Raw genomic sequence first — 144,179 nt, 5'->3', positions numbered from 1 at the left:
AAAAGATGCTTTTAAATTCTATATTTTAAATCTCTAGGGCTTCCCTGGTGGCACAGTGGTTAAGAATCTGCCTGCCAATGCAGGAGACACGGGTTCAAGCCCTGGTCCAGGAAGATCCCTCATGCCACGGAGCAACTAAGCCTGTGCACCACAACTACTGAGCCTGCATGTAGAGCCCGCGAGCCACAACTACTGAGCCCATGTGCCACAACTACTGAAGCCCGCGTGCCTAGAGCCCATGCTCTGCAACAAAAGAAGCCACCGTAATGAGAAGCCTGTGCACCACAGCGAAGAATAGCCCCCGCTCACTGCAACTAGAGAAAGCCCGCGTGCAGCAGCGAAAACCCAATGCAGCCAAATATAAATAAATAAATATATTTATTTAAAAAAAAAATCTAGGGCTTCCCTGGTGGCGCAGTGGTTGGGAGTCCGCCTGCCGATGCAGGGGACGCGGGTTCGTGCCCCGGTCTGGGAGGATCCCACGTGCCGCGGAGCGGCTGGGCCCGTGAGCCATGGCCGCTGGGCCTGCGCGTCCGGAGCCTGTCCTCCGCAACGGGAGAGGCCACAACAGTGAGAGGCCCGCGTAACGCATAAAAAAAAAAAAAAAAAAAAAAAAAAAAAAAAAAAAAAATCTAGGGGACTTCCCTGGCAGTCCAGTGGTTAAGACTTTGCCTTCCAATGTAGGGGGTGTGGGTTTGATCCCTGGTCGGGGAGCTAAGATCCCACATCCCTCGAGGCCGAAAAAACAGAAAACAGAAGCAATATTGTAACAAATTCAATAAAGACTTAAAAAAAAACTGGTCTATATCAAAAAAAATCATTAAGGGCTTCCCTGGTGGCGCAGTGGTTGAGAGTCCGCCTGCCGATGCAGGGCACACGGGTTCGTGCCCCAGTCCGGGAGGATCCCACATGCCGCGGAGCAGCTGGGCCCGTGAGCCGTGGCAGCTGAGCCTGCACGTCCGGAGCCTGTGTTCCGAAACGGGAGAGGCCACAACAGTGAGAGGCCCGCATACCACAAAAAAAAAAAAAAAAACTCTAGGTTTTAATTCAATAGTTCTCAAACAACAGCTTATGGACCTATTTGTGTCATGGTTTCCATCAACCTTTCACTTTCAAAATTAGAAATATAAAGATCACGTAGTGCATTTTCATAAAGCCAAATGGAAAAATCATGTTCTTTTTCACTGATATCTTTTATTACTTCTCTCATGTCTGTGTTTATCCTTCCTGGAATTTCCAGAGCTTCATTATTCATAGTGAAATAAATTTCATAGAGAATTTACATTTAGTATTTAAAATTTCATTGATAATACCAAAGTGATACATTTTTTTCTTGATGCTGTATAAGTATTACCTCAAGTGATTTGTTTTGAAATATTATTTATGGTGTTAACTAACAGAAACTTAATCAGGCTAGCTTGTGTTAAAAAAGTGGGGACTGGGGTGGGGAAGAAGGGAAGTATTACAAGGGCACAGTACCTGACAGAGGGTATTAATTAAATGTTGCTGAACCAGGTACCAAGACAAGTTTAAGATCTTTCACAATAAATCCACAGACCTTATCATTAGAGTACTGCTATTAATACGACTCTGACTCCCAGTCTCTGTATCACTCAACTTCAAATCCCCAAATCCTGGGATCAGATCTTGTGGTGGCGTAACTTAGGTGACATGTCTGTCTCTGGACTAGTCAACTCCTTCAAGGGCATCAGGTTCTGCCTAAGCCTGCCTTGGCTACTGGGGAGGGTTCTCAGGGAAGAAGGCCTCCCTGTAGGTCAAACAGCCACTCCTGAAGTATCTTCTATACTGATAGTTAAGGGTGTTAATTCTCTTCCTGACAGGTCTCAATATTATTCTTTTTCTCTTCTTAACATTCTAGTTAATTCAATATTTATTTATCCACTCTGTTCTTTAGTAATAGTCACATTTTATCTGTAAGCAAATCATTCATTTTCATCCTCTCCATCCATATCTCAGCTCTTTGGATTTACACTAATTTTATTTTATTTTGTTTGAACGAATATTTATTTTACGTTTTCTTAACACCATAAAATTCACCATTTTAAACTGTACAATTCAGTGAATTTTAGTATATTCACAACCGTCATCACTATCTAACCTCGAAAATTTCCATCACCCTGCAAAGTGATCCAATATTTGTTCGGTGTTCCATTTCCCTCTTCCTCTAGCCCTTGGCAATCACTAATTTGCTTTCTGTCTCAACCGGTTTGCCTACAATGGACATTTAATATAAATGGAATCATACAGTGTGTGGATTTGCGTCTGGCTTCTTTCACTTAACATAGTGTTGTGGGGTTTTTTTTAATTTTATTTATTTATTTATTTTTGGCTGTGTTGGGTCTTCGTTGCTGCACATTGACTTTCTCTAGTTGCGGCAATTGGGGGCTACTGTTCGTTGCCGTGCGCGGGCTTCTCATTGCGGTGGCTTCCCTTGTTGCAGAGCACGGGATCTAGGCGTGCGGGCTTCAGTAGTTGTGGCTCACGGGCTCTAGAGCACAGGCTCAGTAGTTGTGGTGCACGGGCTTAGTTGCTCTGCGACATGTTAGCCACCAGGGAAGCCCATCATAGTGTTTTAAAGGTTCATCCATATTCTCATCTGTATTAGTATTTTGTTCCTTTTTATGGTTCCATTGTGTGACTATGCCACATTTTGTTTATTCATTCATCAGTTGATGGATATTTGTGTTGTTTCCACTTTTTGACCATTATAGATAATGCTGCTATAGACATTTGTGTACAAGTTGTGTGGACATACATTTTCAATTCATTTGGGTAGGTGCCTAGAAGTGGAATTTCTGGGTCATATGGTAATTCTATTGTTTAACTTTTTGAGGACCTGCCAAACTGGATTTACACAAATTTTAAATTCTACCACCTGCAAATGTATTTTATGCTATCATTGCTACAAACATATGAAGAAATATTAAATAGTTCCAAATTAGTTCATGGTTCTCAAATATTTTTAAAAAATTAACACAAATCTCTCCATTATTTTCTTCTTAGCATTGCCCCCTCAGAATTTGATTACATTTGAATAACTCTGATTTTGACATGAGTCACAGTTACTATTCCCTTTTTGGTATAGTGAATCTAAGTATAACTTCTTTCTTCATTACTTTCCCATAATAATATTGCTAATTAACAATGACAATGCTAACAGCTATTGTTTATTCATGTAAGCACCTTAGTTGTATTACTTCACTTAATTCTCATAACAAACTAAAGAGCAAACTGTATATTCTGCATTTTACTCATTGTTTGAGAAAATCACGGGCAGCTGTCTGTTTAAAAGCACAATTTGTTACTTGATGTTCTACTTTTAACCTTGGTTTAATTCAGTTTCTGATCCCTCAACAAGGTTGGAGAATGCAAACTTAGGACTCCAATAAACAGTCACAGACATATCATTAGCACTGCTTTTTAGTCATATTGATTATTATTTCTAATCAATGGTCAGCACATCTGATATCTGGTACTATTCTCTCCAGATGTCTTCTGTATCAACTGATTTGGACATGGTGCTTTTATGATCATGAGAAATGGAACTTCAGACATTACTTAATTAGGTGCCTGTTTGCTTTCTGTTTTTGTTTGTTTCAATAAGCTGCTCCAGTGATCCTTCCATTTCTGAGTTATATCCCACTTCCAATTGTGTTTTCTGAACTGCTCACCCTTTGATCATTCTGCTGGTTCCCTTATTATTAAGTTACTAACTGCTGACACCTGTGCATATCATCATGTCTAAGAAATGCCTCTAACAGGTTAAGTATTATCATTACACCCATTGTGCAGATAAGGAAACCGAGACATAGTGAAGTGTTTAAGTCACACCAAGGAGTTAGTGGAAGATGTGCACCCAGGTAGTTTGACTGCACAGCAAAATTATCCAATAGAAACATAATTTGAACCACATATGTATAATTTTAAATTTTCCAGTAGTCACATAAAACAAGTAAAGACAGGAAATATCCATTTTAACACAATTTTTATTCAACCCAATATATCCAAAATATTATAATTTCAACATGTAATTAATATAAAAAATTAATGAGATATTTCATCTGCTTTTCTTCATACTAAGTCTTTGAAATCCATTGTGTCTTTTCATTTCTCCAGAGAAGACATACAGATGGCCAACAAATGCATGAAAAGATACTCAACATCACTAATCATTAGAGAAATGCAAATCAAAACCACAATGAGGTATCACCTCACACAGGTAAGAATGGCCATCATCAAAAAGTCTACAAATGATAAATGCCGGAGAGGGTGTGGAGAAAAGGGAGCCCTCCTGCACTGTTGGTGGGAATGTAAATTGATACAGCCACTGTGGAGAACAGTATGGAGGTTCCTTAAAAAACTAAAAATAGAACTACCATATAACCCAGCAATCCCACTACTGGGCCTATACCCTGAGAAAACCATAATTCAAAAAGATACATGTACCGCAATGTTCATCGCAACATTATTTACAATAGCCAGGACATGGAAGCAAACTAAACGTCCATCAACAGATGATTGGATAAAGAAGATGTGGCACATATATACAATGGAATATTACTCTGCCATATAAAGGAATGAAATTGAGTTATTTGTATTGAGGTGGATGGACCTAGAATCTGTCATACAGAGTGAAGTAAGTCAGAAAGAGAAAAACAAACACCATATACTAACGCATATATATGGAATTTTAAAAAATGGTACTGATGAACCTAGAGGCAGGGCAGGAATAAAGACACAGACATAGAGAACAGACTTGAGGACACCGGGTGGGGGAAGGGGAAGCTGGGATGAAGTAAGAGAGTAGCATTGACATATATATACTACCAAATGTAAAATGGATGGCTAGTGGGAAGCTGCTGCATAGCACAGGGAGGTCAGCTCAGTGCTTTTTGACCACCTAGAGGGGTGGGAGGGACGCTCAAGAGGGAGGGGTTATGGGGATATATGTATACATATAGTTGATTCACTTTGTTGTATAGCAGAAACTAACACAACATTGTAAAGCATTTATACTCCAGAAAGATGTGAAAAAAAAAAAAGAAATCCATTGTGTCTTTTATACTCAGAGCACATCTCAGTTCATACTAGCCATATTTCAACTGCTCAGTAACCACAAGTGGCTGGTGGCTACTGTACTGGGTAACGTAGCTTTAGAGTATGCCTTTTTAACCCTTTATTTTGCCTCTCCCAGTACTTCTCTGTACTATTATATCTTCGTTATGATTTTGTAAAAGTTTCTTTGCCTTTCCCCAAATTTTATCGTATTGGAATTGAAATAATCCATAACTTGGGCATGGAAATTTTTACAATCACACCACTCAAAAGGAAAAATCTAAACACCCCTTCCAAATACTTAGAATGCTATTATTGCATTCATAATTCATTTGTGGGGGAAAATGAAGTTGTTGGTATTCTTTAGTCTTTAAAACATCATAAAAAATAACTATAATTAGTATCTGTGGGTTCAAACTGGAATTTAACTCACTCAACATTTGTTGTGCACCTGCAGTATCACAAACTACCAGCTGGCAGAAGGAAGAAAAAATGCCCTGAAGGGGGGCAAGTATATGGGAGAGATGAGATCTGAGTGTAAACACATCTGTTACCTGCTTTTCCCGTCTCCTCCCTAGGGAAATTGCAGTCTTAATTGTCAGTGTGCACGGTAAGTCTTTTTTTTTCTCTTTTTATGTTTTACCTCTAATTTCTCATATAACAATAGTGTTATATACTGAATTTACTTATACTACCAAGACAATCTTGGCATTTTGTAAATACTTTCTTTTTTAAAAAATTTTCTAGGGCTTCCCTGGTGACACAGTGGTTGAGAGCCCGCCTGCTGATGCAGGGGACACGGGTTCTTGCCCCGGTCCGGGAAGATTCCACATGCCGCGGAGCGGCTGGGCCTGTGAGCCGTGGCCACTGGGCCTGCATGTCCAGAGCCTGTGCTCCGCAACGGGAGAGGCCGCAGCAGTGAGAGGCCCGCGTACCGCAAAAAAAAAAAAAATTCTAATTTTATTTTATTTTATTTTTATACAGCAGGTTCTTATTAGTCATCAACTTTACACACATCAGAGTATACATGTCAATCCCAATTGTCCAATTCATCACACCACCACCCCCAACCCCCCGTGGCTTTCCCGCCTTGGTGTCCATACGTTTGTTCTCTACACCTGTGTCTCAACTTCTGCCCTGCGAACCGGTTCATCTGTACGATTTTTCTAGGTTCCACATATATGCATTAATATACGATATTTGTTTTTCTCTTTCTGACTTACTTCACTCTGTATGACAATCTCTAGATCCACAAATGTCTCAACAAATGACCCAATTTCATTCCTTTTTATGGCTGAGTAATATTCCTTTGTATGTATGTACCACATCTTCTTTATCAATTCGTCTGTTGATGGGCATTTAGGTTGCTTCCATGACCTGGCTATTGTAAATAGTGCTGCAATGAACATTGGGGTGCATGTGTCTTTTTGAATTATGGTTTTCTCAGGGTATATGCCCCGTAGTGGGATTGCTATATCATATGGTAATTCTATTTTTAGTTTTATAAGGGACCTCCATACTGTTATCCATAGTGGCTGTATCAATTTACATTCCCACCAACAGTGCAAGAGGGTTCCCTTTTCTGCACACCCTTTCCAGCATTTATTGTTTGTAGAATTTTGATGACGGCCATTCTGACCAGTGTGAGGTGATACCTCACTGTAGTTTTGATTTGTATTTCTCTAATGTTTAGTGATGTTGAACATCCTTTCATGTGTTTCTTAGCAATCTGTATATCTGCTTTGGAGAAATGTCTATTTAGGTCTTCGGCCCATTTTTGGATTGGGTTGTTTGTTTTTTTGATATTGAGCTGCATGAGCTGCTTGTATATTTTGGAGATTAATCCTTTGTCAGTTGTTTCATTTGTAAATATTTTCTCCCATTCTGAGAGTTGTCTTTTCGTCTTGTTTATGGTTTCCTTTGTTGTGCAGAAGCTTTGAAGTTTCATTAGGTCCCATTTGTTTATTTTTGTTTTTATTTCCATTACTCTAGGAGGTGGATCAAAAAAGATCTTGCTGTGATTTATGTCAAAGGGTATTCTTCCTATGTTTTCCTCTAACCGTTTTATAGTATCTGGTCTTACATTTAGGTCTCTAATCCATTTTGAATTTATTTTTGTGTATGGTGTTAGGGTGTCTTCTAATTTCATTCTTTTACATGTAGCTGTCCAGTTTTCCCAGCACCACTTATTGAAGAGACTGTTTTTCTCCATTTTATATCCTTGCCTCCTTTGTCGTAGATTAGTTAACCATAGATGCATGGGTTTATCTCTGGGCTTTCTATCTTGTTCCATTGATCTATGTTTCTGTTTTTGTGCCAGTACCATATTGTCTTGATTACTGCAGCTTTGTAGTATAGTCTGAAGTCAAGGAGTCTGATTCCTCCAGCTTGGTTTTTTTTCCCTCAAGACTGCTTTGGCTATTCGGGATCTTTTGTGTCTCCATACAAATATTAAGATTCTTGTTCTAGTTCTGTAAAAAATGCCACTGGTAATTTGATAGTGATTGCATTGAATCTGTAGATTGCTTGGATAGTAGAGTCATTTTCACAATATTGATTCTTCCAATCCAAGAACATGGTATATCTCCCCACCTGTTGGTATCATCTTTAATTTCTTACATCAGTGTCTTATAGTTTTCTGCATACAGGTCTTTTGTCTCCTTAGGTAGGTTTATTCCTAGGTATTTTATTCTTTTTGTTGCAATGGTAAATGGGAACGTTTCCTTCATTTCTCTTTCAAATATTTCATCATTAGTGTATAGGAATGCAAGAGATTTCTGTGCATTAATTTTGTATCCTGCAACTTTACCAAATTCATCGATTAGCTCTAGTAGTTTTCTGCTGGTATCTTTAGGATTCTCTATGTATAGTATCATGTCATCTGTAAACAGTGACAGTTTTACTTCTTCTTTTCCAATTTGTATTCCTTTTATTCCTTTTTCTTCTCTGATTACCATGACTAGGACTTCCAAAACTATGTTGAATAATAGTGGTGAGAGTGGACATCCTTGTCTTATTCCTGATCTTAGGGAAATGCTTTCAGTTTTTCACCATTGAGAATGATGTTTGCTGTGGGTTTGTCGTATATGGCCTTTATTATGTTGAGGTAGGTTCCCTCTATTCCCACTTTTTGGAGAGTTTTTATCATAAATGGGTGTTGAATTTTGTCAAAAGCTTTTTCTGCATCTATTGAGATGATCATATGGTGGGTTTTTTTTGTTGTTTGTTTTGTTTTTGCGGCATGTGGGCCTCTCACTGCTGTGGTCTCTCCCGCCGTGGAGCACAGGCTCCGGGCGCGCAGGTTCAGCGGCCATGGCTCACGGGCCCAGCCGCTCCGCAGCATGTGGGATCATCCCGGACCGGGGCACAAACCCATGTCCCCTGCATCAGCAGGCGGACTCTCAACCACTGTGCCACCAGGGAAGCCCTATCATATGGTTTTTATTCTTCAATATGTTAATATGGTGTATCACATTGATTGATTTGCATATACTGAAGAATCCTTGCATTCCTGGGATAAATCCCACTTCATCATGGTGTGTGATTCTTTTAATGTGTTGTTGGATTCTGTTTGCTAGTATTTTGTTGAAGATTTTTGCATCTATATTCATCAGTGATATTGGTCTGTAATTTTCTTTTTTGTAGTATCTTTGTCTGGTTTTGGTATCAGTGTGATGGGGGCCTCATAGAATGAGTTTGGGAGTGTTCCTTCCTCTGCAGTTTTTTGGAAGAGTTTGAGAAGGATGGGTGTTAGCTCTTCTCTAAATGTTTGATAGAATTCACCTGTGAAGCCATCTGGTCCTGGACTTTTGTTTGTTGGAAGTTTTTCTTTTTTTTTTTTTGCGGTATGTGGGCCTCTCACTGTTGTGGCCTCTCCTGTTGCGGAGCACAGACTCCAGATGCACAGGCTCAACGGCCATGGCTCACGGGCACAGCCACTCTGCGGCATGTAGGATCTTCCCAGACCGGGGCACGAACCTGTGTCCCCTGCATCAGCAGGCGGACTCTCAACCACTGAGCCACCAGGGAAGCCCTGTTGGAAGCTTTTTAATCACAGTTTCAATTTCATTATTTGTGATCGGTCTGTTCTTATTTTCTATTTCTTCCTGGTTGAGTCTTGGAAGGTTCTACCTTTCTAAGAATGTGTCCATTTCTTCCAGGTTGTCCATTTTATTGGCATAGAGTTGCTTGTAGTAGTCTCTTAGTCTCTTAGGATGCTTTGTATTTCTGTGGTGTCTGTTGTAACTTCTCCTTTTTCATTTCTAATTTTATTGATTTGAGTCCTCTCCCTCTTTCCCTTGATGAGTCTGGCTAATGGTTTGTCAATTTTGTTTATCTTCTCAAAGAACCAGATTTTAGTTTTATTGATCTTTGCTATTGTTTTCTTTGTTGCTATTTCCTTTATTTTTGCTCTGGTCTTTACGATTTCTTTCCTTCTGCTAACTTTGGGTTTTGTTTGTTCTTCTTTCTCTAGTTCCTTTAGGTGTAAGGTTAGATTGTTTATTTGAGATTTTTCTTGTTTCTTGAGGTAGGCTTGTATAGCTATAAACTTCCCTCTTAGAACTACTTTTGCTGCGTCCCATAGGTTTTTGGATCATCGTGTTTTCATCGTAATTTGTCTCTAGGTAGTGTTTAATTTCCTCTGATTTCTTCAGTGATCTCTTGGTTATTTAGTAACGTATTGTTTAGCCTCCATGTGTTTGTGTTGTTTACGTTGTTTTCCCTGTAATTCATTTCTAATCTCATAATATTGTGGTCAGAAAAGATGTTTGATATGATTTCAATTTTCTTAAATTTACTGTGGCTTGATTTGTGACCCTAGATGTGATCTGTCCTGGAGAATATTCCATGCGCACTTGAGAAGAAAGTGTAATCTGCTGTTTTTGGATACAATGTCCTATAAATATCAATTAAATCTATTTGGTCTATTGTGTCATTTAAAGCTTTTGTTTCCTTATTTGTTTTAATTTTGGATGATCTTTACATTGGTGTAAGTGAGGTGTTAAAGTCCCGCACTATTGTTGTGTTACTGTCGATTTCCTCTTTTATAGCTGTTAGCAGTTGCCTTATGTATTGAGGTGCTCTTATGTTGGGTGCATATATATTTATAATTGTAATATCTTCTTCTTGGATTGATCCCTTGATCATTATGTAGTGTCCTTCCTTGTCTCTTGTAACGTTCTTTATTTTAAATTCTATTTTACCTGATATGAGTATTGCTATTCCAGCTTTCTTTTGATTTCCATTTGCATGCAATATCTTTTTCCACCCCCTTACTTTCCGTCCGTATGTGTCCCTAGATCTGAAGTGGGTCTCTTGTAGACAACATATATATGTGTCTTGTTTTTGTATCCATTCAGCAATCCTGTGTCTTTTGGTTGGAGCATTTAATCCTTTCATGTTTAAGGTAATTATCTATATGTATGTTCCTATGACCATTTTCTATTTTTTCTTTTTTTTTTTTAAGCGGTATGCAGGCCTCTCACTGTTGTGGCCTCTCCCGTTGCGGAACACATGCTCCGGACGCTCACGCTCAGCGGCCATTGCTCACGGGCCCAGCCGCTCCGCGGCGTGTGAGTTCTTCCCGGACCGGGGCACGAAACCGTGTCCCCTGCATCGGCAGGTGGACTCTCAACCACTGCGCCACAAGGGAAGACCCCTATGACCATTTTCTTAATTGTTTTGGGTTTGTTTTTATAAGTCCTTTTCTTCTCTTGTGATTCCCCCTTAGAGAAGTTCCTTTATCATTTGTTGTAGAGCTGGTTTGGTGGTGCTGAATTCTCTTAGTTTTTGCTTGTCTGTAAAGCTTTTGATTTCTCTGTCAAATCTGAATGAGATCCTTGCCAGGTAGAGTAATCTTGGTTGTAGGTTCTTACCTTTCATCACTTTAAGTCTACCATGCCACTCCCTTCTGGCTTGTAGAGTTTCTGCTGAGAAATCAGCCGTTAACCTAATGGGAGTTCCTTTGCTTGTATGTTGTCATTTTTCCCTTGTTGCTTTCAATAATTTTTCTTTGTCTTTAATTTTTGCCAATTTCATTACTAAGTGTCTCGGCATGTTTCTCCTTGGGTTTTTCCTGTTTGGGACTCGCTGAGCTTCCTGGACTTGGGTGGCTATTTCCTTTCCCATGTTAGGGAAGTTTTCAACTGTATTCTCTTCAAATATTTTCTCAAGTCCTTTCTCTCTCTCTTCTCCTTCTGGGACCCCTATAACGTGGATGTTGTTGTGTTTAATGTTGTCCCAGTGGTATCTTAGGCTGTCTCCATTACTTTTCATTCTTTTTTCTTTACTCTGTTCCATGGCAATGAATTCCACCATTCTGTCTTCCAGGTCACTTACCCGTTCTTCTGTCTCAGTTATTCTGCTATTGATTCCTTTTAGTGTATTTTTCATTTCAGTTATTGTATTGTTCATCTCTGTTTGTTTTTAATTCTTCTAGGTCTTTGTTAAACATTTCTTGCATCTTCTCGATCTTTGCCTCCATTCTTTTTGTTTGTTTGTTTGTTTGTTTAATTTCTTTCTTTCTTTATTTATTTTTGGCTGTGTTAGGTCTTCGTTTCTGTGCATGGGCTGTCTCTAGTTGTAGCGAGCGGGGGCCACTCTTCATCGCAGTGCACGGGCATCTCACTGTAGTGGCCTCTCCCGTTGCTAAGCACAGGCTCCAGACGTGCAGACTCAGTAGTTGTGGCTCTCGGGCCTAGCTTCTCCGCGACATGTGGGATCTTCCCAGACCAGGGCTCGAACCTGTGTCCCCTGCATTGGCAGGTGGATTCTCAACCACTGCGCCACCAGGGAAGCCCCTGCCTCCATTCTTTTTCCGATGTCCTGGATCATCTTCACTATCATTATTCTAAATTCTTTTTCTGGAAGGTGCCTATCTCCACTTCATTTAGTTGTTTTTCTGGGGTTTTATCTTGTTCCCTCATCTGGTACATAGCCCTCTGCCTTTTCATCTTGTCTATCTTTCTGTGAATGTGGTTTCTGTTCCACAGGATGCAGGATTGAAGTTCTTCTTGCTTCTGCTGTCTCTGTACGTCTCTAAAGTACATTATAGGCAGACATTTTTCCTTTATTTTAAAGATATATTTTGTCTTTAATTAGTATAAGGTTGTAATGGTAAAAGAAAACCCAGATCCCCAAGAATCCATATAGCATGATTGACATAAGAAAATTGAGAATGTAGCTTTTTCCTAGATTGCCTCTTATAAGTCATACAGAAGAGGAAATTATTTTAACACAGCTTTTTTTTTAGCTAAAATTTGTTTTGATAAAGACATTAGCCTTTAGAGTAAATTCAGCCTCTGGTATAAAGAACTAGACTTTGAATTTCAAATGTCTCTATGTGTTATAATTGCTCATATAAAACTCTTACTACAACTACAGTTCACGTTATTGTGGACTTTAAAGTAAACAACAAGAGTTGAAATACTGTTTTCATACTGTCTACAGATAGAAGAAGATGGCATTCACTTTTACATAAATTTATAAACACTATTTTTAAAATTACAGTTCCATTGATCTTCCATTTGAGCAATTGTGTAATCACATAACTACAGCAGAAAAACTAAAGAAGAGAACGCTGAGAAATACTTTAAGAGAAAAAATTATTGTGTTTTGCTTGACCAATAGAAGAGACTTGTTAAATAGCAACATCAAAAAATAGTATATGTAGATATTGAATAAAATGGAAGCAATTTACTAATAAAACTCCCATTCATATAATGTATGTGTGTAAAACATCCTGAGAATATTTCTATCATGCTTCCATTTGAGCACTTTTATATCAGTTAACTAATAGCAATGAAACTAAAAGAGAATATAATCAAAATTATTTTAGAAGACAAAATTCTTACTGTGTTTCTGGATTATTTTAGTGGATGTGTCAACAACAAAAATACTGTAATTACTCTACCTACAAATATAATAAAATGGAAACAATTTACTTTTAAGATTCACATTTAAATAGTCTACAGTTGTAAGACAGTATCTTAAGAATTATAATTCTATCTTCCATTTGAGGCTTGGAATGATCACCTAATAGGAATGAAGCCAAGAGAGAAAATATCCAAATTACTTTAGGAGAAAGCAAAGATTTTCCTATGATTCCTATGATTATCATTTCCTATCATTCCTATGATAATCCAAAGATTCCTATGATTCTGATCTTCAGAAATAGGCTCATTAGAAGCTGCATCACTTCTGTTTTCAAGTTGTGTGGACAAAAACCAAAATCCAGCACTTGTCTAGAGATGTTTATTGTTGAAGTGAAGGATGTGCTGGGCCATGCTGTGAATGTAGTAAAAGACATTGAACTGTAAACTTTAAAATGATTAATATGGTGAATTTTATGTTATTTGAATTTCACCTCAGTAAAAAATTTTGTTAATATTCTATGAAATCTCCACTGTCTGAAACATTCATTATATCCAATTCCAAGATCCCATCCATGTTCCTTTCTCCAATAACAGCAGCCCATTCTCCCATCTTCTCCAACCTTTTCTGTTTATTAAGTTCACTCATTCTTTCTTTCTAGGATTCTGTCCTTGGTCCTCTTTCTATCTCATGTTACTGGGTGACTTTAGTGGGTGATTTCATGACTTTCAACTTCCACTTAAGTAGTGATTCACAAATTTGTGTCTTTCCTAAACTCCAGACCAGGGCTGGTGTCTTTCCTAAACTCTGAATATAGCTATTCATTAGACCTTTCCACTTGTTGGTTCTGTAATGCCTTAGATTCAGTTTATCTAAAACGTAACTCATCACCAACCAGATTCACTCTCCCAGTATATTTTTCCTGAATTTTACTCAGTTGCTCATGGACAGTATTTAGAAATCACCCAATACATTCCTTTCCTCTGATCCTTTTCCCAATTATAATAAGTCACCCCAAGTCCTGTCAGTGCTACCTCATTTACATCTCTCAAAGATGCACTCTAAAATTTTATTAAACGTATATAAAAAGTATTAAAGATATGATATGAGTTGAATTGTGTCCGCTCAATTTGTACGTGGGAGTCCTCACATCTAGTACCTCAATGTCACCTTCTTTGGAAATAGGGTCATTATAGATGAGGTCATACTGGAGTAGGGTGGCCCCCTAATCCAATATGACTTGTGACCTTATAAAAAGGGGAAATTTGGACCTGAATAGGCACACAGGGAGAGTGCCATGCGGAGTGTAAGGCTGAGATCAGGGTGATGCAGAAGAAGGCAAGGAACTCCAAAGATTGCCAGCAAACCACCAGAAGCTAGGAGAGAGGCATGGAGCAGATTCTCCTTACGGTCCCCAGAAGAAATCAACCCTGCCAACAGGTTCATCTTGGATTTCAGGCCTCCAGAACTATGAGACAATAAATTCCTCTTGTTTAAACCACCCAGGTATGATACTTTGTTTCATCAGCCCTAGAAAATTAATGTAGTATGTGTGCTCTTTGACCAGAGTATTTACACCTAGTAATTAATCATATGAAAATAATTGCACAACTGAATAAAGACAACAACAGTGTTTATAATTGTATAACAGGGGAAACAACCTAACTGTCTTACAGTGGAGACAAAGTTCATAAATTATGGCATATTCAAACAATGGAATGTCATGTAGCTCCTCAAATTGATGATGTGCATATAAAGCGTAAGACAGAAAGAAATTCATAATATAGTTAAGTTGCTTGAATGGGGCTACAAAAGTATATATATTATGAGGCTATTTTTTGTCATTTATATTTTGTGTGTTATAAATAGGAAAAAGTCTGAAAGTATATCAACGTGTTTACAGTAGTAGAATTTCAGGTAATTTAGTTTCCTCTTTTGCTTATCCATATTTTCTTAAGAGATGTGCTTAAGAAATTAACCTTTAAGTTTTTCTAGTTTTCTCTTTCCCCACTATCCTCTTATAAAGGTGCTGCTCTCTTTGCCTGAGTAGATCCACAATTCTTCTCTACCTTGGGAGGGAGGAAGGAAGAAAAAGAGAAAGAGGAGGAGGAGGGGAAGAAGGAAAGGAAAGTTAAATCAATCTAATAAAAAACTAAGAAAGAAAGATTAGGGAATTTAGAAAGCAAAATATCAGTGCAAACTGTAGGTATGAGGAGAATGTGGAAGAGAGAAAAGCACAGAAGAAGAATGTTCCTGGGGGGTTAGAAGATTTTTGAGCAGTGCAAGCTAAAGCTCAGAATTTCATTTGCATTGTTCTTAGCTGTTTGGATTGTACTTCTTTGAACGCAATGTCATATAGTGAAAAGAGCCAATGAGTCTCAGACTTACAAAGTTTACACTGTTTTTTTCTATAATAATAAACATATGGATTCCAGTGCACAAACTTAAGTATGTAAGAAATGTGACTTTATTTTTCTAAATTTGGACCTTAATTTTATTTTTTGTTATTATTCCACCCAGGGACAAAAACTTATCCTTAGATAATGTGAGTTTTTCTGAGATAATATTTAAGTGGAGGCAGGGTGGGGGGCACAGGCTTAAGTAATGTTGAGTCACATGTGGGGAACATCTGGGCCTCAGCTCTTAGAAAAATGGCATCTTCTGAGATGTGCCTCATCCCACCTCGTCTTTGGTCATCCGTCCACCTAGGATCCTGACTTTTCTGGTCTGGTGAGTCTCTTTGGTGGGCACATGCTGTTTTTAAGACAAGGGAGACACTCACCAGGCTCTTGAGCCATACTGGGCCATGTCCACTTTATTCCCTTACACCCTGGCCTGTGGGTAAACTCTGGGATCTTGTCACCTCCCGGGCTCAATATGGGACTTGGGTAGGGAAACTGTAGATCCACTTAAGCCATATAATGAGAGTCTGTAATTCTCAAATGCTTCTAGGGTTTTTGCCATTGTATTCCCAACCTTCTAGCCACCTCCCAATACAGATACCATGAGTTTGACCTCTTTCCTCAAGGACACTTACTGATATTTAACTCTTTGGAATTATCTTAGATTCTCTCTCTCCCCTTGGTCCTGGGAAGTCTTGCCACAGTTTTGTGCTATCCAGATTCTTCTTAGGTCTCTGAGCATCCCTTCACTGTCTCTTTCTTGGACTTTTGCCCATGAAATTTTCAGCTTCTCAGTGTTCCTTCTTTGGCCCACTGTCTCTCTCAGTTTTTCCAGGTTACCTCTTCCATTCCCAAAGATTTAACCACCACCTCTAGGTTAATGACTCCTGAATCTACAGTTCCAGCACAAAATCTATGTCCAGTTGCTATATATCTCCTCTTGATCTCCCACAAGCCAATAACAACTCAACTAATCCCAAACTCTATGTATCTTCTGGAAACCTTTCACCTGCATTTTCTTTCTCTCTCCTTCATTTGGTAGATATGATTATAAACTGCTAAAGTTACTAAGGAAAAGTGTTTAGTGCTCTGAGGATGTTCACTGGAGGTGCTCTTCATCTGTCCGGGATGGCAAGTAGGGATAAAACAAAAGGTTCTCTCACTGACATGTTACTGCCACCAGGATCTCTGTATCTGCATGGGTCAGGAAGCTGATTATGTCACTTCCTTGCCCCAGATCTTCAGGAAAAACATACAGTGGTGCATTCAGTGGGGTGCCCACCTTGAAAGAGAGGAGTGTTTTATTATTGTTTAGAATTGTTGGCAATTTAATCATTATTGCTTTCAAATACCCCACAGATAGTGCACCCCCTTTTTGCCTGCACCTGGGGCAAACCCCTCCAGTTGCCCTCTCCTTGATATACCATTGAAAATTTGAAAGTCTCCAACCTCCTCACTTATTTCATCTGCCTTTCAGGTGAGGATCTAAAGCTGCATCACTCTGTCATTTCTCACTTCTGTGTCTTTTGGCATGCTCTCCTCTCTGCCTGGAATTTCCTCACTCCATACACACAGTTCATCTGGTTAATATGAAGTTTAAGATTCAGATTAACATCATCTCCCCAAGAAGCCGCCTCTGTTCTTCCAACACTGAGTTGTGTGCACTGCTTGGGTTTCCGTAGTATCTTCTAAATACTGAATTCCTTCATTGTCCACATTGTACTCTAGTCTGTTTATGACTCTATCTTCCCCAATTAGTGTGCCCAAATTATTCATTTTCCTACCTCCAGGATCTAGGGAACTACTTGTCACATGGAAACCTTCAACGAAGTTTTGCTGAAAGAATTAAGAAATAACAAAATCATTATCACTTTATTTTATTTCTTTATTTTGGTTTTTTCCAGTTTTATTGAGATGTAATTGACATACAGTACTGTATAAGTTTAAGGTGTACAGCATGATGATTTGACGTACATACATCATGAAAAGATGACCACAATAAGTTTAGTGAACATCCATCAACTAAAATAGATACAAAATAAAAGAAAAAAACATTTTTCCTTGTGATGGGAACTCAGGATTTACTCTCTTATCAACTTTCATATATAACATACAGCAGTGTTAATTATATTTATCACCTTGTACATTATATCCCTAGTACTTATTTCTCTTATAACTGGAAGTTTGTACCTTTTGACCACCTTCATCCAACTTCCCCTCACCCCCACCTCTGGTAACCGCAAACTTGATCTCTTTTTCTGAGTTTGTTTCTTTGTTTTTGAAGTATACTTGATCCACAGCACTATGTTAGTTCCTGATGTACAACATAGTGATTTGATATTTCTATACATTACAAAATGATCACCGTGATAAGTCTTGTTACCATCTGTCACCATACAAAGATAGCACATTATTATTGACTATATTTCCCAGGCTGTACATTTCATCCCTGTGACTCATTTTTGAAACTGGAAGTTTGTATCTCTTAATTTCCCTCACCTATTTCCCTAGTTCCCCTCATTCCCCTCTCCTCTGGCTACTACCTGTTTGTTCTCTGTATCAATGACTGTTCATTTGTTTTGTAGACTCCACATATAAGTGAAATAATATGATATGTGCTTTCTCCATCTGACTTATTTTACTTAGCATAATACCCTCTAGGTCCATCCTTATTGTTCCAAATGACAAGATTTCATTCTTTTTTATAGCTGAGTAATATTCCTTTGTGTATATATTATATGTGTATATATATTATATATATATATATGTATAAAATATCACATCTTATTTAACCATGCATCTGTTGATGGGCAGTTGGCTTGCTTCCATATCTTGGCTATTGTGAATAATTGTGCAATGAACACAGGGGTGCATGTATCTTTTAGAATTAGTGTTTTTATTTTCTTTGGATAAATACCCAGGACTCGAATTGCTAGATTGTATAGTAGTTCTATTTTTAATGTTTTGAGGAACCTCCAAATGTTTTCCATACTGGCTGCACCAATTTACATTTTTACCAACAGTGTAAGAGGATTTCCTTTTCTCCACATCCTCACCAACACTTATTTGTTGTCTTTTTTTTTTTTTTTTTTTTTGCGGTATGCGGGTCTCTCACTGTTGTGGCCTCTCCCGTTGCGGAGCACAGGCTCCGGACGTGCAGGCTCAGTGGCCATGGCTCATGGGCCCAGCCGCTCCACGGCACATGGGATCCCTCTGCACTGGGGCACGAACCCGCGTCCCCTGCACCGGCAGGCGGACTCCCAACCACTGTGCCACCAGGGAAGCCCATTTGTTGTCTTTTTGATAATAGCCATTCTTACAGGTATAAGGTGATATTCATTGTGGTTTTGATTTGCATTTCCTTGATGATGAATGATGTTGAGCATCTGTTGGTCATCTGTATGTCTTCTTTGGAAAAATGTCTCTTCAGGTCCTTTGCCCATTTTTTAATTGGGTTTTTTGGTTTTTTTGGTGTGTTGTATGAGTTCTTTATATATTTTAGATATTAACCCCCCTTATGAGTTATATCATTTGCAAATATCTTCTCCCATTCAGTAGGCTGCTTTTTCATTCTGTGGATAGCTTCCTTCACTGTGTAAAAGCTTTTCAGTTTGATGCAGTCCCATATGTTTATTTTTGCTTTTGTTGCCCTTTTCTGAGAAGGCATACCCCAAAAAAGTATTGATAAGACTGATACTGAAGAATGTACTGCCTATGTTTTCTTTTAGTTTTATGGCTTCAGGTTTTACATTTAAAGTCTTTAATCCATTTTGAATTTGTTTTTTAATGTATTTTATATATTTATATGTTTTTATGTAATTATATTTTTAATATTAATTAGGAGTTAATACATTTAGTACCTCTGAAATGCTGGATGTACGAGTTTATGATAAAGGGTGTTTAGTATTATTCTTGGGACATAAGTTTTCAATTCTACAGAATACTTATTTTCATGTAAAAAAATGTTTGGAGCAATCCCTTAGTATCTCCTTCTATTTCCTTGGCTGATGCCCTTTAGAAGCCCTTATGTGAACTTTCCACACATCTATTTAAAGCCAGGGTTTGTCTCCACCCATGCTGCCTTGATTCTGTGACATCACAAAGTGGAAGATGTTTTTGAGTTTTAAAGAATGTTCTTCTCCAGATCTCTGCAGAGCTTTTGTTTTGGCAAGACAGTTACACTCAGTGACTCAAAGTTTGGGATTCAATTAGTATTCCATTCATTTAATTCCACCAGTAAATGGTGATAGAATTCAGAACTCTGAGCTACAATAATGTGGAATTTTAAAAAGGTACTTAAAATCCTTGACAGCTGAAGCAGGAACATTTAAAATACATATGACAGGGAACCAAACTGTGTAATGTTCTCTCTGTTATCTTCACCAGAGATGGAAATGATTCCTTATTCCAGGTGATAAAATACTATCTGTTCCTCTCTTCCTATTGCTGCCATTTATAAACCATCAAATCTTACAGAATTTTTTCTTCCCAGTGTCTCTCATAATTATCTCTTTCATTTTAACTATAGCAGCCTTGTGAATGTTCCATAACTTCAAACCATATCTTATGCACTGATTCTATAAATAGTATTCTAGTGCTGAAATATCAGGAAGAGCTGGAAGGAGTGGTGTGCTGGTAAATGTATCACAACCAATTCTCTGGAGAAAGAAGCTCCGTTTGTAGCGCTTGCCAATTTCCGTGGTTTAAATATCCCGACCAAGACAGATTTCAGACTATTAACTTGGTGTCACTGAATGAGGAATTAAGGAGAAGTGTACACAATTAGCTTTAATGAGCCAGTGTGTGCTGCTACAGATCGGCTCTGACCTGCCACTGGCTGGAAGATTAATTTTTCTAAAGCACATTTAAAACAGGTTGCTCTCACATTTAGGAATCTACCTGAGCTTCTACTGCCTACCATGGAAACAGCAAATATGATCTGTCCAATTTTCCCTATCACAAATATTATGCTAGACCACTTGATTGAAGACTGCATTAGCCATTTAAATGAGCTCCCTGCTTCCACTCTGGCCCTATAATTCTTTTCCACACAGTACCCAGAGTGTTCTTTTAAAAACCCTAATTTTACTGTGTCACCTTCAGGGAGGCGATGTGCCACACGAGGGACTTTTTCAGCAGTGTCCCATGGAGTGGTACAGTGCCCATACTCAGCACCTATGGCCTCTCTTTAAAATCCTCAGTGGTTTTCCATTACACTTAGGAATTTGTATAGTATTTGTATTTGTATAATAGATGACTTAACATGACCTCCGAAAGTCTGTATGACCAGGCCCAAACTCCCTCTCCATCCAGCCCCATCTGTGTTTCTTTCCCTCTGATTCATTTTGTTCCAGGTACACTGGACTTGTTCAGTTCCTCCACCCCACCAAACTCTTTCCAGGATCCCACCTGGAACTCCCCTCTCCTTGTTCTTTCCCTGGTAAGCCCTTTTTCTGAGGTTTCTGCTCACAACACATTTTCTTAGAGAAGCCTTCCTTGAACCCCTAATCTAAATTAAACTCCTTCAATTACTCTCTTTCATGGCATCATACTCTTTGTCTTCAAGGTACTATAGTGGGTTCTGTCAGTGTGAGCTTTTTGGTGGCAGTTTTTGTGTCTAGAAAAGATTAGCAATGATTAGTTTGATTTTAAAATTTAATACTCCACTTAAGGTTATAATATCAAAAATCTATTCATCTTTAAGCCTGTTGACTGAAGAAAAATGAACAACCTAAAATTTGCGGGTTATGTTTTATTCGGGGATCTTACTACGGACTATAGCCCAGGAGACAGCCTCTCAAATAGCTCATAAAACTTAAAGGAGGAACCAGGATATATAGGAGTTCTGGCTGGAAAAAAAAAAATAGCTGTCAAACATGAAAAAATTGTTGCTAATCTTAAAAAAAACAGACATTTCAAGTTAATGATTTTAGCGCTTCTCTAAGTATGGGAAGATGCAAAAGTCTGAGCTCACTGAAATCATTCCTTAGAAATGCATCTTAACTATCTAGGGCCGGCATCCTGTTTTCTCCATCATGAATTCCTGTCAGGGTGTACCGTTGGAGACACCTGCAGTGGCTGATGGCTTGATTGTGGGCAACATTTGTAGTTTACTGGAATGGCAGGCAACATTCTTTGTTTACTGAAATAGCTGGCAATATTTTTTGTCCACAAGCCTCTGAATTCAAAATAAAAATACATTGCTCTATTTATAAGTAGACAAGACTTTTTTTTTTCCATAAATAAATTTATTTATTTTTGTCTGTGTTGGGTGTTCATTGCTGCGCGCGGGCTTTCTCTCATTGTGGTGAGCATGAGCTACTCTTTGTTGTGGTGCCAGCTTCTCATTGCGGTGGCTTCCCTTGTTACGGAGCACGGACCTTAGGCGCACAGGCTTCAGTAGTCGTGGCACGTGGGCTCGGTAGTTATGGCTCCTGGGCTCTAGAGCACAGGCTCAGTAGTTGTGGTGCACGGGCTTAGCTGCTCTGCGGCGTGTGGGATCTTCCCGGACCAAGGCTCGAACCCGTATCCCCTGCGTTGGCAGGCGGATTCTTAACCACTGTGCCACCAGGGAAGCCACTAGACAAGACTTTTTGCGTTTACTTTTAAGGAGACCTTCATTAATGTGTGAGGTCATTTACAAACTTAATTTTAGCTTCTCAAACATCTTAAATTACATTTATAAATTTAGTGTAATTGTTATTTTGTCATTCAATTGTCTAACAAAAATAATTTAAGTAACTAATATATTAAACACATAAATATGGTGAATATTAGATTCTCTTAAGTATTTCAATACTTTCTTTAAATTTAGTAAAATGTTCTTATTAACTGAACTTAAAATCACAAATCAAATGATTGTTCAATTTATACTACAATTTGAAATCACAGGCAATTCTGTTTGATTTGCTAATATACAAAATTCTCCAAAACACTACAAGTATTCTAAACAGCAAGCATACCCCTATTACTCCTCTACTTACCACAATATATCAATATAACAAGTTTGAATTAATCAGTTATCATCATTTACTCCATTATCTCCAATTGCAATTCTAAACCTTCCTGGAATTACTTAGAGAACGAACTTATGGTTACCAGGGGCAAAGTGTGGCAGGGAAGGATAGTTAGGGAATTTGGGATTGACATGTACACACTGATATATTTAAAATGGATAACCAACAAGGACATACTGTATAGCACAGGGAACTCTGCTCAATATTCTGTAACAACCTACAAATTCTTTTGAGAAAAGAATTTGAAAAAGAATAGATACATGTATATGTATAACTGGATCACTTTGTTGTACACCTGAAACTTAACACAACAACGTTAACCAACTATACTCCAATATAAAGTAAAAAGTTTAAAAAATATATATGACAGTTCAGAATGCACCCATACTTTTACAAATATAAGACAGTCATAGGACTTTCCTGGTGGCGCAGTGGCTGAGAGTCCGCCTGCCGATGCAGGGGACACTGGTTCGTGCCCCGGTCCAGGAGGATCCCACATGCTGTGGAGCGGCTGGGCCCGTGAGCCATGGCCGCTGAGCCGGCGCGTACGGAGCCTGTGCTCCGCGGCGGTAGGGGCCACGGCGGTGAGAGGCCCGCGTACCGCAAAAAAAAAAAAAAAAAAAAAAACTTCCTGGAATTAAAATGGACAGATGAAGCAGACAGTTACACTAAACCAAGCAATTTGGGGTTATCTTTCAGGCAGGATGGCAATTAGGATACAAATTGACCCATGATTTGTCTGGGACTTAGGCTTTTGTGTTCTCCCAGCACACTGAGGCCTGTTTGTTCATTATAACAGGGATTCTGTAGCCAGAATCCCCGTAGCCAGAATTTTGTTCCTGGTTCCTGGCAGAGAACTCCTAAAACCCTGGGAATTTCTGATAGGAATGTCTTTTGTTATTCATAACAAGCCCCTTTCCTGCATACCTGAAATTATGCTCATGAGGTGATTCTTGGCTTCTAGATAGCTTCAGGATGGGGGCTGGTCACTAGAGGAACCAACCACATGATTAGAAGTTTGGAACTTTCAGCCACACCTCCAACCTTGGGGAGGGAAGAGGGGCTATATAGATTGAGTTCAGTCACCAGTGGTCAGTGACTTTATCAATCATGCCTATGTAATGAAGCTTTAATAAATCTTCAGAACAGCAAGGTTTGGGGATCTTCCAGGTTGGTGAACAAACACATCCATGTGCTGGGAGGATGGTGCACCCAAGGAGGACATAGAAGCTCTCTATGTATGCCTCACCCCACCCCCACCCCTTGCCTCATACATCTCTTCCATTTGGCTGTTTCTGAGTTGTATCTTTATAGTAAAACTGTAATGGTAGGTATAGAGCTTTCCTTAGTTTTATGAGTTGTTCTAGTGAGTTACTGAACCTGGGGAAAGGGGAAGAGTGGGAATTCCCAAATGCGTAATCAGCTGGGCAGGTGTGAGTAGCTTGGGGATCCCATTTGTGGCTGGCATGCAAAGTAGGGGCATTTTTGTTGGCCTGAGCCACAAACTCCCTTAACTTATGTGTAGGCACTAATTCCACATAGTTAGGATCAGAATTGAATTGAATTGTTGGACACCCTGTTGGTATCAGAGAATTAGAGAATTGTTTGTTGTTGGAAAACGACAGGCTTGCTGTCAGCAAAACATTACTAAGCTTTTTTTGAGTTTTATTCCTCCGTGCCCTTGGATCACTTTGCTTTTCTGCACCAAAGAGAAGCACTGACGACTAAGCGAGGCTTCAAAAGTCAAGTGCCTAGACCTATCACAAAGCCATTTCTACTCTGAGGTTGGTCGGCTTGCTGGGCTCCATGTGAGAAGGGGACCACCATTCTCTTCTGGTTTCATGCACCACAAACCTACCTTGGATTTCTGTCATTCACCAGATCATGGGCTGGCAATGAGATAGGATAGAGGCTCCTTTGCCCAGAGATCCAGCAACATCTAAGCTCTAATCACTTCCCATCTGATTCTCCTCTTCTCCAACCTGGAAATGTGCTAGTCTTTGGGCCAGGAAGATTTGCTTTGACTCATCAAGTATTTTCCAAAATCACTCTTCATGCCAGAGTTATATTCTGTGCCTCCTGAAGACTGGGATTTTAAAGACAAAAGCTGGGACAAGATTACTGTTAGTTATATATTGGGTTCCGCTGTGTCATACCTTTTCTGAGTCATTACATACAGAATACTAAGCTGAGTGAATGAGTAAGGACCAAAGGGGAACAGAAAATACTGGGAACAGAAACCACATTGATTAACGTTATCAAAATATTAACCCAGCATACACTTTCGTGGTTTGTTTGGCAATTGCAAATGTTTATGGAATATTATTATTTGATGTCAATCTTCCACTAGACTGTAAACACCATGAGGACAGAGATTATATCTCTCTTGCTCATGATTGTATAAAAAGCACCTAGATGGTACCTAGCACCCAGCAGAAACTCAATAAATATCTGTTGAAGGCATAAATGAATTTAAACTCCTTAAGTGGATGTTCAGTATGATTAACCAAATGATGATGACTCCCTGCTCTGATAAACTAATTTTACTTGGGTATTGACCAACTTTCCACATCACCTGAATTAGTATGGTTACTGGCCTCTGTTTGTCACTTATTCAAGACTGGATCACTTCTTTGAATATCTTCTTTGCTAAAAATGTTCTTTTGCCACTCTAATAATTCATCATCTTCCCTACTTTCAGACTATGATTTAAAACTGACCTCCAAACAGCCTTCCGTGATTGACCTCACTCATATATTCACTCATTTTCATTCATTCATCCATTTTAAAATATATACAGAACAGTTGCTATGCCTTGGACACCATTCTAGGCATTGAGGATATAACTGTAATTAAGACAGAGGATGTCTCTATTCAAATAAACAAATATATAAATAAGGTATTTTCAAATAGTGATAAATACTATTAAAACACAAACATAGGGCGGTGTGATAGAGAGTGATTGGGGAACAAAATTAAACAAGGGTTCAGAAAAGGACTCTGAGCTGAGACCTGCATAGTGGGAAGATGATATTAGGGTAGAGCATTTATGACAGCATTTCCAGCTTGAAGATGAACAGGTAAAAAGGACCTGGTACAGGCACAAGGTTAGGGTGTTCTGGAAAAGCAGGGGTGAGGGCGTGCCTGGAGCTGCATGAGCAAAAAAGAGAGTGGTAGGATTGAGGGCAGAGTGGTGAGCAGGGCCAGATCAAGCAGGGACTTGTAGGCTAAGAATAAAAGTGTGCATTTTATTCTAAATGTAAGCAGGTACTTTGGAGGCTTTGAAACTTGGGTGTGTCATTCTGATTTATGTTTCAAAAAACTAATTTAGCTGCTGGATTACAGATAGACTACAAAAGTGAAAGCAGAAAGACCAGGTAGAAGGTAATTGCAGTAACTCGAGAGATGATGATAACTCAGTGTGAACTGGAATGGTAGTGAAAATGTAGAGAAATGGACAGATCAGGGATTTATTGATTAATTGATTGGCTCACTGATGGATTTGTTGGGGGTGGTAATGGAGGAAAGGGTGGATGCGGAAAGAGCAGAATCAAATTTGATTTCTACACATTTTAATTTGAGCAACTGGGTGTTGGTGGTGCCATATACTGAGATGCGGAAACAGGGAAGGAAAGATTAAGATGGTAGTTTAAGATTAAGGGACATTCTATTTAGTTCATGTCTAAGATGTCTATTAGACATCTAGGCACAGATGTCAAGTGTATAGTTGAATATGTGAGCCTGGAGCCCAGTAGAAAGCCAGAGTATGTAGTGGTCAAGAGAGAAGAGAGAAGACTTTGGACCCAATTTACCTAGCTTCAAATCCTGGCTTCTCCTTGCTATGTGGGCTTGAACAATTTACTTAACCCCTTTGTGCTTCAGTTTCTTCATCTATGAATTAGGGATAAAAAGAGCACTCAACCCATAAGTTTGTTTTAAGGATTAAATGAATTAATACATATAAAGCACTTACTATAGGACCTGGCACATGGTAAGTATTCAATAAATGTTAACTACTATCATCAATATGTGGCTGGGATTTGAGTATAGGTGAGGGCTGGAGCATAAATTTGGAAGTCATCAGTGGAATTTCAAAATCATGGTATTAGATAATATTCCCTCATGAGAGAGTGCATTTAGAGAAGGCAAGGGGACCCTGGGCCAAGCCTTGGGTGGTTGCAACGTTTTGAGCTGAGGCAGGGGAAACAAAGTTGCTACCAAAGAAGAGCAAGAAGGAGTCAGCCAGGAAGTAGGAGGAAAGCCAGCAGACTGCACAGTCACAGAACATGTACTGGGTTGAATAGTGTGTGTGTGTGTGTGTGTCCCCGTCCCCCCACCCCCCGCAGAATTCATGTCTATCTGGAATCTCAGAATGTGACCATATTTGGAAATAAAGTTTTTGTACGTATAGTTAGTTAAGTTCAGATGAGCTTTTTACTAGATTATGATGTGCCCTGGATCTAAAGACTGATGTCCTGTATAAAGGCCATGTGATGATGGATACATCATCTATAAGCCAAGGGACACCAAGGATTTCTAGGGGCTGCCGGAAGCTAGGAAGAGGCAAGGTGTGAGTCTTCCCTAGAGCCTTCAGAGGGAGCATGGTGCTGTCAATACCTTGATTTTGGACTCTCAGCCTCCAAAACTGTTAGGAAATAAATTTCTGTTGTTTTAAGGCGCCCATTGGTGGTAATATGTTACAGCAGCCCTGGAAATTCAATGCAGAAATCAAGAAATGGAAGTGTTTTCCATAGAAGGACTGATGGACCCATGGGATGCTGCTGAGAAGTAGAATAAGATGAGGTCTGACAAGGGACCATTGGATATGACAATGAGGAAGTCTTTGATGCCCTTGCTTGGAACAGTTTCAGCTGAATATTTGGGATGGAATTCTGACTGGAGCTGATTGAGGGGAGAATGGGGGGTAAGGAAGTTGAGACAGTAGCTATAGACAGCTTTTCAGACCATGTTCACTGTGGGGATGATGGTAGTGGGGCGTGAAGTGAGGAAAACGTTTTTCTAAAGATTGCCAACCTAAGTATGTTTATATTGCTGGTGGCAATTATCCAGTATGGAGAAAAGTTGACAGTACAGAGGAGAAAGGGAATTACTGCAGATTTTTAAGTCCTTAGAAAGCCAGAGAGGCTGAGATTCAGATCACTGGTAGAGATCTGGTCTTTGATAGGAGCAGGGAAATTTCTCCCACTGTAAGAAGAAGGAAGGCCCAGAATATCATTCTAAAGCTGGTAGATTCCCGGTGGAAGGATGAGGAGTTTGATAGATTGTTTCTATTTTCTCAGCTACTCACTCAGCTGAAAGTGAGTGGAGGAGACAGAGGGTGGGTGGTATTGGAGGTTTGAGTAGAAAGTAGAGTGAGCCACTCTGGGGAATGGAGAATAACTTATCAGAATAATGCAGTGGGTTTGTGGAGCAGTGCTGAGGGCTAAGCTTTGAGATTAGTGATCGGTTGTGCAGTTTATGCAGCAATATCAGCCTCTCAGCTGCAGAGCTGATAGAGGGGAGAGAAAGTTAAGAACATTTACAGGCAAGAATTTAAATGGTAGACTATAGAATTTATGGTGGGTAAAGAGAGATGTAAAGACCTAAGAGGGGTGTATAAAGAGTTGGTCTGCTCAGTGGATTGGAAGCTTGATGCTGAGAAGAACACGAGTGTAAGCACTATAAAAAACAGAATCAGAATGTTTGTAGGAGTGACCAGAGAGAAAGATGCTTGAAATAAAGGTTTTGGAAGTTGATGTTAAAGACAGTTTGAGAGGTAACTATGGATGTAGGTGGGTTGGAGAAAAAGATCATTTAAGTGAGAGGGTTAAACTAGGAGATTGGGAAGGGGAGAATGGGAAACAATTGCTTAATAAGTATGGGGTTTCCTTTTGGGGTGATGAAAATGTTTTGGAACTAGGTAGAGGTGGTAGTTGTACAACATTGTAAATGTCACTCAATTTTTCACTTTAAAATGGTTGATTTCATCATACGTAAATTTCACCTCAATAATAATTAAAAAAGAATAAAAAACACATGGATTATCTGTGTGGTTGTTGAAGTCACCAAGAATGAGGACATAAGCAGAGACAGAGAGGGACTCAGTGAGCCAGGTGTAAAGTTATCAGTGAATGGGGGAGAGAGACTAAGCATGAAGTCATTGCATTTATACTGTCCCAACGGTGTGTAACCCTATAAATTTGTTCCTCATTTGCTTCATGTTCACTCAACCAGATTTTAAAAGACTTAGCTATATACAATATCCTAAGCGGAAGGGAGAGAAGGTGAGAGATTCAAAAGAAAAATAAACATTGGTTCATACCTTGAAAGAGTTTATAATCAAGCAAAGGAGAAAATACACACAAAGTAGATTTAATACAAGGCATCATAAGTAGTCCATCCATCTAACATCAATAAGAGGCTTGAAGGCAGGAATTATCTGTTTCATTTATATCATACTTAACATCTGCAGGAATTGTGTGTTCTGATTCATTTATATCTTATCTACCATCTAACAAATGGCTATGAATGTGCTTAATAAATATTGACTGACATTTAGTATCTTTATATCTTTGAATAGTGAAGTTATTAGCAAGATGAGCCAAAATAGAAACAACGATAATAACAATAACTATAGTTACTGCTGCTTTTCTTGTGCTAGGCCTTGTTCTAAGCAATATATGTATAGTGCGTGTGTGTGTGTATAAAATTTAATCTACAAGGTAGGTGTTATTACATGGGAAATTAGGCACAGGAAGGTTGAATAACTTGCTCAAACTCACACAACTGGGAAGTGGCAGAACCAGGCTGTGAATCCAGGTGGAATAACTCCCGACTCCACTCTCTTAACCACCATCTCTATTTCCTATTTAAGAAAAGGCAATTTTCCACACTGTACTCTGAAGTCTATGGCCCAAGGCAAACTTTCTCAATTTGTGCAACCTTGTACAGACATCAAAGAGTGCTCACAGGGAATACTCCTGAAGTGTTACTCTCCTTCCGGTTTATATAGATAGTTTAGGGAAAACTAATACCAATGTATTCATTACCAAAGGGAGACCAGCGGAGTTTGTGTTCTAGACTCTGAGATGTGCCTCGTGAACAAACTCAATTAGCTCTCTGGTACAGTCAGTCCAACAGAGGCCGGGGTACAGTGTGGTCAGGGACACAACACAACCAACCCAGATGCGTCTGCGTTGAATCTGAGCTCTGTTCTTTTTTTTTTTTTTAACATCTTTATTGGAGTATAATTGCTTTACAATGGTGTGTTAGTTTCTGCTTTATAACAAAGTGAATCAGTTATACATACACATATGTTCCCATATCTCTTCCCTCTTGCGTCTCCCTCCCTCCCACCCTCCCTATCCCACCCCTCTAGGTGGTCACAAAGCACCACTGAGCTCTGCTCTTGACTAGTTAGTTGTGTGACATCAGGCAAGTTACTTGACCTCTCTCTACCTCAGTTCCCTCACTTTAAGGATGGAGATAATTATCCTATCTACTTCCTAGGGTTTTTGTGAGATTAAGTGTGATAATTCATGTAAACCACCTAGTACAGAACCTAGAGCAGAGTGAATGCCCAATACAAACTACTCTCCTGCACAAACTCCTCAGCGGTGCTCCATTTCCTGTTAAAGTCCAAACTCCATAGTATGGCTTGGAAAGTCTTTCCTTAACTCCCAAATAGACCCCAGTTTACCTTATCTCTCCCCACTTTCCCTCTGTAAATCTGAGATCCTGTCATAATTGTATGCTTGTCATTTCTTGCATGTACTTCACTTTCTGGGCATACCTAGCAATATTCGTGATGTAGTCAAAGCACAACCCAATTTTGTCACCCACTAGCCCTTAGCATTTTTATTCAGAAGAGCTAATTTTGCCCTGCTCTCCAATGCAAACTTGGGCAAATCCCAAGACATCTTAATTAATGGACAGTGCTACTCATTTTAAGTCACAAATAACAGTCTTGATTTGTAATTAGAATGTGTCTAGTTAAGAGATTAGTTAAATACCTCCATCTCTGTTCAAAACGTGAGAGTTCTCTCCATGTGTGAAGGCCTGTGGTCAACCAGCAGCTACATCAGACCCCACCTGGGTGGAGGCCACCTGAAACTTTTTATTGAAAAGGATATAAGGACATATAACAGAAAGTGATATAATTGATAGAAGAGGACTCACAGTATCACTGATTCTCTAACCGCTCTGGGAAACTACTGCATACAGTGACTAGAATAGGGCCCTGGTTGCAGAGTGCGCAGGCTGCTTCCACACTGGTTACTAGTTATTTTGTAGAATCTGAACAATCAGCACCCTACTGCTACTTCAAGTAGAGGAAGCTAGCTGGCTTTTTTCATTTTGTTTTGTTTTTTAACTGACATATAGTTGATTTACAATGTCATGTTAGTTTCAGGTGTATAGCAAAGTGATTCAAATATGTATATAGATTCCATATATATGTGTTAGCATACAGTATTGGTTTTTCTCTTTCTCACTTACTTCACTCTGTATGACAAACTCTAGGTCCATCCACCTCACTACAAATAACTCAATTTCGTTTCTTTTTATGGCTGAGTAATATTCCATTGTATATATGTGCCACATCTTTATTCATTTATCTGTTGCTGGACACTTAGGCTGCTTCCATGTCCTGGCTATTGTAAATAGAGCTGCAATGAACATTGTGGTACATGACTCATTTTGAATTATGGTTTTCTCAGGGTATATGCCCAGTAGTGGGATTGCTGTGTCATATGGTAGTTCTATTTGTAGTTTTTTCAGGAAACTCCATACTGTTCTCCATAGTGGCTGTATCAATTTACATTCCCACCAACAGTGCAAGAGGGTTCCCTTTTCTCCACACCCTCTCCAGCATTTATAGTTTGTAGATTTTTTAATGATGGCCATTCTGACTGGTGTGAGGTGATACCTCATTGTAGTTTTGATTTGCATTTCTCTAATGATTAGTGATGTTGAGCACTGGGGAGTCTTGGAACTAGTTGACTCACATTCCTTTTATAAATTATGGCCATGGGGGAATTTGCCTTATACTTATGCTAGTCTCTGAATCTGTTGTTTTGGCACCTCATTTGTCACTGAGGTAGGAAGTGTTCCATCTTACCATTCTGAAATGTGTGTGTGAAGTATGTTCTCTCCTCCCCCTCTATTTGCCTTACCTTTTACTCACCTAGCTGACCCTTGTCTATTTTCAACACTTAGAATGTCTCTCCCTTCCTCCCACCCCATGACCCCATAGAATGGGCTAATCTCTTTTATTTGTATTTCCATGGTAACCTTTGCCTACCTGTCATAACCAATGCAGTCCACTTCGTATTAAAGCCATTTCTGTGTTTGTCCCTAACCTCATGAGACTGGAAGTTCTGGAAGGCAGGGACTCTTGAGATGTACTGTTATATCCTCAAAGTCTAACAAAATACAATTTAAATTATCGTTAGTGATAGCATAAAAATCCTCAAATATCTTAGGAATTTATGTAATAAAAGATATGCAAGACCTCTATGCTGAAAACTTAAAATCTCAGTGGTGTCTTGGAAAACTCAACAAGCCAAAATTCCAAATTTGACTCCAAAATTGATAAGAAAATGCAAAGAGCCAAGATCCTCTTGAAGAAAACAAAACAGAAGAAAGGAAACCTGGTGCGAAGACTTGTTCTACCACATATCAAGACTTCTTCTTTAGCCAGAGTAATTGAAACTGTTGGTATTGGCACAAGCATAGACAAACAAATCAGTTGTTTGGAACAGAAAGTTCAGAAACAGAGCTCCTCAGATATGTACACTTGATTTATGACAGGGAAGGCTCTATGGAGAAGGAGGAAAACATGCTTAAAACAAGTATTAAACATAAAAATATTAAATTTAAATGAATAAATTATGTTCATTAAAAAAATACCACTTAGAGAATGAAAAGGGAAGCTACAGAACAAAAGAAGATTTTTGCAGCATATATAATTAACAAGGGGTTTCCATTCAGAATATACAAAGGATTACAAAACAAAAAGCAAAAGATAAATAACCCAGGAGAAAACTGGGTAACAGACTTGAACAATTCACAAAAGAGGAAATATAAAAGGCCACCAAATATATGAAAACAAACTTGACCTCATCAGCAATTAGGGAAATGCAACCTAAAAACTCCCCTGGAATGGCTAAAATTAACAGGACTGACAACCTTAATTGCAGTCTAGAATATAGAGTAATAGGAACCCTGACAGAGTGCTGTTGAGAGTGTAAATTGGTGCAAACATCTTGGAAGACAGTTTGGAGTTATCTAAGAAGGTTGAACACCTGCGGACCCTTGGGCCAGGCAGTTCTCTTCAAGAGAAATGTGTGCACATGTGCACCAGGAGACAACTGCAGAAGTGTTGATATCAGCATCATTCATAGTAGCATCAAACTGGAATCTGGGTGTTCCTGAATCCAAATGTTCATAAATAGAAGAATAAATAAATAATAGTGTTATATTCATAAGATAGAATTCTATACTGAAGTGAAAATGAATGAACTGCAGTTTCACCCAAGAATATAACTGAATCTCAAACACAATATAAAGCAGAAAAAGCCTGACACAAAACAACAGTTACCATATTATTTCATGTATAAAAAATTCACCAACAGGCAAAGGAAACTACAGTATTTAGGGATTCATACTTAGGTGGTCAAACAAAGAAGAGGAAGTCACTGTATTACATCAGAAAAATGGTTAACTTTGTGGTTACTGAGACAGTTTTGAATAGGAAGGAATACATGGGAGACTTCTGAGTATTAGCAAGGTTCTATTTCTGGATAGTAGTTAAATGGCTGTGTTTCTCAATAACTTGTTCAGTTGTACAATTGTGTTTCTTTGTACTTATCATCATCATTTTTTGTAGTTACTTCCTTATCTTCATAACAGCATATTATACTGATCAGCAAATTAAAAGGATTGAAGGTCTTGGGACTTTTTTCACTGCAGATAACAGAAAACACAAACCAAACTGGTTTAAGCAAAAAAGATAATTTATTGACTAATGTAATTAAAGAATAGGGGGTGGACATGCTGGCTGCAGATGAGGTTTAGATCAGTGCTTATACACTGTGACCAGGTCCTGGTTTCTTTTGACGCCTCAGGTTCTTTTACTTCCTCTGGAAAATTTTCAGACTGGCTCTTCCCTTTTGGATCCAGGATGGCTGTCTGTAGTCCATGAAATTATAGGATTCCTTCTTTAGGTCTAGCAGGAAAGAGAAACTTTACTCTCTTAATAGTTCAGTCATAAGCCCTATTGTGTCTTCCCTGATTGGCTTGACTTGGGTCATGGATCTTTCCCTGGACTAATCACTATGGGAGATAGGATAAACTGATTGATCCATCCATGGCCAATAACCAATAGGCTACATGGCTAGAACATTCAAGGTAGTATTAAAAAAAGAGAGAGAGAGAGAAATAGATATTGAGGAGCCAAAATAAGTAATGTCTACGACAATCAATATCCATTCTGTTTAGTTGGATATTATCACGCTTCAAAAGTAACACACAGTTTTATACTATTAACCATCTCAGGCTTACTCAGAATCAAGACAAAGAAGGTGGCTGGGTAGGATAGAGGTACACCAGCTGAGCTTAAATCTGAAAACAACAACAAAACATTTTTTTTCTCTGCTGATGTTAGAGATTCAAAATAGTCACAGGCGCTCAGACTGATTAAAAGCAAAGCTGGCTTGTAAGACATAACAATAAGGCAATGAGTGAAACTTGATTGGATCTAGGTTAGAAAAGATCTTGATTGGATCTTTGTTCTAGTTATCTGTAAAAGATATTTCAAGGAGAACTTGGAAAAACTGAGTATTGGCCGGACAGTGAAAGATTTAGGGACTTATACCTTATCTTCTTAAGTGTGGTAATGGCATTTGGTAATATTGGAAAAAGCTCTTATTTTTAGAAGAGGCAGGCTAGAGCATTTAGGGGTGCAATGTGTTGATGTATGCAACTTACTCTCAAATAGCTTAACAAAAGACACACACATATAGATAAAGCAAATGCTCAAAACTTTAACAATTGTTGATTCTAGATGGTGAATGTATGAGTGATGATTGTAATATTCTTTTAATTTTTCTGTATATTTGAAACTCTTCAAAATAAAAAGATGGAGAAATTAAAAAAAAATGTTTGAGGGAAAATCTAAAAAATCTTGACCAAACAAAAAGCTGATGTGTTTCTATGCTTTTTCCTCCTGTAGTCTAGGTCTTAGTTCCACAAGAGGTAGAAAAAAAATAAATTTATTTTGGTATTAAAACAATATACAGGGCTTCCCTGGTGGCGCAGTGGTTGAGAGTCCACCTGCCAATGCAGGGGATACGGGTTCGTGCCTCAGTCTGGAAGGATCCTACATGTGGCGGAGTGGCTAGGCCCGTGAGCCATGGCCGCTGAGCCTACGCATCCGGAGCCTGTGCTGCGCAATGGGAGAGGCCACAACAGTGAGAGGCCCGGGTACCGCAAAAAAAAAAAATATATATATATACAAGTGCTATTGCTTTTCCAACTATCCATGAAAAATATTTACTCAGCACCAACTATGTGTATGCATCACATTGTTAACAGGGAGTTATAATTTTATCTCTATCTGACTTTATTACAGAATAAATGTTGCCAACCAAATACCAAAAGCAGAAGGAAGGGAACTAATAACATTTACTGAGGGCTTACTTTGTACCAGGAATATTAGCATACATCGTTTCATTTATTTTTCATTATAACCCTGTGAAGTAGATACTATCATTATTCCTGTTTACAGATGACAAACGGAGGCGTTTGTATACTTGGCGCAGGGTCCCACATCTAACAGGTAGGGGGCATCTGAATCTAAGAGTAAATCTTTCCTTGTCACTGCTGGTGGGAATGTAAAAATGGAGCGGCCACTTTGAAAAACAGTCTGGCAGTTCCTCAGAAAGTTAAACATTGAGTTACCATATAACCCAGCAATTTAATTCTACTCCTAAGTATATACCCAAGGCAAATGAAGATTTGTTCACACAAAAGCTTATAGTACATGAATGTTTATAGCAGCTCTATTTCTGAGTCAAGAAGTGGAAACAACCCAAATGTCCACCAGCTGATGAATGGATAGACGGAATGTGGTATACTCAAACAATAGAATTTTATTTGGCAATAAAAAGAAATGAAATACCTATACATGCTACAACATGGATGGACCTTGAAAACATCATGCTAAGTGAAATAAGCCAGATGTGAAAGGTCACATCTTATATTACTTCATTTATATGAAATGTCTAGAACAGGCAAATCTGTAGAGACAGAAGGATTAGTGGTTGCCTAAGGCTAGGGGGAAGGGAGAGTGACCTCCTAATGGATGCAGGGATTTTTTCAGAAGGGAGATAGTGATGAAAATGTTCCAAGATTGATGGCAGTGATGGCTGCACAACTCTGTAAATATACTAAAACCCACTGAATTTTACAATTTAAAATAGGTGTAATGTATGGTATGTGAATTATATCTCAATTATATCTCAAAAAGAGTGACTCTCCCCTTTACTGACCCATGTTACCTGAGAAAACTATAGTTTTTCTCTTAGAATTGGCTTTCAAAATCAAACTGTGGAGGTGCCAGGTTGAATGAGATTTTATATATCAAGACTCTTCTATTCTAGAGAGTTAACTCTTTGAATTGGACAGAGAAAACCCTTGAAGTTCCCAGAAACCATTAGGAATGAATAAAGTGAGTGAATAAGTGAATTCATGAAAATTTTCCTTTCCCCATATTTCCAATGTTGGCTATCCAAGTTCTTTGGATTTTGGCCCCATTATGTGAAGTCTGGTATATGAGCTTTTATCTCTGGATCCAAAAGGCAGGGCATAACTGGCTACCGCTTATCTGCAGGTTGGAACCAAAGGACTATTTCTATGTGATTATTAGCAAGAGTTGGTTCTATAAGGAATTCAGAGACTTGCCTTTTGGAATAGCTTGAACTGTAACAAATACGCGCTCTTCCAAACTTTGAACTGACTTCCTCCTCCATGTTGAATACAGTTAGTGAACAGTAAGATAACCTTTAGAAACCTGAACAGTTTATGACTATTCCATAGTCACTAACACTCCACTTCTTCCCTTCTAGCACATGAAGCTAATTCCTTCTATGACTAAGCTGTGGCATTTGGGTATTTCCTTAAGCTTGGTTCCAGGTACTTACCATGTTTTTCTCCTGACCTTTCCTGATTGTGTGGGTTTGGGTGCCTCTAGAAAGTACTTACTCTGCACCGTGATTGCTTTCTTTTATTTGAGCAGTCCTCTCTAATACCCCACCCCCCTGTTCTTTTTCCCTCTGCTTTTCTCTTTAGTTTGATTTGGTTACCTGTTTCTGGCTATGTGGAGCTTTCCCGAAACTGGATTAGCAGCAATAACAGCAGTAACCCTTTAATTACCAGAGTAATTTTCTTTGCTTGTTTTGAGCTCCAGCGTTTTACAGGAAGCTGCTGTAAAAATCAAATGTGAAAAAGACGTGACTTTTTCCTGCTTTTACCAGTCCAGAGAACTTATAGTGAGGGTTATAGGGCTTTGCACCAATGTGTTTTTCCCTTTAAAAAAGGAAAGGTGAGAGCTGAGGTAGGCTTCTCCTCCGTTTAAACAAAACACACAAATCCAGTAACAGTGCTAAAATAATACTGTCAAGATTCTGTAATTCACCCTAGTAGAATAAATAAATCCAGTTCGAATCTGTTTATATAGGTTTTGACTTCATTGTCATCTTGTTTCTGGCCTTATGTTTTCTTGACTGAGTCAGTAGTAAAATTGTTAAAACAGGGAGGAAATCAAAGGAAAGGCCTTGCTATCTTGGGCAGTTTCCTACTCCAGTCATTAGTCATGTGGCCTCTGTAATTTCTCATTTACCAGGCTATATAAAGAGACTCATAAAACTGCCTCCTGGCAATGTAGCAGGCTTCATGATTAATCTTAAGTAGTCTAAGGCACCAGGATGAAAGGGGACTATAAAGAGTTAATGCAATTCCCAGAAATTTTAAAAACGTGTTTTCTATAGAGATATCAAACTGGTGGAAGGGAAGTTACTCTGAATTTGATTGATTAATGCCTACAGGAATTACATCTGCTAAATGTAGAGTTTGCATTTACAATTTTAGCCAGATACAAAGGTTGCTCAGGATTGGGGATTTACCATTTAGAGTACAGAAGCCACAGGCTTGAATTTCCAAGGAGAGCCGGCAACACGAATCTAGGTTGAAGGATGTTAATTTCTTTTCTGACACACAGAAGTTGAGGCTTTACAATTTCAAGATGCTCCAATCTAGTGGCAACATTTTATCCACCATTAGGTGTGTATCTTCTGTGTATGTAGGCATTGTCAACCTCAAAGGCCAGACTGGTTTCTGGTAGCAACTGGCTCTCTAGGAACTAACCAAAGACAAAGCAAGGAAAAGTGTAGGGGTATTTTTGGGAAGGGGCCGAGGAAGAGGGCATTTGTGGAGGGTCGTGGTGAGGCAGGGAAGTAGAAAAACTGGAGAATGAGGAGTCCTGCCAAAGCCCAGAAGACCAGCAACATCCTTGATTCATTCTGTGCACAACGTGTTTCAGGCTTTGTATCCTGGGTAAGTGTGGAACAGTTCCTGCTGCACAAGGTGTGTTCACATTTAAATTAAGGTAGGAATGCTGGTCAGTGCTAGGGACTTGGACAGAACAAATGGATTTCCTAACCTTGGGAAGGTGGTGCGTACACTGATCTGTTTTTAACTGTGGACTAAAAGACAAACACATACTACTTGATTTCATACTACAGTAAAATTCTTTGAACAAATTCTTTAAACCAAGGGGTCGGAATTTTAAAATTACAGATAGTGAATAGGTCTAATTCATTTATTCATACATCCACTCACTTATTCAACAGAAGTTTATTGAGCGCCTATTCTGTGCTAGGCACTGCTGAGCCATCACAGATGTGGTCTCTGACGCTAAGGAATTGACAGTCTAGGCCAGTCAGTAAGAGGGTTAAAAAAAATTCTGGCATCATTGCTACTCTGCGGCTGCATCGGGTGAGGATCAGCCCTTCTAACTAACTCTCCCACGTGGTCCTGGCAGGTAAGTATGGGTGTGAGCGCGTGTGGCTCCTGATGTTTGGGGAGTGTGAAAGAGCACGTGTCAGAATGGCGCGTGTCACAGTGCGCGTGCAGATGTCGGCGTGGTAAGCGTCTCCATTGCGGCTGGAGCCCGCCTGTGTGGGCTGCGGGAGGCTTGTGTCTCCCGCCCACTTACCGGAGGCGGCGCGGGAACCACCGGGCCAGAGAGACTGCGAGTGACCGCGTGTGCGCGCGCGCGCCCGTGCGGGGGAGGGGCGCGCCGCCCTGGCAGCGCCGCGCGCAGGCGCAGAGCGCGAGAGCCCGGCCACAGCCGCCGCAGAGCGCCGGGGGCTGGAGGAGTGAACGAAAGAGGCTATGGCCGCCGCCGGCTGCTGAAGAGCTCGGCCCGCGAGCGCCTGCCGCCGCGTACGATGGTGACCGCACGGGTCGGGCCGTTGCCGCCGCCGCTGCCGCCGCCTCCCAAGACGCTGCATCCAAGGCCTGGCGCGGAGGAGCCGCCGCTGTGAGCCCCGCCGTCCCGGCCCCCGCCGCCGCCGCCCGAGGAGAAGAGGAAGGCAGGCGAGAGAGCCGGGGAGTTGCGGAGTCCGTCTGTCCGCCGGCGGCGCTGCCCCGCGGGGAAGGAGGCCGCAGCCTGAGGTGACCGAGCTGTCCGCCCCGGCCGGCCCATTCCTATCCCGGTGCCCGGTCCGCATGCCACATCCTCTCTTACCCCGCTTCCCCTTCCCTCCTCCCTTCCCCCATCCAGTCGCCCGCTCTGTCCTCTTCTCCCCCTTCTCCCCTTCCCCCGTTCGCCTCCCTCCTCGTCTCCCAAGCTTCGGCGGCGTCCACATCCCCTCTTCACCCGCAGCGCCTCTCTCCCCCTCCCAACCGCCAGTCCCTCCCGCGGTCCTCCTGGCTCCCCCTTAGGCTGTCTCCGACTCTGCCCTCCCCTCCCGGGGCCCAGCTTAGAGCCCCGTTTCCCGGCTCCCGGGCCTTGTCTGCCGCGTTTCCACCCTCCACCCTCCTGGAGGTATCTCTTATCTCCCCCGGCATTCCTAAGATGCCCTCACTCCGAGCGTTCCCCCATCGCCTCTCCAGTACCCCATTTCGGGGCCTTTTCTAAGCCCCTTCCTGAGCTGCCCCTTTCCTAGCTGCTCCTTTCTAGCTCCTTTCTTCCAGTTCCCACTTCCAACTTTCCTTCTTTTTCGTTTTTGTCCACTTTGCTCACAAGCTTCCCTCCCTGTTTTATTTCACCCTAGTCTTCTTCGGTTTACGCAGCCCCAAACTCAGCTTCTCCCCTTTCATTCGGTTTGAGGTTGTTTGGGGGTGCGGAAAGGCCTGCCAAGTCATTCTTCAATTGGGGACCCATTTGCTCTGCATCGCGTCTGTCAGTCCTTTTTTTACAGTAAAAGGGGTCCTCATCCCTTTTTGTCCCCATCGCTTCCTCTCTCGTTTGCCATCCTTTCTGCATCCCCCTCCACTTATGCTTTTACCAACCAAGGACCCCGAGACCCTTGCCCTCCTTCATCAATGGGTCCCCTGTCTGTTCAGGGATGAAGAACTTCGCCCGTGTCTTTCTTCAGAATCTTTTTGGTGCGTGGCGCGGCGGAGCCAGCACCCTTGGCTAGACAGGAGGGGAGCTCCCTGGCACGGGCCTCTCTCCTGGCAGAGTTTTTGTGGACGTAATCCCTTAGCCCCGCGGCAGCGCCTGCTTTGCAGCGAGCTGGGTTGGGGTTACTATAGTTCAAACGCAACTGAGATCAGCAGGCGTGGGGGGCGGGGGAGGAGGTGCGGGGAGAGAGGAAGGGGGCTTTGCAGTGAGAAGGCATCAAAGATTAATGGATGGCTTTGCATCTCAGTCTGCAGTAAACAGGAAACTAGTTTGAAAGGAAAGGAGAGGGACTGTGTGTCTTTTTATTTTTTAAAATACGGACTGTGCAGTTCTGGTGAATCTTGAATCCTGCCCAAAGGATGAGCTGTCGGTGCTGCAGTCATGACCCAGGCTGAGTGCCCAATGACAGAGATAGCAGTTTTTATTTCCTCTGTCTGGCTGCTTAAGTTGAAGGATGGCCCTTGTATTCAGAGTGGACTCCCTATCTTTGTCGATTTGGAGATGACCAGAAACCACAGAATTGCTAGTAGTTTATGTGGAAATCAGGTACATACAAAGTTAGCTAGCAATGAGTGGGAGTGGGGAGGACCAGCTATATTTAAAACGTGTGCCAATGCTTATGTAAGAAGTGCATTCTTTTCCCTGGTATCTAAGTTTTTGGCTGAGTTTACTTATGATTTTAGGTTTTTGCTCTGCCCTCTGACATTTTCAGGGATATGGACAGCCAGAAAATCTGTCTTTCTGAAGATTGGCTTTAGCTGATGGTAGAATTTTGTTTTGTTTTTCAAATTGGATTGGACAAAGAAAGGGGATTGATGATGAATGATAGTTTTTCTTCTGTGCTGAGGGAAAAAGGTGTAAAAACTTTCGGCGTTAAATTATCTGATACTCTACTGAATAATTTTAAATTGGATTACATGGCATTCTTTGTTTTGTCCAGGAGATGTGAATTCTGTTCATTTTTTGGGTAAGATAACATTTTCATTTCTTTTTCTTATTTAACATAATTCTTCAGCAGATGAGAAGAGCTATGACTTTAAACTTAGGTTTTTTCATATTGTTGATGATTTGTTTGATTTCTTCATATTCAAAACCAAAATGTAGTGTTTTCAGGGAAGTGTAGAATGAGGCCCCCTGTGTGTCCTAACCACAAACGTGAAGGATGAACTGTGCAATGTTATACTTGTACAGGACATTCTTGTGTTTGTAAGTAGCAATTTGCTGCTTCCAAGCCTGGGAATGTCATTTAATGAAATCGTTTGGTCCTCTTTTTGGTTAGCTTTTGTTGAGCCTTTTTTTTTTGCCGTTATTGGAAAGAAAGGATGGATTTTTTTTTTTAAGCTGTTTTACTGTGTAAAGCACCTATGAGTCGCATTTAGTTTTCATTACTTTCTGAGATGGTGTGGTGGAGTGTTACTTTCCCAGTTCTTTCCACATTTCAAGGAGGAAATTTAAAAATCATGCACATTTGTGACCTCCTAGAGGGGTGGGATAGGGAGGGTGGGACAGAGACGAAAAAGGGAGGAGATATGGGGATATGCGTATACGTATAACTGATCCACTTTGATATAAAGCAGAAACTGGTGCACCATTGTGGAGCACTTATACTCCAATAAAGATGTTAAAAAAAAAATCATGCACAGAAAGCAAAATGTACGTAACTGAACAAGGCAGGAGGTATCTTATAATATTTGGCTTTAGAGAGTGTCAGGCCTTTGAATTTTCTTTGCCTTCAGCTCTTGTGCTTATTTTCGAGGCTTATTTGGTATTGTTTTGGTTTTAAGAGAATTTTGAGCTCCCTCTGACTTACAATATGCTCATTAGCACTAACAAATCTAAGGAAAAGATAAATTAGGCTTGAACCAAACATCTTAGTGGTATAATAATCTCTTTACCCCAGTAGAGAAGGCTCCATTTTTATTTCATGTTTTTAAGTTAGTCATTTGGCACGTGTGAGTGATTTCAGGTATCTGCAAGTAAGATATATTTCAACATTTTGTTTAGCTGTTGGTTTAGTGTGTGGTGCTGGAGTGTGGTGTATGGTATTTATCTGTGATGGTCACCACCCTATCATGTGGCACTTCTGCTGTAGAAAGGTTCAAAATGTGTTTTTTTTCCCCCCCTCTTTTGTTTCCACAGCTCTTGTGGGTAACATTTTAGATTTGGTTTTCTATGTGTTAAATTTGTTTCCTCCATGTCCCTCCCTATACATGGCCAGTTTGCCAGCGATGTACTGAAATATCACTCATATACAGAAATAAATGAAACATTTAGTAAGCAATATATTTGTTATTAAAGGGGATATTTCGTTCTCTGCAGGCAGTAGAGTTTAGGGATCTGTCTTGGATGTTCTTCTGTATCAATAGCTTTAGGAACCCAAGATTTTCTTTTTATTCTTCTGTTTGTGAGGCAGGAGTAGTGGTAATTAAGAGGGAATGTATACCATTCTGATAATGGCCTTTTGTAATAGAAATATGGTCCTCTGTAAGAACTGGGAGCTTTTTTCCTTAGCATTTCAAATTTTGATTTCTAATGCAAGATTGGTTTAAATTTTTTCTTTACCCCTGTAAGAGCTACAATAAATAGTGAAGTGGGCACAGTTAAAAATAACGAAAACATTAAAAACGTACAAAGGCTCTAAGTCAGATGAAATACATATGGACCACGAATATTTTAAATTTATGTATGTATGTATGTATTTATGGCTGCGTTGGTCTTTGTTGCTGCGCGCGGGCTTTCTCTAGTTGTAATGAGTGGGGTCTACTCTTTGTTGCGGTGTGCAGGCTTCTCACTGCAGTGGCTTCTCTTGTTGCGGAGCATGGTCTCTAGGCCTGCGGGCTTCAGCAGTTGTGGCTTGCGGGCTCTAGAGCGCAGGCTCAGTAGTTGTGGCACGTGGGCTTAGTTGCTCCGTGGCATGTGGGATCTTCCCGGACTAGGGCTCGAACCTGTGTCCCCTGCATTGGCAGGTGGATTCTTAACCACTGCGCCACCAGCAAAGTCCTGGACCACAAATATTAACTCAGTAATTGTCTCTTTTTGTTGTTGTTGTTACTTACAGAAGCAGTAGTGATTTATACTGGATTCTAGAATATGGAAAAAAACTTTTCCATTATAGAATAAAGCCTGTCAGTGATATTTTTACCTAGGTCCAGTCACACTGGTGACTGGTGGTTTGTGAGAAAAATCTATCATTTGTGTACTTTGTTTTTTGCGGTACGCGGGCTTCTCACCGCTGTGGCCTCTCCCATTGTGGAGCACAGGCTCAGCGGCCACGGCTCACAGGCCCAGCCGCTCCGCGGCACGTGGGATCTTCCCGGACCGGGGCACGAACCCGTGTCCCGTGCATCGGCAGGCGGACTCTCAACCACTGCGCCACCAGGGAAGCCTCATTTGTGTACTTTGAAATGAACCCCAAGAGTGCATTCAGTTATCAGTTTGACCACCAGAGTAAGTAGTTACTTTCTGTGTATTTCCTTAAGTCATCTAGTTAGATTAGGCACATTACATTACACTTTTTACCAAGAATTTATTTTTTCAAGTTGGCTGCTCCCCACCAAATAATACATGGGTATACTGAAACATTTGGCAAACAGAAAAAGATAGAGGGGAATAAAAACCACTCCAGGGCCACTGTTGGAAGGTTGTTAATGTGAATATTTTGGTGTATTTCTTCCCAGAATATATATTTTTTTCTTTATGATATCATGAGCTTTGAGAAATTTAGGTTCCTAAATGGCATAATTTGTAATAAATGTTGATTAGAGATTTTATTTCTGAGTGCTTTTTTCTCCTTAGGACACAGCTATTTGGTTGTGATTCTCTCACAATATTATCTTTTTCTTATGTAGGAAAATTATTAAAGCAGTCTTGTTCTTTTAAAGTAATCAGAATTATAGTTCTTATTTATAAAAATGTTAATTCTACATTGATAGGATATACATAACATTTGGGTAGTGGGAATGATATATAATAAATCAGTTTTTAAGTGATTGAAAAACTTATATTAATCGTTTGCTAAGTTGAGCTGCCTTTTTTTACCCCAGCTATCTGAGCTAGGAAGCTATGAAAATTAGAGGGTGAAATGGAAATACTGACAAATATTTAACCATAGCATAGCAATCTGTCACTATAATTTTCTTCAGAAATCAATGTTTTCATTTGTCCTGTAATGTCTGAAATTACTGCCAAAGCTAGAAGTGTGTTTTGCTTTCTCAGCAAAGTTCTTAAAAGAATATTGTCAGAGCCAACAATCTAGAATTATCATTAGTCCTAAAATTGTCCTTTACCACTTTAGTTTGTTCTGTTCTCATGTCTATAATTCCTTGGATTAATTTGCAGCTGTATCATATAAAGCAGTATTACGCCAAATTGTCCTTTTAAATAGTAGATTGTCTGGGAGATCCTTCATTTCCTTTCTTTTTTTTTCTTCTCCCCATTCCACCACTACTAATCAACAGCTAAGCAAAGACACAGGCTGCAGACTCACAATGCCTGACTTCTTCCATGTGCCAGCATGTTTGTGTATCAGGGGAAGAATTTAATGAGCTTTTTCCTACTTTGAAGGCAGATTGTGGGAATTTCAGACTAAGAATTTAATTTTAATGATTCAAGGAAACAATATTGCAAATAATGTTATCTTTACCTATATCATGAGTTCTCTGAACTGTATCTATATCACGTAAATTCAGTACTTCAGTTTTGATTTTAAGTAATAAGGAAAAGGATAGACTACGAGAAGCTGTGTGCTAAATGTGCAATCATGAAATTCTTATTGAATAACTTAGGCTTTTTCATGTAATAACTATTTAAAATTTGCCCTCTTTTTTAAAAGCTGCATAAATCTCAAAGATCTTTATAGGAGTGAATTTTTCTTTTCAAGGTAATTGGACAAAGGTTACAGTATTCTTATAGGGTGTTTTGTTAAATGCCTAAATTTGGAATTAGGAGCTTTTTTTTGACCATGTCGTGCAGCTTATGGGATTTATTTATTTATTTATTTTTGGCTGCGTTGGGTCTTCGTTGCTGTGCGCAGTCTTTCTCCAGTTGCGGCGAGCGGGGGCTGCTCTTTGTTGTGGCGTGCAGGCTTCTCACTGTGGTGGCTTCTCTTGTTATGGAGCACGGGCTCTAGGAGCACTGGCTTCAGTAGTTGTGGCACGCAGGGTCAGGAGTTGTGGTGCGCAGGGTCAGGAGTTGTGGCGCACGGGCTTAGTTGCTCTGCGGCATGTGGGATCTTCCTGGACCACGGCTCAAACCTATGTCCCCTGCATTGGCAGATGGATTCTTAACCACTGCGCCACCAGGGAAGCCCAGGAGCTTTTTATAAACACATTTTGAGGTCTGAACATTTCATCAGAGTCTTAAAGTTGAGCAGACCTGAGAGAGTCCATGTGAAAACACAATACAAAGCTTATTTCCTAAATATCTAGGAGTAGTAGATGTGTCTAAGGAGCTTTTTTTACATTGTAACAGTTTTTGTGTAGTATGTGAGAATCCATTAGATTGATAAGAGGATATCTGAAAGCTATTTGAGGTGACTTATTTTTATATATTGTATCTCCTGAATTTTAGGTCTGCTCCAAGAAAAAAACATGGCTGCAAAGGAGAAACTGGAGGCAGTGTTAAATGTGGCCCTGCGGGTGCCAAGCATCATGCTGTTGGATGTCCTGTACAGATGGGATGTCAGCTCCTTCTTCCAGCAGATCCAGAGGAGTAGCCTCAATAACAATCCTCTTTTCCAGTATAAGTATTTGGCTCTTAATATGCATTATGTAGGTAAGTGTCTACAGCATCTTTCTTAAGCTTCTAGTGAGCATTCTGATTTATTTTATGTCTTTGAATATTCTTAAATTTGGGTAAAATGAAGTCCTTTTACATTGAGATGACAGTAATATAGTCGATAGGTATGAATCTTGTTTATAGTCTTATTTGTCTTACAACTGCACATGAATTATTAGGGGTAGAGGAAAACAGGTAGTGTTGGATTTATTTTACTGTATGAAACTAGAAGGCAGAAGAAAACATTTTATTTTTTAATTTATTTTTTTCTTCTAGGTTTATAAGATATAATTGATGTACATAGAAGAAAACATTTTAGATTTTAATATGAATAAAATAAATAACAGGAAATACCTTTCCAGGCATTTGGCCTGTTCTAATTTGTCATTATTTTGGGGTTTGGTAGTAATTCAGAAAGTAAGCTTTTTAAAATGCAGTATTTTTATTGTTCTAAAACATTAGTATCATTTGAAGATAAAGTATTCATTTCAGTTAAATGAAATATGGAAAATGATAATATTAAAGTACTCCTTGAAATATAATTGATATGATTTGGAGTTAGTGGTAGAAATAATGTGGAAAGAAATTAGAGTTAAAGGTTAAAGAAATTAAAGTCAAGAGATACAGGCAGGAAGCAGATAAAATCCATCTGGAATAAAAGTCATGATTCTTAATTTCTAGGTTAGTTTTTGTTTTATATGTAATGATAGCAAGAATATATTTCCATTTAACATTGCTGTTTTATAATTCAAGATGTGGTGTGAATGATGTACTGTAGTGGTTTTATTAATATTTTTATTATTAGAATTGTCAACAAGTATATCTTTTTAAAATTTGTGAAGGTTATCTTTACAAAATTGTTAAAGGTTGTCCTGTCTCTATGAGACTTATTTTAATCTATAAAAGAACTTTCTGTGTTTCAGAGCTTAGCCCTGAGAACCCCTTACAGCTCTAAGAGATTACCAAGTAAGCCATTGTGGGAAGGAGTATGGTATAGTAGAAAAGACAGTGCACGAGAGGCAGAACATCTGGGTACAATAAACTCATCTCTCTTAGTTGGCACTACCTTGGGAAAGTCTCTGAAATGAGAAGGTTCATTTATGCTGCAAAACACTAATTCTCAGCCCTTTATTCAAGGCTTGTATGTTAGCCAATATATGGAAAATAATTCCAGTCTGTAGTAGAACAGTTGGGTACTTGGCTTAGAGTTTTAGCTTGATCAGCTAAAGTAATTCGTACTGTGGTTTTAAAAATGTGGTTATCGGGGCTTCCCTGGTGGCACAGTGGTTGAGAGTCTGCCTGCCGATGCAGGAGACATGGGTTCGTGCCCCAGTCCGGGAGGATCCCATATGCCACGGGGCGGCTGGGCCCGTGAGCCATGGCCGCTGAGGCTGTGCGTCCGGAACCTGTACTCCACAATGGGAGAGGCCACAACAGTGAGAGGCCCGCGTACTGCAAAAAAAAAAAAAAAATGTGGTTATCATATGTATTATTTCTGAATAGATTGAAATATTTATTATAAAAACAGCTGCCTAATAACCAGAAACATCAATTGCAGAAATTGTATGGGTCCTAGTACAGTTGTAGTTCATACTCACCAGCTTATAACTTTGGGAACTCAACTGAGCCTTCTTTTTTTTTTTTTTAAGAATTTATTATTTATTTAAAAATACAGTTTTATGCAAATAAAAACAAAGGACAGATCATTGGAATTTCTTCCCTCCTTAAGGAAAGACATCAATACTTTTACAAGCTTAGCCTCATTCAGATAGAATTTGGAGGCTTTCAGTTGTCTTTTATTCTTATTTATTTATTTTTCGTTGCTGCCTGTGGGCTTTCCCTAATTGCGGAGAGCAGGGGCTACTCTTCCTTGCGATGCGCGGGCTTCTCATTGCGGTGGCTTCTCCTGTTGCGGAGCACGGGCTCTAGGTGCACAGGCTCAGTAGTTGTGGCACACGGGCTTAGTTGCTCCGCGGCATGTGGGGTCTTCCTGGACCAGGGCTCGAACCCGTGTCCCCTGCACTGGCAGGCGGATTCTTAACCACTGCACCACCAGGGAAGCCCCAATTGAGCCTCCTTAAATACATTTAATTACATGCTATGGTGGAGTAAGCTCAGTGATTACATGAGTAGATATTTTCAGCTTGAACAGTTTTTTGGTTAGAGTAACCTCTGTGTCAGTATTATGTAGTGTTTATGTAATGTTCCAGTTTACAGAATTTAACCCTTAAATAAATTTTTTAAATTGGTAATTTATGGTTCATAAACCAAAAAGCATAAAAGGTACACAGTGAAAAGTGCCTTCCTCCTATCTCTGTTCCTCATCCACTAAGTTCTCACTTTGAGTCCCAACAAGTAGCTCTTTTTATTTCCTTGTGTATAATTCTACGGATATTTTTATGCATGTATAAGTAAATATAAAGATATATTGGTATATAAATGTAAGTATAATATAGAAGTACAAATGTATATATTTCCCTTTTTAGTACAGATGATAGCATAATACTACTCTTCTGAAACTTTTAACTTAATGATGTATCATAGAGCCATAACTGCTGTTTTTAGATATTTACTGTTTTTTTATGTTGACACTTTCTGTTCTGCCAAATCTTAAGATTCTGATTAACTGTTGAGGCCTCACTCTCCCCCCAGCCCTCCAATTCTGTTTCATAGTGGCATAGTACCCTTGTATGGCTGTACCGTAATTTATTGCACGAATTACTTCATTGGAGGAAATTTTAGATAGCTTCTGTCTTCTGCTGTTTCATTTAGTGTTGTACTAAATAATTTTGTATAGCCATCATTTCAACAGGTGCAAATATAGCCTTGGGATAAGTTATTAGAAGTGAAACTGCCGGGTTAAAGAGTATATATACATTTGTACTATTGACTGATACCGCTCTCCATAGGATTTTACTGTTTTGTACCTCCACAAATGGTGGATGAGAGTTCCTGAAATCCTACATCCTTATCAAAACAGTTATCAAACTTTAGTATTTGGCTGCTCAGTAAGTGAAAAATGGTTGTTTTTTAATGTAGTATTAATTTGTATTTCTCTTATGAGTGAGATTGAATTTATTCACGTGTTTTAAAAAAACGTATTTCCTCCTCTGAGAGTTGTCAGTACATGTCCCTTGCTCACTTTTCTATGGGTTTGTTAGCCTTTTCTTACCAATTTATGGGAGTTTGGTATAAGGGAAATAAACCCTGTGTGATGAGTTGGAATTATATTTTCCAATTTCAGTTCTCTTGATTTTGCTTAAGATTTTTTGACATGCAGAATTTATTTTATGTGATTGAATTTACCATTTATTCTCTGTAGCTTTAGGATTTTGAATCAATTTAAAAAAGCCTTTTCTGTTTTTGAGTTTATAAAGAATTGTCATGTTTTATTGCATTATTTTTGTTTTTCCATTTTTTACATTTAAGTCTTTTGCTCCATTTAGAATTTATCTGCTTGTACAGTGTGTTTTATTTCATTTCTAAACATTTTTCTGTTTTTTTAGTTTCTTATTATTGAGGATTTAGGTTATATTTTACTCTCTGATAGAATTAGTCTCTTCATTTTTCTTTATTTCCCTCTCTGAGTTTTTTTGTTATTATTAGTTTTCTATATAAACTTCAGAATGACCTAATCTTGTTCCAAAAACAACCCTGTTGACCTCTTTGCTGAGATTGCAAACTATTAAAATTTTAAGTTAGGATGAAGAGAGAACTTAAGGATGCTAACTCTTCCTTAACACAGAGAGACTTGCTATGTTCAGATTTCTTCTGAGTCCTTCTGGGGTGTTTTAAAGTTTTCTTTATATAGGTCTTAGGCTTATTGTTAAGTTTGTTCCTAGGTATTTTATCTTTTTTATTACTATTATAAGTTTTTTTCCCCTTTATAGCCTCTAATTGTTTGTTATTAAGAGCTTAAAAATCAAGGTGAGCAGTGTTAATGTTTGTGCTTATGGAGTATAATTGTACCTTTGAACTTAGAAGCTTTCCAGTGTTGGTTCTGTCTGAGAACAACAAAGAAAAGTGACTGTCCAGATGTAATTGGTGGAATGTTAATTATAGAACTGTTTTGCAGCATATAAGATATAAAAAGGGGAATAGAAATAATATTGAAAAGGAAGAATGGGGCCATTTGTGAAAAGCCTTGAATACAGATGTTAGGTGTTGTGCTTAATTTGGTAGCTAATGATGGGTCAGTAGGGAATTTAGAGCAGGTGAGCTGCATCTTAAAATTGATTAGGCAATGTTGTATAGGGTAATGGGTTGGGGAGGGGAGAAACTGGAGGTAAGAAGACCAATTAGGATTTTAGGCAAGAGGTAATGAGAGCCAGAGTTAGCATGGTAGCAGTAGCAAAGGAAAGAGTGGATGTGAGAATAGTTCTGTTGTAACTGCAGTCACTAAAATCATTAGTGACCTAACATGTAAAACTCAGACTTCATTTATATCCCTATTCTGCAGACCTTTCCATGTTTGTGAAGCTGTTGACCACTTTCTCTTTCTTAAAACTGTTTCTGGATTCTTCTAACTTATTGACCATTCTTTCTGACTCTTTTGCTGTATTTTTTTCTTTGGACTTCTTTATTCTTGATATTCCAGAATTTGTGTTTAATTTTCATCTTCTGTTGTTTGGGTGATTTCACATAGTTTTGGCTACAAATCTCTATCTACATTTTTCACAGCTTTTTTGAGCACCTTAGTCTATGGTAGTGTTCCTCCTCTTTGATCCCATGGTATCCAGTTCGTACCTCCACCATAGCACTTATTGTGCTGAATTCTAAGGGTCCATATGCTCATCTATCTTCCTAACTAGATTGTTAACTCCTTTAAGGTAGGATTGGGGTTGTCTATTATCTCAGTATTCCCAGTACTGAGCTAGTGCCTGATGCTGAATAAATGAATTTCTAACTACCGTTAGATATCTCCACCTAAATATTCCACAAACACCTCAACTTATTCCTGAACTCATCATCTTTACTTCAACTCAATGCTCTTCCTTCTTGTGTATTTCCTGTCTTAATAGCAAAGCCATCCTCTCAATTATCTAAGCTAAAAACATCAGAACCATCTTCACTTCCTTGTTCTCAACCACTCACCAGTAGATTACCACTAAGACCTATTTGAATATGTATCTCATAGCTGACCCTGCCAACTCTATATTCAAAGCTACTGTTTTATTCCATGTCCTCATTTTTTCCCCCACTGCTAAAATAATCCTTTAAATAGCAGAAATTTCTATATTTTGTTAGGAAGATTCATCAGTGTAATTTTAAGCAGGTCATCATTTTTAAATACTGCCAGTCTTGCTTTTTAATTATGCATTACTGTTGGGTTAGCTTCATCGTTATCAATTTAGTTTGTTGTGTTCTGTTTGGATAATCCTGTAGCATGAATAGTGATGCATATTTGCATCAGCAGTAGTTTTGTATTTTTCAAATAATTAGATTATGTATACAGTTGACCCTTGAACTGTGCAGGTCCACTTATATGTGGATTTTTTCAATAGATACGTACTACAGTACTACATGATCCACAGTTGGTTGAATCCATGGATGTGGAACTGTGGATATGGTGGGCCAACTGTAAAGTTACACTCAGGTTTTCTACTGAAGAGGAGGGGGAGGGGTTGGTGCTCCTAACCCCGGCATTGTTCAAGGATCAACTGTTTATTGTAGTTCAGATGATTTATTCCTACTGCTCTTATATCAGCATAAGTATTCATAATCTCTCAAAAATCTTCTTGTGTGATATATTTTATTATCACAGAATTATTTTTTCACTGGATTGTGAAAATGGGGGTATAGGTGAGCCATAGGGTTTTTGTTGTTTTTTGTTTTCTTACCTCACCAAAATGGTATCTAAAGGATCTGAGAACATTAGCCCAGGCTAAGCTCCTTATTATCATATTTTAGTCTTTATACTGAGGCTTTAGCCACCAGTTCTATCAGCATCATCTCCCAGTACCCTCCCAATACTCTTTCTGTTTACACCAGAATTTAGTCTAGCCTATAGAATTTACTGTCTCCTGAAAATATCCTTCGTGCTTTCATGGCTTTTGGACCTGCTGTGTTCTTTTTTCTTAGAATGTTTCCCCCTTTTCTTAGCCTAGTAAAGATCCTTTCATTCTTTGAGGTCCAGGTCAAACTTAATCACTTAACCATAGCCCTTCTAATTTTTGTTTAATAGAGCACCAGCAATGTATCATACTTTTGTTCTTGTTTGTTTTTTCACTAGACTGTGAATCTTATTTTTTCTTTGGATTTTCCATGTCTAGGAATGCATATGGATCATACTTTACACATAATAATGTTGGTTGAATGACTGAATAATTGAAAGAATGAATGAAATGAGTATGTTCAATCTAGAGGATTTGGCAGCTCATTTTATGAGATGTGCAGGAGAAGGGAAAGATAATATATGGAAAGGAAAATGATAGTTCATTAAAAGTCAAGAATTTAAGGAAACGTTTCATGCAATAGACTGATTAGAAAATCCTTCAGCCACAAACAGTAAAAATGCTTGCTAGATATAATAAATATCCTTTTAAATACTTCTAAGGTCCTGTGAGATAGGGGTTAACATAATTATTTGGGGGAAATTATTTTAAGAAGTGAAAAGCAAATAGAAATATATATCTCTGGCTTCTGCTGGGTTGTTCTTGAAGTTAGGATGTGTGGGAAGTCTGTAGTCTCTAGCACCACTCCTGTTTGTTTAGCTTTGAGTATGATCGATTCAGCCCGAGCGAGACATTAGGTGCTAAGAAGGGACATCTGTGCCCTAATAAAGACTCATTCATAAGGGGAAAATAAACTAGGATCAGATTTTTGCAAGACATAGAATGTTACACTGAGAGGTTCAATACTTTTGAAGGTTTTAGAGCAAGAGGGCTGTCTAAATGAAAGTGATAGTTTTGGGAATATTAAAAGCATAGGATGGATAAGGATGGGAAGAGACAAAGAAAAATAGCAATTAGTATCAATAAATTATTACATTACAGAGCGGATTAAGATGGGGCATAGGGTCTGGAAAGGAGGGGTAACGTAAGAGATCTGTTGAGGAAGACTCAGTGGGACTGGATGATAACAGGGGACTCAGGTTTGAGTCAGAGTGAATGGGATTTAGGAGAGTGAAAGAGGGTGAGGTGAGCTAGCTTGTTGAGGGAGGAGGATTTGTACTCATTGTATATGAGGACATTTAAGTGGAGTATATCTCAGGCATCATGAGCTACGAGATGTCTACTTAGAATAGGAAATGATTAAAGGTTTTTTGCTTATGTAGTGGGTTCTCAGAACTATCGCTGTGTCATCTGGAATGGTATATTTGAAACAAGAAAATAGATTCTTTGAGCTAGATACTTTATATAGAGAATAGAAGTTGTTCAGGAACTAAATTTTCTATGTTCACTTGAGAGGGTGAAAAGAAAGTAGAGAGGAGGATTTAGAGAGTAAAAGGAAATCCATGTCACAGAGCCAGAGAATAAGTTTTTTTTTTTTTTTTTAAATGAAAGCTTATTTATTTATTTATAGCTGTGTTGGGTCTTCGTTTCTGTGCAAGGGCTTTCTCTAGTTTTGGCAAGCGGGGGCCACTCTTCATCGCGGTGAGTGGGCCTCTCACTGTCGTGGCCTCTCGTGTTTCAGAGCACAAGCTCCAGACGCGCCGGCTCAGTAGTTGTGGCTCACGGGCCTAGTTGCTCCGCGTCATTTGGGATCTTCCCAGACCAGGGCTCGAACCCGTGTCCCCTGCATTGGCAGGCAGATTCTCAACCACTGCGCCACCAGGGAAGCCCTAGAGAATAAGTTTTGAGGTCAGTTGCTTCAGATGCAGGGACAAGGATTAAACTTGAGTCTTAGATTTGTCAAGTAGGTAATTGTTGACTTTCAAGTTTCTTTAGAGAAAAGAAAAGGGGATTTGTAGAGGATCTAAGATTGTAAAGGGTAAAGAGGGAATAATAGTTAGAAAATAGAGGCTTTGGTACAGATAATTTATAACATTTGTCAGTGGAATGAGAAAAATAGGTAACAGGAAAAGGAGAAATCTGTGGAGAGAAGTTTTTCTTTAAGACTAGGGAGAAGAGCCCTTCACATCCTTTGAAAAGAGAGGTGAGGATGGTGTCAGGGGAATGATTGAAGATATAGGAGGTAGAGGGGTCCTTCGGAGTTGGAAAAATAAAATCTGAGTCACAGAAGGTGCAGTCATAGAGAGGGACAGTAAGACACTCAGTTCTTCTTGGACTAGAGAATGAGAGAAATGGCATAGAAGAAATAAGGAGACGAGGAAAGGTAGATGGTGGAGTAATCCTCTTGTACCTTTGGGTGATATATGTGATTATAGAGTAGAAAAATCTACAAAGGAAGTGAAAAATGCTTTATATTTTTAATAGAAAAATCCATACTGATTTTGCTGTCCTAAACTTGCTTTGGTAGTGAAGTAAAAAAGCTCAAAGTTGTTGAAACCTAATTGGGAAGTAATTTACTTCAAGCTCTTTTTTTTGTTGTAATTAACTGGAAGACTAAATTAGAATCGAATTTTATTTATATCTCTCTTAACTTCTACTACAGGTTATATCTTAAGTGTTGTGCTACTAACCTTGCCCAGGCAGCATCTGGTTCAGCTTTACCTATACGTTTTGACTGCCCTGCTCCTCTATGCTGGACATCAAATCTCCAGGTAAGAATGTGAGCCATTTTTGAAATGTATCACTGAATTTAAAGTTTTCCTTTACCAGTAAAATACTTTTCATGAACACTGTTAAGAAACTGAGGCTTTGGTAGGTATCCAAAACAGATTTTTATTTTTGATACTTGTTTTCTAAATGAATATTATCATACAGGATTAATAGCTGGGGTTATGTCTCAAAATTTTTTTCTGCTTTTACAGTCTTACTATGAAATGGACCTTAAGGGTATGTTTACAAAGATACCCATGAGCTTTTCTTTATTACCTGAGAAAAGACTATCCAAAGACAGGCTATAGGAACTATTTAACAATTACGGACTTCATTACTGCCATCATTTTAGGAAGTCAGTTTATGATGCATGAGTTATCAGCGTAAGGTGCAACCATGTATATAGTGGATGATTGATATAAATTATTTCATGAGGTTAATTGTATAGGTCAGAACTTCTGCCTCTTTAGAAGTATTGTCTGTTTGTCTTGGTCTGCTGGTCCTAAATTTTAAGACTCTGGTCTGCCAATGAATATGAGCTTCTTACTTTGAAACAATATTAATATTGTTAATATTGTTAACAGTAAATGTAATGGGGTAGAATAAGTTTTGTGGGTACAATACGTCTTTTGATTGAAATGTATAACTGTAACAAAATGTACTCCCAGTTCTAAGAAGAGTGGCAGTTACTTTGCATATATAACAAGATATAATTTTCTAGAGGTTTGAAACACAGATTTTGGTGTACATTTGAAATTTAATCTTAGAAATAGCATTTTTGTATGACTAGAATTGAATGGTTGACTTTTAAAAAACCTTTTTCCCCCTGATTATAAAATTATACTGTTCACTGTAGGCAGTTTTTGGGAAATACAGAAAATTTAAAGGCAGTAGCAATCACCTGAAATTATACCACCCTGAGATAGACCTGTTAAGATTCTGTTATTTCCTTCCAGTTTTTTAATACCTTCCACTTTTCACCACTTCATTGGGTACAAAAGAGTGACAATTACTAACAGTCACTGACTCTTGGTCCTCTTGCTGAAGCAGGACCGCCATCTTCCTTATTTCATCTAGTTATTTCCTGAAGTCCCCCAAATATTTCCCAGAAACTCAGTCTTCTCACATTCCTCTCCTCTGTTCCTATCTGGTTGATTTCATCTGCTCAAAATGGTACCTGGAGGGTGGCATCTTACTCTTTAACTTCTGCGGCTATCCTTGCCCAGGGTATGTTCTTGGATGTCAGAATTGCAAAATATGGAGCTGCAAGAGCAGTGCTGCGTGTTTGTAATTGTCACAGTGTTTCAAATCAAGCTGCTTTACTCTCGGCTTTTCTAATTTCGTGTCACACAAGTATGTCCCTGTGTCTTAGCCTTCTTCACAGGACCAACTTGAGCCTTTTCCTACAGCATCTTTCTCCATAGAGCCTAGACTAGGAGTCCAAGGGCCAGCACTGACTCAGACAACAGGATATCCTTCCCATTCCAGGACCACCAGCCCCAAACCCTGACACAGTCTGTTCCTGTGGCCTTACCCAGACACTTCTGAATCTCAGCTCAAGCTGGAGACACTAACCTATCTTAATTTATTCATTTTTAAATAAAAATGGTATCTATGGAGTATAATGCAGTAGTTAAGAGTATGGGCTCCTTAGTCACCATTTTAGTGTGTAAAATGAGTGTTTGGGCACCTAAGAATGACATATCTTTTGGAAGAACGGATGGGGATTGGATACGTTCAAATCCATGTTTCTCATTTATTGCTCTGTAACCTTAGTGTCACTTATCAGAAAGGTACATCTCAGTTTCTTCACCTGTAAAATGCTGATAATATTTTAAGGGGCTATTATAAAGATTCATTAAGATTAAGCATGTAGGGCTTCCCTGGTGGCGCAGTGGTTGAGAGTCCGCCTGCCGATGCAGGGGACACGGGTTCGTGCCCTGGTCTGGGAAGATCCCACATGTCGCGGAGCGGCTGGGCCCGTGAGCCATGGCCGCTGAGCCTGCGCGTCCGGAGCCTGTGCTCCACAACGGGAGAGGCCACAACAGTGAGAGGCCCGCATACCGCAAAAAAAAAATTTCTGACGCATCGTAGTGCTCAGTGAATTTTAACTTTCTCATGTCTTGCTTTTATTATGCAGCGATGTTTTGTGAGCATTTTCCTGTGTTGTTAGTCTTTAAAAAATGATTTTTTTTCATGGCAGGGTATTCCATGGTATAGCTATCTAATGCTAGCTTTTTAGAGTTGATAGGATTTTGATGATTAATCAAAGAAATCTGAAAGTTGAAGGTAGAGCTATTAAAATTGTTATTTTTATATGTTATTGTAATTCCTAGTGAAAGAACAGTGAACCAGCACTTTCCCCTTATGTTTTTTTTTGTTTCCATGAGGTTTAGTGATGTAGTGATGGCTAAAACCTTGTAGCTCTATTTTTTTTTTTTTTTTTTTATGCGTTACGCGGACCTCTCACTGTTGTGGCCTCTCCCGTTGCGGAGGACAGGCTCCGGACGCGCAGGCTCAGCGGCCATGGCTCACGGGCCCAGCCGCTCCGCGGCATGTGGGATCTTCCCAGACCGGGGCACGAACCCGTGTCCCCTGCATCGGCAGGCGGACTCTCAACCACTGCGCCACCAGGGAAGCCCTCTATTTTTATCTGTAGTATTATCATCCAGGCTTTTCTAGAGAGATCAAAATTCTGTTATGTAGGGGTAAAGGGGACCCTAACAGTGTCAGAGATAAAGAAAGCCTTTTTCTAACCATTTTTCTTTGCCAATTTCAATGTTTTACTTTTAGTTTATAGGAATGTTTTTTCCAATATTTAAAGTTTGTTTTCATTATCAGAAAATTTATTTTAAACAGTAAAAAGAATTGTAATAAAATTTTACAGTGTGCAAAATCATTTCTTGTTTATTTCATTTTGATCCTTCTTATAATCCTTTGAGATTTACAGATGAAAAAACTGAAATTGGCCAACATCTAGGAAGGCATGATCCCAGACTTTAACTTGAATCCAGGTTTTCGGCTTCCTAGTTCAGTCCTGTTAGGGAAAGAGCATGGTTAGTGGAAAGAAAATTAGTTTTACAATCAGTAGGATATGAAGTAGTTTCCCTACTTAGTAAATATGTTACCCTGGCAAGTTGATTCTTCGAAACTATAAAGTAAGACAATGCCTATCTTATGGAGTTAGTTTTGATGTTAAACTAACAAATTTCAAGTTATGGAATATTTTAGTATTTCTCTTTTTAGTATAATTTACATGGTACTATCTTAAAAAGATTAGCTAAGATGTGTTAATCCTTGAATTATTAATAAAATGTCATGTTTAATAAATTTTGTGTCTTGAAGGTGTCTCATTTATAGACTATTAAGGCTGAATTTTTTAGTTTAAAAAGCATAAAGGTTCATATTTCATGTGGCAGCTTCCTGAACAAGTATCTTTTTAAAAAAGTAACAGCTTTATTAAGATATAATTCACATACCTGTTTCAAGTGTACGGCTCAATGGTTTTGAATGTGTTCACAGAACTGTGTAAATCATCACCCCAATCAATTTTAGAACATTTTTATCACTCCAGAAAGGAACCCTGTATCCATCGGCAGTCACTTCCAATTTCCTACCAATCCCCTTCCCCTAGCCCTGTGCATGTCAGTCTTTTTTCTGTCTTTATGAATTGGCTTATTCTGGACATTTCGTATACATTGAATTGTATAGTATGTGATCCTTTGTGCCTAGCTTCTTTCACTTAGCATGTTTTCAAGGTTCATCCATGTTGTAGCGTGTATCATTACTTCATTTTTCTGTCCAGATCCTATTTTGTTGTATGAATATAACACATTTTGTTTATCCATTCATCCATTGATGGACATTTGAGTTGTTTCTGCTACTTGGCTGATATGAATGAACATTTGTGGTTTTTGTGTAGGTGTCCTTTTTGTGTGGGGGGTGCATATACCTTGGAGTGGAATTGATGGTTCATATAGTATCTATGTTTAAACTTTTGGGAAACTACCAGACTATATTCTAAAGTGGCTGCACTATTACACTTCCACCAGCAGTGTATGAGTGTTCCAGTTTCACCATCCTTGCTAATACTTGTTGATATCTGTCTTTTTCAGTATAGCTATCATAGTAAGCGTGGAGAGATATTTCATTGAGCTTTTGATTTGCATTTCTCTGATGGCTAGTGATGTTGAGCATGTTTTCACGTGTTCATTAACCATTTGTAAGTTTTCCTTGGAGAAATGTTTATTCAGATCCTTTGCCCATTATTTAATTGGGTCGTCTTTTTTAAAAAATTGAGTTGTAGGAATTCTTTATATATTCTAGATACAAGTGCCTTCTCAGTTAAATGATTTGCAAATATTTTCCAGCATTCACTCCAGTCTAGTTATATCAAGGTAGAGTGTAGTATGGTCCTGAGAAGGAAAATCAATACTTGGATAATTTAAATAATTAATTTGATACTTCAAAAATTGGCTGTAGAAAGAGACATTTGCAAGTATTCCTTATATTGAAAGTTTCATAAACTCTTGAAAAGCTGGGTCTCTCTTTGCCTTAATTCATGTACAGGCATACCTTGTTTTATTGGGGTTCGCTTTGATTTACAGATACTGCAGTTTTTTTTACAAATTGAAGGTTTGTGGCAACCCTGCATCAAACAAGTCCATCAGTGCCATTTTTCTTTATTTTGTTTTTTTGTTTTTTTTTAAAGAAGATGTTGGGGGTAGGAGTTTATTAATTAATTTATTTATTTTTGCTCTGTTGGGTCTTTGTTTCTGTGCGAGGGCTTTCTCTAGTTGCGGCAAGTGGAGGCCACTCTTCATCGCAGTGCGTGGACCTCTCACTATTCATGGCCTCTCTTGTTGCGGAGCACGGGCTCCAGACGTGCAGGCTCAGTAGTTGTGGCTCACGGGCCTAGTTGCTCCGTGGCATGTGGGATCCTCCCAGACCAGGGCTCGAGGCCATGTCCCCTGCGTTAGCAGGCAGATTCTCAACCACTGCACCACCGGGGAAGCCCCAGTGCCATTTTTCTAACAGCATTTGCTCATGCTTCATGATTCTGTCACATTTTGGTAATTTTTGCAGTGTTTCAAACTTTTTCATTATTATATTTGTTATGGTGATCTATGATCAGTGACCTTTGACGTTACTATTGTAATTATTTTAGGTCACCACAAACTGCACCCATATAAGATGGCAAACTTAAGAAAATGCTCTGTGTTCTGACTGCTCCACTGACTGACCATTTCCCATCTCTCTCCCTCTTCTTGGTCCTTCCTATTCCCTGAGACACAATAATATTGAAATTAGGCCAGTTAATAACCCTGCAGTGGTCTCTTAAGTGTTCAAGTAAAGGAAGCGTCATGTGTCTCACTTTAAATCAAAAGCTAGAAATTATTAAACTTAATGAGGAAGGCATGTCGAAAGCTGAGACAGGCTGAAAGCTAGGCCTCTTGTGCCAAACACTTAGCCCAGTTGTGAATATAAAGGAAGGGTTCTTGAGGGAAATTAAAGTGCTACTTCAGTGAACACATGAATGATAAGAAAGCTAAACAGCTTTATTGCTGATATGGAGAAAGTTTTAGTGGTCTGGAGAGAAGATCAAACCAGCCACAACATTCCCTTAAACCAAAGCCTAATCCAGAGCAAGGCCCTAATTCTCTTCAATTCCATGAAGGCTGAGAGAGGTGAGGAAGCTGCCCAAGAAAAGTTTGAGGCTAGCAGATGTTGGTTCATGAGGTTTAAGGAAAGAAACCATCTTCATCACATAAAAGTACAAGGTTAAGCAGCAAGTACTGATGTAGAAGCTGCAAAAAGTTATCCAGAAGATCTAGCTAAGATCATTAATGAAGGTGGCTACACTTAAGAACAGATTTTCAGTGTAGACAACGCAGTGTTATATTTATAAGGAAGAAGATGCAGTCTAGAACTTTTATACCTAGAGAGGTCAGTGGCTTCAAAGCTTCAAGGGACAGGCTGACTCTATTAGGGGCTAATGCAACTGGTGACTTTAAGTTGAAGCCGATGCTCATTGACCATTATGAAAACCCTAGGACCCTTAAGAATTATGCTAAAATCTACTCTGCCAGTGTTCTATAAATGGAATAACAAAACCTGGATGACAGCATGGTTTACTGAATATTTTAAGCCCACTGTTGAGACCTACTGCTCAGAAGAATATTCCTTTCAAAATATTACTGATCATTGGCAATGCCTTTGGTTGCCTAAGAGCTCTGTCAGAGATATATAACAAAATTGAATGTTTTCATGCTTGCTGGTATAACATCCTTTCTGCAGCCTATGGATCAAGGAGTAATTTTGATTTTGATCTTCAAGACTTATTTAAGAAATACATTTCATAAGGCTGTAGCTGCTGAAGATAGTGATTCCTCTGATGGATCTGGGCAAAGGAAATTGAAAACCTTTTGGAAGGAATTCACCATTCTACATGCCAGTAAGAACATTTGTGATTCATGGGAAGAAGTCAAAATATCAACATTAACAAGAGTTGGGAGGATGATTCCAGCCTCATGGATGACTTTGAGGGGTTTAAGTCTTCAGTGGAGGTAGTCACTACAGCTGTGGTAGAAATAGCAAGATAACTAGAATTAGAAGTTGAGCCTACAGATGTGACTGAATTGCTGGAATCTAACAACAAAAACTGTAGCACGTGAGAAGTTGCTTCCTATGAATGAGCAAAGAAAGTGGTTTCTTGAGACAGAATCTACTCCTGGTGAAGATGCTGTGAAGAGTATTGAAATGACAACAAAGGATTTAGAATATTATATATTACATAAACTGAATTTATAAAGCAGCAACAGGGTTTGAGAGAATTGATTTTAATTTTGAAAGAAGTTCTACGGGCTTCCCTGGTGGCACAGTGGTTGGGAGTCCGCCTGCCGATGCAGGGGACGCGGGTTCGTGCCCCGCTCCGGGAGGATCCCGCATGCTGCGGAGCGGCTGGGCCCGTGAGCCATGGCCTCTGGGCCTGCGCGTTCGGAGCCTATGCTCCGCAACAGGGGAGGCCGCGGCAGTGAGAGGTCCGCTACCGAAGGAAAAAAAAAAAAAAAATTCTGCCGGTAAAATGCTATCAAACAGCATTGCGTGCTACAGAGAAATCCTTCATGAAAGGAAGACTCAGTGTGGAACACTTCATTCTTGTCTTTTTTTTTTTTTAACATCTTTATTGGAGTATAATTGCTTTACAATGTTGGGTTAGTTTCTGCTGTATAACAAAGTGAATCAGCTGTACATATACGTGTGTCCCCATAGCCCCTCCCTCTTGCTCTCCCTCCCACCCTCCCAATCCCACCCCTCTAGGTGGTCACAAAACACGGAGCTGGTCTCCCTGTGCTATGCGTCTGCTTCCCACTAGCTATCTATTTTACATTTGGTAGTGTATGTATGTCGGTGCTACTCTCTCACTTCATCCCAGCTTCCCCTTCCCCCAGCCAGTGTCCTCAAGGCTGTTTTCTACGTCTGCGTCTTTATTCCTGCCCTGCCATTAGATCGATCAGTAGCACTTTCTGAAATTCCATACATATGCGTTAGCATGCAGTATTTGTTTTTCTCTTTCTGACTTACTTCATTCTGTGTGATAGATTCTAGGTCCCTCCACCTCACTACAAATAACTCAATTTCATTTCATTTTATGGCTAAGGAATATTCCATTGTATATATGTGCCACGTCTTCTTTATCCAGTCATCTATTGATGGACACTTATGTTACTTCCATGTCCTGGCTATTGTAAATAGAGCTGCAATGAACATTGTGGTACATGACTCTTTTTGAATTATGGTTTCTCAGGGTATATGCCCAGTAGTGGGATTGCTGGGTCATATGGTATTTCTATTTTCAGATTCTTCGGGAACCTCCATACTGTTCTCCATAGTGGCTGTATCAATTTACATTCCCACCAACAGTGCAAGAGGGTTCCCTTTTCTCCACACCCTCTCCAGCATTTATTGTTTGTAGATTTTTTAATGATGCCCATTCTTACCGGTATGAGGTGATACCTCATTGTAGTTTTGATTTGCATTTCTCTAATGATTAGTGATGTTGAGCATCCTTTCATGTTTGATGGCAATCTGTATATCTTTGGAGAAATGTCTGTTTAGGTCTTCTGCCCATTTTTGGATGGGGTTGTTTGTTTTGTCGATATTGAGCTGCATGAGCGGCTTGTATATTTTGGAGTTTAACCCTTTGTCAGTTGCTTTGTTTGCAAATATTTTCTCTGATTCTGAGGGTTGTCTTTTCATCTTGTTTATGGTTTCCTTTGCTGTGCAAAAGCTTTAAAGTTTCATTAGGTCCCATTTATTTATTTTTGTTTTTATTTCCATTTCTCTAGGAGATGGGTCAAAAGGATCTTGCTGTGATTTATGTCATAGAATGTTCTGCCTATGTTTTCCTCTAAGAGTTTTATAGTGTCTGGCCTTACATTTAGGTCTTTCATCCATTTTGAATTTATTTCTGTGTATGGTGTTAGGGAGTCTTCTAATTTCATTCTTTTACATATAGGTGTCCAGTTTTCCCAGTACCACTTATTGAAGAGACTGTCTTTTCTCCATTGTATATTCTTGCCTTCTTTATCAAAGATAAGGTGACCATATGTGTGTGGGTTTATTTCTGGGCTTTCTATCCTGTTGATCTATATTTCTGTTTTTGTGCCAGTACTGTACTGTCTTGATTGCTGTAGCTTTGTAGTATAGTCTGAAGTCAGGGAGCCTGATTCCTCCAGCTCTGTTTTTCTTTCTCAAGATTGCTTTGGCTGTTCGGGGTCTTTTGTGTTTCCATACAAATTGTGAAATTTTTTGTTCTAGTTCTGTGAAAAATGCCGTTGGTAGTTTGATAGGGATTGCATTGAATCTGTAGATTGCTTTGGGTGGTATAGTCATTTTCACAATGTAGATTCTTCCAATCCAAGAACATGGTATATCTCTCCATCTGTTTGTATCATCTTTAATTTCCTTCATCAGTGTCTTATAGTTTTCTGCATACAGGTCTTTTGTCTCCTTAGGTAGGTTTATTCGTAGGTATTTTATTCTTTTTGTTGCAGTGGTAAATGGGAGTGTTTCCTTAATTTCTCTTTCAGATTTTCCATCATTAGTATATAGGAATAAAAGAGATTTCTGCTACTTGACCACATTTATTGATTAGCTCTAGTAGTTTTCTGGTTGCATCTTTAGGATTCTTTATGCATAGTATCATGTCATCTGCAAACAGTGACAGTTCTACTTCTTCTTTTCTGATTTGGATTCCTTTTATTTTTTTTTCTTCCCTGATCGTTGTGGCTAAAACTTCGAAAATTATGTTGAATAATAGTGGTGAGAGTGGGCAACCTTGTCTTGTTCCTGATCTTAGTAGAAACGGTTTCAGTTTTTCACCCTTGAGAAAGATGTTGGCTGTGGGCTTGTCATATATGGCCTTTATTATGTTGAGGTAAGTTCCCTCTATGCCTACTTTCTGGAGAGTTTTTCTTGTAAATTGGTGTTGAATTTTTTTGAAAGCTTTTTCTGCATCTATTGAGATGACCATATAGTTTTTCTCCTTCAATTTGTTAATATGGTGTATCACATTGATTGATTTGCGTATATTGAAGAATCCTTGCCTTCCTGGGGTAAACCCCACTTGATCATGGTGTATGATCCTTTTAATGTGCTGTTGGGTTCTGTTTGCTAGTATTTTGTTGAGGATTTTGGCATCGATGTTCATCAGTGATATTGGCCTGTAGTTTTCTTTTTTTGTGACATGTTTGTCTGGTTTTGGTATTAGGGTGATGGTGGCCTTGTAGAATGAGTTTGGGAGTGTTCCTCCCTCTGCTACATTTGGAAGAGTTTGAGAAAGATAGGTGTTAGCTCTTCTCTAAATGTTTGATAGAATCTGACTGTGAAGCCATCTGGTCCTGGGCTTTTGTTTGTTGGAAGATTTTTAATCACAGTCTCGGTTTCAGTGCTTGTGATTGTTCTGTTTATATTTCCTATTTCTTCCTGGTTGAGTCTCGGAAGGTTGTGCTTTTCTAAGAATTTGTCCATTTCTTCTAGGTTGTCCATTTTATTGGCATAGAGTTGCTTGTAGTAATCTCTCATGATCCTTTGTATTTCTGCAGTGTCAGTTGTTACTTCTTTTTCATTTATAATTCTGTTGATTTGAGTCTTTCCCTTTTTTTCTTGATGAGTCTGGTTTCTCAATTTTGTTTATCTTCTCAAAGAACCAGCTTTTAGTTTTATTGATCTTTGCTCTTGTTTCCTTCATCTCTTTTTCATTTATTTCTGATCTGGTTTTTATGGTTTCTTTCCTTCTGCTAACTTTGGGTTTTTTTGTTCTTCTTTCTCTAATTGCTTTAGCTGTAATGTTAGGTTGTTTATTTGAGATTTTTCTTGTTTCTTGAGGTAAGATTGTATTGCTATAAACTTCCCTCTTAGAACTGCTTTTGCTGCATCCCATAGGTGTTGGGTCATCGTGTTTTCAGTTGCATTTGTTTCTAGGTATTTTTTGATTTCCTCAGTGATCTCTTGGTTATTTAGTAGTGTATTGCTTAGCCTCCATGTGTTTGTATTTTTTACAGATTTTTTCCTGAAATTGATATCTAGTCTCACAGCTCTGTGGTCAGAAAAGATACCTGACATGATTTCAGTTTTCTTACATGTACCAAGACGTGATTTGTGACCCAAGATGTGATCTGTCCTGGAGAATGTTCCATGACCACTTGAGAAGTGTATTCTGTTGTTTTTGGATGGAATGTCCTATAAGTATCAATTAAGTCTATCTTGTTTAATGTGTCATTTAATGCTTGTGTTTCCTTATTTATTTTGATTTTGGATGATCTGTCCTTTGGTGAAAGTGAGGTGTTAAAGTCCTCTACTATTATTGTGTTAGTGTCAATTTCCCCTTTTGTGGCTGTTAGCATTTGCCATATGTATTGAGGTGCTCCTATCTTGAGTGCATAAATATTTACAATTGTTATATCTTCTTCTTAGATCGATCTCTTGATCATTATGTAGTGTCCTTTTCCTCTTGTAATCATCTTTATTTTAAAGTCTATTTTGTCTGATATGAGAATTACTACTCAAGCTTTCTTTTGATTTCTATTTTTTCAGTCTATATGTGTCCCTACGTCTGAAGTGGGTCTCTTGTAGACAGCATATGTATGGATCTTGTTTTTGTTTCCATTCAGCCAGTCTGTGTCTTTTAGTTGGAGAATTTAATCCCTTTACATTTAAGGTAATAATCAATATGTATGTTCCTATTACTTAATTGTTTGGGGTTTGTTATTGTAGGTCTTTTTCTTCTCTTGTGTTTCCTGCCTAGAGAAGTTTCATTAGCATTTATTATAAAACTGGTTTGGTGGTGCTAAAGGCTCTTACCCTTTGATTGTCTGTAAAGGTTTAATTTCTCTGTTGAATCTGAATGAGATCCTTGCTGGGTAGAGCAATCTTGGTTGTAGGTTTTTCCCTTTCATCACTTGAAATATGTCCTGCCACTCCTTTCTGGCTTGCAGAGTTTGTGCTGAAAGATCAGCTCTTAACCTTACGGGGATTCCCTTGTATGGTATTTGTTGCTTTTCTGTTGCTGCTTTTAATATTTTTTCTTTGTATTTAATTTTTGATAGTTTGAGTAATATGTGTCTTTGCATGTTTCTCCTTGGATTTGTCCTGTATGGGACTCTCTGTGCTTCCTGGACTTAATTTTGACTGTTTTCTTTCCTGTATTAAGCAAGTTTTCAACTGACATCTCTTCAAATATTTTCTCAGTCCCTTTCTTTTTCTCTTCCTCTTCTGGGACCCCTATAATTTGAATGTTGATGCGTTTATTGTTGTCCTAGAGGTCTCTGAGACTGTCCTCAATTCTTTTCATTCTTTTTTTTAACTCTGCTCTGCAGTAGGTATTTCCACTATTTTATCTTCCTGGTCACTTATCCATTCTTCTGCCTCAGTTATTCTCCTGTTGATTCCTTCTAGAGGATTTTTAATTTCATTTATTGTGTGGTTCATCATTGTTTGTTTGCTCTTTTCTTCTAGGTCCCTGTTAAACGTTTCTTGTATTTTCTCTATTCTATTTCCAAGATTTTGGATCATCTTCACTATCATTACCTGAATTATTTTTCAGGTCGACTGCCTATTTCCTGTTCATTTGTTTGGTCTGGTGGGTTTTTACCCTGCTCCTTCATCTGGTGCATATTTCTCTGTTTTCTCATTTTGCTTATCTTATTGTGTTTGGGGTCTCCTTTTCACAGGCTGCAGGTTTGTAGTTCCCGTTGTTTTTGGTGTCTGCCCCCAGTGGCTAAGGTTGGTTCAGTGGGTTGTGTAGGCTTCCTGGTGGATGGAACTAGTGCCTGTGTTCTGGTGGATGAGGCTGGATGCTGTCTGTCTGGTGGGCAGGACCACGTCCACTGGTGTGTTTTGGGGTGTCTGAACTTATTATGATTTTAGGCAGCCTCTTTGCTAATGGTTTGGGTTGTGTTCCTGTCTTGCTAGTTGTTTGGCTTGGGGTGTCCAGCACTGGACTTCTCTGGTCTTTGAGTGGAGCTGGGTCTTAGCATTGAGACGGAGATCTCTGGGAGAGCTCTCGCCGATTGATATTACATGGGGTCAGGAGGTCCCTGGTGGACCAATGTCCTGAACTCGGCTCTCCCACCTCAGAGGCTCAGGCCTGAGTCATGGCTGGAGCACCAAGATCCTGTCAGCCACACGGCTCAGAAGAAATGGGAGAAAAAAATAAAATAAAGTTACTGAAATAAAAAATAAGTAAATATTATTAAAATTTAAAAAGTAATTTTAAAATAAGAGAGCTGCCAAACGAATAAACAAATCCACCAGTGATAACAAGCACTAAAAACTATACTAAGATAAGCATAAAAAGTCAGAAACTAGTCTGTCACATACAGCAAACCCCAAGTCTACAGTTGCTCCTAAAGTCCACGGCCTCAATTTTGGGAAGATTCCTTGTCTATTCAGGTATTCCGCAGATGCAGAGTATCTCAGGTTGATTGTGGAGATTTAATCCGCTGATCCTGGGGCTGCTGGGAGAGATTTCCCTTTCTCTTCTTTGTTTGCACAGCTCCTGGGGTTCAGCTTTGAATTTGGCCCCATTCTGTGTGTAGGTTGCCCTCTTGTGTCTGTTCTTTGCTCAGACAGGAGGAGGTTAAAGGAGCGGCTGATTAGGGGGCTCTGGCTCACTCAGGTCAGGAGGAGGGAGGGCTACGGTAGTTATAATTGGAATGTGGGGCAAGCCAGCGTGACGTTGCACCAGCCTGAGGCGCGCCATGCATTCTCCCGGGGAAGTTGTCCCTGGTTACGGGACCCTGGCAGTTGTGGGCTGCACAGGCTCCCAGGAGGGGAGGTGTGGATAGTGACCTGTGCTTGCACACAGGCTTTTGGTGGCTGCAGCAGCAGCCTTAGCGTTTCATGCCTGTCTCTGGTGTCCGCGCTGATAGTCGTGGCTCATGCTGTTCTCTGGAGCTCATTTAGGCGGTGCTGTGAATCCCCTCTCCTCGCGCACCCCGAAACAATGGTCTCTTGCCTCTTAGGCAGTTCCAGACTTTTTCCCAGACATCCTCCCAGCTAACTTTGGTGCACTAGCCCCCTTCAGGGTGTGTTCAGGCAGCCAACCCTAGTCCTCTCCCTGGGATCCGACCTCCAAAGCCCGAGCCTCAGCTCCCAGCCTGGTCGGCACCGATCCTCTGTGCGGGAATCTCTCTGCTTTGCCATCTGCACCCCTCTTGCTGTGTCCTCCTCCGTGGCTCCAAAGCTTCCCCACCACCCTTACCCCAGTCTGCTCGCGAAGGGGCTTTGTAGTGTGTGGAACCCTTTTCTCCTTCACGACTCCCTCCCACTGGTGCAGGTCCCGTCCCTATTCTTCTGTCTCTGTTTTTTTTTTTTCTTTTGCCCTACCCAGGTACTTGGGGAGTTTCTTGCCTTTTGGGAAGTCAGAGGTCTTCTGCCAGCGTTCAGTAGGTGTTCTGTAGGAGCTGTTCCACATGTAGATGTAGTTTGATGTATTTGTGGGGCGGAAGGTGATCTCCACGTCTTACTCCTCCGCCATCTTGAAGGTCCTCCATCCATTGTTGTCTTATTTTAAGAAATCGCCACAGCCACCCCAACCTTCAGCAACCACCACCCTGATCAGTCAGCAGCCATCAACCTTGAGGCAAGACCCTCCACCAGCAAAAAGATTATGACTCGCTGAAGGCTTAGCTGATGGTTAGCTTTTATTTAGCAACAAAGTATTTTTAAATTAAGGTACATACATTTTTTTTTAGACATCATGCTATTGGACACTTAGTAGATTACAGTATAGTGTAAACGTACTCTTATATGCACTGGGAAACCAAAAAATTCATGTGATTTGCTCTGTTGTGGTATTCACTTTATTGTGGTGGTCTGGAACTGAACCCCCAGTACCTCCAAGGTATGCCTTTACTCATATAATGAAGCTGATTCTCCTTAAGTGAATAAAAACTAGTTTAGAATATGTTTATAAAATGGGTATAACTTGCATTTCACAAGAATTAAACTTTAGAAAATCCATGGGCACAGCTCAGTTAGTATGAACATTTAATATTAATATTCTAATTGAACTCATTAGAATTTGATAAATGTCAGGTTCTTTAATACTTAAAATTCTAAACTATGCTTTTCATTTTGAGTGATCTAAGGAATGTATTTTACAGCATCAACCCTACTTTAAAATTGAGACTATCCAGAACTACAGGGAAAAAAAGAGAAATTGTACAAAGTGACATGACCATTACTGTGAGAGTGTTTTCATGGTTTACATCCACAGTTAAGTGTTTTTCTCTAAAATTTTAAACTTCATTATTCTTAAATGCCTTGTGTTATTGTTAGGTTTATGAACCAATGTATCAATTTTGTACATGTATGACTTAAGAGCCCATGGGTCTCAAATGATAAAAGTGTACTCTTTTTCATCCTTGTCTTGGGTGTGTAACTATGATTTCAAATGTAAAACTTTCCCAAGAGTTACTTATGTGTCAATACAGATAACTAGGTCTGCATTTTATGAAAGCTTGTGTAATTCAAAGCTATACATGAGGGGTTGTCTCTTTTGGAACTGTTAGCATTTTGGGCTGTGTCATTCTTTGCTATGGAGCAGTTGTGTGCATTACAGGATGTTAACAACACCCTGTCTCTGCTAACAGATTGCAGAATACCCCTTCCCCACAATTGTGAAACCAGAAAGTACCACTAATTGCCAAACGTTGTCACCCGGGGAACAAGATTTTTTCATTTGAGAACTGTTGTTAGATAAAGGAATTGTAAAATGAATTTTATCATTATATACTCAACTCCTAATTTTGACAGGAATAAAATTGGTCCATTTCAGTGTCAGATATGTTCTCTTCTTTTGAACATTATCAGATCAAGGCACTAAATATTTAGTAGGTGGTCAGAAAGAAGCTGAAGAGAGAAAATAGGGTGGCCGTGTGGCAGAGAAGATTTAAATGATGAAACTGGGTAGATGAACTGTTCAATTGCTAGTACAATGCTTAGGGTGTGGTAGGTACTCAAATTCCGGTGTTTGAACATCTCGGAATTCCCTAGTGGCCCAGTGGTTAGGACTCTGCACTTTCTGGTTGGGGAACTAAGATCCTGCATGCTGCACTGTGCGGCCAAAAAAAAAAAAAAAATCTCATTATCTGGGATCTCTTAAATTGAGCAGTGCCTTTTTTTCGCACATATTGCGAAAGATAACTTGGAGGGCTCACCACTTTGTTCTGTGTACAAATAGATTAGGTTTCTTTGGAATTAATATTGTTTGAAAGCTTTAAGTGGCCAGAATGTACAGATTGTTCCTAGGTTGTTCAGTGATGCAGCCAGGTTGCTTGAGAGACTTAGAAATAAAGGTCTTTAATCAGCTGATGAATTGATAAACTCCTAGGTTTTGTTATTTATCTTTTTATAACTTGTATACTTCTCTTTATAGCAAGAGTTTTTCCTATTGTAAGCTATCCTTGGGGCTCTTTTTATACATCTTACACATTCCTTATGCCCCCAAATAGTTGCAACCAGGAAAGTAGTCTACCACAAGGGGTGTAGAGAAGTGGATTTTCAAAGTGTTCAGTTTACTGGTGCTCAGCGTTAATTGTTAGCATTGCACAGATTGCACAAGTGAAAAAAGAGGTTTAAGAAGGGGAAGGTTTTATTCAGTTACAAGCAGAATGCAGGAATTCTTGTTTCTGACTAACTTAATGCATTCTACTCTTTAAATCTAAATTTAAAAATTCTGATACTGCTTTTGAACATCTCATCTGATTCAGTCTTAAAATAGGTATAAAATTCTGTTAAAAATAGAATTTCATGGCTCTTGCCTCAGAGTAAATTTTGGCCTAAAATGACTCATGGAATTTTGGATAATTCTTTCTCTGGATCCTTCTTATTTAGGCTTACTGTCTTGTTTTTTACTGTTGTAAGTGACCCACTCCGTTGAAACTGAGTAACCAAGAGTTTTCATTGCCAGCATGAGATTCCCTGAAGTTGTACATCACTTAGATATAGAGATCTTTGTTAATGTTGCCAGTTTTTTTTTTTTTTTCACCAGTTTTTCTGTATAGTTAGGGAGGCAGTGCTCAGATTCTTCTCTCAGAAGAGATAGGTAAGTAGTGGCTGCTTGGCAAGACTAGTAGTTTAGCCTCCACCAAAGCCACTGCCCTGGCTCTGGCAAGCCAAGCTCGGCCAACCCAAAGGGGCTGCAGGCCTTCTGGGTCTGGCTGTCTTTACTGAGGTGGGGCCTATTGGTGAGTCAGCCAAACAGAGAAATTCTGAAGACTGTCTTGAGAGATAGGAGTTGAGCAAAGGGGAGAGGGTCTGAGGTGCCTAGGAAAGATGTTAATTTCTTTGGTAGGGTGATTGATGCAATGACAGGTCGGGCAGTCCTGGGAGAGGCTGCAGCATTGAGAGAGAGTTGTTCATAGGGTCTTAGAAGAGGGCAAAGTGGGAGAGCTAGCGGGCGGAAACTGCTTAAACTCAGGGTGTTGTCATTGTGGCCTAAAGGTTGGTGATTATTCTGGAATGTAGTCGTCCCTTAGTGTTCTATAATCTCAACAAATCACAGAGCAATGAAACACGAAAGAGAAAAAGAACTAAAAAGAAAGTCATAAAAAGAATTAGAAAGTTAAGAGGAAACTTTAAAAACAACAACAAGAAAACCACCAAAGAAACATAGGGTTGGATAAAAGAAAAGGAAATAGTTGCATTAAACCCTTTAAAATAACCCTATGAAATAGAATGAGAGGTAAAATAAAAAGGCAGAAAAAACTAGCTAAATGGAAAAATATGAATCTAGAAGTGAAGATAATAGAAGATAATTTTTAAATAGAGTTGTGAATATAAAAATAAAAATTTAAAAGACCATTACAGCATTCTATATTTTTTTCTTACAGCATTTGTCACAATTGTAATTTAATAATGGTTAGCATGAGTATTTGTTTAATGTATGTCTCCTCTCCTGGTTTGTAAGCTTCATCCTAACAGAAACTGTGTCTTTCTTGTCTACCGCAGTATTTTCAGGGCCTAGCAGTGTGCTAGCAACATAGGTATACAGCAGATTCTTTTTGAATTAGAATAAAAAAGTATAGAAAATATTAATTTTCCTTAGAAGTTTTGTTATGTGAAATTAGAATTTAAGGTAAGGGGCTAAAGAAAAACAAAGAGGCTTTTAAAAAGAGGGTAAACTAAAGTAGGCTAGGAAATAATACAAAACAGTTAGCAAATGTCTCAGCAATAAGAAATTCTTGATAATGTTGAGTTTCCTGAGTTTCTTATGAAACATCAGTAATATGATGACAAAAGCAAACATGTGAGAGAAAATAAGACAGGGAACTCAACTCTTGTCATCTCCTCCCCTTGCCCCTCTGTGTGAGAGAACTCCTGGGACTGAGGTCCTTTTGGTCCATCTTTTGGCTTTTCCCCTTGGAGGTAGTGCTCTTGTAGGCCCCCCTTTTTTACTGAGGTGAAATTCACATAACAAAATTAACCTTTTAAAGCGAACAGTTCATATAGTACGTTCATAATGTTGTATAACCGTCACCATTATCTAATTCCATTTTCATCACCCCAGAATGAAACCTGCTACCCTTAAATAGTTGTTTCCATTCCCCCTCCCCCCATCCCCTGGCAAACACCAACCTGCCATTTGTCTTTATGGGCTGTCCCTGGCCTCTTTTTATTTTTTAATTTAAAATTTTTTAAGTCTTTATTGGATTTGTTACAATATTGCTTCTGTTTTATGTTTTGGTCCTTCAGCCGCTAGGAAGGTGGGATCTTAGCTCTCTGACCCAGGATCAGACCTGCATCCCCTGCATTGGAAGGCGAAGTCTTAACCACTGGAACGCCAGGGAAGTCCCACGTGGCCTCTCTTTAAACTGGATCTATTTGAGAGGGATGTGCTATGGCCAAAAAGAAATTATTTGGCTTTAAAGGCCTAGGTAGTACTGGGACTCAGAGCTACATCTCTTTTAAATATAAATTTATTTCTTTAATAGCATTTTCAAAGACTTCGTAAACGTACATGGTAGTTATGTGTCTATTTTAAACTTCATAATTCTCTTAATTCTTTAGCTTTCTGTCTTAAAGCTATATAAAATATAATAATTAACATTGACGGTTACCTATACTACTCTAGTAACCAGATATTTATATATAATTTGCACGTGTAGCGTTTGTGTCTCTCTACATTAAAACAGGATTTCAACCACTGACCTTCTGGAGTGGGTAATTTTTTGCTGTGGGGGCTGTTCTGTGCACTGTAGAATGTTTTAGCAACATCTTGGCTTAGGTGCCAGTAGCACCCCTCCACCCTTCCAAGCTGTGACAACTAAAAATGTCTCCAGACATTGCAGACTATCCCTTCAGGGGCAAAATCACCCCTGGTTGACAGCCACTGAATTAGAATCATTCCCCTTGAGAATTTGGCTTTCTCTTTACTAGAAGGAGACTTTATTTGTTACAAATAATCCTCCTAGAGTTATAGAGGAGAATTGCAAAATCACCCAAGAAGCTTAGTCATTCATTGGTTTTTATAATTGTTCCCAAAACGGCTTTAAATTTTTATTTTAGTTTTTAATGTTGATTTTTGGCAATACTCTCCTTGCTGATTTTGTAAAGGTCATTTCTTGTTCGGCTATGTTATGCTAAAGGAATTCAACTTGATTGCCTAATAGGAAGTAATTTCATGGAAAAAGTAAATACAGCCATCTGAGTTTTTCAGAAATACTTGAAACATTAAAACTGTTAAAGTACAATGAATAAAGCATTCAGCAATTGAAGAAAGGGAGAATTTTTTTAACACAAACTTTCCTACTTTGATGTCAGAAGAACTTAAGACAATCATGTTCTACTATTTCCACTGAACTTATTGATAATAAAGTAAATTCTCCCTTTTTGTGCTTCCTGCCTCTGCCCTAAAAGTTCTGTTTTCTCAGAGTGTAAAGGCTCTTTGGCCAATACTTAAATCTTGTTATTTCTCAGTGATCAATGTTAAATGAATTAAGTTTTAAAAGGAATATTTGATTTGATTTATCTCAAAATAAGTTTGTAGCCTACAAAATATTATACTTCTAATTATAGATTCCCTGTAGACTTGAAAGTGACAGTTTTTAAGGATTGTCCTGCTACAAGCTAGTTTGCTAGCTAGTTTGTGATTTTACCGGTAACTAATTAAGTATAACTTGGGACAAAACTTTGGGGAAAAGAAGATGAGAGGGATGATGGAAGCTAGTCAAAAGAGGGGAAATTCAATGTAATAGTATTAGGTGTTATCAGTTAAGTAGTAGGGTTGAGAGATGGCATCTCAACTGGCTTTTTCCTGGGCATAAATTATTTAATAAGGTCGTGGGAAGAAAGAAAATCCCACAAAGTGGAGCTTTGGCTGCTTCTCTGCATAGTAAAGTTCAGTTTCAGTAAATTCTGTTTCCAGTGCATGGACGAAGGAGATGAAGGCGATCCCTCTATAATTTTTTGTACCTAAAGTTTTCCTTAGTATAGATGTGGATAGAGGTGTTATTAACATAATATGCTTTTTATAAGAATGCTGTGCTATAGCAGCTTCTATCTCCCATCTGTGCTTGGAATGTATCTAATACATTCTTATCATTTTACTTATTTAGGGACTACGTTAGGAGTGAACTGGAGTCCGCCTATGAAGGACCAATGTATTTAGAACCTCTCTCCATGAATCGGTTTACCACAGCCTTAATAGGTAAGTATTATAAAAGAATTAAAAGTGTACATAGGAACCAACCAATCTTAATTACTATTTTCTAAAATTGGTTCATACTTAATACAAAAAATTGGAAAACTCAAAGTTATTCATTGATGACTTTCAAAACATAGCCATTGTTAAATGTTAGTCTTTTTCTTTCATACATAGGTGTTTCTTATTTTACATGTTTATGATCACATATAGCCTATAGTTGCTTGTGTTTTTTTTTAGGGTAATGTAAGTATTTGGGAAGATTAATTTTAAAATAAAGCTAATAATTACTTTGTAAGATTAAAATGAAATATGTAATGTCTTAATATTGTTTACTGTTGTTGAAAGCCATTATCCTATAGTCAAAAATAAAGTGCCAGAAACATCAAGAACTTGAGACATGATTGAAATATTCGAATGCTTAAAACAGAAGTGTTGGCTAGGACCCCAAAACAATATAGATACAGTCCAAAGTGAAATACTAGACCCTACCATGCCGAAGTTGCAAAAAAGAAAGTGAGAGAAAACCTCTCACTGTTGTGGCCTCTCCCGTTGCGGAGCACAGGCTCCGGACGTGCAGGCTCAGCGGCCATGGCTCACGGGCCCAGCCGCTCCGCGGCATGTGGGATCTTCCCGGACCGAGGCACGAACCCGTGTCCCCTGCATCGGCAGGTGGACTCTCAACCACTGCACCACCAGGGAAGCCCATAGTATGTAATTCTTAAATTCACCCATGTAGAGGGTGTTAAGAGGTTGAATGTTGGGATTTGAAGGAGGATTTCTTTAGGGAGCTGTTTTCTCTAAAATACCTGCCGGGCCCTTCTCATTTAGAGAATTTAGTGGTAGACCATTTGGAGACACATATTTTTTTGTGGCTTAGGGGGGATACTACAGACTGGTGTCCAACCTAGGCCTGCAATATCTAAAGCTACACCATTCAAAACAAGCCACATGTGGCTTGTGAGCCCTTGAAATGTGACTAGTCCAAATTAAAATATACTGTAGTGTAAAACACATCCAATTTCTCAAATGTAGTACAAAAACGATGTAGACTGTCTTGTTAATTTTTTAATACAGATTGAATGTCTATGTGATAATATTTGGGAAATATTAGGTTAAATAAAATATATTATTAATTAATTTTACTTTTTTTTTACCTTTATAAAATGATGCTACCAGAATATTATATAATTCTAGTCTGATATAAAGGCCAGCACTGGGCTGGCTGGCTGGCTGTTGAGTTTCTGACTGTGGAGTGAAAATGTCTTGAGAGGTTCTCCTGTATCATCTAATCTGTGTAGGCAAAGGATGTTAGTTTACTGTGTACTAGATGAGGGCCCCAAGAGTCAATGGAATTTTCTTAGGTCCTCCCAAGAGGGCCCTTATAAAGGATGAGAAGACTCCAACAGGGATTGAATTTAAGGAGCTGAGGAAAGAACCAAAAACAGCCAGAGGGGAGGGTACATAACAAGCATCAAGGGTACTGCAGATGAGAGATCCACAGTGATGGGAACAATCAGAAGAATCCTTAAAAGTGCCCAGGAGAAAGGAGATCCATTTTAAATAACGCCAACTGCAGGGAGCACCAATACCATACCATTGTAAGAACATAGTTCAGTAAGAATTTTCTACTTCCCTCCCTCTCCTTCCCTGCCTGCTTCAGTCGTGAGTAAGTCAGGAAAAGAGTGAGATTGTGCTGGCAGAGAAAGAGGAAGAAGATTGCCTTAACCTCTCTACTGGCTCTCACAATTGCAGGTTTTGTTATGCCGTAGGAGGCCTCAGCTGGAATAAAGGAAAACCCTCAACTTTAAATCAGTTTCAAAGTTTTGTTTGTTATTAGATTGAGATTAGATTAGATTAGATTAGATTGTATAACCTGTGCTAGATAGAAAAGGTATGGGACTTGCCTTAGGGGCAGGAGAACACTCAGTTCACAGAGTGGCTTTTAAGACAGTAGGACACAAAAATAATGTTGCTTTATGGCTATATCCCATGAATTGGTATATTCAATAGTGGTGACATCCAAGTATGAAAATATTTGCTAGGTTAGAAAACTCATGAAGTGTTCTCTTTTATTCTATAATGGACACAATTTAGTATAAATCTGTATATTTCCTTAAATTTTTCCTATCAGTGTTTATGATAGTGTGTTTACTCAACTAAGATTCAATTAATTGGAAATAAAACAAAATCCGTAAACTATTAAGTAGCAATTTTCTTTAGACTTTGATTTTAAAGTAACTTTCTACTCCTTTTCTTCCATTTCACTAATGAACTTTTAATGAAAAATTAAGTAATTTGAATATGCCATCATTTCTTAGGATTACAGACTTCTTGGAGATAGTTCTTACAGTGGAATTCTGAAATCCAGAGAGTACATTGTGATTTTGATTTATTCAGAATTGTCAGTTGGAATAGGCATGTCAAGTTAAACAACTTCCTTTTCTTCTGGAGCTATAGGAAAGATTTCCACTAACAGTATGACTCCTTCCTTCTTTCACCTAAATAAGAGGAGTAGTCTTCTCTTAAAGAGAATCACAGCATATGAGTCATAGTCTTCTGTGAAAGAAGATAAATGAAGCCTGTAACCCCAGAGCTGAACACGGAATGTGCTGTCCTAGACTTATGGGAATTTTCAGAGCTTAAAGGAAGTTTACAGCATGCTGAACAAGGAAATTTTTTTTTTTTAAGAAGAAAAAAGAGAATTTTATTTGAGCCAAACTGACGATTATAACACAGGCAGCAGATTCTCAGAAAGCTCTGAGAACTTGAAAAAGGAAATTTAAATATCATAGCTATGAGTACAGTGAAAGTAAGACATACCAGAATGAAAATTCCTAATCATTCCTAATATTAAAGCATTTCCTCTGAGTATTTTATTTCTTTCAGAGTTTTAGCTAATTTTTTAATCAAAGAAATATACTTACTTTTAAAAGTCAAGAAAAAAAAAAAAAAAAAAGTCAAGAAATACCACAGTTTTATGATGAAAATCGGTTTTCTCCTGTACCACTCCTCTCTACTCTCAGGTATCATTCCGCAGAGGCCTTTCTCCTTTCAACTCACCTAACTTTTCCCTGCTGTTTTCTCTTTTGTCCCTTTCTGGAAATTCTCTTAATTGGTAAGGTTCCTCCCACACTGAGCCCCTAATTTTCTTACTGTTCCATTTTCCTTTTTCTCTCTCTCTGTCTCTCTCTTTGTCTTACTTTCTGAGATTTCCCAACTTTATCTTAAAACCCTTTTGTTGTTATATATTTTAATATCCTGGAGTTTGTTTTCTTTTTTATTGTGACAGTCTTTTAAATTTCTTAGATATATTATTTACTTTGAAGCTTTCTTTTTTTTTTTTTTCGTGGTACGCGGGCCTCTCACTGCTGTGGCCTCTCCCGTTGCGGAGCACAGGTTCCAGATGCGCAGGCTCAGTGGCCGTGGCTCACGGGCCCAGCCGCTCCGCAGCATATGGGATCCTCCCGGACTGGGGCACGGACCCACGTCCCCTGCATCGGCAGGCGGACTCTCAGCCACTGCGCCACCAGGGAAGCCCCTGAAGCTTTCTTTTGTTCCTTGCGTTTTCTCCATTTGTTTTAGTCTTTGCCTTACCTGGGACAGCAGTATTTCTTAAGCCTGGATTAGAATCACCTGGTTATATTACATAAAAAATTATAAATACTGATGCCTAGACCCCATATGAGGCTGATAAACTGTAAGTTTTACTTAAATATCCTTGTGTGATCATTTGTATTAAAGTGAGTTATTAAGTTGTCGATTGGAATCTCTTTAAGGCTTACCAACAGGTGTTTCACATTTGGTGTCAAGTGCGACTGGCTGTTTTTGGGGGGACCCCTAAGTGTGTGTATTTGTAGGTCTTTTCACTTGGACTTGGGTCAGTTTCCCCAAAGAAGAATCTTTCTGTCTCCTGTAGGGGAGGCTAGTGTCAGTGACAAGAGCTGGGTGGCAATAAACATGGCAGCAGTGTTTGGAGATCTAGAGTGATCTCATCTTTCTGGGTGCAGACTTTTATTTTAATCTCCATTTTTCATTTGGGCACTGCACCTCACCTCTGCCCTGAGCTGTGCACGGTGCCCAGGAGCCTATTTCAGCCTTTCCGGAGAGCAAAATTCAGTCGTCTTCTCAGGGTGGGGAAAGAGTAGTGGCCTGATAGTTGTTTTCTAGCCCCTAAGATTTTGTTGACTTATCTTACTAGGTGGCCTCTTCTCAGTTTTCTTTTTCTATTTCTTTCTTTCTTTTTTTTTTTTTTTTTCTGAGGGTAGAAAGTGAGATTTATTGAGTACACTGCAGGGGAGACCAAGAGGGGGTCTGCACTGGGGGAGAGAAACTGGGCTTCTTTTATGGTCCCCTCTGGTCACCCTTGGATTAATGTTCCACCCGTTTGGTGGTTAGGGCTGGCTGTGTCATAGCTCTATCTGCCTGGAATGCCAACTGCTTGTGACTAATGATAATTTCCCGTTGTGGGGAGAGTGCATTTGTCTCATCTTAAAAGGACCGCCCCAGCCTAAGATGGCTGTTCTTTTGTTAAGCTCTACATTTCCCCCCTGTCAGATCAGCAGAGTCAAATCATTGACATCTGGGCAACGACATCATCTTGGGCTACTTCCTGCTGAGAAAGGGCGACATTGGGTCCCAGTTGGCTTTGCTGGTTGGCTGTGGGGCTGTGGGATTCTGTGTGAATAGAAATTTTGGGAGGCCTGTTTGAGAGTAGTCAACTGTATTGATTCTAGAGGTTGGAATCCTTGTCTTGTCACCATTTGTAGCTTGATGGAATGAAGTTGGTTTTGTAGCAACTTGTTTGAAGTACTTGGTGACGTTGGTGGATCAGGATGGAAAGAGAAAAGAGGATCTCACAGTGTGCCTGGATTTGCCCCAGACGAGCTGCCGCTGCCGAACGCACCAGGTGTTAGAAGTGAGGAGTCCCAAAGCTAGGCCCAAAGGACACTACCACCCCATCGGGCAGGGACAGTCAGTCGATGTGGGACTGGGCTTTAGGTCCGCCAGAGAGTCAGGATGTGCAGTCCCTGGTCTCCAGGGACCTTAGACCATCGGCAGTGTTGAAGAGGAGAAAAGACTTTCCAGAATGTAGACCTTGGGGTGACAGTGAGTCGGAGCCCGTCTGGAGACCTTGGGTCCCGCTGAGCAATAACCCTGGCCAGGGACCTTCGATTGCCCCAAGTCATTAGGCCGATCACTACTATTGGAAGACTGATTAGAAAAGGCAGAGAGAGGCATTCCCTGTATGGGCCACCAAAATGCTGTGGAGTGTGGTGATGGGGCTGGCAATGTGGGTGGTAAAAGAATTTACTGAGCCAGAAGTGAGGGTAGATAAGCGAGATCTATTGAGTACACTGCAAGGGAGCAGAGGGTGAGAGCAAGCTGGGGGGGTGGGGGGGATCTGCCTCAGTTTTCTTTATTATTAGGTATTTTTCTCTTTCTTAATGCCTTTGTGAATGTTATTCATGTGATTTGAATATATCAGTTCTTTAAAGGCTAAAATTAGTACTTTGTGGGAAAAAATACCACATATGTTACATACAGTGTAGTAGATTGTTAATAAATTTTCAGCTTTGTATAAAAATAGTTGCAGTTTTTGAATTCTTCTAACAATAATATGGATAGAACACAAATTAAAATCTAAAAATATTGTTTTGCTTTTCATTGGCAAGAAGGAAGAGAATTTGACTGATTCTTAAATTAATTTGGAAGACGACATGTTCAAGAATTTCTAAGAAATTCTGAGAGGAGCAATAAGAGGAGACTTGTCCAGTCAGTGAAAAGGAATAGTGGGCACTGTCATCAGAGTAGAGCACTGAAAAAAATTAGCAAGTTCTGACACAGACACAAAATATACAGAAGATTCTGAAGTATACCAAAGTGGCATTTCAAATTAATGAGAAAAGAATTGGATGATTCCAATAGCTAGTTTTGAGACAACTGACTACACATCTGGAAAAACAAACATAGGTTTTTACTTTTTACCTTGTTCTAAAATAATTTCCATATATATTAATATTTAAATTAAAGAAAATATAGGTGATTACATGTATAATCTTGAGTAGGGGGAGCCATATAATTAACCATGGCACCAGAAGTAGAAACAATTAAGGAAAAGATTGATAGGTTTGACTCTTTATAATACAAACTTCTATACTATGAGAGAAAAAAGTTATTAAAATACTCAAATGACAGATTGGGAAAATAGAATTTTTCCCTTTATCATATTTTTCCTCCTTTATCATATGATAAAGGAGGTTAATATCTTGATCAAACAACAGAAGGCTACATATCCTAGTAAAAGAATAGACAAAGAATGTGAACAAACGTTTTGCCAAATAATTGCAAATGCGTTTACATGTTGATTGGCCAAAAAGTTCGTTCAAGTTTTTCTGTAAGGTTACGGAAAAACCTGAACGAACTTTTTGGCCAGCCCATTACTTATTGGTAATGTTCAGTGCTACTGGTAAACGACAAAATACAAATTTAACAAAAACTTAGAAAATATTCCTTGCCCTTCCCTTTCTTAAATTATTTTCACTGTTGACAGGTAGGTGAGAAAATGGACACCCCTGTACACTGTGTGTTTTGTGTCTGTAGGGCAATTGACAGTATGTGTTAAAAGCCTTAAAAAATGTTTCTTCTGACTCAGTAATCCCACTTATAGGAATTTAGGCTAAGAAAATATTAGGAAATGTGCTCCAAGTAGTTCATACAATGATGTCATAAATGTACAGGCTTATTCATAACAAATCATTTTATAATTATGAAATATTTGAAAATAGCCAAATGCTAATATTGTCATGTGCATTCAGTTTTTTAACTAAAAAAACAACAAAAGCCTTTATTTATTTATTTGAGAGATATATGCATAATATGTATTAAATGAAAAAAGCTGATTGTGTGTATGCTATAATCTCCTTTATATAAAACATTTGTGTATATTTACCTGCATAGAATAAATCTGAAAAGGTAACAATATGAATAACTTTGAGCACTGCCTAGGTTTCAGATAAAATGCTAAGGCTTTACATGCAATACTTTATTTAATGAACACGACATTAACAGTGCTACCTTTGGGTGACAGGATTGTAGGAGATTGAGGCTTCTTTTTCCTTCTCTGTATTTCCTAACTTTTCTATAATCATGCATAATCTTCTGTGAGAAGAATTTGTTGTTTAAACTTTTCAGTTTTAACTTCTCATTATTGAGTCGTTTGGGAAGGCTTGCATGGTCCTGTAGAAGCAATTAAAGATTGAAAACCTCAGAATAAATCTTGTCACAGCATGATCTTGGACAAGTACCTGTATCTCTTGGATTTTATACTTTCACCTCTAGAGGAGAACGGTTAAATATTGAGGACCTTAGTAAAAGGAGCTAAATATATTTAGTTGTAACTGAATTCTTTTTTGAATGAGACATTTTAAAAAGTTGCCATATTATATATGCCATCTGGAATGTGATGAAGACCAGTGGATATTTGTGCTGCTTCTTTTAAGTCAGTCCTAGGGAATGGGTGCTCAAAATTCACAGAACATGTAATTTTGGTCAGATGAAATTAAAATTTGATTTAAAATATTATCTAAGAAATCCTAACTAAACTCCTTCAAAAGCTGTGTCATCATCCTTTTCAACAGTGTTTTGTTTTTATTTTGTGGATACCAAATCTCGAAATTAAATATGTTCTCCCCCCCATTTTAGGTCAGTTGGTGGTGTGTACTTTATGCTCCTGTGTCATGAAAACGAAGCAGATTTGGCTCTTTTCAGCTCACATGCTTCCTCTCCTAGCACGCCTCTGCCTTGTTCCTCTGGAGACAATTGTTATCATCAACAAATTTGCTATGATTTTTACTGGATTGGAAGTTCTTTATTTTCTTGGGTCTAACCTTCTAGTACCTTATAACCTTGCCAAGTCTGCATACAGAGAGTTGGTTCAGGTAAGACTGTGTAGATAAAATTCTACATAAATATTAAGTATATTAAAGATTTAGTTCACTTTTATTTCACAGTCATGGTCATGGTAACATTATGTTTGACAGTTTCAAAATAGTAACTGTTTTCAACCTAATTAGGAGCACCTGAGATTCTTTATTAAGTTCTATTGAGAGGCAGTAAAGTGAAGTAAGTGCTTCTCCAGAAGCAGATGGTCTGGGTTCTCACTCTGATGCTGCTGTTTACCAGCTGTGTAACCTGGGGTTAGTCACTTAAGTTTGCTTATCCGTAAAATGGAGCTAATAATAACTGTTGTACTTAACACATAGGGTAGCCGTGAGATTTGAATGAGTTCAGTGCCAGGTAGATGATATTCAGTGTTAACTACGATAACAAAGACAAGAATGATGTAGAATTGAATACCTAGAGGTCAAATCCTATTTTTTTCCTGATTATAGCCCTACTGTGAGTACAGTTTTTTCCTTACGTTTGTTTAATAGACTGAGAAGTTAAATAGTTCTGGGCTATGGTACGACAGATTTCATTTAGATGTGGTGCTTGGACTGATTTTGCCAACATAACGTGCTTCTGTCTCTCCTACTTTTATCAGCCTTTGCTCTCAAACAGATTATTTCCAGACACAAACAGTAGATATTGAGGAGATAAATAGTTCTATTTGATTTAATCAGTGAATTTCAGTATATAAAATAGGTCTTAAAACTGACATTGGTATAAAGAGAGTATTAAAATGGGCATTCTCTCCTAGCTCTTTACTGTGTGCGTGACCCTAAGGTACAGGAAGCTTTCAGATTGGTCAAACTGATACTACTAAATGAATCCTTTCCTTGTTGTTATTGTTGTGGCCCCAGGGGCAGATTTCCCAGAAAAATTTCCTAAGCTCTTGGCCTTACCCTGATTCTACTGATTTCTTCATCTTACATAATGATTAACTTGAGCAACTCTCTTGAAAGTAGATCTTCAGAAGAAGATGAAGTTATTTTCATACTCTCATTGAACAGTTTCTTCGTGGGGAAGCGTTGTTGTATGCAGAGTCAGAATGATGAATTTATGTATTTTTTATTTGAATTCAATCTTGTGGAACTACCCTGGTTTGTAAGAAGTGGTAGATATTCAGTAAATATTACTTGGATACTGTTTATTTAGTCACCATAAGGACAAAGCCTCCGTTTTTCAGTGTCATGTTTACCTTCTTGGTTGCCATAAGGTTCTTGTAGCACAAGATGTTGCAGTTGAAAATAAAGTATAGGTTACGAAATTCGTGACCTGGAAAGAATTGGATAGACAAGAAGTGGAAACTGTCAGGTATTTTAGTGGTCTTTTCCTTGAATGGAAAGAAGGAAAAGTACTCTACCTCTCAGTGATTAGTTTGCTGCTAATAGTAATTTTGCAGCTAACTGGACAATTTCCTTTTTCTTTCAATATTTTCTAGTTGGGAAAAAATAGGGGTTAATCATGACTCAGTTTTAGAAAAAATATTTGATTTACAGATGAAAAAATGTAAATTTAGAATAAGCTACAAGTCAGTGTATTTTCATTTAAGGTCTTTATAGTTTTTGAAACATTCTGGTGTCACACCGAGCATTCCGGCAAGACCAATTGGCTGCTTAGGTTAGAGTTTGTAACCTACTTGGCAGAACCTTGTGTTAGTTACCAGGGTCCGGTCCCTGGCTTAGTAACTCCAGAAACTTGGTTACAGCTGTACTCCTAGGCTGAATCAGATTATGCAAATTAATTCCTCCTAATCAGTCTCATAAGAAATTGTTTTATAAACTAGACAGCTAATTTATTGACTTATAGTAGTTTAATAAACTTTTTTTAGGTGTACCTTTTTCCCTGGTGTTAATACACTTGGCAAACCAAATCATTTGAGAAATGTTGCTTGATAAATACACAGTAGGAGCAAGGGGAATTGATTTGTCTGAGGGAAAAGACTTCCTGTCTTTGCTCCATAATAAACTTCTCCAATGATTATTCTGTATTCCATCAAACTACTTCTCATCTGTGACCTTCCTGAATAAACTCTGGAAAATTCTTTTATATTTCCCTTCCTCCTAGCCCCTCAAGCAGTATTGCATCGTTCATGCTAGTCCTGATCATTTTGATTAGACATGAGTAAGTTTACCAAGGCTCCTCACACTCCCTTGACGTAGTTGAACTCTGACTGTGACTTTATTTTGACATTATCCCTGAACTGCTAGGCAGTTTACTGTTGCCATTTGATGAATGTGTGTCAACGGTTAATAATAATGCAAAGTCAGAAAATTAACAAAGACATGCTAATTCCTACTTGTATGTATAGAGCTAACTTTGAAGGAATTTAGTTGAAATAATCTTGCAAGAAAAGAAAAGCTACTCAGTTTTTCTCTTTCAGTACTTTAGGTTAAACTCTTTTGTGTTTAAATGTGTTTATTGAAGTGATACAAGGTGTTTTCCTAAAGTCCTATTTTCTTACTCAGGTAGTGGAGGTATATGGCCTTCTAGCCTTGGGGATGTCCCTGTGGAATCAGCTGGTAGTCCCTGTACTGTTCATGGTTTTCTGGCTCGTCTTATTTGCTCTTCAGATTTACTCCTATTTCAGTACTCGAGATCAGCCTGCATCACGAGAGAGGCTTCTTTTCCTTTTCCTCACAAGGTAATTAATAAGAGTATATGATATTATATATAACCCTAGGAAGAGAAAACTTTGATCTAGGAATAGTAAGTTTTTCAAATTAACTTTTGTCAGTCTTTTTATAGTGCTTCATATTCAATTAAAATAGGATTTTCACTCAGTGGATGCCTAGGTCTGGCAATGTAGGGAGGTGCTAATATAATAATGGTGGTATATTTGGCTGCACTGTAGACCGTAGTACAGCAAATGATTTGTGGAAAGGTATGTAGCAAACTGTAAAAATGTTTTTTCAATTTCAAGTTAAACTACTGGAAAAGAAATATGTTACTAAAAATAACTATCACTTTAATTGAGTATTTAATATGTGCCAGCCACACTAATAAACACTTCTTCATACTTACTTTTATAGCAGCCCTGCAAGAAAGGTACCTTTATTATCATTAGCATTTCAGAGGTAAGGAAACTGTACCAAGAGTAACTTGCCCAGGTGCCAGTGCCCAAAGAAGGGGTGCTGACACTCAAACCCCATCTGAGTCCAAATCCTATGACTTACCTATACACTTTCACTATGCCCTGTTATTTTCAGTGTTTTGCTTCCATATTAATATAGAGTCAAATAATGGTAAAATGAGTATATCATAGTATTTTACTATTTAACCTAAAGGAATTCTAAGACTTGGTTTCTAAAATAAATTATTAAAAAAAAATCTTAAGTCATTAGAGTCCTTTTTCCCCCTCATTATCTTTGTTGTGAGCTTATCTAGACATTTGTCACTGTTAAATTCCAAGTTTCCATCTCAATCCCTCAGAATCTAGCAGATGGGTCTACATCTTCATTCCCTGGCTCATTGTCACTTTAAAAGGCAAGAAAGAAACTCTCCTCCTGGGAAGTGTAGGCGAATACAACTTTAGAGTTTTAGTTAGTAGAGCTGTTGTTTCGCAGCCATCCAAAATGATGGAGTGTTGTGCACCAAGTGGTGTAGGGGAGGAGAAGTTTAAGACAGATTTACTCTCTTTAAGGAGCATGTTACTTGTTAAGATTGAAAACGTTACAAAGTTAAGCAGCAATAAAAATGTCATGGGGCGATGCCTATTTTGACAAGTAAGTAAAATAAACTTATTGGTACTGAGTCAGATTTTGTACTTTCTGAGACTTTTAATTAAAAAGTAGCTTTTATAAACATGCAATAAACTGATATCAAACACATTTTAATGGCCAATTCATTGTTTCACTGCTATTTGTTTTTATGTAAGTATCATGGAGATTTTATGCAGAGTTTTAAAATGGTCCAAAAAGTAACTGAATTTAAAGAGAAAGAGAGATATACAGTTCAGTGGTTAGGATAACCTAAGTGTGGGACTGGGATTGGTCATGTTTTAAACCAGATTATTATCCATTGTGAAGCACAATCAAATGAAGCATAGTATAATGTAAGAGGCTTAACAAATCAGTAAGCTATGAATGAATTTGGACTTAACAAAGTAAGAAAATAATGCTGAGATTTTAGGTGAGGCTTAGATATCTTGCCAAAATAATTTTCTTCTTTATTCCTTTTCCATACATAGGATAGATTGCCCCTTCTCTATATAAGAATATTTTAATTTGGTGTTTTATAGAGAAGTTCCTGTGTGGTTCTTTCATTAATTTGTATCTCTGTAAGCATTGTTCTTTGTCCTTCTTGATGCACTTGTGTGTTAGGTTATGTGTGTATGTTGCTTTGCCAAAGAACAACTTACTTTCAAAAAGGAGGATCACAAGTTTACCAGGATACCCTGAGTAAAACAAACCAACAAAGCATGGCAAACAAACTGAAAAACAAAAAGAAGGGTTTTTTGCAGCCAGGAAATAGAAACTAAAATCAATAAAATGTCTCATCGAGGGGAGATGGGAAGAAAAGTTTTATAAATTTCCCAGCCTCTTTCACTTCCCTAAAGCTAGGTTGAAACCTTTTGTTTTCTTTAGTATGCTCTTGAAAAATAGCACCACACATTTTTTTAAAGTAAGAGAAAAAGAATGTGCTCCTCTTGAAAATGTAATTAAATCATACTGTTTGGGTAAAAAAGATTTCTTTAAAAATAGACACAAGAATAGAGAAATTGTTTGGACATTCAGTAAAACTTTCAGACTTTTCCAATGGGAATGAAGTAATATTTTTAGTGTTATTTTTAGCCATGATCCTCATATTTTTAAATTACTGGACAATTTGTTGAAACATGGTATATAATGATTTTTCTGAGAAAAATATCAAACATTTCAGAAATTAGACTTTTAAGAATGCCATAAAATTATTTATTCTTTAGCTGTCAGCTACCATGATTGGTAGATATTTTGGCTCCTAATGGAAAACCAGACATTTTTTTCCTCATCATAATGCACAGTGGTCTACGTAAAATTAGATGTTTTCACATAAAAAGTAACTTAAAAACAGTTGTGTAAGAAGGATAGCCGTGTAGCAGAGGCATGGAGCTACATAGTAAAGGGCAGATACTGATTTGCCTGAATGAATTCCTCATCCATGCAAGACATTATTCACTGAAATTTCAAAACTTGATACCATGCTTTGAATGTTTTTTTATTAGTTGCTTTGTAAATGCTAAATCCAAATTATTGGTACATAATGTTACATATATTTGCAAAATACTTGTGAAATTATTCTCAAATGTGTTCAATAAAAGTATTGAATGTATTTCTATAAAATATGAAAGTATTTCCAAGGTTTAGTGCAAGTCCAGTTCTCCTTATTAAAAATTGCTATTAAAATTATTTTGAAATGGTCTTGGGCTATATTCTTGGACATGCTTTTGAAATAACCCAGAAAAAACCTGCATTTACCTATGCCTAAATTAATTAAAATGTAAAGCACCAGTAGCATGGAAGACATTGTTGGAGTGAGAGGAGTCAGGGGCTGCAGAGTCTGCACAGGCCCTACCCCATAGCAGTTTGGTCAGAGAAGGAGTTTTGACAAGGAACCACATTAGCAGTACAGTCTGATCCATTTGAACAGCCAGAACCTTTCAGAAGAACAATGGGCAACTATACACATTTCTTTTGAATATTATCAGCATGTTAATTAGATTTTCTTAAGGTTTGAACAAGATTTAAGCCTTCAGAGTTTTACTACCTTTGAAGGAGATGATAGTTAATAAAAATAAAAAAGACTGTGTTTCAGATTTGGTGCTATGTGCTGAATATTTGCCAAAGAGAAAAATGAGGTTAGGATACTAATAAGAATGGATTTAAATTATTAACAGAGTGGTTAGGTGATTTCATCTCAAATTTTGGGTGTTTTCATTGAGGATCAGATCAAGCTTGGTGGTTATTTAAAGGCCTAAGATGTTTCAATTCCAAATAAACAATTTTTATTGGACAATATTTCCCCCCCCGCCTTTTTTTCTAGTATTGCTGAATGCTGCAGCACTCCTTACTCACTTTTGGGTTTGGTCTTCACGGTTTCTTTTGTTGCCTTGGGTGTTCTGACACTCTGCAAGTTTTACTTGCAGGGTTATCGAGCTTTCATGAATGATCCTGCCATGAATCGGTAAGTTCTTCACCCTGAATAGCTCTAGACATTTAAATCTTATGTAACTTGAAGAAGGAATGATGAATTTCTTTGTTGATGAATTTTAGAGGAAATGGAATTTTGAGGACTTTTTTTTTGGAATGGTTGCAATATTTAGATTAAAATACTATGAAAAAATAACTAAATTTCTGTGTATAAAAGATGTATTTTTATTATATGTACATAACAATGTATATTAGACACTTTCCTTTCCTAGATTTATTTAAGAGATTTTTGGATAGCTTGCTTTTTCCCATTTGACGTTTGTGTTGCTCTGTTAAAATCAGATTTCTAAATTTGATACTTTCTTAAAGATTTTTTTTTTATGTTTGAACATAATTTTGATACTGATTGAAGTTTCAAAGGATGCATTAATGAGGATGCAGAATAGTTATTCCAGTTGTTATTAAATCACTAAGATCAGGTATTAGGAAACTACTTCTAGAACTTGTCATGATTTCTGTTATCTGAATTAACATAGAGGTTTAATGGTTTTATTTATATAAGTTTATGTAACCTCTTCTTAAAGTATTTAAATTTTTATGGAATATTTCATGATTAGTAGATGCTGAGTACCTTGTAAATTGAGGGGAAATTTTAATTTGTTGTATATTAGTTTTTTAATGACAGAAAAGAAAAAACCTATGCTCTGTAATTTTCCTGCCAGTCCCAGCTAACACCTTTATAATGGAAAAAGGGAGTGGGGACAAGACAGAAAAATAATTCATGTTTAAGTTCACAGAATTCATACCATTCAGAAAGCACAAAATGGAAAATGACAACTTTCTTCCCCTACTTCCCATTTCCTCTCCCCAAAGGTAACAGCTGTAGATGGTAATTTAAAACATTTCTTATAGGGAAAAGTATATATAGTCTTTTCCACATACTATACACATTGTTCTGTACCTTATCTTGTCACTTAATATGGTTTAGATAGGTATTTTTGTTTTGTTTTTAATGTCAACACATACACCTCGTTCTTTTTGATGAATGCATAGTATTGCAAAAATAATGTATCTTTTTTTTTTTGCTATTTAAAAATAATGCTGCTATGAGTGTCTTTGTTCATGTCTCTCTTTTTAAACCCTTAATTAGGAAAATTTTAAACCAGTAAAGCTGAGAAAATAGTAAAAATGAACCCCTATGTATGTACCTGGCACCCATCTCCAGTAATATGGCCAGTGTTGTGTGTTGTGTGCCCCTGTCAATTCCACCTACCTTGTCCCATAACACCCCCTCCCTAGCTGCATTTGTTTGGAGCAAATCCCAGATAAAATATTATTTTACCTCTAAATCTTTTAGGAAAAAACCATAACTACAATAGAGCATTCATTTCTGATAGAAGAATTCCTTGACATCAGATACCCAGTTGGTGTTCATATTTCCCTAATTATCTGTCTAAATTTTAAAAAACATTTTGTTTGCTCAACTCAGGATCCAAATAATGCCCATGTTGTAGTTGACTGGTATGCCTCTTAAGTCTCTTTCAATATTTAGTTTCCTGCTATCTCTTTATTTTTTCCCCTTTAATGTTATTTGTTGAAGACATCGGATTGTCCTACTTAGTTTTTCAGTCTGGATTTTACTGATTGTATCCCCATGATGTCACATAATATGTTCCATTGTTCACTTTATCTCTCAAATCTATGTGTGTGTGTGTGTGTGTGTGTATGTGTATATATATATATATATATATATATATATATCTTAAAAATCTATATATATCTTTTGTAGTACATCCATAGGGTAAATTACTAGTAATATTATTGAATTGAAGGGTATGTACATTTTAAATTTATTAGCAATTCTTCTCCAGAAACATTTTACCTGTTTATATCTCAACATTAGTCTGCCCATATTTTTTTACATTCCTTGTCAGTACTTGGGTCATCAGGCTTTGAAATATTTGCTAATTTGTGTATCTGAAAACTGTACCTGTCCTTTGCTCATTTCTCGTTTATTTGTAAGATTCTTTATAATTCAAGTCAATAAGATAAAAAGGTCTTAGGACTTTGTATATATTTTCCATATGGAAATTGAATTTCAAAAAAAGTATTTTTGTTTACGTCTCTCGTTCTTATGGTCTTCTTAAATAGACCTTCCCTACTCCAAGATTATAGAGACATTCACTTGTGGTTCTCTATTTTATAATCGGGGTATAGCTCATGATGTAAATATGTATATAATTCAGTGGATATCTAAGAATTGTAGGAGTGTCTAACTCATAAGCCAAGCCTGGTTAGAATACTTTTATTTATCTGAGAAGTTGCTTTTTTTCTTCTCACTGTATGCTAAAATTATAGCTATTATGTTTTGCACATGTAGTGATACATTATGCTTGTATTTTATTACACTGACATTAATATTCTGATCAAGTTCTTTTGTCGAAGTCAGAATAGATCACAAATATGTAATAACAGTCTAAGCCTTTGGATTATTTTCCCTCGGAATTAAAGGTGATTCTGATTATTGTTTATTTTTCCAAAAACGTGTGCTTTTCTAGGGGCATGACAGAAGGAGTTACGCTGTTAATCCTGGCGGTGCAGACTGGTCTGATAGAGCTGCAGGTTGTTCACCGGGCATTCCTGCTCAGTATTATCCTTTTCATTGTTGTAGCTTCTATCCTGCAGTCTATGTTAGAGATTGCAGATCCTATTGTTTTGGCGCTGGGAGCATCTCGAGACAAGTAAGAAACTTCCTAAAAGAAATTTTTGTCATATTGTTTACATAAGTTTGTTGTCTGAAGATCTAGGTATTGTTTAGAGACAAGATGGATAAATAATTGGTATTAGCTTATTAGCAAGTTTACCTTTTTATTTTTTGTATGTATTTGACATTTCTGGGTTTTTTTTCTCAACATTCTTGTATATAAAAAGTCACATTAAAGGCCAAGTAATTACAAATCAGCTTTTTCTTCTTCAGAGAAATGTAGTACTTTTTTATACTTATACAGTTTTAAAATTAAGAATGTAGAGCATAAAATTCAGCATAGTAAATATAACAAATAATATACAATTTTATTCTGTGCAGTGCTAAAGGAGAGGAAGCATTGAGAGAAAGGGCAAATGAAGGAGAGAAAAGTAAAGGTTTCAGACAATCATAAAGATAGGCATTTATGGGGCTTCCCTGGTGGCACAGTGGTTGAGAGTCCGCCTGCCGATGCAGGGAACACGGGTTCGTGCCCCGGTCCAGGAAGATCCCACATGTCGCCGAGCGGCTGGGCCCGTGAGCCATGGCCACTGAGCCTGTGCATCCGGAGCCTGTGCTCTGCAATGGAAGAGGCCACAACAATGAGAGGCTCGCGTACCGGAAAAAAAAAAAAAAAAAAAAAACGATAGGCATTTATGGAATAACAGTCTCATCTGATGGCGTTTTGCAACTAACTGAGGCTATAATGGGGGTTCTTGACACCTTATGGGACCAGCTGGATTCATATTCATCTCATATTACGGAAATTTTCATAAGGAATAAAAGTCAAATTATTTGGCTCTTTAAGATACTATGATGTAAATATGTATAATTCAGTGGATATCTAAGAATGGTAGGAGTGTAACCTACCTAATGGTAGGCTTATGGTAATTTATACAAGGATTTTCTATAAGGAATTGCTTAAAACTCAGTGCCACTATTTTTTTCCAGCATGCTTCTACACACTCTGATTATTGATTATTGAAATACCCGATTTAATTGCTTCCTTGGTGGTGCTTTATAAGTAAGGAAATTAACATTTTAATTATAGTTAATCAGATTTATCTTTCTATCCCCATATCGCCAAACATTCTGAAAACTTGTCAAACCCATAGAATGGCTGAAAGAGTCAATTTAATTTAAATAAACTCAAAGCTCTTGGATATGTTTCAGATAATTTTAATCATTATACTTATTTGAGATTTGGTTTTTAGGTTTAAGGTTTCTCAGTAGAAGCATTTAAGATGTTGAATTCAATGGTGAACTTAGTTAAATAGTCACTTAAATTGGGGTTTTGACCTAAGTACAGTTAATATTTTGTCATCTCTGGCAGTATACTTTAGTATTATTAATTATACCAATTAAAAGACTGATATAATACAATAGAAAGTTTGGAAAAGAGAGAGAAATAAGACCATAATTTCACTGCCATAGGCACCAGTAAATTCAGTTCTGGGTCCTTCCAGGGTGCTGAACTAGCATCATTACTGGCTTCTTCCTCCAAGATCAAATACAGAGGAAATTTAGAGGGAAAGAAGCAAGACTGAGAAGCCCTGTGTGTTGGTGTGGAGTGGTTATTTTGGATTGGTGTCACTGTTGTTACTCATGTCTGTAGCAGCATTAATTGGCCTGAGGCAAGAGAGGCTCTTGGCTGTGACAGGATGAGATAGGAATGAACAGTTACAGTTCTGTTCTTTCTTCTCTCCCACTACTGCCTATGGTAATTAGAATATACAATCAACAGTTAAATGGCAGTACTTTTTAAAACAAATGAAATGGAAAAGTTGTGAGAAAAATAAAACTTATTAGAGCTGACTTAAGAATTAAAAAGCTTGGATAGTTCTGTTAAAGAAATGGAAGCAAATGGTAAACATCGTGACTCAGATAGTGTTATAGGCAAGTTCTACCAAACTTTGAAGGAGCAGATATCCCTGTTTTAAACAAATGCTTTCAGACAATAGAAAGACTATCCCCCCACCCCTGCTCATTCTTTGAAACCAGTATAAATCCATATTGAAATCAAACAGACAATTTGAGAAAGATAAAGTTTATTTCACTCACAATAGGAGATACTGTGAAGTTTTTATAATAATTGGCTCAAGTATAGACAACTTGACCAATGGAACAGAGCCCCCAGACAGGTCCGTATATATATGGGACTTTGGTGTATGGCCAAAGTGGCATGTTAGATGAGTGGGGCAGGTGGTTCTCTTCTGTAATGTAGCTGGAAAAAAATGGTTTCTAATTGGAAAAAGGTGGAATTGGATTCCTGTCTCACAGCCGTAAACAAAAGAATCAACTCCAGAATGGTAGAGCCTTAAATGTCAAAATAAAAAATTAAATCTGCATAGAGTAGTATATTTTGGACCTTCAAGTAGGAAAAAAAAATTATTAAACTGATGGAACTGGCCGTGAAAGACTGAGACTAAGAATGACTATGATTATGAAAGAAAAGAATGATAAATCTATCAAAATTAATAACATTTTCTAAACCTAAAGGAAACTTGTATTAGAAATGATAGTTACAAACCTGGGAGAAGATATTTGTAGTATTCACACTTCCTCAAGAATTACTATCAAGAATATATATGTAAATAGCTCAGATTGGTGAGAGAAGTGGATAAAATACATCATCAGGCTTTTAGTGAAAGTGGAAACAATGAATATGAAGAGAGGTTCAGTGTCTTTAGTGGTCAGAGAAATGTGAATCAAGACTGCTGTGAGATACTGTTTTAAATCTGTGGAAGTGGCAATGAATAAATAATAGAAAAGAAGGAAGGAAGGGAGAGAGAGGAAAGAAAGCTGATACCTAGGGTAGAAGAAAACATAGGTCCCCAGATATCCCACGTTTCTGGTGGGAGTGTAAATTAGTGTAATCGCTTTGGAAAACAGTTTAGCATTGTCTCCTCCTATGTAGATACTCAAGACATTCTTGTGCATGTTCAGGAGGGACATGTAGAAGAATGTTCATAGCACAATTCACAATAGCAGAAACCTGGGAACGAATCATATGCCAATCAAACAGGAAAGGGGGTGAATAAATGTGATAGTAGTCACAGTGGAATGTTAAAAACATAGTGATGCATTAAACATTTTGAATGATTCATAGCAATATATAAAGTAAATCCCCAAAGATGACAATATAGAATGTTTTGTTTTGTTTTGCGGTACACGGGCCTCTCACTGTTGTGGCCTCTCCCACTGCGGAGCACAGGCTCCGGACGCGCAGGCTCAGCGGCCATGGCTCACAGGCCTAGCTGCTCTGCGGCATGTGGGATCTTCCCGGACCGGGGCACGAACCCGTGTTCCCTGCATCGGCAGGCGGACTCTCAACCACTGCACCACCAGGGAAGCCCTAGAATGTTATTTTTATATCAAAAACAGAATTTTAAAATGCACTCTTTAGGAGTACATATGGATAAACAAAACTGTAGAAAGGGAAGCAAGCAAGAGAGTGAAGAGTGCAGGACTCATGAAATGGTTTCATTGGGTGGAGGGAGGCAGGACATGGACTAGGCTGGCCTGCCACATGGTCCAGGGCCTCTTTTGTACGGGGAGATGGGTTCATGAATGCTTGCTACATTTCAGGTATTTAAAATAGCTAATTGGATTATGAACTAATAAAAAAGGGGGACATGCACAGACCAATAACGATAGTGCATTGTGAACAGAGGATTGTGATTAATTCAATTAAGTGTACCAGGTTTGTAATTAATTCAGTTAAGTGTACCATTAAAAAAGGAAATGGAAAAATTTCCTAATTCTCACATTAGGTTAACAATTAAAAGGTAATATTGAAACTCTGCTTCTCTCTGTCGTTAAGGAAGTAATTATTAGGGGAAAATCCTCACACGTCTTGGTGTTGCTAGGACTGGAGGTAATTTCCAGTGTTTAAACTTAAAAATGTGTCTCAGATAGTTTTAGCCGTAGATATAATTGTTACTTTTATCCAGGAATTTTATTACAGTTGTTAGCAAGGAATTTTACAACTAGAGTCTACTGTATTCAAATGATATAGCAGATTTTCAAATTCCGCTATTCGTTTTTGGTTTTTTTTTTTTTTTTTGGGGTTACGCGCGCCTCTCACTGTTGTGGCCTCTCCCGTTGCGGAGCACAGGCACCGGACGCGCAGGCTCAGCGGCCATGGCTCATGGGCCCAGCCGCTCCGCAGCATGTGGGATCCTCCCGGACCAGGGCACAAACCCATGTCCCCTGCATCGGCAGGTGGACTCTCAACCACTGCGCCACCAGTGAAGCCCCACTATTCATTTTATGTTTAATTTTAAATTAGATTTTTATTGAATTTTAACTGCTTAAATAAGGATAAGTATGTATGTAATGTTTGTGTGTATATAAAACATAGAAATCAGACGTAAGTTTAAAACTGTTGGCATCATATTATATTTACTTTTTCTGTGTACATGTATAAATATATGTTTGTATATATATGTAAATTATATAAGTGAATCACAGAATCACAGCTAGCTTGATTTTGAAAAATATATTTAAAGTTTTAAGGCAAATTGCCCTATTATAACTACTGCCTGCTTTTCTTTAAAAAAAGTAAAAGTTTGGAATCTCAAAGCAGGGCTACTGTGGCAGGTTTATATTTGTCCCTTAACTTCTAATAAGAAAAATGTGTGACAAGAAAAGATGTAAAACACTTTCCAAAGTGCCTAGATTTAATTTTAACCAGAATAATAATTTACTTTCTTATCAGACTTGCTAACTGTGGACAGTCCCACACAGTATAGCATTTAACTTAGTGTGGTTATTTTTCCTCCTACCTATGTTGTAGTAGAGTTAAAGGTAGGCAGGATGATTTATGTTACTCTTCTGTCTCCTTGAGATACTTTACATGGACTTGAGAACATATCACAGATGCTGATATTTAATTAAAACAGCATAATTATTGTGGCTATGAGCTTTAAACTATTTTGGTTGAAATTCACGTTTCCTCGTAATGTTTTTAAATAATCTGTGTTTGTTTTTATTAGAGAATCATTAAATGATTTAAGACTTGATATTCAGTTTACATAGATTGTAATTGAGTTTTTTTAAGAGAGGAGATGGCTGTTTGGGGCTCACGCTGATTTCTTTCTAGATTTGTGATCCTTATGTTAAAAAATTACTCCAGCTTTGGCTTTTATTTACCAAGGAAATGGAAGTATCTAGCATCTTTTTTTTTTTCTCTTTAAACCCCTGTTGGGGTAATAAGTCATTACATCATCATTTGTCTTATAAATTGGATATATAAAGTAAATAATAAACTTGTAGGGGGTGGAAATCATACCTTTTTTATTATTGCACAGAAAGATTTTTTCAAGGTTCTGCTTAAGGCACTTGTTGGGGGAGGGTTTTGTGTCATTTTTCTTTTAGAAGTTGGTTTACAATCTATTAAATTTGGGGTATATTTAAGGAATGAGCTGTTAGAATAGTACAATGTACGAAGAGCTAAATAAAAGAAAAGATTATGTTCCTTCTCCTTTTGCCATAACTAGGGGACTCCTGCTGTGTATTCCACTATTGACAAGGAGGATTCAAGTGGAATCAGAAGCTGAAATCTAAGTCTAAGAAATTCCTTGACTTGTTGGGTGTCTTAAAAGCATAAAGTTATACATGGAACTGTTCTGCTGTGTAATGACCACAATTAACTTTTGTCCTGCTTATATCATAGGGCTTTGCACTTGGGTGGATAGATGGGTAGGTAAGAAAAGGTAGTAATTGATGGAAAATAATTTGAAAAATATCAAGCAGAGATAAGTTTTCAAGTTTTATTTGGCACTTATTTCAAACAAGCCTCTGTGCTTAGGAGCTGGAGTTATCCTATTTTTGAGGAGATTAAATATGGGTGATAAGACTTTTTAAAAATGTGTGTACATATATAAAATATTTTTATTTAAATAATAAATATAAAATAAAAATATAAGTAAGAATGTTTAGGTGTATATGATACATAATGTATAAAATATTATATATAAATATCTATATATTGAAGCAGTGCTTCAATTTATTGTATGATTGGTACAGATGTTAAGAATTCTGAGAGGGTAGGTGATTCCTGGGGAAAGGATATCATTACCTGTATAAATATAATTGTTTAGCTTGAGCTAGTCTAAAGCGTTTAGAAAAGGAGAGAGTGGGATGCAGGCATTTCTGGTGGAATTTTTAAGAGTGCTTGTGTTTTTTTGGGAAGAGAGTTAACCATCTTTGCTTGTAGTGAGGGACAGATGTTGGCAAGTTTGGACCAAAAAATTGGGAGTGATAGGGACTTCCCTGGTGTCACAGTGGTTGAGAATCCACCTGCCAATGTGGGGACATGGGTTCAAGCCCTCGTCTGGGAAGATCCCACATGCTGCAGAGCAACTAAGCCTATGGGCCACAACTACTGAGCTTGCATGCTGCAACTGCTGGAGCCCGTGCTCTGCAACAAGAGAAGCCATCGCAATAAGAAGCTTGCACACCGCAACGAAGAGTAGCCCCCGCTCGCCGCAACTAGAGAAAGCCCGCGTGCAGCAACAAAGACCCAACACAGCCCCCGAAAAATAAATTAAAAAAAGGCTAAAAAAAAAAAAATTGGGAGTGGAGGACCTAAAATGCCAGGCTAGGAAGTTTAGAGAAGGTATTGACAGTATTATGCTAGCAGAGCTTTAGAACGATTAATCTCTCTAGGAACAGGGGCTAGAAGGGAAGGAAGATCAGCTAGTAGGTCTTAAAGTGCAGTGGTTCATAGTTTTTCCCCAACCTCAACAGATGTGAGGGGTAATACCCCTGCTCATTGGAGAGCCATTCCTCTTAGTAACACTGCACTCACGGCTGCAGAGATTTTCATCCAGGGTGGTGCAGGTGAGGAGAGGATGTCACAATTTAAGACAGCACATTACTGTTAAAATTGTTGAAGCTTAATGCTATAAAAGCCTGACATCGCTTTGAGATTGCTTGGAATGGGAATGAGATTGAAAGCAAACTATTCAGAAAAAAAAAAGAATTGGTGGTACTTGTCAATTGACTGAGTGTGGGGTGTTAAGAGAAAAGGTGCTTTGAAGCCTTTGACATGACTTGCCCTGAAATCTAGCACTGTGACTGGCATGGAGAAGGGTGTGCAGTAAAATGCTGTAAAATTGAAGCATGGCACAAGATTGGTTAGTTGTGCTGCTAGGTGACAGGCATGTTAAAAGGATACTTTTCTTTCTCTAGGAGTTTATGGAAACACTTCCGTGCTGTGAGCCTTTGTTTATTTTTACTGGTGTTCCCTGCATATATGGCTTATATGATTTGCCAGTTTTTCCACATGGATTTTTGGCTTCTTATCATTATTTCTAGCAGCATTCTCACCTCTCTTCAGGTAAGCCCAGGATTAATTAACTTTATATAATAACTCATTTTCTTACTTTTCCTTCCAGGAAAGGAATTAAACTTTTTCAAGATTAATGATGATAAGTGGTCTATTTAGGTGATTACTTCCCATCCTCTTTACTAGAATGCATTACATTTATTTGAGCATAGGCGTTAGAAGGTAGGTTATTAAAATACTAAGCCTATCTGTCACTGTAGTTTTTTTTAATCAAGGTAATTAAACTTTGCAATATCTCTTTTTCAAAATGGTATGATACAGAACTGTCACATAAATCTTAAATAGATAAGTAACTATAAAATATTAAAAGATTTCAGTGCTTGTTTGGAGCATATTTTGCCCACTCAAAAATATCCATAGTTTCATAATGTATATAAATAAATGATACCTGTGTATGTATTACACGGACATGATATATACTTTACACACACACACACACACACACACACACACACACACACACACACACACAATGTTACCATGGAATGGATAAACTTACTGTAACTTAAAAGTGTATCTTGGCTGCCTAATCAGTAACAAGTAAAAGAAAAATGTAGCACTGGCAATAAAGATTTATTCATTGTTTCTTGTAGAAGTAAAGGTTCTTTGAAAGTTGAGGAATAGATAAGAGTACAGAATTAGGAAATTTTAGATAGAATTGTGAGGGGTTTGGTGACCAGGGGAAAGAAGGAAAGAATGTCAGAGAAGACTGATTACTAATCAGAATCATTTTAGTAAAGTTATATCTCAAGGTACTTTTCAGTATCAAAGATCTGTATTACTGAGATCACCCACATTTTAATTGTACCCCTGTCTCCTATGGATATGAAATCTGGTATACTAAAGATATTAGTAATGTGTTATCACTTAAAGTCTAGGAAAAACTTTATTAGTGATTATATACATCTGTGTTTTTTCAGGTTCTAGGAACACTTTTTATTTATGTCTTATTTATGGTTGAGGAATTCAGAAAAGAGCCAGTAGAAAACATGGATGATGTCATCTACTATGTGAACGGCACTTACCGCCTGCTGGAGTTTCTTGTGGCCCTCTGTGTGGTGGCCTATGGCGTCTCCGAGACCATCTTTGGAGAATGGACAGTAATGGGCTCAATGATCATCTTCATCCATTCCTACTATAATGTGTGGCTTCGGGCCCAACTGGGGTGGAAGAGCTTCCTTCTCCGAAGGGATGCTGTGAATAAGATTAAATCATTACCCATTGCTACGAAAGAGCAGCTTGAGAAACACAATGATATTTGTGCCATCTGTTATCAGGTAACTCATACAGTAAGAAGCCATTTGGGTGGTTCATACCATGTATCCCTTACAACTTTAACCACATTATACAAATTCAAGTTAAATTTCCAGGCAGAAATTATCTCCTGGGTAAAAAAAAAGTGGGCCTCAGATATTATTAAAGACCTGATAAAATATTTCCATTTTATTTCTAAAGTAAGTTTTAAATTTAGTTCCTCAAGTTCTAATTTATTGTTATTTTCAACATTATTGCTCACCCATAAATAAAGGAAAAACAGGTCAGGTGTATTTTATATTTACTCCTGAATATACACACATACACACACACACACACACACACACACACACACACACACACACACACACGTGTACTATCAAATACATACTATCATTCAGGAGTCAGCAACTTCTGAAAAGTGGTGTGCCAAGATTCTGACTCTTTCCTTCTGGTATTTCCAGGGTAGGGAGTAAACGTTCATTCACTTGGCGTAGGTGGAGAGAGTATGCGCTTCCCTGTGGGCTGAGGTATATCTGAGGTGGATGCAGCCTCTGTGTGGAAGTGGGGGGCAGGAGATATGGCAGAGGCACCCAGTTGGTGTACATTATGGTTGGCCTCCCTGGCATCTTTGGCACGTGAGCCCTCAATAGCTGATGACTGCCTTCTAGCAAGAATTGAAAGATAGTATTTAAATCAGCTTGGAAATACAACAGTAACAAACAACAGGCCTAGAGTTTAGTCACCAGTCACCTGTGCAGGAGGGTGATTGAGTAGCAGCTTTTTACAGCTAACTGTACTGTTGGAAGTATGGGCAGAAATTCTGGGCCACAGCACAAACTGTTCCTTTCAAATCACTCTTAAAAAGTGTGGGCTGGTGGAAAAAAACTATAGATAGTGTCAATGAGTATACAGGAGAGGTACTTGCTCCAAGGCTGCTTTACAGTGCAGATGGGATGTGTATGTGTTTGTGCGTGAAGGCCATCTAGAATAAGAATTTTTCCTAAGAGTAAAATTAAGCTGCCACTGTTTGATTGTTATTAGAGCATACTTTTGGGTACTAGCAAAATAATATTTTCCAGGTTGTTTTTGCATTTGGGGGGATTGAGGAGCAATGTAGATTCCCCGAAAGTTAAGTGGTCATTGTCTTCTTTTGGGTCCTTTGTGCTCGGTAGCCTTGTTGTATGCAGGGCAAAGCATATCCAAGACAGATTTGTGGCATATCAACTGCAGCAGCCTATGTCTAAATATACCATCTCTGGGATTTGAGAGTCCTCTTTTTGTATTTCCTGTTGTCACATCACTTTTTTTGAGGTGCTTGAACTACCTGCTGATATCACACTGAAAATAAAACTCAAATTGCTTACCTTCCTAGCTGGCTGCTCTTCCTTGGATGGCTTTCTGCTTAAAAGTTGACTCCCAGGTGTTACCAGTTCTTGGCAAGGAATTTCTATTATAGCCACAACTCCTTGTTTTGGGACTTTAAACAAAATTAATGGTTGATCAACCAAATGTATGTTGTTACAATTTAAACTTCATATCCCTAGCCTTCCCTCCCCAAATATATCTTACGCAAGGACTACTAGTGCAAAGTATACCATTTCTTATTCCAGTGGTTATTAAACTTAAGTGTGCATTAAAGTCACATGGGTGGCTTGCTTTACCTATGGATTTGTGAATGCCATCTTCAGATATCCAGTAGGTCTGGGGTGGCCCCATAATATGCATGGTTAGCCAGCACTCCAGGTGATTCTGATGCACTTTGAAAAAACACTGGCTTATATCGTGAAAACTGGGATGTACATTGTCCCTAATGAAGTTTCCACTTCCTTGCCAATACCCTGGTGTTATGTGGCTGATTTTGTCTCCTTGCCAATAATCTCATCATGGAATAATGTGTTGAGCTGCGTTGAAGGAAAAAAGTGGAAAAAATCCAATCTTCATCAGATTTCCTGAGGTTATAATTATACTCATGGAGACCCAGTGATCATACTGCTACAGTTTTATAACCTTTGTTTCATACTAAGTCCGAACCCCGTTACGAAGGTCGTTTCTTCCTCATTTTTGGTTTTTACTTCTTTTTAAAAATTGCTTAGCCAGTGGTTCATGTATTATTTGTATAAAAGGGTCTCTGATGGCAAGAAGATTATTACAAAAATATAAAATGAGTTTTATTCTAAGATCTGTGTTGCAAATTTTCTCTGGAGAATTTGTGAGAAAGAAATGTTGGAACTAGAACTCGAGCATAGCAGCAAAGATTTTAGATAATAGACATTTACGAATTATCTTTTTCCCCCATTTTAGGACATGAAATCTGCTGTGATCACACCTTGCAGTCATTTCTTCCACGCAGGCTGTCTCAAGAAGTGGCTCTATGTCCAGGAGACTTGCCCTCTGTGCCACTGCCACCTCAAAAACTCCTCGCAGCTGCCAGGGTTAGGGGCTGACCCGGTTCCACAGCCTCCTGCTGGAGCTGAGCAAAATGTGCTTCAGGAAGGTACTGTACCCCCAGGCCAGGAGCGTCCTCAGGGGACTGGGGTGCAAGAAAGTTCTAGGGACAATGACGAGTGCATTGCCAGAAGATCAGATAGCCAGGAAGGGACTTGTGATCCCAAGGAAACTCCTCTTAGCGCAAAAGATGCAGCACATCCTGTTGAGGTCAGCCTAGAAGAAAAGCAGCAGGAGTAATGCTTTGCTACTCTGGAGGAGAAGTTAACTCCCGATGGAGTTCGTGCCCAGATTTGAGGAGTGAATGTATGAGGTGATTAGGCAGGAAACTTGACATTCCAAGGATCTAATCCAGGAAGTACTCTCAGTGGAGACCACCTGCTTTCATCCCCTTGACTTTGTGGGAGAAATTTTGCAAAGTATGCTAATCAAAATGTATTTATATACCCTATGCTGATGTTTGGTAGAGGTTTGCCAAGAAAATTCAACCTCAGCAACTTCAGAAACGGCCCCTGATTTGTAAGGGATAAATAAAATCAGATTTGAGTGTCTGCAAGGGGCTAAAGAAAGGAGGATAAAGAGCGTGAGGACACCGTGGGAGGAAGCAGGCAGAAGTGGAACTGATACTTCACTTTCTATGGGACAGGACCATTCTTGTTACAGAGTATGAGTGGTGACCAGCCCTTTTCTCTACCCCCTTTTCCCTCAGTTAATTGGAACTCAGTCAGGTGATTATTTGTACAGCACTGAAATGAAATCAAAGACGTAAAAGCATTGATTGTATTCAAAGATTGAAGCACGCTCATACTTCGTATGTGCTTTGGGGGAGGGGGTGGGTGGGCACTTGGGCCTTGCGGGTGCATTCATGTAATCTGAGACTCTTGAACTTTATGATGGAGTCTTCAATATTTTGATGTATATGAAACTTTTGTTAATACATCGTATACTGTGTTGGCTGTGTGAAGTAAACTAAAACTCTAATGAACACTTTGGAGTCCACGTTAGTATAGGAGACCAAAGTGGGAAGGGCTTTAGGGCACTGATAAAGGCCCTAAGTGTACTTTTCAATCCTGTGTAATGTTTAATTCTTGCAACTGAATCAAAACAGTGTTAAATTTTGGCAATATTTGCACTTTGGGAATGAGTACATAACTGTATGATCACACTCTGCAAATGCCACTTTTAAAGCTGTTAATAGACTTTGCACCTTTTCTTTGACAAGGATTTGTCATATTTAAATTTTTACATTCATCATGGCTACAGGTAGAACTGGGGAGGGGGGGAATGTAATTTTTTATGGGAATTTTGATATGAAAAGAAACTAGTCATTTATTTATACAATAGGTTTGGCTCAAAAAGTGTTTTTCAGACTCAGTATTCCTAATGTGGGACGTGACTTTATTTTATTTTTAGTAGCAAATTTGGATGTAGACTGACAGACATAGCTGAATGTCTTAATAAATTTAAATTTGAAGATAACAATGTTTTATTTCTGTGATAATTATTATTGTAAGGTGTCTTAACGAAATTCTGTTCTTAGGAGGTTTTGCTTATCCAGCTGGGCTTCTGATATCTTGATCCCTGTCAAAAAATGCCCTGCAGATGGCAAAACATTTTGATTGAAAAGGATCAGTTCTTTGAAATCTTCTACACCAGTGGTAGCAAACCTAGCTCTGCATCAGAAGTATCTAGGGAACTTTTAAAAAAAATTACGCATTTCTGAACCCCACTTCAGACCTACTGAGTTAGCCTTTGGGGTGCCTGAGAATGTGCATTTCATAACTTCCTGGGTGATTCTATCCAACTAGCCTGACACCAGCATGATTTTACATTTAGAAAGGAAGTGGCTAGACCAGAATGAATTTCTCCCCAGGTATAGCCGGAAGTTTCTCACCGTCCTTTTGGTGATCCTGGTCAGGCAGAAAAGAGCAGATGGCACCCTCTGGTGGTAGTCAGGCTGTTGTCCAAAAACCTAGCAGCAATCTTGGATTTAAAACTGAATTTCAAAAAAAAACAACTGAATTTCAGCCCTTGTGTAAAAGGTACATATTCATATATTAAATGTTTGGTGCCTTGTTTAAAGGAATAAAATTGCATATGAAGTTGAAATTATTTATGGCACAGTGAACTCGGCCATCCTTAAGCACCAAAGGACTGGCTCTCTCATATAGACTTCAGGAAAAGTTCTCAGATGTTTTCATAAAACTGTTTCTTTGTCATAGTTTCATATTACAAAACACTTTTTTTTAAAATAAATTTATTTTATTTTATTTATTTTTATTTTTGGCTGTGTTGGGTCTTCGTTACCGTGCACGGGCTTTCTCTAGTTGCGGTGAGCGGGGGCTACTCTTGGTTGTGGTGCACGGGCTTCTCATTGTGGTGGCTTCTCTTGTTGCGGAGCACGGGCTCTAGGTGTGTGGGCTTCAGTAGTTGTGGCACACGGGCTCAGTAGTTGTGGCTCGTGGGCCCTAGAGTGAAGGCTCAGTAGTTGTGGCGCACAGGCTTAGTTGCTCCGCGGCACGTGGGATGTTCCTGGACCAGGGATGGAACCCGTGTCCCCTGCATTATCAGGTGGATTCTTAACCACTGCGCCACCAAGGAAGCCCCTATGAACCACTTTTTTTTTTTTTTTTTTTTTTTTTTTTTGCGGTACGCGGGCCTCTCACTGTTGTGGCCTCTCCCGCTGCAGAGCACAGGCTCCGGACGCGCAGGCTCAGTGGCCATGGCTCACGGGCCCAGCCGCTCCACGGCATGTGGGATCCTTCCGGACCGGGGCACGAACCCATGTCCCCTGCATCGGCAGGCGGACTCTCAACCACTGCGCCACCAGGGAAGCCCTACAGACCACTTTTTAACCTCCTAATAGCACAGAGACCCCAGTCGTACTTAACCAAGTCACATGAGCCTCTCAGCCCAGCAGCCTGGTGGGCAAATAACTCTCTTTATCAGCGCATATCCTTTTGTTTCAGTCAGGAGAGCAAGATTATGTTGTAGTAACAAAACCCCTCAAGATCTCAGTGGCTTCAAAACAAAGGTTTACATCCCACACACTGCATATGTGTCTGTTGGAGAGTGGGTGGGGTGCTGTATTTGGTGCAGGTACTCAGGGATCTAGGCTGTTGTAACAGTCACTGACTTGAACCTTCCTGATGGTCATGGCAAGGGAAAAGGCTCTGGAAGGCTGTCCTCTAGCAGTTACTTGCTCCTCCCAGCAGTGGATGCACCACCCCCGGGCCAGAGCTGTGGTCCCACCCGCACAAGAGGCTGCGGAAGTTCAGTCTTCCACCTGGGCCTGGAAAGAGAATGCATCAGCTGTGCTGATGACTGCCACATCTCAGTGGAAGCACCACTTAATTTTTTATTTACAGGTTATTCAAAATCTGGGAGCACACCTGTGAATGATTGAAAATATACCAGTTGAGCACCTCTGACTTAATTTTTTCCTTGTTCTAATATGCTGGGACAGTAGCACTGTATAATGCCATCTGTATTTCAAATTTCTGTTTTCTGGTCATTTTTTTTTAATAGTATTCAACTCACTGTCAGACTTCTGATTTAAGAAGAAGACATAAAGTTTAACCACCTAGTTTGTACTACTAAAGAGAAAACCAGAAAATTAGATTCAATTTCCCTTCTATGATACTTGATCAAATTAAGTGAGAAAATATCACCTCCCTGTAAGCCCTGTCTGCTTAATGATCTCCACTGTTTTTCAGACAGTGTATACGTATTTTCTGTCATGATCAGTTCCCTCTTAAAAACTTTATCACCTTATGAACTCTGACATCAGAGTTAGTACTGAACAGTTGAAACTGTCATACTCGTTCAACTTATATTTCCACTTTGTGTTGCTTTTCATTTTTTTCATGTAAAACTGTTGTCCTAATGATCTAAATCATGCTATTTGCATAGCATGTCTCTAGAGGTCTGATTTTCCAACACTGAACATGTGGCTCCCTGAAATCCCTCATTAGGGCTTCCATGTTTTCTCTTAAGAACATGCCCTGTTTTCATAAGCCTTTTACATCGGAAACACTCTGCTTTCTCAGAAGGTTTTGACATATGTCAAATTGTAAATTTAATTGGTTAATGGAGAAGGCAAAATTTTGTAGTCTCCGGGTTTAAGTGGGAAGGCTTTTTTCTATGTCTGTGGTAATGGGATAAGAGCCTTACAGAGATTTAAGTCTTACTAAATCATGTGCTGATCTTCGGTGGGGGGGAACAAAGCTGTAAAGAACAGGTTTTACATTCCAGTTGCTTCTACTCTGGCTTTCGTATTAAAAATAGAATTTCTCCAGTTTTAGAATTATGGCAAGTTGAAAACAGGAATTATTAGATTTTGATTATTTTTTTAAATGCTATATGATTTAAAAAAATACTTTTCCCTAATTTTTTCAACACATTATTTGGAAAGTAAAGAATTAAAAAACCCAAAAATCACCTGTAATCTCACTTTTGGAGTTAGTCTCTTCAAGATGCTTTTATATTCAGTGATAGCAGAACTACCCCCATTGACAAGCACCCTGCCCACCCAGGGATCTCTTTCACATCTCTTTTTGAAGTCCAGTGCCTGTCATTAGCTTCTGAAATTCAAATACATTCCAAACAATTTTGTAGTTTATCAGTTAAGGCACACCTGTTTCTCCCACCTTTGAAGATAGAGAATACTCTTAAAAACAGGGTTGTATTTGTAGGTAGTACTTACTTAGAAAATAATCAAAAATACTAGGAGCAGTTTATACAATGAGTGATTGTGGCCACTCAGAAAAATACTTTCTTTCCTTCCTCCAGTGGACTAGACGTTCGGTTGCAGTATGGTTGAGAGTAAAAGGTAGGACATGGCCAGTGAAGACAGTAAACCCTGCTATTAACCACACTCCTGGTGTCCTGTTCATCTTACTTAATCTCGCTGACACTGATCTTGGTGTTCTTTTCCTAACCTATTTTTTTATGAATGTTGGCTGTATGACCCTTAATTTTTATTTCTATTCTTAATAGATATAAGCAATTCCTTGCTTTTCTATTGTTTTATATGTTCTAAGGTAAGAGAGAATGGCCTCTGACTAGCTGGAAATAATAATCTCCATGAATGTAGACGAAATTCTGAGTCATTTCTAGATGGAATATTCTATTATTTTCCAAATGACAACTTGCCAAACTGAACTCATCTCTGATGGGCATCAAGCCTGCTAATTTCCTTTGACGATCCTTTATCAGTCCCCTTGTATTTAGGGAAATAGGCAGCAAAAGGGTGAGAGGAGCTTTGAGTAAAGGCAGAAGCTCTGAGTTAATCATTTTTACTCCCTTTCAAGTTGTATGATCCTTGGCCAGCCTTTGTTTTTCTGGGCTTCAACCTCATCTGAAAAAATAATCTTTGAGGTACCATTTTGCTCTTAAGGCTTTGCCCATCTGTATTTTTAATCTTTACCACCGATGGAGTGATGAGCTTTATGTACTTTTTATGTGCTATGCCAAATATTAAACTTAACTAAGTTTCAGTTTACTGCTGTGTTCTCAGTGCCTGGCATAGGGCAGGAGCCCTCTGCATACCTACTGAGTGAACAGAGGGACTTAGTACGTAGCTCCTTGTGTAAACCCCTTAGTTCAAAAATGGCAGAGACTTCTGTTAGTTCTAGAGGCAGAGAGCATAATGTTACGTGTCAGCTGGAAGTAATTTCTGTGAGATAATTTTTGATTATCTAACCGAATTCGGATACAGAACTCAGAACTCGTAAAACAGAACTTAAAAACTTCAGGTATTCAGGTGAAATCTGGGTTGATGAACTTTGCTTTGTTTTGTTGTTGGGCCTCAATGGTGCATTTTTATATGATGTTTGAAGAAATCTTTTTTTTTTTTTTTTTTTTTTTTTGTGGTACACGGGCCTCTCACTGTTGTGGCTTCTCCCGTTGCAGAGCACAGGCTCAGTGGCCATGGCTCACGGGCCCAGCTGTTCCGCGGCATGTGGGATCTTCCCGGACCGGGGCACGAACCTGTGTCCCCTGCATCGGCAGGCGGACTCTCAACCACTGCGCCACCAGGGAAGCCCTTAAGAAACCATTTGATTTAGTTGCCAACCATTTAAAAGTTGCAAGACTATACATACAAATTTTCTAGCTTCTTTTGGAAAATTGGAAGAGCTGGCTCCTTGAAGTTACTCATTCCTGCCTGGTGGCAGTTGCCAGGAGTTGAGGTGGGTCTAGGGGGCTTTCTAGTCCACCCCAGATACCCTCCCCACCCCTACCTGCTCTAGAAAATTAGACTGTAGTCATCAAACCCCTCTGTTCACATGAGAGATGCTGTGACTAATGGGCAAGTTTGGCTTCTCATTTAATAAAATCGTATAGTGCAAATATTCTGTATTGATCAAAATGAAAAATATGAGAACCAGAAGCAATGTGGATAAACCTCATTTGCCTTTAATTACATTAGTAATTAAAAAAAAATCAGTGACCAAGTGTTTCACTTGAATGTATTTTCAGTTTGGATCTACATCTGAATTTTGCATTGTTGATACCACCAAATTGTTACAGTGTTTCTCCATCTTTTTAAGGCATTGGAAGCAGGTGGAAAGTTTGTGAAAAATACAGGTGCCTGGGCCCACCCTGTAGCTTCTCATTGGGTAGGTTTGGGATGGAGCCTGAGTATTTACCATTTTACAGATTTTGCAGATGATTCTGATTCCGTTGGAAGGTGACAGTGTTTGATCTGGAACAAATACTCCTGCTCTTTTGGTGAGGGGGGGGGGCAGGAGTCCTTGTTTTTGGAACGACTGCTTTTACGGAAGAAGATTCTTAGAGAAGAAATAGACATGAAGATGTTTGCCTCTGAGGAACACTTGTGGTTAAGGTTTGCAGCTGATGTAACAGTCTACAGGGCTTCTGCAGTGAAGCAGCAAAGCCTGGCTGGCACATCGGTGCAGGTGCACGCATGAGATCTGACCTAGGTTACTGACCACTTTGGTTGATTAACCACCCAGAAATGTCTGAAACTATTTATATTTGAAGGTAAAACATTGTCAGTTTCTTTCCCACAAGCATACAGAATTAAAGAACCATAGAATTTTTGGAGGTGAACCAGCCTTCAGAGATTTCGATCATTTATCCTATTTTATAAGAGAGCAAACTACCAACTCGTCCAAGGCCACACAGTTGATGGCAGAGCTGGGAACAGTGCTTGGATATCCTGAATTCCAGTCTGGTGCTCTTTCTTTTAGAATCTGCTCACCTCAAAACAATATCCAAATACCTGTGACTATTACGTTGCATTCACGAGAGCAGTTTCATTACATTTAAAGGTATTATATGTAAGCTTTAGTGAAAAGATAAAGCAGAATTTCTGGGATATTATAAAATTTAAAACTATCAATTTGACATCAGAATTTTGGTGAATTGCTTAAAAAGGGAAAAGGGCAAGTAAATAAAAGTTGGGGTGCAGAATAAATCAATATATGGCAAGCCACAGCCCATCAAGACATGGAAGTTGTAAGCTGCTGGCTGTAAGGTGTCCTTGTACCATTTATTTGGAAAATGCTGTGCATGTTGTTAGAACCACAAATCATGCAGACCCTGTGATCACACTGTGAGGACAAATGGAAAGTAATTAAGACTGGGAGTCAAGTCTTGGTTTGGAGCATTTTAAAATAAAACTGCTTCCTTCCCTAGATAAGTATTAACATAGCTCTGAGGGACAACACGTGAGGGATAGATAGATGTAAATATATACATAAATCCCTGTCTTCTCTCTAGTTGTTTAATCTTTTCCAAAGCCTTCCCTAAATTACCCTGAAACTCCTCCCTCTCCCTTAAAAAAAAGAAACACAGTTTTTTACATTTGTAAAAACCAAATGTTTTGTGCTACTCAAACAGAAGTCAGCCTGAAAGATGGGAGCCTCTGTGTTTTCATGTTGCTGACAGTAGAGGATTGATTCCTAAAAGGCCATGTGTGTGAGGAAGTATGTTGCCAAGGGAAGGAAACCAATTAACTGAGCTACTTTGTATCATGAGAACATTTAAAACTTTCAGTCTGTATCTCACAGGCCCACAGCCTGCCTTCATGCCACTGCCATTTATTTTATGTTAGGGGTTTAGGTTTTTGTCATTTCTTTTTTTTTTTTTTTGTGGTATGCGGGCCTCTCGCTGTTGTGGCCTCTCCCGTTGCGGAGCACAGGCTCCGGACGCGCAGGCTCAGCGGCCATGGCTCACGGGCCCAGCCGCTCCGCAGCATGTGGGATCTTCCCAGACCGGGGCACGAACCCGTGTCCCCTGCATTGGCAGGCGGACTCTCAACCACTGCGCCACCAGGGAAGCCCAGGTTTTTGTCATTTCTATCACATTTAAGAAAAAAAAGCAAATAATAGCTTGAAGAAATGATACCTAAGAAATGCATTTGCATCTAGAGTGGAAAGTGAAAGGAGCAACCAAAGTACACTTGGTCATTTGGGAGGAAGAAAAAACCCCAACTTTTATTTAAAAAAAAAAAAAGCAGTATTAACTACTTAGAAAAAGAGTCCTTTTACTGAAATATGGAGCAGACATTTCCTAGGTCACAAATGCAAACACAAACATTTTGCTTTGTCGGATGGATGTGCATACATTTTACATTACCTCTGAAGACAGAGGTGGAGGGAGTTCAGTGGACTCAGGTCCAGTGTTATGCCTTTAGAATCCAATGTGGAGGCACAATTAATAACACACCATGGACATTGTAGGACATGGACTTTGAAGGTCCCCCGCTGACCACCCCCAGCATGGGGGTGAGGGGATCAGTGTGAGCACAGTCATTTCACTGAGCCGCCCCATCTTTCTAGTGACTATTGCCTTGTATTTAAATAGAGTTAGATAGGGCCTGAGAACCAGGGAACTGAATCCCCTCCCTTTTCCCTTAGGGTTGACCCCAAGGCATTATGAATACCTGCTTTCTAGTTAACTGAGCTCGTGGTCCATGTTTTCCAAATATCTGACATGTTTATCCCAAAGTAGCATTACATCCTCTTTTTTTCTTGTATTCTCCAGCAAAATAATGGCTATCCCTTGCCCTTTGCCAGGTTCTCTTTTTTTTTTTGCGGTATGCGGGCCTCTCACTGTTGTGGCCTCTCCCGTTGCGGAGCACAGGCTCCGGACGCGCAGGCTCAGCGGCCATGGCTCACGGGCCCAGCCGCTCCGCGGCATGTGGGATCTTCCCGGATCGGGGCACGAACCCGCGTCCTCTGCATCAGCAGGCGGACTCTCAACCACTGCGCCACCAGGGAAGCCCAGGTTCTCTTTTAATCTCTTTACACACAAAAAAAACCTCCTTTGTCCCTTATACCCATCTGTTGAGGGTAGGTATTATCATCCCCATTTTCCAGATGAGGAAACTGAGGCACAGAGGAGTTCAATGACCTGCTCAAAGTCCAAAGTACTTGAACCCAGGCAGTCTGGCTTCAGAGTCTACTTAATAATTACATGATGGTGCCTGCCTGTTCACAGATGCATGCTTTTAGAATTTTTCATTCTTATCCTTAAAATCGGTGGAGGTGATAAGGAAGACATCTCAGGGACTACCTCCTGGACGCTTCTTTGTGCTGGGTACTTTGTAGGTTTCATTTGTTCAGTAGCTGACAGATGATCTCCAAACTCCGCCTGTGTTCTTTGATATGAATAACTGATATTTTCTCAGTTCTGTGTAAGGTGTTGTAGAAACATAGCTCCAACCAGTATCCCATCTCACATCCTCCCCGTTCCCCAACTAGTTTACCTTCCCTGTGTCCCCAGGGCATCTAATCAACACGTTTGTAAGTAACTCCCGGGCACCAGCCATGAGCTCAATGCCAGGTGTAGTCCCTGCCTTCTTAGAGCTTTCATAGTCCATTCAGAAGATATACAGTTAAATAAGAACAATAAAGTGTGATGAGTTCCTTTATCGGGGGCCCAATTTCTCAGCTTACCTGTGGCTGTTTGTGAAGTCCATTGTTCATAGTCCAAAGTGACTAAGGAGGGGGTTTAAGCTTGTTACTCCTGGATTCATTTTCCACCAAATGTGAGAAACCGTCAATATTTAAAATTGAAATAGTCTTCTTGCCTTCTGTAAGGCATATTGAAGCATGTTTTACTTCCAAAGACCAGCTTTATCAATGTTGTGGAGACAGTTCTTGGAATCATAGAGCATCCCTTAGCATAGCGGTTCTCAAACTTTGCTGCACATTGGAGTCCTCTGGGGTCCCGCCTTTCCCGCAGACATTCTGTTAGGCTGAGATGAGACCTGGACATCAGGATTTTGAAAAGCTTCCTCAGGGATCCCTATGTGCATCAAAGTCTGGGAATCAGTGTTCAAAAGATCAGCGTTCTCTACTGCCCTGTCACTTGAATGCCCTGCAGTTGGATCTTGATGAGGTGGGGGCCTTTGCAATCAGGGTCCCTGGGTTTTGCACAATTACCCCCACCCTAAACCTTCGTATTCTCAATGTCCAGTCTTCTCTTGACTCAGCCTGGCAAGTGGATCTCTGCTGCCACCACCAAACTATGGACTCAGACTTGGCAAACTGGTACCTGGGGACCAAATCTGACTGGTAAACTTGTTTTATTTTGCTTGGACAGTGTTTCTAAAAAATTTGAGTTAATATTTAAAAATTAGGAGATTTCACATAAAGAATCTGGGTTCCTGGGCTTCCCTGGTGGCGCAGTGGTTGAGAGTCCGCCTGCCGATGCAGGGGACGCGGGTGCGTGCCCCGATCCGGGAAGATCCCACATGCTGCGGAGCGGCTGGGCCCATGAGCCATGACCGCTTATCCTGCGCGTCCAGAGCCTGTGCTCTGCAACGGGAGAGGCCACAACAGTGAGAGGCCCGGATACTGCAAAAAAAAAAAAAAAAAAAAAAAAAAGAATCTGGGTTCTTGAGTTCTCTGGAAAAATCAGAAAGTAGAAGCCCACTCCCACTTGTAATATTCACCAGGAGCTTAGGGCCTCCTGCCCTTTAAGCTGGCATTGACTCCCCTGACCCCCTACTTCACCGGGTCCTACCAAGACGCCATGATTTATATTACCTTTGCCCCCTGCAGGTCACATACTCAGGAATTACTCCATTTGACGGGTGCTGTTGCTCACCTTTTGTTGAACATTGATTACATATGCACAGCACTTTCTAACCACAGTTTGCTTCCTGCTTGAATAGTTTATACCAAGGATCAGACACACACACACACACACACACACACACACACACAATCCAGGTTTATTATCTCTACTTTTGTAACCACTTTTTCAGATCACTTCTAGCTCTTACTCCTTTTATACTTTCATGACCAGATAAGGTTGGTGGTATTTTCCAAAACATTGCAAAACTAAGCAGAAACCCCAACGCACATGGTAGACGAGGTTCTCAAGTTCAAATGCCTACAGGGGTCAGGGAGGTAACATAAAGGGATGAAGTGGGCTGGCTGGGGACCACAGAGACCTGAAGAGCTGTTTCTCCAACTGCGCGAGGCAGCCCTCCCACTACCCTCCAGGTAATACAGCTCAAGAGCACATTTTACGATGAAGGAAATGGCCAATAGGGTAGCCTTTAGCCAGATGTGGCTTGAGCACTTGAAACGTGGCTAGTGAGACTGAGGAATCGAGTTTTCAATCTTATTTAATTTTTATTAATTTAAATATAAATAGCCACATGTGCCTAATAACTACCACATTGGAGAGAGTCCAGCTGATTCTTGCTAAGCAGAAGTGAATGTGGGCCCAGATGTTCCAATCTTGCCAGAGCATCCATCCAGGAATCCAGATTTTTAGTGAAGTCTCTTCCACTTAAAATGTTGGCGCCATTTAAAAAATGTTTTGAAGATCAAATAAAATATATTGATGGGATGAATCATGGCCTGTGATCAACCATCTATGTCCTCCTCCCATTGGATCAATGAAAAGCCAAAGGGCAAAGAAAGAGAAAAACACCTTGCAAATCATCCATGGCAAGTAAAGGGCATAGTTAATGTGTTCTTGCTCTGAAATATAACCTTTTTTGCACCAGTGGAAGTTTGTTGGTTGAAAGTTGTTAGTGGCATAATTTATATACATCCTATCCTATGAAACATATAATAACTGACATGAAGGCTGAGACAAAGGTTGAAGAGAAGGTCTTCTAATAAGAGGGAACAGCAGGGCAAGGACCCAGAGGCAAGAGAGGACATAGCTGGTTGGAAACCTAAAGAAGTTTTCTGTGTCTGCTCTGTCTACTACGGTAGCCACTAGCCACGTGTGGGTATTTAAATAAAAATTGAAAAATTAAAAATTCAGTTCCTTGGTCACAGTAGCCACATTTCAAGTGCTCAGTAGCTATGTGTGGCTACTGGCTACCATATTGGATCTTGCAGATATAAAACATGTCCATTATTACATAAGTCTGCTGGACAGCACTAGAGCTTAGAGAGTGGAGGAGATGAAAGGAAGAGGGTTGGGAAGGGGCATCATGAGAAAGGCTGGAGAGACACTCAGGGACGAGGTCAGGAGGTCACGAAGGGGCTGGTGCTCCGCATTAGGAAGTTTGGACATTTTTTTTTTTAATAACTTTATTCAGTTGCTTATGTGATGCCCTTTATTTTGTTCCCCCCCCCTTTTTTTTTTTTGCGATACGCCGGTCTCTCACTGTCGTGGCCTCTCCCGTTGCGGAGCACAGGCTTCGGACGCGCAGGCTCAGCGGCCATGGCTCACGGGCCCAGCTGCTCCGCGGCATGTGGGATCCTCCCGGACCGGGGCATGAGCCCGTGTCCCCTGCATCGGCAGGTGGACTCTCAACCACTGCGCCACCAGGGAAGCCCAGGAAGTTTGGACTTTGAGCAGAAGATTCACCATTTAGGAAGTTCATGCTGCTGTTGTGTGGAAAATGGATTGGAAGGAGGAAAGGAATGGTTGCTAGAGACCTGATAAGAAGCTGTGGTAGTTTAGGTAAGAGATCAGGATGCCCCAGCAGTCAGACATTATCCATTATCCACTATCCATAGTGCTTGGCTCAGGACCTAGAGGACAGGGATTGTTTATAGTGCCAGGTAAAGAACACCCACTCAGAATAGCCCCGATTCTGCAGGTAAGGAAACTGAGGTTCATAATGGTTAAGTAAATAGACCTCACAGACCACATAGCGAGTAAGTTCCAGAACTGTGATTCTAACCCATGTCCATTTAGTTGCAAAGCCTGAGATTATCTTTTATTTTTATTTTTCTCTATATACAGTGTTCACACCAACTTCCCCCCAAACCAAGTGAGCCACTCTCTACAACTGTATCCTCACCAGTATTCATTTTCTGTTCCTCCTTAGATGGGGAGAATTATATTTCACAGCAATTTTTTTTCATAGCCAACTTCTATTCCAAATTAAGGGTAATCACAGTTGGTTGGTTGGTTGGGTTCAGTGCCAGAACCCAGCCTTGATAAAAGTCTTCTGTACATGATGATATTAAATGTGTGAGCTTTTATAAAATATGTGAACCTTTGAGGGATTCTTCAGGCATCTGAGGAATTTGAACTAGTAATTTATAATAGATTTCCTTGACTAGCAAGATAATTCCCTAATGAAAAGAGCAGCAGTGGAAAGAAGCTTAGTAGCTAAAACTTTGAAATTCTCAAGCGTCTAGGTGCAAGTTTATGTATTTACTTTGATCTTTTTTTTAATTTGTTTTTTAATAAGACAAATTCCTTAAAACCTTATTTTACCTTTTTTTATCATTACTCTTTTGATGTAAATTTTAAACTTAAAGAAAAGTTGCTAGAATAGTACAAAAAAAATCTGTGTACCCTTCACCCAGATTCACCAATTGTTCACATTTTGCCACATTTGCGTATCATTTTCTTTCTCAATACACGAGTAATATTATTATTTTTTGAACCACTTGAAAATAAGCTGAATATATAATGCTGCTTTACCCCTCAGTATTTTACAGCATATTTCCTAAGACAAGGATGTTTTCTCACATAATCACAGTAAAATGATCAAGACAGAGAATTTAACACCAGTACAGTATCATTATTTAATCCATGCTAGGTGATTGACAGGATTACTCAAATTTCATTAATTATCCCAAAATGTCCTTGATAACTAAACTGAATCCAGGATTAAACATTGCATTGAGCTGTCATAGCTCTTCAATCTCCTTAATCTGGAACAGTTTCTCATACTTTTTTTTTTTTTACATCTTTATTGGAGTATAATTGCTTTACAATGGTGTGTTAGTTTCTGCTTTATAACAAAGTGAATCAGTTATACATATACATATGTTCCCATATCTCTTCCCTCTTGCGTCTCCCTCCCTCCCACCCTTCTCATACTTTTTTGACTTTCATGACATTTGTATTTTTGAAGAGAAATAAAAATAGTGACAGAGTATAGATTATGTATAGTAAACATTATAATTTATAATATATACATGAATATATAATCTACAACATATCTAACATATATATTATGTACCATATAATGCGTACATGAACATACTCATTAATTCTTTCATAATCTATAAGCTATTGGGATTAGGTCTTCGAGTGAGAGGGAACAACAGCAAAGACAAAGTTCCAGAGGTAAGAGAAGACATGGTTGAAAACCTAAAGAAATTTTTTGTTTCTGCTGTCCAGTATGGTAGCCATATTAAATATCTGTACATATAATCTATTGTATAGGTGATAGATGATGTAAGAATTCATGAATCCAGACTAAGAAATAAACATAAACATAAATAAGAGAATAGGGAAATCTCTTCTTTCAGTAAAATAATAACTAATACAAATGTAGGAAGGAATGACAGAATTATGGAATTATCATTTTGCAACCATTATAAGTAATAACAGATTCAGGCAAGAATCATCAATGAATATTAAAACTAGCGGAAGAAAGTTTGAAAAAGAAAAAGATATTTATATAGCCTCAAAATATTGCTCCATAAATCATTTATTAATTAGAAAGGAAAAGAGAGTAACTCTAAGGCAGGTAAACCAAGTCATCAAAGTTAGTATCACCAATGATGGGGACCATGTGTCCCCAAAGGAACACTTTGTGGTTACAAATGGATACATGGAGCACAGGAATAGTTTCTGAGTTGCCAATACCATTCTATTCCTTGACTTGGATGGTGGTTAGCAAATCTTCACTCTATAGCTGTTTCTTAAACAATGTATATAATTGTATGAATGTTTCTGTATGTATATTACAGGTGACCCCTGTAAGGCCAACTGGCCCGAGGCAGGGGAACACAATCAGATTCACATGTTGCATCAGACCGAAATTTTCCGGACCACCCAGTTCCAGAAACTGCCCTGGAGACATTCCGGACCACCCAGTTCCAGGAACTGACCTGGGGACTTTGAACCCAGCCCAGCCTTCCCGCCTTTCGAGGGGCGGGACCAACGGTCCCCCAGGATACCCGAAAAGACCACCAAATAAGGAATACCCTGCGCGCTCCCAGATTCACCACACCCCTTTCCCTTCTTCCCCTATAAAATCTTGCCCAACCCTCGCCCGGGTGCGACTTCTCTGGCCCCTTTCTCTCGGACCAGTGAACCTCGCCGGGGAGCCCTCCCTAATAAAACGGTGCCGTTTGTTAAGATCCGACCTTACAACCCCTGCACAATGAGGGCATGTATCACCATGTGTCTTTCGGTATGATGCATTAAGTAAGGCACAACTTTATGTATGTTATATTTCTGTTAAAAATTAATCCTATTTATGAGAAAGCAGACCAACCCCAGATGACAGAACAATATTTGGTTTTTTACGACAAGCTTGCTTAAACCGAGGGTTGCATCAAAAGTTGCATTATCAAATAGCACCACTAGATGTCACTGTGGTTTTGCAAGTTGTACAAGTTTTAACAGTGTCAATAAAGAATATAAATTGCACCGTGAGGGGCTTCCCTGGTGGTGCAGTGGTTGAGAGTCCGCCTAACGATGCGGGGGGCTCGGGTTCGTGTCCCGGTCCGCGAGGATCCCACGTGCCGCGAAGCGGCTGGGCCCGTGAGACATGGCCGCTGGGACTACGCGTCCGGAGCCTGTGCTCTGCAACGGGAGAGGCCACAGCAGTGAGAGGCCCGCGTACCGCAAAAAAAAATTCCTCTGTGGCCTGCCTCCTGACACCTTTGTGGACTGGCCACGTTTAGCCAGTTCTAACAGGTATGGCTTTTGAGAGGACTACAAGTTAAATAGCGGTACAGCGCTGGAGGAGGAGGTAGCAAGCTTAGATTAAAGCTTGTCTCTGCCATTACAGGCTGTACCGTCAATTCTTTGGCAGGCCCTGCCCTGTCCCTGGGCCTCCTTCAGATTGTCTGCTCCTAGTCTCCTCTAGCTCTGACAGTCTATGATTTTAAGTTGATATTTTCTTTTAAAAAAAATTTAATTAATTTATTTATTTGATTGTGTTGGGTCTTAGACGCAGCCTGCGGGCGCCTTAGTTGCGGCTTACCTGCTGATCCTCACTCCACTTCCTTGAGTCCATCCAAAGCAAATCCTTCAGATGTTTGATGTTAGCTTGCAGGTCCTTCCCGTGTCACTTCTTCTCCAGACTTTTCTGAGCTCTGAACTTATTTTCTCTCCCTGAAAGTTACTTCCCCTAAGTATGTGCCTTTCACTTACTCCAAATTATTATATGAGGTGCCTCACTCTCCAGTTTTCAAATGTCATCTCCTCAGAGAGTCCTGCTCTGACAAATCTGGCTCAAGGCTCTCATCCCCAACGCCTCCTACTATTGTATGTAGCCCTGTTTTTTGTACTCTTTATTGTAATCTGAAATTACTTTTTATTGGCTTACTTTTTACTGCCTATCTCCCCACAAAGCTGTAAGCTCCATGAGAATAGAGACCTTCTCTTTCTATTACTGTACGCTCGTTGGAACTGTGCCTTTCATCCTAAAGTTGCTCCATAAGTATTTATTGAATAAATTAACAAATTAATAGTATGACTCATACAATTTTTTATTGTGATATAGATAGCTAAACCTTGAACAACATGGGTTTGAACTGAATGGGTCCACTTAATATGCAGATTTTTCCCCAATAAATATAGTACTTGTATTTTCATTTTATAGATCTTTAAGTGTGGGGAAAAGTTTGTGTTCAACTAGAAATCACAATATGTGGAATCAAAAGAACTAGGGTTTGAGTCCTGATGCTATCCAAACTGTTTCAGCTTCATGCCCTTGGGTGAGTCATTTATCAATTCCTTTGTTTTTGAGGCGCAGATTAAAGTACTCCTATTTTTGACTGCATGGGGTTGTCACCCCTAATGCCCTCATTGTGCAGGGGTCACCTGTAATATACATACAGAAACATGCATACAATTATATACATTGTTTAAGAAACAGCTATGGAGTGAACATTTGTTAACCACCATCCAAGTCAAGGAATAGAATGGTATTGGCAACTCAGAAACTATCCCTGTGCTTCATGTATCCATTTGTAACTACAAAGTGTTCCTCCTCCAAAAGGTAACTACTGTCCTCACTTATATGATAATTATTTACTTGTTTTTCTTCATAGTATTTTACCACTTAGACACACATGCCTAAGCCATGTAGTTTAGGAATTATGGAATTATACTCTATGTACTCTTCTGCACCTTATTTCACTCAAGGTTATGTTTTTAGAGGTGGGAACCCCAACACTGACAGATGTGGAGACCAAGTGACTTTTCCAATCTCTTCCAGCCCAGAGGGTCCACCATCCTTCGGGCACTGAGGCATGATTTAGCTGTAGGGGGTCTCGCCTGGACCTGGAGAATTTGGATCCTTGTAGTGGGATCAGGCAGTGCAATTCCGGGGGTGCCTCATTTGCTGGCACTACTTCCCCAGTTCCCTCAGCCCCATGACAGTGCCACCTGGGGACCCAAGCCAGCTCTGGCTCCAGGGATGTGAGGCCAGGCTGGGTCATGGGCACCTCAAGAAAGTTAGTAACTATTTCTCTCTTTTTTTTTGGAACTTAATTTTAATTGTATAGAGGACTATAGCTGTTTTACAATGTTGTGTTTCTTTTTGGTGTACAGCAACTTGAATTACTTATACAGAGACGTCTATGGATTCTTTTTCAGATTCTTTTTCCTTTGAGGTCATTGCAGTGTGTTGTGTCGAGTTCCCTGTGCTACACAGTAGGTCCTTATTGATTATCTGTTTTCTCTCTATAAGGGTATGTATGCTAATTTAAACCTCCTAATTTATGTCTCCCCTCATCCCCCACTTGGTAGCCATAAGTTTGTTTTCTAAATCTGTGACTCTGTTTCTGTTTTGTAGTTTGTTCATTTGTATCAAGTTTTAGATTCCACCTATAAGTGGTATCATATATTTCTCTTTCTCTGTCTGACTTATGTCACTTAGTATGATTGTATCCAGTTTCATCTGAGTTGCTGCAATGGCCTTATTTCATTCATTTCATGGTTGAGTAATATTCCATTGTATATATGTACCACATCTTCTTTATCCATTCATCCTTCAGTGGATACTTTCGTTGCTTCCAATTCGAGGCTCTTGTAAACACTGCTACAGTGAATGTTGGGGTGCACGTGTCTTGTCGATTTATGGTTTTCCCTGGATTGACACCCAGGAGTGGAATTGCAGTACCCTCTGGTAGCTCTGTTTTTAGATTTTCAAGGAACTGCCATACTGTTCTCCAGAGTGGCTGTTAGCAATTTACATTCCCAGCAGCTGAGTAGCAGGGATCCATTTTGTCCATGCCCTCTACAGCATTTCTTCCTTTTAGATTTTCTGATGACAGCCATTCTGACTCCTGAAAGGTGATACCTCCTTGTAGTGTTGATTTGCATTACCCTCCTAGTTTGCCATGTTGAGCAGCTTTTCATGTGCTTTATGTTTTTCCAAACAGTGGGAGTAAAATTTACCACTTGAAATCTGGTTCCTGAAATTCTGCCGTGTTCCGAAGTCGTTTTAGATGACTAGCCCCAAGACACAGGTGTCATGTACAGTCTTGAGGGCCTTGTGAATATGCAGTGTTCTTTTTAAAAATTTTTTAAATTTATTATTTTTTTTATACAGCAGATTCTTATTAGTTATCTATTTTGCAGTGTTCTTAAGCACGAGTTTTCAAGTTGTTTTGGGAAATGACCACAAGGCAGCAGGATTTCTTCATGCCTCACTTTGTTTATTGGGGCAACCTGAGCCTTAGGGAGAATCCTTTTCCTGATTGGAAATTAGAGGGGAATGTGCCAGCCCAAACATTCAAGGACTTGTATCTCATTCCTTCTCCCCCGCTACCCATCATGCCCTGGACTAATTCCAAGCCCCGCCCAACTGCCTGTTGAGGATGCTGTCTCCTGCAGGTGGGGCAACTGTAGAAAACAAAAGGCTAGCTGTGGGAACCCCAACACCAGTAGATGTGGAGAGCAGGTGACTTTTCAAATTTCTTCCAGCCCAGAGGGGTCCACCATCCTTTGGGTGTGCTAGGCATGATTTAGCTGTAGCCGGGCTTGCCTGGACCTGGAGAATTTGGTCCCGTGTAGCTGGCACCAGGCAGTACAAGTCTAAGGAGGCTGAACTTGCTGACACTACTTCCCCAGCTCTCTCAGCCCCATGACAGTGCCTCCTGGGGACCTACGCCAGCTCTGGCTCCAGGGATGTGACGCCAGTTTGGGTCACTGGGACTCAAAAAATTTAGTAACCATCTCTTTCTCTCTCTCTTTTTTTTGTAACTGAATTGTATGGAGGAGTATAGCTGTTTTACAGTGTTGCATTTCTTTTTGGTGTACAGCAACTTGAATTACTTATATAGAGACATCTATATTTTCTTTTTCAGATTCTTTTTCCTTTGAGGTCATTGCAGTGTGTTCAGCCGAGTTCCCTGTGCTATATAGCAGGTCCTTATTGATTATCTGTTTTCTCTATATAAGGTATGTATGCTAATTGAAACCTCCTAATTTAATGCCTCTCCCCTCCCCCACCTTTCCTGTTGGTAGCCATGAATTTGTTTTCTAAGTCTGTGATTCTGTGTCCATTTTGGAAGTTAGTTCATTTGTATTGATTTTTAGATTCCATCACTAAATGATATCATATGAAATTTATCTTTCTCTGTCTGACTTATGTCATTTAGTATGATGATATCTAGGTCTGTCCGAGTTGTTACAACTGGCCTTATTTCATTCATTTCATGGTTAATATTCCATTGTTTATACGTACCATATCTTCTTTATCCATTCATCCTTCGACGGAGACTTTTGTTGCTTCCAAGTCGAGGCTTTCATAAACAGCGCTACAGTGAACGTTGGGGTGCATGTGTCTTGTCGATTTATGGTTTTCCCTGGATTGACACCTAGGAGTGGAGTTGCAGTATCCTCTGGTAGCTCAGTTTTTATTTTTATTTTTTTAACATCTTTATTGGAGTATAATTGCTTTACAATGGTGTGTTAGTTTCTGCTTTATAACAAAGTGAATCAGTTATACATATACATATGTTCCCATACCTCTTCCCTCTTGCGTCTCCCTCCCTCCCACCCTCCCTATCCCGCCCCTCTAGGTGGTCACAAAGCACCGAGCTGATCTCCCTGTGCCATGCAGCTGCTTCCCACTAGCTATGTATTTTACGTTTGGTAGTGTATATATGTCCATGCCACTCTCTCACTTTGTCCCAGCTTACCCTTCCCCCTCTCCACATCCTCAAGTCCATTCTCTAGTAGGTCTGTAGCTTGGTAGCTCTGTTTTTAGATTTTCAAGGAACCACCATACTGTTCTCCAGAGTGGCTGTTAGCAATTTACATTCTCAGCAGCCACTGTAGCAGGGTTCCTTTTTTTCCACGTGCCATCCAGCATTTCTTCCTTTTAGACTTTCTGATGAGAGCCATTCTGACTCATGAAAGGTGATACCTCATTGTAGTGCTATTTGCATTTCCCTCCTCTTTGTGATGTGGAGCAGCTTTTCATGTGCTTTATGTTTTTCCAAACAGTGGGAGTAAAATTTACCACGTAAACTCCAGTTCCTGAAATTCTGCCTTAATTTGAAGTCATTTTAGATGGCTAGCTTCAAGACGCAGCTGACATTTACAGTTTCGAGGGCCTTGTGAATATGCAGTGCCACTAAGCACCGGTTTTCAAGTTGTTGTTTCGGGAAACGGCCGCAAGGCGGCAGGATTTCTTCATGCCTCACTTTGTTTACTGGGGCAACCTGAGCCTTAGGGAGAATCCTTTTCCTGATTGGAAATTAGAGGGGAATGTGCCAGCCCAAACATTCAAGGATTTGTATCCCATTCCTTCTCCCCCCAACCCAGCATGCCCTGGACTAATTCCAAGCTCCGCCCAACCGCCTGTTGAGGACGCTGTCTCCTGCAGGTGGGGCGACTGTAAAAAAAAAAAAAAAAAAAAAAAAAAAATCTAGAGGTGGGAACCCAAACATCGGGCGATGTGGAGACCAGGTGAATCTTCAGATCGCTTCCAGCCCAGAGGATCCATCATCCTTAGGGTGTTGAGGCATGATTTAGCTGTAGGGGGGCTTGCCTGGACCTGGTGAATATGGATCCATGTAGTGGGGACCAGGCAGTACAAGTCCAAGGGGGCTGCAGTTGCTGGCACTACTTCCCCAGCTCCCTCAGCCCCATGACAGTGCCGCCTGGGGACCCAAGCCAGCTCTGGCTCCTTTGATGTGAGTCCAGGGTGGGTCACTGTACCTCAGGAAACTGAATAACCATTTCTCTCTCCCTCGCTTTTTTTTTTTGCGGTACGCGGGCCTCTCACTGTTGTGGCCTCTCCCGTTGCGGAGCACAGGCTCCGGACGTGCAGGCTCAGTGGCCATGGCTCACGGGCCCAGCTGCTCCGCGGCATGTGGGATCTTCCCGGACCGGGGCACGAACCCGTGTCCCCTGCATCGGCAGGTGGACTCTCAACCACTGCGCCACCAGGGTAGCCCGTGTCTCCCCCCCTTCCTTATTTGTAATTTAATTTTATTTGTATAGAGGAGTATAGCTGATTTACATGTTGTGTTTCTTTTTGGTGAACAGCAAGTTGAATCACTTATGCAAAGACATCTATATATTCTTTTTATATTCTTTTTTCTTTGAGGTCGTTACAGTGTGTTTTGTTGAGTTCCCCGTGCTACACTGTAGAAACTTATCTCTTTTTTCTATATAAGGGTATGTATGCTAATTTAACCCTCTTAATTTATGCCTCCTCCCTCCCCTACCTTTTTCGTTGGTAGCCATAATTTTGTTTTCTAAGTCTGGGATTCAGTGTCTGTCTTGTAAGTGAGTTTTTTGTATCAATATTTAGATTCCACCACTAAGTGATATCATATGAAATTTATCTTTCTCTATCTGACTTATGTCACTTAGTATGATCCTATCTAGGTCTGTCCGAGTTCCTGCAAATGGGCTTATATCATTCATTTTAGGGTTGAGTAATATTCCATTGTTTATATGTACCATCTCTTCTTTATCCATTCATATGTGAGTGGACACTTTTCATTGCTTCCAAGTTGAGGCTCTTGTAAACCATGATACAATGAACGTTTGGGTGTATCTTGTCGATTTATAGTTTTCCCCAGATTGACACCCAGGAGTGGAATTGCAGTATCCTCTGCTAGCTCAATTTTTAGATTTTGGAGGAACCATGCCCTCTCAGCATTTCTTCCTTTTAGACTTTCTGATGAGAGCCATTCTGACTCATGAAAGGTGATACCTCGTTGTAGTGCGGATTTGCATTTCCTTCCTTCTTGGCATTGTTCAGCAGCATTTCATGTACTTTGTTTTTCCAAACAGTGGGAGTAAAATTTACCACTGGAAATATGGTTCCTGCATTCTGCCTACTTTTCAAGTCCTTTTTGATTACTTATCCCATGACATTTTTGGAGCACAGGTGTCATTTACAACCCTGCAGGCCTTGTGAATATGCAGTGCCCCTGAGCATCAGTTTTCGAGTTGTTATTTCGGGAAAAGGCACAAAGCGGAAGGATTGCTTCAAGACCCATTGTGGTTACTGGGGCACCACGAGCCTTCGGGAAATTCCTCTTACTGATTGGAAATTAGAGTGGCATGTGCCTGTCCAAACACCTAGGGGTGGTGTCTCATTCCTTTCCCCACTTCCCCTTCATCCCCCGGACAAATTCCAAGCCATGCAAAACTGGCTGTTGAGGGTGAACCTTCCCCAAGCAGGGAGACTCTAAGGAAAGAGGCTGGAGGGGGGAACCCGAGCACCAGGAGATGAGGAGATGAGGTGACTTTTCAAATCTCTTCCCGCCCACGGGGTCCACCATCCTTTGTGTGTCCCAGGCATGTTTTAGCTGTAGGTTGGCTCCCCTGCAACTGGAGAGTTTGTACCCATGGAGTGAGGATCAGGCAGTATAACTCCAATGGGGCTGCATTTGCTGGCCCATCCTCACCAGCTCCTGCAGCCCCATGACAGTCCAGCCTTGGGACCCAAGCCAGCACTGGCTTCAGATGACGTGACACCAGGTTGCCTCACCACCCCTGAACAAATAGTAACAATTTGTTTCTCACTCTCTTTGTTTATGTACCTTAACTTTATTTTTATAGTGGAATGTAGATGATTTAAAATGCTGTGTTTCTGGTGTACATCCACTTGAATCACTTACAGAGAGACAAATACATATTCTTTTTCAGATTCTTACCAGTCTTATATATTCTTTTTCGGTTATTACAGTGTGTTGAGTCGAATTCTATGTGCTGTACAGTAGGTCCTTATTGATTACCTATTTTCTCTATGTAAGAGCATGTACGCTAATTTAAACTTCCTGGTTTATACTCCCCTCCCCATTCCTTTCCCCTTTGGTAGCCATAAGTTTGTTTTCTAAATCTGTGACTCTGCTTCTGTTTTGTAAGTTTGTTCATTTGTATCAATTTTGAGATTCCACCTAGGTGATATCATATGATATTTCTCTTTGTCTGACTTATGTCACTTAGTATGATTGTATCTAGATCCATCCGAGTTGTGGGAACTGGCCTTATTTCCTTCATTTTATGGCTGAGTAATATTCCATTGTACATAAATACCACATCTTCTTTATCCATTCTTCCTTCCAAGGACAGTTAGGTTGCTTCCAAGCCTAGCATCTGTTTTTTTTTTTTTAATTTATTTTTGGGTGCATTGGGTCTTCGTTGCTGCGTGCGGGCTTTCTCTAGTTGCGGCGAGTGGGGGCTACTCTTCGTTACGGTGCACGAGCTTCCCATTGCGGTGGCTTCTCTTGTTGCGGAGCATGGGCTCTAGAGTGCAGGCTCAGTAGTTGTGGCGCACTGGCTTTGTTGCTCCACGGCACATGGGATCTTCCCAGACGAGGGCTCGAACTCGTGTCCCCTGTATTGGCAGGAGGATTCTTAACCACTGTGCCACCAGGGAAGTCCCGAGTCTAGCATCTTTTAAACAGGGCTGCACTTCATGTTGGGGTGCATGTGCCTTGTAGATTTATACTTTTCCCAAGATATGTGCCCACGAGTGGAATTGCCGTATTTTCTGTAGCTCAGTTTTTTAGATTTTTAAGGAAACTCCATAATGTTCCCCAGAGTGGCTGATAGCAGTTTACATTCCCACCATCAGCATAGCCGGGTTCCCTTTTCTCCACGTCCTCTCCAGCATTTCTTGTTTTTAGACTTTGTGATGATGGGCATTCTGACTGGTGTGAGCTGATACCTCTTTGTAGTGTTGACTTGCATTTCCCGAATATTGGGTTGGCCAAAAAGAGCATTTGGTTTTTTCGTTAATACCTTATGGATAAAGCTGAATGCCGTTTTTGGCCAAGCCAATCATCAGCGATGTTGAGCAGATTTTCATGTTTTTTAATGGCGGCTCATATGTACCTCTTGAAATCCGGTTCTTGCAGTTCTGCCTTTTCAAGTCCTTTTCAATTACTTACCCTAAGTCTTGTTTCGAGGAGAAGTGTCATCTACAACCCTGCGGGCTTTGTGAATTGCAGTGCCCCTGAGCACCGGTTTTCAACTTGTTGTTTCGGGGAATGGCCACAAGGTGTCAGGAGTTCTTGAAGCCCCATTCTGGTTACTGGGGCAACCTGAGCCTTTGGGAAAGTCCTCTCCCTGATTGCAAATTAGAGTGGCCTGTGCCTGTCCAATACACTCCAGGGCTTAAGGTCTCTTCCCTTCCCCCACAACCCTCCATCCACCGGAAAAATTTAAACACGTGCAAAGCTGGCTGTTGCGTCTGTTGTGTTGCCCTAGTGGGGAGACTCTAAGGAAAGAGGTTGGAAGTGGGAACCCCACCATCAGGAGATGTGGATATTAGGTGACTTTTAAAATCTCTCCCCCCCCCCCCGCCCCCCCCCGAGGGTCCACCATCCTTTGGGTTTCCCAGGCATGTTTAACTTTAGGTTGGCTCCCCTGCACCTGGTGTTTTGGGACCCATGAAGTGGGGATTAGGCAATACAAATCCAATGGGGATTATTTGCTGGCAGAACCTTATCAGCTCTCTCAGCCCCACGGCAGTCTAGCCATGGGTCCCCATCCAGCTCTGGCTCCAGATGATGTGACACCAGATTGGGTCACTGCCCCTGAATGAATTTAGGAACACTTTCTCTCTCTTTGTTTTTAAGTTTATTTTTCTAATGGAGTATCGCAGATTTACAATGTTGTGTTTCTTTCTATTGTACAGCATCCTGATTCACTTACAAAGAGACATCTATATATTCTTCTTCAGATTTTTGCCATTCTCATATATTCTTTTTTGGCTATTGCAGTGCATTGATTCCAGTTCTATGTGCTATATCCAGTTCTATGTGCTATACAGTGGGTCCCTATGGATTAACTATTTTCTCTATGTAAGGGTATGTATGCTAATTTAAACCTCCTGGTTTATACCTCCTCCCCTCACACCACCCTTTGGTAAATATAAGTTTGTTTTCTAAATCTGTGACTCTGTTTCTGTTTTGTAAGTTTGTTCATTTGTATCAATTTTTAGATTCCACCTATAAGTGATATCATGTGATATTTCTCTTTCTCTGTCTGACGTATGTCACTTAGTATGATCGTATCTAGGCCATCTGAGTTCCTACAAATGGCCACATTTCCTTCATTTCATGGCTGAGTAATATTCCATTGTATATAAGTACCACATCTTCTTTATCCATTTTTTCTTCCAAGGACATTTAAGTTGCTTTCAAGTAGAGGCTCTTGAAAGCAGGGCAGCACTACACATTGGGTGCCTGTGTCCTGTCGATTTATGCTTTCCCCAAGATACACCCCGAGCAGTGGAAGTGCTGTATCCTCTGTAGCTCTTATGTTTTCGATTTTTAAGGAAACTCCATACTGTTCTCCAGAGTGGCTGTTAGCAATTTACATTCCCACCATCAGCGTAGCAGAGTTCCCTTTTCTCCTGGCCCTCTCCAGCATTTCTTGTTTTTAGACTTTGTGAGGATGGCCATTCTGACTGGTGCGAGGTGATACCTCTTTGTATTGTTGATTTGCATTTCCTGCATATTCGGTTGGCCACAAACCTGAACGCCCTTTGTGGCCGACCGAATCATTGGCAATGTTGAGCAGCTTTTCATGGGCTTTAATGGCAAGTCAAATGTACCTCCTGAAATCCGGTTCCTGCAAGTCTGCCTTATTTTCAGTCCTTTTCAATTTCTTATTCCAATACATTTTTCTAGGACAGGTGTCATTTACTACCCTGCAGGCCTTGTGAATAGCAGTGCCCTTGAGCACTGGTTTTCCACTTGTTGTTTCGGGAACCTGCCACAAAGGGGCAGGATGCTTCAAGTCCCACTCTTGTTACTGGGGCAGCCTAAGCCTTCGGGAATTCCTCTTCCTGATTGGAAATTAGAATGGCTTGTTCCTGTCCAAACACCCTAGGGCTTGTGTCTCATTCCTTCCCCCCCCCCCCCCCGCCGTTCCCGTTCATCCCCGGGACAAATTCCACGCTGTACAACCGGCTGTTGAGGGTGCTGTCTTAATCTGTGGGGTGGCTCTAAAAAAAGTCTAGAGGTGGGAACCTCAACACCAGCAGAAGTGGAGACTAGGTGACTTTTTAAATCTCTTCCAGCCCAGGGCATCCCCCATCCTTTCGGTGTCTGAGCCATGTTTTAGCAGTAGGGGGGCTTGCCTGGACCTGGGGATTTTGGATCCTTGTAGTGGGATCAGGCAGTGCAATTCTAGGGGCACCTCATTTGCTGGCACTCCCTCCCCAGCTCTCTCAGCCCCATGACAGCGCAGCCTTGGCACCCAAGCCAGCTCTGGCTCCAGGGATGTGATGCCAATTTGGGTCATTGCAACTGAAGCAATTTAGAAACCATTTCTCTCTCTCTCTCTGTTTTTTTATTGGTTTTTTTTGGAATTTAAATTTCATTGTATAATGGAGTATAGCTGACTTACAAAGTTGTGTTCCTCTTTTGAGTACAACTGGAATCAGTTATACAAAGATGTCTATATATTCTTTTTTGGATCCTTACATATTCTTATGTATTCTCTTTTGGTTATTAGAATCTGTGGGGTCGAATTCCCCTACTGTGCTATACAGTAGGTCCTTATTGATTATCTATTTTCTCTATATAAGAATATGTATTCCAATTTCAACCTCCTGGTTTATGCCTCCCCGTCCCCCCCCACCCCCGCCACCTTTCCCCTTTGGTAGCCATAAGTTTGTTTTCTAAATCTGTGACTCTCTGTTTTGTAAGTTAGTTCATTTGTATCAATTTTTAGATTCCACCTCTAAGTGATATCATATGAAATTTATCTTTCCCTGTCTGATTTATGTCACTTAGTGTGATCATATAGGTACATCCAAGGTGCTGCAGCTGGCCTTATTTCATTCATTTCATGGTTGAGTAATATTCCAGTGTATATATGTCGAACATCTTCTTTATCCATTCATCCTTCTATGGACACTGTCATTGCTTCCTAGTCTAAGCTCTTGGAAACAGTGCTACAGTGAACGTTGGGGTGCATGTGTCTTGTCAATTCCTGGTTTTCCCCGGATTTACACCCAGAAGTGGAATTATTGGATCCTAAGGTAGCTCTATTTTTCTATTTTAAAGGAACCTCTATACTGTTCTCCAGAGTGCCTGTTAGTAAATTTTATTCCCAGCAACAATATAATATGGTTCCCTTTTCTTCACACTCTCTCCAGTGTTTATTCTTTTGAGACTTTGTGGTGATGGTCATTCTGACAGGTGAGAGGTGATACCTCGTTGCAGTCTTTTTTGCATTACCTACAATTTCTGATGTTGAGCAGCTTCTGGTGGGCATTTAAAAAAATAATAATAAAATCACTCTGAGGGAAATTTACATCTTGATATCTGGTTCCTGAAATTCTGCCTCCTTTTGAAGTTGTTTTCCATAAATAACCCCAAGACACATGTGTCATTTACAGCCTCGAGGGCCTTATGACTATGTAGTTCCCCCAAGCACCAGTTTTCAAGTTGTTGTTTTGGGAATTGTCCACAAACCAGCCTGATATCTTCATGTCCAGCTCTGGTAATTGGGGCAACCTGAGCCTTAGGGAAAGTCCTTTTGCTGATTGGAAATTAGAGTGGAATGTACCTGGACAAACACCCAAGGGCTTGTGTCTCATTCCTTTGCCGCTCCTTTTTGTAGTTAGGATTTGTATGACCCTAATAATTCGTGATATTGAGCATTTTGCCATGTCCCATTTTTTTTTTTTTTTTTTTTTTTGCGGTACGCGGGCCTCTCACTGTTTTGGCCTCTCCTGTTGCGGAGCACAGGCTCCGACGCGCAGGCTCAGCGGCCATGGCTCACGGGCCCCGCCGCTCCGTAGCATGTGGGCTCCTCCCGGACCGGGGCACGAACCCGTGTCCCCTGCATCGGCAGGCGGACTCTCAACCACTGCGCCACCAGGGAAGGCCCCCTTTTTTTTTTTTAAGTGTGAGTAAAATTTACATCTTGAAATTGTCTTCTTGAAAATTTGCCCTGTATTGAACTTTTTTGTCTACTACCGACCTCAGGACAATTTTTGAAAAAAAAATTTGTTTGTTATAGGTGTAGAGAATATGGTTCCTTTATACATATACATATATCTATTCATCTTCAGATCCTGTTCCCATGTAGGTTATTACACAGTGTTGAGTAGACGTTCCTTGGTACAAGGTGGTCTTTGGTGATTACATATGTTAGTTAGTTAGTTAGTATATGTATGTTAACTCCCGTATCCTAACTTATCCATTCCTCCCAACTTTCCTTTTGTTTAACCATAAGTTTGTCTTCTAAGTCTGTGAGTGTCTTTCTGTGTGAAAATATGTTCCTTGGCGCAGGCTCAGTGGCCATGGCTCACGGGCCCAGCTGCTCCACGGCATGTGGGATCTTCCCGGACCAGGGCACGAACCCGTATCCCCTGCATCGGCAGTCGGACTCCCAACCACTGTGCCACCAGGTAAGCCCCCTTGGTATCAATTTTTAGATAATCCCATAAATGATATCATAGGATATTTGTCTTTCTCTTTATGACTTATTTCACACAGTATGATTATTTCTAGGCTCATCTATGGTGCTGCAAAGGGCAATCAATGTTTCATTCTTTTTCCGGGCTTATATACCACTGTGTACATGTATCACTTATTCTTTGTCCATTCATGTGTCGATGGACATTTTCGTGGCTTACAAGTCTTGGCTGTTGTAAATATGCTGCAGTGCAGGTTTGGGTGTCTCTGCCTTTTCAATTCTGGTTCCCTCGAGTTATAGGCCCAGTAGTGGGTCTGGCAGATCATATCATAACTCAATTTTTACCTTTTAAAGACACCTCCATTCTGTTCACATTAGTGGCTGTTAAAAGTTTACATATCTCCAACAGCATAGGAGGGTACGCATTTCTCCACAACCTCTTCAGCACTTACTGTTTGTAGACTTTTTGCTGATGGCCATTCTGCCTGGTGTGAGGTGATACTGCTTTGTTGTTTGGATTTGCATATCTCTAATTATTCATGATGTTGACAATTTTTTCATGTCTTTTTATTATTTTATTTTTTTAACATCTTTATTGGAGTATAATTGCTTTACAATGTTGTGTTAGTTTCTGCTGTATAACAGTGTGAATCAGCTATATGTATACATATAACCCCATATCCCCTGCCTCTTGCGTCTCCCTCCCACCCTCCCTATCCCACCCCTCTATGTGGTCACAAAGCACAGAGCTGATCTCCCTGTGCGATGCAGCTGCTTCCCACTAGCTATCTATTTTACATCTGGTAGTGTATATATGTCCATGCCACTCTCTCAATTCGATCCAGCTTAACCTTCCCTCTACCCCTGTCCTCAGGTCCATTCTATACATCTGCATCTTTATTCCTGTCCTGACCCTAGGTTCATCAGAAACATTTTTTATTAGACTCCATATATATGTATTAGCATACGGTATGTGTTTTTCTCTTTCTGACTTACTTCATTCTGTATGACAGACTCTAGGCCCATCTACCTCACTACAAATAACTCAATTTCATTTCTTTTTATGGCTGAATAATATTCCGTTGTATATATGTGCCACATCTTCTTTACCCACTGATCTGTCGATGGACACTTAGGTTGCTTCCATGTCCTGGCTATTGTAAATAGTGCTGCCATGAACATTGTGGTACATGACTCTATTTGAATTATGGTTTTCTCAGGGTATATGCCCAGTAGTGGGATTGCTGGGTCATATGGTAGTTCTATTTTCAGTTTTTTAAGAAACCTCCAAACTGTTCTCCATAGTGGCTGTATCAATTTACATTCCTACCAACGGTGCAAGAGGGTTCCCATTTCTCCACACCCTCTCCAGCATTTATTGCTTGTAGATTTTTCTAATAATGGCCATTCTGACCGTTGTGAGGTGATACCTCATTGTAGTTTTGATTTGCATTTCTCTAATGATTAGTGATGTTCAGCATCCTTTCATGTGTTTGTTGGCAATCTGTATATCTTCTTTGGAGAAATGTCTATTTAGGTCTTCTGCCCATTTTTGGATTGGGTTGTTTGTTTTGTTGGTATTGAGCTGCATGAGCTGCTTGTATATTTTGGAGATTAATCCTTTGTCAGTTGCTTCATTTGCAAATATTTTCTCCCATTGTGAGGGTTGTCTTTTGGTCTTGTTTATGGTTTCCTTTGCTATGCAAAAGCATTGAAGTTTCATTAGGTCCCATTTGTTTATTTTTGTTTTTATTTCCACTTCTCTAGGAGGTGGGTCAAAAAGGATCTTGCTGTGATTTATGTAATGGAGTGTTCTGCCTATGTTTTCCTCTAAGAGTTTGATAGTTTCTGGCCTTACATTTAGGTCTTTAATCCATTTTGAGCTTATTGTTGTGTATGGTGTTAGGGAGTGATCTAATCTCATACTTTTACATGTACCTGTCCAGTTTTCCCAGCACCACTTATTGAAGAGGCTGTCCTTTCTCCACTGTACATTCCTGCCTCCTTTGTCAAAGATAAGGTGACCATATGTGCGTGGGTTTATCTCTGGGCTTTCTATCTTGTTCCATTGATCTATCTTTCTGTTTTTGTGCCAGTACCATATTGTCTTGCTTACTGTAGCTTTGTAGTATAGTCTGAAGTCAGGGAGCCTGATTCCTCCAGTTCCGTTTTTTGTTCTCAAGATTGCTTTGGCTATTCGGGGTCTTCTGTGTTACCATACAAATTGTGAAATTTTTTGTTCTAGTTCTGTGAAAAATGCCAGTGGTAGTTTGATAGGGATTGCATTGAATCTGTAGATTGCTTTGGGTAGTAGAGTCATTTTCACAATGTTGATTCTTCCAATCCAAGAACATGGTATATCTCTCCATCTATTTGTATCATCTTTAATTTCTTTCATCAGTGTCTTATAATTTTCTGCATACAGGTCTTTTGTCTCCTTAGGTAGGTTTATTCCTAGATATTTTCTTCTTTTTGTTGCAGTGGTAAATGGAAGTGTTTTATTGATTTCATTTTCAGATTTTTCATCATTAGTGTATAGGAATGTCAGAGATTTCTGTGCATTAATTTTGTATCTGCAACTTTACCAAATTCATCGATTATCTCTAGTTGTTTTCTGGTAGCATCTTTAGGATTCTCTATGTATAGTATCATGTCATCTGCAAACAGTGACAGCTTTACTTCTTCTTTTCCTATTTGGATTCCTTTTATTTCCTTTTCTTCTCTGATTGCTGTGGCTAAAACTTCCAAAACTATGTTGAATAAGAGTGGTGAGAGTGGGCAACCTTGTCTTGTTCCTGATCTTAGTGGAAATGCTTTCAGTTTTTCACCATTGAGGATGATGTTGGCTGTGGGTTTGTCATATATGGCCTTTATTATGTTGAGGAAGGTTCCCTCTATGCCTATTTTCTGCAGTGTTTTTATCATAAATGGGTGTTGAATTTTGTCGAAAGCGTTCTCTGCGTCTATTGAGAGGATCATATGGTTTTCTCCTTCAATTTGTTAATATGGTTTATCATATTGATTGATTTGTGTATATTGAAGAATCCTTGCCTTCCTGGAATAAAGCCCACTTGGTCATGGTGTATGATCCTTTTAATGTGCTGTTGGATTCTGTTTGCTAGTATTTTGTTGAGGATTTTTGCATCTATGTTCATCAGTGATATTGGCCTGTAGTTTTCTTTCTTTGTGACATCCTTGTCTGGTTTTGGTATCAAGGTGATGGTGGCCTCGTAGAATGAGTTTGGGAGTGTTCCTCCCTCTGCTATATTTTGGAAGAGTTTGAGAAGGATAGGTGTTAGCTCTTCTCTAAATGTTTGATAGAGTTCACCTGTGAAGCCATCTGGTCCTGGGCTTTTGTTTGTTGGAAGATTTTTAATCACAGTTTCAATTTCAGTGCTTCTGATTGGTATGTTCATATTTTCTATTTCTTCCTGATTCAGTCTTGGAATGTTGTGCATTTCTAAGAATTTGTCCATTTCTTCCAGGTGTCCATTTTATTGGCATAGAGTTGCTTGTAGTAATCTCTCATGATCTCTTGTATTTCTGCAGTGTCAGTTGTTACTTCTCCTTTTTCATTTCTAATTCTATTGATTTGAGTCTTCTCCCTTTTTTTCTTGATGAGTCTGGCTAATGGTTTATCAATTTTGTTTATCTTCTCAAAGAACCACCTTTTAGTTTTATTGATCTTTGCTATCGTTTCCTTCATTTCGTTTTCATTTATTTCTGATCTGATTTTTATGATTTCTTTCCTTCTGCTAACTTTGGGGTTTTTTTCTTCTTCTTTCTCTAATTGCTTTAGGTGCAAGGTTAGGTTGTTAATTCGAGATGTTTCCTGTTTCTTAAGGTAGGATTGTATTGCTATAAAATTCCCTCTTAGAACTGCTTTTGCTGCATCCCATAGGTTTTGGGTCATCGTGTCTCCATTTTCATTTGTATCTAGGTATTTTTTGATTTCCCCTTTGATTTCTTCAGTGATCACTTCGTTATTAAGCAGTGTATTGTTTAGCCTCCATGAGTTTGTATTTTGTATAGATCTTTTCCTGTAATTGATATCTAGTCTTATAGCATTGTGGTCAGAAAAGATACTTGATACAATTTCAATTTTCTTAAATTTACCCAGGCTTGATTTGTGACCCTAGATATGATCTATCCTGGAGAATGTTCCATAAGCACTTGAGAGCAATGTGTATTCTGTTGTTTTTGGATGGAATGTCCTATAAATGTCAATTAAGTCCATCTTGTTTAATGTATCATTTAAAGCTTGTGTTTCCTTATTTATTTTCATTTTCGATGGTCTGTCCATTGGTGAAAGTGGGGTGTTAAAGTCCCCTACTATGAATGTGTTACTGTCGATTTCCCCTTTTATGGCTGTTAGTATTTGCCTTATGTATTGAGGTGCTCTTATGTTGGGTGTATAAATATTTACAATTGTTGTATCTTCTTCTTGAATTGATCCCTTCATCATTATGTAGTGTCTTTCTTTGTCTCTTCTAATAGTCTTTATTTCAAAGTCTACTTTGTCTGATATGAGAATTGCTACTCCAGCTTTCTTTTGTTTTCCATTTGCATGAAATATCTTTTTCCATCCCCTTACTTTCAGTCTGTGTCTCTCGGTCTTAAGTGGGTCTCTTGTAGACAGCATATATATGGGTCTTATTTTTGTATCCATTCAGCCAGTCTGTGTCTTTTGGTGGGAGCATTTAGTGTATTTACATTTAAGGTAATTATCGATATGTATGTTCCTATTCCCATTTTCTTAATTGTTTTGGGTTCGTTATTGTAGGTCTTTTCCTTCTTTTGCCTAGAGAAATTCCTTTAGCATTTGTTGTAAAGCTGGTTTGGTGGTGCTGAACTCTCTCAGCTTTTGTTTGTCTGTAAAGGTTTTAATTTCTCCATCAAATCTGAATGAGATCCTTGCTGGATAGAGTAAACTTGGTTGCAGGTTTTTCTCCTTCATCACTTTAAATATGTCCTGCCAGTTCCTTCTGGCTTGCAGAGTTTCTGCTGAAAGATCAGCTGTTAACCTTATGGGGATTCCCTTGTGTGTTATTTGTTGTTTTTCCTTTGCTGCTTTTAATATGTTTTCTTTGTAGTTAATTTTTGACACTTTGATTAATAAGTGTCTTGGCGTATTTCTCCTTGGATTTATCCTGTATGGGACTCTCTGTGCTCCCTGGACTTGATTAACTATTTCCTTTCCCATATTAGGGAAGTTTTCAACTATAATCTCTTCAAATATTTTCTCAGTCCCTTTCTTTTTCTCTTCTTCTTCTGGAACCCCTATAATTCGAATGTTGGTGCATTTATTGTTGTCCCAGAGGTCTCTGAGACTGTCCTCAGTTCTTTTCATTCTTTATTCTTTATTCTGCTCTGCAGTAGTTATTTCCACTATTTTATCTTCCAGGTCACTTATCCGTTCTTCTGCCTCAGTTATTCTGCTGTTGATCCCATCTAGAGTATTTTTAATTTCATATATTGTGTTGTTCATCGTTGCTTGTTTCATCTTTAGTTCTTCTAGGTCCTTGTTCAATGTTTCTTGCATTTTCTTTATTCTATTTCCAAGATTTTGGATCATCTTTACTCTCATTATTCTGAATTCTTTTTCAGGTAGACTGCCTGTTTCCTCTTCATTTGTGAGGTCTGGTGGGTTTTTATCTTGCTCCTTCATCTGCTGTGTGTTTTTCTGTCTTCTCATTTTGCTTATCTTACTGTGTTTGGGGTCTCCTTTTTGCAGGCTGCATGTTCGTAGTTCCCGTTGTTTTTGGTGTTTGTCCCCAGTGGCTAAGGTTGTTTCAGTGGGTTGTGTAGGCTTCCTGGTGGAGGGGACTAGTGCCTGTGTTCTGGTGGATGAGGCTGGATCTTGTCTTTCTGGTGGGCGAGTCCACATCTGTTGGTGTGTTTTGGGGTGTCTGTGGACTTATTATGATTTTAGGCAGCCTCTCTGCTAATGGGTGGGGTTGTGTTCCTGTCTTGCTAGTTGTTAGGCATAGGGTGTCCAGCACTGTAGCTTGCTGGTCATTGAGTGTATCTGGCTGCTGGTGTTGAGATGGAGATCTGTGGGAGATTTTCGCTGTTTGATATTATGTGGAGCTGGGAGGTCTCTTGTGGACCAGTGTCCTGAAGTTGGCTCTCCCACCTCAGAGGCACAGCACTGACTCCTGGCTGCAGCACCAAGAGACTTTCATCCACACTGCTCAGAAAAAAAGGGAGAAAAAGTAGCAAGAATTAGTAGAAGTAGAAAGAGAGAAAGAATGAAAGGAGGGAGGGAGGGAAGGAGGAAGGAAGGAGGGAAGGAAGAAAAAAAGAAAGAAGATAAAGTAAAATAAAATAAGATAAAATAAAAAAATAATTATTAAGAAAAAAATTTAAAAAACAAACAAAAGAACAACGGAAGATAGAACCCTAGTACAGATGGTGGAAGCAAAGCTATGCAGACAAAATCTCACACAGAAGCATACACATACCCACTCACAAAAACAGGAAAAGGGGAAAAAATCATAAATCTTGCTCTCAAAGTCCACCTCCTCAATTTGGGATGATTCATTGTCTATTCAGGTATTCCACAGATGCAGGGTACATCAAGTTGATTGTGGAGCTTTAATCCGCTGCTCCTGAGGCTGCTGGGAGAGATTTCCCTTTCTCTTTGTTCTCACAGCTCCCGGGGCTCAGCTTTGGATTTGGCCTCTGTGTGTAGGTCACCGGAGGGCGTCTGTTCTTCGCTCAGACAGGACGGGGTTAAAGGATCAGCTGCTTCGGGGACTCTGGCTCACTCAGGCCGCAGGGAGGGAGGGGTACGGAGTGTGGGGCTAGCCTGCTTGCCGGCGTGACGTTGCAGCAGCCTGAGGCACACCGTGCGTTCTCCCAGGGAAGTTGTCCCTGGATCCCAGGACCCTGGCAGTGGCGGGCTGCACAGGCTCCCCGGAAGGGAGGTGTGGATAGTGACCCGTGCTCGCACACAGGCTTCTTGGTAGCAGCAGCAGCAGCCTTAGCGTCTCATGACCGTCTCTAGGGTCCGCGCTTTTAGCCGCGGCTCTCGCCCGTCTCTGGAGCTCCTTTAAGCAGCGTTCTTAATCCCCTCTCCTCGCGCACCAGGAAACAAGGAGGGAAGAAAAAGTCTCTTGCCTCTTTGGCAGGTCCAGACTTTTTCCCGGGCTCCCTCCCGGCTAGCTGTGGCGCAGTAGCCCCTTCAGGCTGTGTTCACGCCGCCAACCCCTCTCCCTGCACTCCGACCGAAGCCGGAGCCTCAGCTCCCAGCCCCACCCGCCCCCGGCCGGTGAGCAGAGAAGCCTCTCGGACTGGTGAGTGCCGGTTGGCACCAATCCTCTCTGTGGGAATCTCTCCGCTTTGCCCGCCGCACACCTGTTGCTGTGCTCTCCTCCGCGGCTTCGAAGCTCCACCCTCCGCTTCCCGCAGTCTCCGCCCGCGAAGGGGCTTCTAGTGTGTGGAAACGTTTCCTCCTTCACAGCTCCCTCCCACTGGTACAGGTCCCATCCCTATCATTTTGTCTTTGTTTATTCTTTTTTCTTTTGCCTTACCCAAGTACGTGGGGAGTTTCTTGCCTTTTGGGAGGTCTGAGGTCTTCTGCCAGCGTTCAATAGGTGTTCTGTAGGAGCAGTTCCACATATAGATGTATTTCTGATGTATCTGTGTGGAAGAAGGTGATCTCCGCGTCTTACTCTTCCACCATCTTCCTGGAAGCCCCCTCCCTTGCTGCTTTTAATATTTTTTCTTTGTATTTAATTTTTGAAAGTTTGATTAATATGTGGCTTGGCGTGTTTCTCCTTGTCCTGTATGGGACTCTCTGTGCTTCCTGGACTTGATTATTTCCTTCCCCATGTTAGGGACATTTTCAACTATAATCTCTTCAAATATTTTCTCAGACCCTTTCTTTTTCTCTTCTTCTTCTGAGACCGCTATAGTTTGAATGTTGGTGCATTTAATGTCCCAGAAGTCTCTGAGAATGTCCTCAATTCTTTTCATTCTTTTTTCTTTATTCTGCTCTGTGGTTGTTATTTCCACTGTTTTATCTTGCAGGTCATTTATCTGTTCTGCCTCAGTTTTTCTGCTATTATTTCCGTCTAGAGAATTTTTAATTCCATTTATTGTGTTCTTCATCATTGTTTGTTTGCTCTTTAGTTCTTCTAGGTCCTTGTTAAACGTTTCTTGTATTTTCTCCATTCTATTTCCAAGATATTGGATCATGTTTACTATCATTACCTGAATTCTTTTTCAGGTTGACTGCCTATTTCCTGTTCATTTGTTTGGTCAGGTGGGTTTTTACCTTGCTCCTTCATCTGCTGCATATTTCTCTGCCTTCTCATTTTGTTTAACTTACTGTGTTTGAGGTCTCCTTTTTGCAGCCTACAAGTTCATAGTTACCGTTGTTTTTGTTTTTGGTGTCTGCCCCTAGTGGGTGAGTGGCTTGTGTAGGCTTCCTGGTGGAGCATACTAGTGCCTGTGTCTGGTGGGTGGGGCGGGGTCTTGTGTTTCTGGTGGGCAGGGCCGCATCTGGTGGTGTGTTTTGGGGTGTCTGTGAACTTAGTATGATTTTAGGCAGCCTCTCTGCTAATGGGTGGGTCTGTGTTCCTGTCTTGCTAGTTGTTTGGCATGGGGTGTGCAGCACTCGAGCTAGCTGACTGTTGGGTGGAGCTGGGTCTTAGTGTGCAGACAGAGATCTTTCGGAGAGCTCTCGCTGATTGTTATTCTGTGGGGCCGGGAGGTCTCTGGTGGTCCAATGTCCTGAACTAGGCTCTCTGACCTCAGAGGTTCAGGCCTGACACCAGGCCGGAGCACCAAGACCCAGTCCCTGGTCAATGTGGCAGTCCGCCCACTTGGTGGGGGGCGGTGAGTACTCAGCAGAGTGCAGGCCCTCGCCAGCATAACCATCCTATTTTAAGTTTTGTCCGGATGCTTCTACAAAATGAAGATTTTTAAGAAGACTGATAGAAAGGAACTTTTTAACAAATGTAAGTTTCTGATAGCCTTTAGATAATATCACTGGACTGGGCAACAAATGACAAAACTAATGGGAAACCTGATTATTTCATCCAGATCAACAGGAATTAATGACATGGGACTGAATAAACTGGTAACTATGATTTATAACTTTATGACTTTGGGAAATATACTGGCTTTAATCTTTGTTTTTCGGAAAAACATTTTCTCTTATGCTGTGACCTACAACAAGTTGATAAAGTATGACTTTGTAAACAAAGACAAAACTTTTATCTTTTTCTCTCTACTGGATCCTGTCAGAATTTGTCATCTCCACCTGGCTCTCCTGTGGACTTGATATTATGATAATCATAGTTTTATTTTGTTTTTACTTCCAAATTCCAAGTGTCTCCCTGCTGCACTCTGTCTTTGTCAGTGTTACTAGCTGCATTACTTATATCCTGTCTATTTTATAATATTGTTGTCTCTTGCAGTACCCAGTGTGTAACCAGGCCTCCAGCAAAACTTCTGTGGCTAAAAATCTTAAGGAAGTACATCACTTTTATAACATAAAATAATTGTAATAATGTGATTCTAAGTATGGGAAGGAGCAACAAGGGAAAATGTTGACTTTATCATTATTAGACAGAGGAACCAGAGAATCTTTAATTATCAATAGGGCCTAATCCAAAAATTAGCACCTGGAGTGGCATATTGAGAATTTTTGCCTGACCTGGGATGGGCTTCCCAGCACCAAGGGACAAAATTTGATCATGAAATGTCTCCCTAATATTGGTCAAATTCCTGACCAGGAGGAGAGGATCAGTCGTCAGTGATTGCAGCACTCCAACATGAACCGGTGAGCTCTGAGGAAACTCAGGATATGCAAATATAGGATACAGGTCCCAGATAGCTGTGGTACATATCCAAAAAAATGATTTTGGTGAGCCCAGACTCTTGCATCTTCCTATACATTAAAAAAAAATGCTAAATTCCTTAACTTGAGATGTGGCCTCCTGGGCTTGAAGCCCTCAAAATTCCTGGTAACTCTCAACTTTTAGGTTGTGAATATTTTTAAATCTACAGGTGTAAAGTAGACACTTTCAAAGCGGAACAAAAGACAAATCTCACCATTTGAAACACTGACACCAATGGCGGACACTCCCAGAAAGATCCATCTGACTGGGCAGTTAGAACGTTGTCATCCCTTTTTCCACAAGACTGTGGAATGGACATTGACAGTGGGGAATTTTAACAGGGAAGAGCTAAATAGGACTCCAAGTTCGATCTGTTTCTTTGACTTTAACCTTTGCTCTTTGTTGCTTTTGTTATTATAGTCATACATAATGGCCTGCCTCAGGGAACCCTGCCCCTCTGCCTGAATGTTAAACCAAAGTGTCTTTGTACATTCTGACCCTGTCTACCTGTGTATGGCGTCAAGAAAGAAGAAATTGACACATCACCTCCCTGAGGCTGGCCATTCCAGGGGACATTTGCAAATCTTATGACGTTTTTACTTTACTTCCTCATCTCCTCCCCTTCTGTTCCATAAAAGAAGCTGGCATCCAAACCCCGATAAGATGGTTTTTCAGAGACACTAGTCTGCCATCTTCTCGGTCTGCCGGCTTTCCGAAGGAAGTCATATTCCTTGCCTCAACACCTCGTCTCTGATTCATTGGCCTGTTGTGCAGCGAACAGTGTGAGCTCGGACTTGGTAACACCCTCATGGTGCATCTCATATCCCACCCCAGTGTGGTCTTTCTGAAGCATAAATGAGACTGTGACTCTCTCCCTCTTGTGATTCCCCCTAAAGGTTTTCCCTCATTTGCTGTGGTGTCTGGTGAGGCATCTGCCATTGCCCTGAGAGTCCCCGGCATCCTTACTAGACTGCTGTCTTCTTGGTTCCCTGACACTGAGCACCTCAGCAAGCCAGGCAATATGGCACAAAACCCCAGAACTGCTCACCTCAGGAAGGGGCTGGCACTGCTGCTGTGTGATCAAATAGAGCAGAGAAGGGTTCCCCAGCTGGGACACAGACACTGCAGGAGTGGCCTCTCCCTGAGCCATTGCATGATTCCCTTGTGACTTGAGGGAAAGAGGGACCAAGACATGTGTTTTTTCCTAAGCAGGGTGGTGTGGGCTCAGTCGTGTACTCCAAAATTCATATGCTGAATCACTAACCCCCAGGACCCCAGGATGTGGCTATATTTGGAGATGGAGTTTTTAAAGAGATGATCAAGGTAAAATGCAGTCAGTAGGGTGGATCCTAATCCAATAGGACTAATGTCCTACAAGAAGAGATTAGGACACATTTAGGCACAGGGGGAACCACGTGAGACCATGGGGAGAAGATGGCTGTCTATATGCCAAGGAGAGAGGCCTCAGGAGAAACCAGCCTGCGGACAGCAACCAGGGCTAGAGATTGGTCTGTTGTTTAAGCTGCCCTGTCTGTGGTGTTTGTTATGGCATCCCCGAGCAGACTCACACACAGGGTAACTCAGGGCTCAGACTGGACAGAGCCCACTCTCCATTCCCTTGTACGTGAGTTACAGGAACCTCAGGAACTGAGGAGGGGGTCCCTGAGGAGAGGCACAAGATAGAAGATTTTAGGCATAACATGACTGCATTCATGTTAAACGTGCCTGAACTACATTCACACTAGATGGTTTTGTTCTGTATGTACATCGACACCTTCAGTCTGAACTGCAGACCTTTGGCTTGACTACCTCCACTGAGAACATTAGCTTTACCGGCTGTGAACCACCTCCTATAGGATTTCCAGAACCACAGAGCATCGAAGAGATCATGCTGATGTGTAATCACATTTCACAGGACCCAGAGACTGTGTGTTGGTGTCCGGGTGACCCTCATGGCAGGGCTGCCTAGCTGCCCACCAGAACCCACTTCCCTTTTCCCTGTTCATGGCTCCCCTGCACCTCCCAGCCTTCCCACCCCTTGCAGCTGGGGCACAGTGTCTCCTGTTACCAAGGGGAAGTGTTGGAGGAGGTGAGGGCCTTGGCCAGTCTGCATGGTAGGACAGAGGGCTTGGTGCCCACATGGTCATCCCACCTTGCTGGTTGGAGCTGTCCACCCAGAAGCAGGGAGGAGAAACAAGGGGAACAGAGCCTGGGCCCTGACACCCACCTGCCCTGGACTCTCGCATGAAGGGGAAAGAAACACCTTGAGGCTCGGCCCATTTTGGGAGACACTTGGTTCCAGCAGTGAACCTTTGCCCTAAAAACCAAGGTACTTTAAAAACCCCTCCCCAGCTGTCACAGAAATTAAGGCTTAGTCTCATCACACTTTACTCAAACCACAGCTCATGCTGAGACCACCACTCAGGTAATGGTGCTTCAAAGAAGTTTCCTTGACAACCTGAACAAACC

General features: G+C 39.6%; 1 protein-coding gene across 1 annotated transcript; it reads left to right on the top strand.

The window, feature by feature from the left end:
• The first annotated feature begins 40,556 nt into the window (after nt 1-40,556).
• On the top strand, nt 40,557-102,813 carry RNF145 (ring finger protein 145). The gene is made up of 11 exons (XM_065874323.1): nt 40,557-40,620; nt 45,624-45,827; nt 54,387-54,495; nt 74,617-74,708; nt 82,407-82,642; nt 85,115-85,290; nt 88,668-88,808; nt 91,333-91,515; nt 98,715-98,862; nt 99,792-100,148; nt 102,430-102,813. The coding sequence occupies exons 1-11, from the start codon at nt 40,557-40,559 to the stop codon at nt 102,811-102,813; spliced, it is 2,094 nt and encodes a 697-aa protein (XP_065730395.1).
• The last annotated feature ends 41,366 nt before the right edge of the window (nt 102,814-144,179 follow it).

The sequence above is a fragment of the Phocoena phocoena genome, chromosome 3 (assembly GCF_963924675.1).
Source record: "Phocoena phocoena chromosome 3, mPhoPho1.1, whole genome shotgun sequence".
Lineage (NCBI taxonomy): Eukaryota > Metazoa > Chordata > Mammalia > Artiodactyla > Phocoenidae > Phocoena > Phocoena phocoena.
This window is presented reverse-complemented; position numbering and strand designations above follow the sequence as displayed.

Excerpts from the sequence above, each read along its gene's own strand:
- RNF145 (XM_065874323.1), top strand. The coding sequence starts at position 40,557 with ATGACCAGAAACCACAGAATTGCTAGTAGTTTATGTGGAAATCAGGTA. Across the intron at positions 45,828-54,386 it reads TCTTAATATGCATTATGTAG|GTTATATCTTAAGTGTTGTG; the intron begins GTAAGTGTCTAC and ends CTTCTACTACAG. Across the intron at positions 91,516-98,714 it reads CTGGGAGCATCTCGAGACAA|GAGTTTATGGAAACACTTCC; the intron begins GTAAGAAACTTC and ends TTCTTTCTCTAG.